General features: G+C 37.8%; 1 long non-coding RNA gene across 1 annotated transcript; it reads left to right on the top strand.

The window, feature by feature from the left end:
- Nucleotides 1-28,534: 28,534 nt before the first annotated feature.
- On the top strand, nt 28,535-102,058 carry LOC308187607. The gene is made up of 6 exons (XR_013944820.1): nt 28,535-28,609; nt 57,186-57,255; nt 73,886-73,960; nt 90,565-90,608; nt 100,830-100,913; nt 101,388-102,058. It is a non-coding gene; the product is annotated as an uncharacterized lncRNA (long non-coding RNA).
- The last annotated feature ends 42,121 nt before the right edge of the window (nt 102,059-144,179 follow it).

Below are 144,179 nucleotides of genomic sequence, written 5' to 3'. Positions count from 1 at the left end.
TAGAATTATGTCATCTTATGCAACAGTGTTCCAGGTTCACATACTTCAAATTAAATAATAATAATAATAATAATAATAATAAAGCAGGGAAAGACATCTATCTAGTGATCATTTTGAAGATTAACAAACATATGTGGGACTAAATATTAACTTTTCAACATACACAAATCAGGTCAACATTCAAAAGACAGTCAATAATGCTTAAATATTCACTAAATGACTGGCTTTCTCTAAAGGACTTAACAACCAGTAGCTCGTGGATCCAAACTCACTCTGTGTTCAGCACTAGGCTTCTTTGAAAATGTACTTAGTCAGCTGTGATTTGTGAGTGTGTTGGATTTGTTTTAATATTTATTTCCTGACATGTGGAAGTCATTTGTTCCAAGCCCCCAGCTCAAGCAGGACATCTCTAGCAGGTTGCCCAGGACCACATCCAGATGGCTTTTGAAGATCTCCAAGGACGGAGACTCCACCACCTCTCTGGGCAACCTGTGCCAGTGCACAGTCACCCACACACTAAGAAAATGTTTCCTGGTGTTTAGAGGAAAATTCCTGTGTTTAGAGGAAATTTCCTGTGTTCCATTGCCTGCTGGGCACCTCTGAAGCTAGTATGGCTTCATCCTCTTTGCACCCCATCTTCAGATATTTAAGGACATTAATAAGATCCCCCCAAGCTTTCTTTTCTCTGGGCTGAACATTCCCAACTCTTTCAGTCTCTCCTCATAGGAGAGGTGGTCCAGCTCCTTGATCACCTTTGTGGTCCTATATTGGGCTCTTTGCATTATGTCCATGTATCTGTTGTATTGGGGGAACCAGGACTGGACACAGCATTCAGGGTGTAGCGTCACTTCGTCTGAGAAGAGAAGGATCACTTCTCTGGACCTGCAGGTGATACTTTTCCAAATGCATCCAAGCCTATTGCTAGCCTTCGCAATGGCAAGTGCATGTTTCCTGCTCATGTTCATCATGCTCATGTTCATTCCTGCCTCATGTTCATGCCCGATGGAACTCCTAGGTACTTTTATGCAGAGCTTTCCAGATTAGTGGCCCCTCAGCAGCTACTAGTGATTGGAGTTCTTCCTCCTAGGTGCAGGACTCTGCAATTCTATGTATTGATCTTCATGAGATTTTTGTCAGCCCACCTCTCTAGCCTGTCAAGATCCCTCTGGATGGCCCCAGCCCTCTGATGAGTCATCCCGTTCCCCTAGTTTCATGCCGTCTGTGAATTTACTAATGGTTCACTCTACCCTGTCTTCCAGATCAGTAATGAATATGTTAAACAGGACTGGACCCAGTATTGATCCCTGGGGTACTCCACTCATTACTCGCCTTCAACTAAGACTTTGCACAACTGACCAATACACTCTTGGTCCTGCCCTTCAGCCAGTTTTCAATCTACCGTGCTGTCTGCCTGCTTCCCAAACCAACTTATGTTGGCTTCCCCCAAAAAGAAGTTCTTCAAGAACTGCTCCAATATGGATTCTTTCCACAGAGTGAAGTTTCTTCAGGAACAGAATGATTCAGCATGGGTTCCCCACGGGCAGCAGCTCCCCCCAGGCCCCCTGCTCCTGCGTGGGTTCTTTTCCACAGGCTGCAGCTCCGGCCCGGGGCCTGCTCCTGCAGGGGATCTCCATGGGCTGCAGCCTCCTGCAGGCCACATCCATCTGCTCCACCAGGGGCTCCTCCACGGGCTGCAGCGTGGAGATCTGCTCCGTGTGGGACCCATGGGCTGCAGGGGGACAGCCTGCTCCACAAGGGGCCTCTCCACAGGCTGCAGGGGAACTTCAGCTCTGGTACCTGGAGCCCCTCCTGCCCTCCTTCTGCACTGACTTTGGTGTCTGCAGGGCTGTTTCACATTTTCTCACTCCTCTCTCCCAGCTGATGTTGCACAGCAGTTTTTGTTGTTGGTGCTATTGTTTTTGTTGTTGTTCTGTTTTGTTTTGTTTTGTTTTTTTGTTTGTTTGTTTTTCCTTTCTTAGGTATGTTCTCAAAGATGCACAGCCAACATCACTCACTGGCTCAGCTCTGGCCAGCAACAGGTCCCTTTTGGAACCAGCTGGAGCTGGCTCTTATCTAATCTGGGACATCTTCTGGGCTCCTCTCATGGAGGCCACCCCTGCAGCACCCCTGCTACCAAAACCTTGCCACATAAGCTCATTGCAACCCACTAAGTACTTTTCCTTTTCTTCTTATAAAGATACAGAGCAATGAAACAAAAATCTGTTCATGCTATTTAGAGGCAAGGAACCAGATCAAATATAGTGATTTTTTAATTATCACTTTGTCTCAGTGAGAAATATGGATATAGAATCTTATGAAAGTTGTGCTGTTGCAGCAACCATTGTTCATTTCAAACAACTAATCAGAAAGACGATGGAGAACATAAAGAAAATGTGAATTAATTCTTTCTGATTTCAAAGTATCCTGAACTTCAGTCTCATGTTTTTCTATTTGTTCTCAGATGGATTGGAAGGAGAAGAAATGTGAGAGCAGTAGAGGAAAAAAATAATCCATGGAGAAAACCATAAAAGATAGAAAAGGCTAGGAATAAATGCACAATTAGACCAAATAAAGGAGTAGATAAGGAAGTAAAAAGCAATGTAATGAAAATATATACATATGTAAGATCACCACGTATCTCAACCTGGTTTTCTTTATTTCTTTTATCCAAGAACAACATATAGACTTCTCTTTCTGCTAGCTATCTGTAATGTTACCTTTAGATTTATTGATTTCCACAATGGGAAATTTAGTTGGGTGTGAAATTTACTCTTCCCGGAATAAATAAATAAATGTGTGCCTGAATTGTATTTAGGGCAAAAGATGGCTATGAACTCTTGTTTTGTAAAAGGGCCTGCTAAAGTAGCTATCCTGCAATCATTTATGCACACACTTGTGTCAGTGTTATTATTTGTGTACTAGTGTTATTTTCAATCTCCATCAATTCCTCACCATGTCTGTCTCGACCATATTTTTTTTTTTTTTACTAGGCCAACTAATAGTTTAGGGGGGGAATGAGAACATGGGGTATGGAGGCTTAAAGTCAAACTATGATGACAAGAAATGATTATGAAACTGTGACCCAATCAGCTAGCTTTGAAAATACAAACATTTTGCAAGCCTTGTTATATGTCAGCTTTTAACTGGTTGCTATTTATTACTAGACATGGAACTTATAGTTGGATCCAGATGCAATTTCACGTCAACTTGACTATATCAAAGATTAATCTAACCACAACGTATCCATACTTTTAGATATTATGGTTGGCATCAGGTAACTCATTGATTCAATGGAAATTTCCAGACTGTTAAAGTCAACACATTTGCAACACTTTTTCAGGCTGGAGAGAGATTTTTCATAGAAGCAGAAAATGTTGTACATATGATGTTCAAGAGCATGAGAATTCAGAGAGCAAATGTGAGCTAAGAAGTTTTATTGATTATAGAGTCTACGATATGTATTTGGCTTCCCAGGGGCATGATATGTAGAAAGAATCTTTTGTTACTAAGGCAGGATTTTTTCCAGCAAATCTAAGGTTTGCCCTTAAATGTCTTTTCACTAAACTAGGAATACTCTTGTGAAAATATACCTTTCAGGCAGAAAGAATCAGGAATTTTTTCTTCTGTATTACTAATGGTAAGAGGAGACTGTCCACAGCTTTGGGCAATCTCACTATGACTGGCACCTGAATGATCTATTCTTCTATCTTTGATTTCCTTTTAATTTGCACTCCACTCATTTTTTTTTTTCTATTTAACCTTCCTTAGAGATTTCTATTGTTAATCAGCTTGTAATCTGTATTATTATTATCAGTGCTTCACATTACAGAGGTATGACTCACACTCTTCACTGATTTTCAGTATCATAGTGATTTTATCCCAAGCTTCATGCTTTGTTTTCCTGAGTACTGCAAAAAGATAGCAAATTGTCCAAATCTCTGGGGACGAACTGCCTGTGCTGTTGCTTTGTAAAGAGTACCTCAAAATATCGAAACGGTTTTGAAATTCTAATGTTTGCTTTTATTAAAGCAAAAACTTGGAACAAGTAACTAACTCAAGAAGATTGAGGCCTTCCAGCTGATTAGGATAAAAGGGTTTGAAAATGAACTTTTTACCTTCCCAAAACCTCTTTGTTGTGCCAGTCCATCCCTAAGGTGTTGTTCTCTAGTCATCAGCTTTTGGTAGTAAATGGGTTACATCAAAGGCCACACAGACATTTCTGGGTCTCTAGAAAAAAAACTCTTTCCTTCCATCAAAACTTAGGCTGATCTGCCTGTTCTCTTCTCTATTGTGAGTCTTCCATTTTGTTCTCATTCCTTCCTGGCCATTACTGGAATTAAAGATACTTTTTCTAGTACAGAATAGTTTACTGTTCAGGACATTCCACCAGGAGAGGACGCCTCACTCCAGAGAATTTTTTCTAACCCTCAAGACAGCTATTTTCATAGGCCATTTCCTGTTTAGAAGACCTTAATATTTCCACATAGTAGAAACTGAACAAACAAATCAGGCAGATACGATGCATTAAGGGCATTGATTGAGACTGTCTTTCCCTTAACACATCTTTCAGCCTTTATGTTTCTGTCCCATGTAACAACATATTATACCTCCTTCACCTACAGCAATTCAGCTGTTTGTGTGTTTATGGACTGAATTAGTAAACAGTCTTTAGATGAATATGATCCTTTACACCAAGTCATTTTATAGTAATTGACCTCAAAGCACATCCTTATGACCTGCTGTATTTAAATACTTGAGGGGCAGTAGCCTTTTAAGCTGATTTTGCCTCTGAAAAAATGAAACATGCATTCACAGTCTTATAATGATTCCTTTGGGAAGGACTCTACATGAACCCTAGCCTTGGAAATTCAGACACAATGCAAGTCAACCATAGCATCTCTATGTTCAGTGTAATCCTTCTCCTCAGGATCAGCTTCATGTAACCAAGCTGTACAACACAGGAATTAACTGCTTCATTATCTGATAGCACGTTGCAGTCCTTCTGAGTTACTCATTGGGATTAAAGAATCATCACTGAACCTTTTATCACATCTTCCTTCCTTCATTCATTCTCAGGAAATTCCAGCTATGCCAAGAATAATTTCTTACCTGTTTCATGCGTAACTGTTGTTGTGTTATTTTAAATCTTTTTGAAGTAATCGAATTGCCTTACAATAGATCTGTCCATAAATTCAGGTGTTGTGCGTCAGGCACGCATCAGATACATGTAGGATTTGGGCACCTAAAGGTATTCTCTCAGCTTACCTGAATGTAAGGCCCAAACAAGGCTTCCTGTGAACAGAAATTCTTTTACTTCATTAGTATTTCAAACATTATTTCAGGAGTAAGTATTCCTGGCTGTTTGGTTAATTTACATGTGGTAGTTTTTCAAGAACAAATGAGGCACTTCATACATATTGGCAGAGATGTATTTCAGATCTATCAATTATGTCACAGAACGCCCAGAGCTCTTAATTTTCAATTTTCTTCCCTATGTTGCAAACAAACTACCTTATCCAGTGTTGAGTACAGATTAACTGATTTTATTCCCTTCCTTGGAAGATGAACAGAATGGATAGCTGGATTAAAGTCATGGTAAAAGTCTGGCTAAACAGAACATCTTACCTCAGGAAATTCTTCTAAGTCCTCTGATGAAAATGATTCAATGAACTGTTTATGCTTCTTCCTGCCTGCTACATGAAAAGCTGCAGCTTTCATTCAGACGTGTTTGGGATCAGATGAGGGTGGGAGTGTGGGAACTGGCATGAGAGAGCCTGCAGCCCTTCAGTGAAAACTGGGAGATGAGGACAGAATTGAGATGCATCACAAAGAAAAAATAAATTATCAGTGGGTTGGTGTAAGTTATCAGGTGACAGGATCAGTGATGTCCAGCTAAGCTGACATGTAATAAAATCACAGAATCACAGAATTATAGGGGTTGGAAGGTACCTCAAAAGATCATCGGGTCCAATCCCCCTGCCAAAATACCTAAATGAAGTTTAGATAGATTTTCCACATGATTGTTTTCTAGCTGGCTAGTCTATTACTTTACAATTTGTTGGTCTTCTGGTTAATAACATATTAAAGATAAACATTTAGTGTAGGTAGAGAGGTACCAGGAGGACTACAAAATATCTACCAGCACTATTTGAATCTAGAAAATTGCACCTTCCTTCTTTTGGGTCACGGTTTATGGCTCCTGGAATACTTTACAAGTTGAGGTTTGATACTTTCAGCTTTTACACAGATTCACCCTTTATCAGGGTTGGAAATTCTCTGGGATTCAGTAATGCTTACTGAATGCAAATAGATCGAATAGATTTACCCATCACAGAGTTAAGTAACCTGCTAGTAGACCTGCTGGACATGCATTAACAGTCTGTATGGGCTGAGTAAATATCAGAAAGAAAATAGAGAAAAGAAACACGGTGAAAGATCTAGAGGGGAAGGAATATGAGGAATGGCTGAAGTTACTTGGTGCATTTAGCTTAGAAAAGAGGAGACTGAAGGGAGGCCTTATGGCAGCCTGCAGCTCCCTCACTAGGGGAATGGAGGGGCAAGCACTGAGCTCTGCTCTTTGGGGACAGCGACAGGACCCAAGGGAATGGCATGGAGCTGAGACAGGGGAGAGTCAGGCTGAGTGTTCACAGCACAAGCCTGCTGGAGATCAACAAGTATTTGGACAACATTCTCAGACCCATGGTTTAATTTTTGGGTGGTCCTGTGTGGAGCCAGGAGCTGGATTCAATGATCCTTGTACATCCCTTGCAACTCCGGATATTCTTTGATTTTATGATTCTATGGTATCAGCGACAGGAAGGAAGCCAATGCTGAACCTGCATTTCTGTACAGTTTTAAGAAACACACTATTTAATTGTTTATCTGAGTTTTTGTTCTTATCTTTAGCACAAGAAATCTTTGTACTAAAACACAAATTACAACATGAAATTATATAACTATGAAAGATGTCCAGTGGCTTGAAATTTATTTTCCTAAGCTGGAAGTGAGTTACAGCTAGAAATAAGGATTTGAGATAGCACAGTTGCTTATTTTAAACAGAGCTACTAACAACAGTTTTGTCTGGCTGGTATTGCTATTACTGGCATTTGGAAGAAAGGTTGGATGACTCTTCTGAACTTGTTTCCAATGCCTAAATGGAAATCAGCAGGTGCATGCAGGTTTGGTGCATCATGCTTTACATTTCTGCTTGAACTGTTCATTCACTCTAAATAGGAAGTACAGATGAGGACTTCAGAGAGGACAGAGAGGTAACTGAAGGGCCTGTTGAAAGTGACAAAGCATTAATAATGTAGTAAAATTAGCTAGAGTCTAAATGGAGATGACAGGAAGTAACATAACAACATGTGAAATGGAGGTGGGAGAAGCCTGGAGAAGAGAAGGCTCCAGGGAGACCTTATAGAGGCTTTCCAATGCCTAATGGGGGCCTACAAGAAAGCTAGGGAGGGACTCTTTGGCAGGGTATACAGTGACAGGACAAGGAGTAATGGCTTTAAAGTAAAAGAGGGTAGGTTTAGACTAGATATAAGAAGGAAGTTATTTACTATGAGAGTGGTGAGCCACTGGAACAGGTTGCTGAGAGAAACTGGATGCCACCTCCCTGGAGGTGTTCAAGGCCAGGGTGGATGGGGCTTTGGACAACCGGATTTAGTCAGAGGTGTCCCTGCCCATGGCAAGGGGGCTGGAACCGGATGGTCTTTAAGGTCCCTTCCAACTCAAACTGTTCTATGAGTTTATGAAATATTGTGATTATTGGTTAGGTAATTAATCTTCCCATTCCGCCCCCACCCCAAAAAAAAAAAAAAAAAAAAAAAAACTCCTCACCGCCAGCAATCTATTCCTGAACCTCTCTGATTTCATCTTCATCTCACACAGACTAAATTATTCATGTCCAGTTTGCACTGTTGTGTGATATGACAGTTCACCAGCTTAAGTGCTGCTGGTCTTTTTTGCAGGGTCTGCTGTTTTTCTGACCCTGAATTCTAGAAGAACAAACTAGACTGGACAACAGAAATGTCACTGTTTTATTTTATTCTGGCAATGTGGCTAGAATGGTGAAGCAAAACATTAGCAAAATGCTGAACAAATGATTAAAAAGTCATATAACTGTTCGGCAAAAGAATATGACTAGCCAGCATTTCCCTTCTTTACAATATGCATTCCAATTCATTTTACATAATGTGATACCTGCGATTTTGGGGATTCAAACTTTATTCACATAACCAAGTAGGAACACAGATCAGGAGTTTTAATTTGGGCTTCTTGGCTGTATTTGGAACTACTCAATTTTGACATAGTTTTTTGAAGTAGATGTAAATGCATGGTTTTCTATGAGTCCAACTTGGGGCAGTTGAATTTCACGTTTGATTTTCATTAATCTGTCAGAGTACACATTGTCTAGCATTACTCAGCCCAGCATAAGATGCAATAGATAACAGTTCCTTGCTAGTCACTACATTTGTTTTTTATTATTATCAATGCTTAGACATAGAAATTTTTGTTTATTTATTTATTTATCTTCTTTGACAGTAACAGACAGTCATCAAGTCATTTCTTAGCTTTCCTTGGCTGAACTAAACAAGTCACATTCTTTAGTCTCCTGTCATGTAGTAGCTGCTTCATCCTCTGAATATCCTCCAAGGTTTTCCTATGCTTGTTCCATTCTGTGTTCATTTTCATTGACCATGAGTAACCACAGTCGTATGAGCATTCTGGAAAAGGCTAAACTGGCCTAAGCTGTACAGTGGGATCAGTTTCTTCCTGCTTTTGCTGAAAGTCTCTGTTCTGTTGTAGTTAGATTTCATTTCTTTCTCACAGCTATATTAAGCTTGCAGATAGAAATTACTCTGTGATCAACTACCAGATCAATTTTTTGCTTTCTGTTTTTCTACAGATAAGCTCCTAGACAGATGCCATTGAAGTTTATCTTATTTGATCTGAAGTATGTGAACCTGCATTTTTATCACTTGCATTACATCTTAAAAATCCTATCATCACAATAGTCAGCTCTTCTGTGTACATTAATTCTTTTCTTATGGGCAACACTTAGCAAGTCTGTGTCATCTTAGATTCTCTGAGCCAAATCCTATCATTTCTCTTTAGAAAAAAATGTTAAAAAACATCTGTCCTAAAAAAAATATTCTTATGAAACACCACTTTACTGATAGCCCATCTTTCAAAATCCTCTGTAATCTTCTCTTCAGGTTGTATAGTTCTTCCCTTGCTTTTTAATTCATCAGTAATCCCATCCTCACTGTTTTTGTTTGTTTGTTTGTTTGTTTTTCTCCATAAGGGATTGAAACAGATTCTTTAATTCAAATACTGTAATTATTGTAAATCACATCTATCTGAAAAAAAAAAAAAGTAAAAAGTATTTGCAGTTTAATTTGGAATATTTTATGATTGATAAAGCAATATACACCTTTAATTTCTGATTTATTATATCTTAACATAGTCTTAATACTTAGTTCTAAGGCACATTTTGAACTACAGAAGCCAGAGTGCTTGTGACCAAATCTATTCTAATTCTACTCCCATCTTTAGTAAATTTTCTTGTAAATGAAATACATTTTGCAGTATACAGTATAATCACATATGCCATTCTTGAAGTGTAGAGTACCAAAATATGAGATAATAATACACATAAGAAAAATGTTTTCTATTACTATATGATGTTGTGCATTTGTTCTTTAAAGCATGTCGAACTAAATTAAGCAATTCTGGTTTTGCTTCACCTGGTTTGTAATTTTTTCCATTCTATACTTCTGTTTTCATTAGTCAGCTTGCTTTTGGTCTTATATTCAATAAACATCCTGTTTTTGTAAGTCCTTTTGAAAATGTAGCTTGAGTTTACATCCTAAACTTGAAGAACCTTTCAGTTTTAATACTCAAGCTCCTACTTCCAATTCATTTCATTTGGTGATCCTACTATTAATAAAGGTCACATTTTAACAAAGAGAATTGAATTTGCCTTTTTTTTTTCTTTTTTTTTTTTTTTCTGCTTTTCTGGCTACATTCAGGTAACTCAGGAAACTTGCAATTATGCTGCTCATTTTTATAACGCAACCATGATGAATCCAAAACAACTGCGGAAGAATCTCTTAAAATAAAAATTCCTAAGTTTTAGGGCTCACCTGCAACATAAAATTTTCCTAATTGACACAGAAACCTGAAATATACTTAAGCCAGGATCTTTCAGTAAAACGTTAGGTTACATGTTATTGAGAACATATGGTATGGATTTTAGATTAACAAAAGAAAATACCTATGGATAAGATAAAGTTTGTCTCCAGGTACCTCAATTTCTACTTCAAGACAAGTGAAAGATTGTAAGTGGAGATTTAAGTCAAAGTTTAGGGCTGGCTGTAAAATATCCTTGTACAAATAAACCTGAGATCTCAGTTACCTCTACTACTCTAGCCTTGTTTTCAGGTGCAGAATTTATCAGGATATTCTCTAAATCATCAGCTGTGAAAATTACTTATTAAAATGTTCCTTTTAGAGCAAACGACTGCTGTGAAAAAAACTTCCTTATTGTAACCGATTTACTTCATTAAGACTCTTGAATCACAGTTATCCAGACTTACATGTATTCTGATATAACTGTACCACAGGCAGATTCAAGGATATGAAATTTGCTTCTAATTTAGAATAAGGTATTAGTTAGACAAGACAATACTTTTTAGATTTCCAGGAAAGAACTGTTCTAGTTCACACTATCTATAATAAAAGAAAACAAACTTGTTGTTTGACACATATTCAGCTTCTTCCTTAACATACTCATGTTACAATCTACTTTTCCTTTACTATGACACAGCAACAAACTGTAATTTGAGTAGATGTTAGGGATCAGAATACAAACACAGTATGTGTTGGTATAAATATTTTAGAATTGTTTTCACACATCAATCTGCCCTTGTAAATTTTCGTATTGTCAAGAACAAGTGTCTTCTGAAATGTTTTGTTTTACATACCCTTTTTCATTTAAATAAATTGGAAGAGAGGAAGGAAGGAGGAAAGAAAAAGAGAGAGTGAGGAGAGATCAACAACAACAAACTATTTTATGGGTAAATCAAAGTGGAGACAGATTTAAGCTCTCGCTCTGACTCAGTTATGTCTATGGCGTCAGCCTCTGCCTCCTCTCTTACACCTATTGCAAGTGAAGTAATTAACTTGGCCAGAGATTTACAGAGAGGGATCTAAGTGAAGACAGTCAGTTTCTAAGCCTAGGTACCTGTCTGAATACAGTTGGTGTCTTCTCTCTTCTGGGGCTCCAGTAGCCACTCCTAGGTTCAATGTTTAGAAAACCTCTGATGGCCATTGAAAATGACCCTAAGGCATCATAAGTGCAACTGGGCTATGGAATGGGGTATAGATAGAGTCCATACATGATTCTAATCATTTCTTTTGAGTACTTTGCTTTATCATGCCATGGCATGTTCATATTTACACAGGACTTGAGCTCACCAAATAAGGGAAGCAAGCATATGCTGGAAATACGATGTAGAACAGCTGTACAACATCAAAGAATGTGACAACTGATGCATGCTACATTAATCTTATGGGACTCTACTGCCTCCTGATTCAAGAAAGACCCTGACATTAGGGAGCCATGTGGAGGAAGATTATACAATGTCCCATTTGTGATATAAATATTCCCTTTTCTCCTTCACGTTGTTGTTGTTTAATTTGTTGTTTAATTACTTTTCTGGTTTCGTTGATGTTGTGCTTTTCTTTTTTTTTTTTTTTTTTTTTTTTGAATGGAAGAGTAGGCACAGACAGATAGGCAGTGTTTCTTTAACCATTTTTTTCAGCTTCAATAGACACAGCTTTAGCAATTCATGTCATTTTACCATATGTTGTGACCTATATCTAGGTCATATCTCTGGAGACCCCAGCTCTGAATGATTTTGTAAAGAAGTCTGATTCCAAATTTCAAACTTTGCTATGTTTTCTTATAAAATGAAACAAAACTGAAATTAATTGAGGACTGCAAGGGATAAAGACGTTAAGTTGAATAAGTCAAATAGGCAGGGATCCCAAGGCTTGCAACAGGGTGAATGCCTTTATTTGGACCTTTGGCAGAAGGTTATCTAGTAAAAATAAAAATTAAAAAATTAATTCACCTAAAGATAATGTCAAAGAATTTCAGAAAAGATTTCATGCGTCTGAATAATTTAAGATATTTAACTGGTGACTGAGAATTCTCTGCAATTTCTAGAAATCAGACCCCTAAATGCATCTTCAATGTATCCCATTAACACACTAGACTTTTAAGAAAAGTGGTGGTTCTCAAAGAAAAAGTAATTAGTGAGTATTTTCTTGGTGTTTTTATTATTATTATTATTTTCCAGGTAAATAAAATATTGTACAGTAGCACATCCCAACTATTTACTTTTCCCTTCAAAAAGAAACAATATCCTTTTTACCAATTTGAACAATTTTTCTGTCATACAAGTAAAAGTCTCAGGAAAAAGAAAAAAAAAAAGTTTTGTGAGAACCAGTAATTGAATACTGAGAAGAGACCTGTTAATGCTCACAGGCAATGCCATAAGACAGAAAAAAATATATGACTTGCAGAAATCAAAACCCCATTAGTTCCATTACTAATGGAAACAGTCCTTTTGCAAAACATCTATGTACATGTTGCAACAGGAGTTCAGAAGGCTGAAAGTATGGTTGTTCAGAATATAAACCACATTGCATCCTTCTCTATTTGTCTGTTTTCTTTTCTTTCTTTCTTTCTCTTTCTTTCTTTCTTTCTTTTTCTTTCTTTCTTTTTCTTTCTTTCTTTCTTTCTTTCTTTCTTTCTTTCTTTCTTTCTTTCTTTCTTTCTTTCTTTCTTTCTTTCTTTCTTTCTTTCCTTTTCTTTCTTTCTCTTTCTTTCTTTCTTTCTTTCCTTCCTTCCTTCCTTCCTTCCTTCCTTCCTTCCTTCCTTCCTTCCTTCCTTCTTTTTTTTTCTTTTTTCTTTTTTTTTTTTTTTTTTCCTGCTAGGTTGTTTTCTCACGTACTTAGACACTCCTATTTCATTTGAAAACAGATTTGAAAAACTTTTTTTTTTTTATGGCTGGAATTTTTAGAGCTAGAATGAAATATCAGCTCTACGGAGAGACTGACATAATAAGACAAGGATTGCAGGCTGAAGCAATATCTTTTCTTAAGTATATATTTTTCTATGTAAGTAACATAACTATAAAAAGGAAACATTCTGAATTCACTTTCTGCTTAAAAACATTTATTATCAAAAGGCCAATTGTAGGAAAGATCCTGCAGATAAAAACTTGACATTAATATTTCTTCATATTCAGCATGATAAAGTGCTTAAAATAAAGCTTTACCCTAATAAATAAATAAATAAATAGAATAGAATAGAATAGAATTTGAAGGCAATAATTTCCCTTTAAATCACTTTTCATAGTGATCACCACAGTGATTAGAAGAATGTCAGCTGTAGGTATGCTGCACTTTATGCTGTTTCTGGTCTTCTTGTGGATGTGAAAAGAACATATGTTTGTGTTGTATGCATATATACATTATCCTCTGTGTTGAAAACACAGGAACGATTAGATGTTAAATATACATATGTATGTATACACTGCTGCTTGGGAATAATATTCTCTGTAGAAAAATGCAAGCATATAATAGGTTTGGTTCATCATCAAAACAAATATTATTTTTTTTCTTTTTTTTTTTTTTCTGGAAGTAATGGAAAAAACAATACCTAGAAAGTGAGATTTCATTTCTGATCTGTTCAGAAAAGAATTGTCTGGACACTGGCGAGGTTCTCTGTACAATGTTCACTGTGAAAGCAGGCGTGAAATATTTAAGTAGTCACTGTGATACCATCACAAGGACACTTCAGCATGGTCTTCTTTTTCCCATTTTCTTTCCTGGTAAATATTTGAAGAAATTAACAAATTCAAATTGCTGAAGTGACAAGAACATACTGAAAGTTTCTGCATTTGTCATTAAGTGAAAGAAACACTTTTTATTATGTTCTAAGCAACATCTAATTTCTTTGAAAGACAAAATGACACATTGTATATACCTACTTCGATACAATTGATACAATCGAGTACAAAAAAATACAATCGAGAGATTGAAGCTGATGTGTAATGACTGAAGTGATCCACTATTGTGAATATGCACAGTCTATTCCATAGGAGGCTCAAGACAGAGAAAAGGTAAGAGCATATTCTGTATGGAGAAACTGTCCTGTCTATTGAAACAAGTTTTTATTTTCTATTATGCACAGTAGGATAAATGTTTCCTTATTTGCTACTCCTAACAGAAGAGGTGACCTCATTGAGATAGCATCGTTGTTTTTTAGATTCTCTGATGAATTTAAAATGATCTGACACTTTGCAAGTGTTAAAAACAATTTGTTTTACACCTGGCTTATAGAAACTTTTTTTCCTGTCTTCATCCATTCCATCAAAGGCAACAGAATATGAGTTCATTCTTAGTATACTTAAAGCAGAAATAACATTGGTTGGTTTTGTATTCAGAGTCATCTAATTTTATACTTCATTTTACTTTACACTGCAACAGGTTACATATGCTAGCCATAGCAATGATGTCTCTACTGAGAAATAACTTCTTTAACAGTCTCCCAATGGTCACCTACAATTACCCAACTGTCTCTCAATGTTCACTGATATGACGTTTTATAGATTTATTATTTTGTAATATAGCTTTCATTTGACCCTGAAGAAAATTTGATAATTTATTAGATGTTCTCATGTGTAATTTTTTTCACACTTCAAACAGATAAACCTTATTCAAAAGAGCATGACAGCATATTGTTAATTTGGTTTAAGCCTTTGAAACATTAACAAACTTGAAAATAAGTGCATGTGAATTTAAGTGTTTTATTTCACAAGAATATTTAATTTAAATGCTCAAAAGTCTGGGCAACTTTAAAGATATTCTGCAGCTGAGAAAGCACTCCATAATTCATTGTTTATTTGATTATTTGTCCTGTTTTTCTCAACATTTCTTGGTTTTGAACAGACTGGTATTTCTTAAATTTCTTTTCAAAGATTACCTTACAGAACTAATGACTTTTGATCATTATTTGACTTTCCATTCAAGCCAATACATGTGACGTTTCTAATCTATAATGAGATAAGCATTAGCTAGGAAAAGCAGATTGAAAATCTACTGCTTATTAGTCATAAAAGGTGAAGTTTTAAACTGTTCTGTCTGTGATGATTCAGAACATTAAAATTCAGTCACCTGAGTATTTGCATATGTCTTGGCTGGTGATAGGACAGACACATTAAAACTGCATGTACTTTTTAATCAGTTTCCATTGACTGGCAGGGCAGAGAATGCTAGGTACCATGAGCTACTTCCTCAGCAAGTGTCCTTGCCTCTCCTTTCAGTAGTCTCTCTTTATGACTGACCCTGTAGATGGAAAAGGGACGTTTTGTATAGGATTCATCTGACCCCAAATGTAGAACTTAACATTCAGGCTGCTGTGTCTAAACTAGCCATCTAGAATTCTTTTATAGTCAATGGGAACAGGAAGACACTTTAGGATGAAATTAATGTAATGTCATCTGGTTGTACTCATCTATCAGATGAGTCACACCTTAAAACAACCTGTTCTCCCATGTGAGCCCAAAGTGACTTTCTTCAATGTACCCATCTTTTAAATTTAGGTTCAAATCTGTGTTTGAAGATCAACAGCATGGTGAGGAAAACCAGATTATTTCTATACTTTTATAACACTGTAAAACCATAACGAATATAGCAGCAGAGACTATTTGACTGACTTGTTGGAAGGAAAACACAGAAATGAAATAGAAGAAAACAGCAATCAAACTTCATTTTTCTTGATTTTGACGACAAGGTACTTTCAAAATTATGCAGCAATTCAGGACTCTGATGTACAACACAAAGCTAAGAGTAAGCAAATAACCATTTTTATAACTTTCTCTGAAGAAGTTGTGATCAACAGCCTTTTTTACATTAAGAATTTAGAAATCATTTTATCCTATAGCTGAGACTAAAATTGCCTCCCTCAATCACTAAAAATAGTTTTGTTTTGTTTTGTTTTGTTTTGTTTTTAAACAAACATGCTTACTTATCTAAGAAAGGTACAACACACATAGTCTAAACTGCATTTCAACCTCCTCACCAGTGGCCTGATTCTAATATCATTTACATTAGTTTAAATAAGCTGAAGTCACTGGTGTTACACAGTGTGAATCTGAGGAGAAGCAATATGTATATAACTATATCAACTTACCTTATATGCTCTCCAGTATGCAATGAACACAGCATGCTATTGTTTGAAGAAATATTGTAGCTGTGAGCTTTGGACAATCTATAGACCAAATGAGTACTGTTACTGTGTACTTTACAATTAAATGTCACATTTGGACTTAGCTACAGCTGAAGTAATTTTGACTGTATTATCTAGCAACTATTTTACATTTTTGGTGGTGGTGGTGTTTTTTACTTTTTTAATTCATTATGGCTCAATTTTTATTTTTTGTTCCCCTCTTGGTGTATACATACACATATACTAAAAACAAGCAAACAAAAAAACACACTGGGATATTTATATATATACTGATATACAGATATGACCATATATCAGCATATATATATGAGCATACTATTGTTTTGTTTTCCTGAAGGGAAAAAAAATATCCATTATCAAGCCTAGTATATTTATATACTGATATACACACACATATATATGGGTGGAGAGGAGGGAGTATGTATATATATAATTTGCTTTTAGAACTTTCTCTTTGCTTTTTTTCTGATGCTCAGAAAATCAACATTACTTTGCCCTTTAAAGGCCTTGGAAGACTAATAATCTTAGGAAAAGTCATCTAATCTATTTCAGATTTTTTTTTAGGATTCGATGAATCACACTCTGGAGGTAACTCTCCTAAATACAAAGTGCTTGTAGGGTGACTTGTTAGCCTTGAACACCTACTCGTTAGGCTCCCATGTGAATGCAGATAAATACTTCCCAAAATAATGCAGACAGTACTTCATTATTTTAAGCAGATTAAGTTTCTATTAGAGAACAGAAAGAACAAAAATGATGCAAAAGAATTAAATCTTGTTAGAATTGCAATAGTGGAGCAAGGAGTCAGGAACAAAAATGAGTGGAATGGACAGACTTTGTGTTTGTTTTCTTCTTGTGTGTTCTCAGCAGATGAAGGTTAATGTGCATTTTATTGGGAAAACACTCCAAACCATCATCGGTTAATGAAATCACTACTTGTATATATCAGTATGTTAAAGAATCAGCATAATCACCAAATCATTGTAATCTGTTCTAGGAACAGAAACTAAAGGTGGCAAACTCTTTGTCTACTACTTTTGTCATATTCATTTATACATTTGCATTGCTGCCTAATTCTGGAGGCACCTAATACTGACAAAGATGCTAATTGGTATTTTAGGCTTTTCAGTCAGCCTGAAAGCTCAAAACTGGGAGGAGTGGCTGATACAACAGAGGGTTGTGCTCTCATTCAGGGGGACCTCAACAAGCTGGAAAAACGGTCTCACAGGAAGTTCATGAATTTCAGCAAGGAGAATTGCAAAGTCCTGCACCTGGGGATGAACAACACCAGGCTCCAGTACATGCTGGGGGCTTCCCAACTGGAAGGCAGTTTTGCAGAAAAAGACCTTTGGGTCCTAGTCCAAGTTTAACAAGAGCTAGTAATGCGCCTGTTGTGGTTTAACCCGGCCGGCAGCTAAACACCACACAGCCGTTCGCTCACCCTCCCCCCTCCCTCTCTGGGATGGGGGAGAGAAACGGGAAAGTGAAGCCTGTGAGTTGAGATAAAGACAGTTTATTAAGACAGGAAAATAATAATAACAATAATAATAATAATAGTGATAATGGTAATAGTATTAACAATAATAATGTGTAAGAAAACAAGTGATGCACAATGCAATTGCTCACCACCCGCTGACCGATGCCCAGCCTATTCCCGAGCAGCCGGCCCCCCCACCCCGGCCAGCCACCCCTATATATTGTTTAGCATGACGTCAGATGGTATGGAATACCCCTTTGGCCAGTTTGGGTCAGCTGTCCTGGGTCTGTCCCCTCCCAGCTCCTGCTGCACCCCCAGCCTGCTCGCTGGCAGGACAGAGCAAGAAGCCGAAAAGTCCTTGGCCTGGTGTAAACACTGCTCTGCAACAATTAAAACATCAGCATGTTATCAGCGCTCTTCTCATCCTAATCCAAAACATAGCACCCTACCAGCTACTATGAGCTACTTAACTCTGTCCTAACTGGAACCAGGACAGATATCCACCCCTTATTCCATTCCATTTATGTCATGCTCAGGTTACACTCTGTCCAATACATTCTAATTAATCACCATTTTCATCTATGATATATAGCAATCATGGTAGTGATGACATACATTATTATATAATAATTAACATACTACAATTCAACTCATGGGCTATTCTCACCCAGTATCAAATCCCCTTGAGGTACACACCGGACCTCCCCATTCTTTTGCATTACCCACCAAGTGCATCCAGGTCCCTGAGCAAAAGCAATTCCACGAATGGGTTTGCCTTTTCCTGAGGCAGGAGTAGCCCAGACTGTTTTACCCAGCATGTTTCTTACGTGCACTACAGGAACTTTATCCCCTTCTACAGTGCGTAACAGGTTTGATTGGGCAGGTCCAGCTCGGTTGGCAGATCCCCTGGTATTGACTAACCAGGTGGCCTTTGCCAAATGTGTATCCCAATTTTTGAATGTCCCAGCACCCATTGCTTTCAGTGTAGTCTTCAACAGTCCATTGTATCGTTCAACTTTTCCAGAGGCTGGTGCATGATAGGGGATGTGATACACCCACTCAATACCATGTTCTTTGGCCCAAGTGTCTATAAGGTTGTTTCGGAAATGAGTCCCGTTGTCTGACTCAATTCTCTCTGGGGTGCCATGTCGCCATAAGACTTGCTTTTCAAGGCCCAGGATAGTGTTCCGGGCAGTAGCATGGGGCACAGGATATGTTTCCAGCCATCCGGTGGTTGCTTCCACCATTGTAAGTACGTGGCGCTTGCCGTTGCGGGTTTGAGGGAGTGTGATGTAATCAATCTGCCAGGCCTCTCCATATTTATATTTCAGCCATCGTCCTCCATACCAAAGAGGTTTTGACCGTTTGGCTTGCTTGATTGCAGCACATGTTTCACAGTCATGAATAACCTGTGCTATAGTGTCCATGGTCAGGTCCACCCCTCGATCACGAGCCCATCTGTAGGTTGCATCTCTACCTTGATGGCCTGAGGTGTCATGGGCCCATCGGGCTATAAATAATTCACCTTTATGTTGCCAGTCCAGGTCCACCTGAGCCACTTCAATCTTAGCAGCCTGATCCACCTGCTGGTTGTTTTGGTGTTCTTCAGTAGCCCGATTCTTGGGCACATGAGCATCTACATGGCGTACCTTTACAACCAGGTTCTCTACCCGGGCAGCAATATCTTGCCACAATGCCGCAGCCCAGATGGGCTTGCCCCTGCGCTGCCAGTTGTTCTGCTTCCATTGCTGTAACCACCCCCACAGGGCATTTGCTACCATCCATGAATCAGTATAGAGATAGAGAACTGGCCACTTTTCTCGTTCAGCAATATCTAAAGCCAGCTGAATGGCTTTTACTTCTGCAAACTGACTCGATTCACCTTCTCCCTCAGCAGCTTCTGCAACTCGTCGTGTAGGACTCCATACAGCAGCTTTCCATCTCCGATGCTTTCCCACAATACGACAGGACCCGTCAGTGAACAAGGCATATTTCTTCTCATTTTCCGGTAGCTTGTTGTACAGGGGGGCTTCTTCAGCACGAACCACCTCCTCCTCTGGTGATATCCCAAAGTATTTGCCTTCTGGCCAGTCCATAATCACCTCCAAGATTCCTGGGCGACTGGGGTTTCCTATTCGAGCCCGCTGAGTAATCAGTGCAACCCACTTGCTCCATGTAGCATCAGTTGCATGATGCGTAGAGGGGACCCTTCCTTTGAACATCCAGCCTAGTACCGGCAGTCGGGGTGCCAGGAGGAGCTGCGCTTCAGTACCGACCACTTCCGAAGCAGATCGAACTCCTTCATATGCTGCCAATATCTCCTTTTCAGTTGGAGTATAGCGGGCTTCAGATCCTCTGTATCCCCGACTCCAAAACCCCAGGGGTCGACCTCGAGTTTCCCCAGGTTCTTTCTGCCAGAGGCTCCAGGTGGGACCATTCTCTCCGGCTGCGGTGTAGAGCACATTCTTTACATCTGGTCCTGTTCGGACTGGCCCGAGGGCTACTGCATGAACTATTTCCTGCTTAATTTGTTCAAAGGCTTGTCGTTGCTCAGGGCCCCATTCAAAAGCATTCTTCTTACGGGTTACTTGGTAGAGCGGGTTTACAATCAGACTGTAATTTGGAATATGCATTTTCCAAAACCCCACGACACCTAGGAAAGTTTGTGTTTCTTTTTTGCTAGTTGGTGGAGACATAGCTGTTATCTTGTTGATCACATCCATTGGGATTTGACGACGTCCATCTTGCCATTTAATTCCTAAAAACTGGATCTCTCGTGCAGGTCCTTTAACTTTATTCTGTTTTATGGCAAAACCGGCCTTCAGAAGGATTTGGACTATTTTCTTCCCTTTCTCGAAAACTTCTTCTGCAGTGTCACCCCACACAATGATGTCATCGATGTACTGCAGGTGTTCAGGAGCTTCCCCCTGCTCCAGCGCAGACTGGATCAGTCCATGGCAAATGGTAGGGCTGTGTTTCCACCCCTGGGGCAGCCGATTCCAAGTATATTGGACTCCCCTCCAAGTGAAAGCAAACTGTGGCCTGCACTGTGCTGCTAGAGGGATGGAGAAAAATGCATTAGCGATATCAATTGTGGCATACCACTTGGCTGCCTTTGATTCCAGTTCATACTGGAGTTCTAGCATGTCCGGCACTGCAGCACTCAGTGGTGGCGTGACTTCGTTCAGGCCACGATAGTCCACTGTTAGTCTCCACTCACCATTAGACTTTCGCACTGGCCATATGGGACTATTAAAAGGTGAATGAGTCTTGCTGATCACTCCTTGGCTCTCCAGTTGACGAATTAGCTTATGGATGGGACTCAGGGAGTCTCGGTTGGTGCAATATTGCCGCCGGTGCACAGTTGTGGTAGCGATCGGCACTTGCTGTTCTTCAACCCTCAGCAACCCCACAACAGAAGGGTCCTCTGAGAGACCAGGCAAGGTAGACAACTGTTTAATGTCCTCTGTCTCCAAAGCAGCTATGCCAAAAGCCCAGCGGAACCCTTTTGGGTCCTTGAAATATCCTCTTCTAAGATAGTCTATGCCAAGGATGCACGGAGCATCTGGGCCAGTCACAATATGGTGCTTTTGCCACTCATTACCGGTTAGACTTACTTCAGCCTCCAATACAGTTAACTGCTGGGATCCCCCCGTCACACCATAAATACAGATGGGCTCTGGCCCTTTATAGCTTGATGGCATTAGAGTACATTGTGCACCGGTGTCTACCAAAGCCTTATACTTCTGTGCGTCTGACGTGCCAGGCCATCGAATCCACACAGTCCAATAAACTCGATTGTCCCTTTCCTCCCCCTGGCTGGAGGCAGGGCCCCTCTAGTCCTGGTCAGAATCTTCATTTCTGTGTTTAAAGGACTGCCTGCTGGAAGTTGGAGCAGCAAACCTTTCAGAGAACTCCTTTTTCCCAATTGTTTTCCTTTGCAATTCACGTACCCGTGCCTCTAGGGTCGCAGTAGATTTTCCATCCCATTTTCTCATGTCCTCTCCATGGTCACGTAGGTAAAACCACAGGGTGGCGCGGTGTGTGTGCCCACCATATTGTCTTCCTTGCATAGATGAACGTTTACCCCTAATAGCTGAGACACTGGTTTGTACAGGTGGGGAGGAAAATAATCTCTCTTCAAGTTGGTGGATCTTTTCAGAAAGTTTCTCCAAGGTATTCTCTTTTAGCTGGTGGACACTGGTTCGTTCAGGTGAAGGGGAAGATAATCTTTCTTCAAGTTGGTGGATCTTTTCAGAAAGTTTCTCCAAAGCATTCTCTTTTAGCTGGTGGACACTGGTTCGTTCAGGTGAAGGGGAAGATAATCTTTCTTCAAGTTGGTGGATCTTTTCAGAAAGTTTCTCTAAAGCATTCTCTTTTAGCTGGTGGACACTGGTTCGTTCAGGTGGAGGGGAAGATAAATTCTCTTTAAGTTGGTGGACCTCTTCAGAGAGTTTCTCCACAGCTGAGACACAGGCCTTTAGGGAAGAGGAGAGATTTCCTTCGTACTGCCGGAGTATTTTAGTCACTTCATTCACTGTGGGATTCTCCTCCGTTTTCCAGGCTAGTATTGCCAATGAGTTGGCATATGATGATGGGGCACTCTGTACAAACTTCCGCCACATGGGTAGTGTACACCGGACTGCATCTGGATCTGCGGATGTTTGTGCATCGTCTAGGTCCTTATAAATTACTTCCCGTACGGCCAATTCCCTCAGGTACTGAATTCCCTTCTCCATGGTGGTACATTTGCTTGGTAAACATACAAGTTCTTCCTTGAAGGGATACCTTTCCTTCACAGCTGACAGGAGACGCCTCCAGAGGCTGCGAGATTGTGCTCCATCTCTAATTGCTTTGTCAATGCATGCGTCCCTAGCAAGGGATCCCAGCCGCCTGGCTTCCTTGCCCTCCAATTCCACATAATTGGCTCCCGTGTCCCAGCACCGGAGCAGCCAGGTGACAAGCTGCTCGCCTATACAGCGACCAAAATCTTTTCGCACATCTCGTAGCTCACGCTGGTATAGAGTCCGGGTAATTACTGTTGATTTTTCGACATCCTCATCCTCATCTTCAGTCTCCTGCACCTTTGATGGCCGGTGTAGAGTCCGGGTAGTTACTGTTGATTTTCCGACATCCTCATCCTCATCTTCAGTCTCCAGCACCTTTGATGGCTGGTATGGAGTCCGGGTAGTTACTGTTGATTTTTCGCCATCCTCATCCTCATCTTCAGTCTCCTGCACCTTTGATGGCCCAGCCTCGTCTTCACTACGCCCAGACTTAGCAGAAGACTGTCTGCGTTTTAAACGACCTGAGCCTCTATACCATTTTTTCACCTTGTCTACAGGGGCAACTTGCACTGCTACAGCTCGTTTCTCTGACCCAGACACAGGGTCTGCCACAGGGGTTGGAATACCCTCTGCGGGGTCAACTTGCACTGCTACAGCTCGTTTCTCTGACCCAGACACAGGGTCTGCCACAGGGGTTGGATTACCCTCTGCGGGGTCAACTTGCACTGCTACAGCTCGTTTCTCTGACCCAGCCACAGGAGTGGGAGCAGCTGCACGAGCTGGGGCAGCTGCACGAGCTGGGGCAGCTGCAGGAGCTGGAGCGGCTGCAGGGGCTGGAGCTGGAGCGGCTGCAGGAGCTGGAGCTGGAGTGGCTGCAGGGGCTGGAGCTGGAGTGGCTGCAGGGGCTGGAGCTGGAGCGGCTGCAGGAGCCGGAACGGCTGCAGGAGCTGGAGCGGCTGCAGGAGCTGGAGCCGGAACGGCTGCAGGAGCCGGAACGGCTGCAGGAGCTGGAGTAGCTGCAGGAGCTGGAACTGGAGCGGCTGCAGGAGCTGGAGCGGCTGCAGGAGCTGGAACTGGAACGGCTGCAGGAGCTGGAGCTGGAGCGGCTGCAGGAGCTGGAACTGGAACGGCTGCAGGAGCTGGAACTGGAGCGGCTGCAGGAGCTGGAGCGGCTGCAGGAGCTGGAACTGGAGCGGCTGCAGGAGCTGGAGCTGGAGCGGCTGCAGGAGCTGGAACTGGAGCGGCTGCAGGAGCTGGAGCTGGAGCGGCTGCAGGAGCTGGAGCTAGGTTGCTAGTAGCATCAATTGCAGCTCGATAGGCACAAGCCAGACCCCAGCATGCTACAGTGATTTGTGTCACTTTGGAACTGCCAGAGTCATGACACCTTTTTTTCAAGCATTCTGCCAGCTTTTTAGGATTTTGCAGTTGTTCAGGGGTGAATGTCCAAAACACTGGAGGTGACCACTGCTCTAGAAACCTGCCCATATCCTCCCACACTCCCTGCCACTCGCAACTATCCCGCCTCAAGACAGATCTCCGGATGAGATTCCTAAGTAGTTGTTTAACCCTCCACAAAATCTGAAGCGCATTCAGGAGACATAACAACAAGAGCAGGCTGGTCTGAGTATCCCAAGGATATTCAACATCTCGGAGAACCACCGTAACTAGCTCGGGGGATAAGAGGGTGGTGGTGAAGGAGAAAGGGAGAGTGAACAGGTAGGGAAACATGTCTTCCCCTGTCCCCTTCACAGATTGGCTCCCTAACGAAAACAGGCAATAGGTGTAATTGCTAATAGTTTCCGAGATATGGGTTCCAAAGTATAGAGTTGACGTCAGTGCTGAGTACAAATACCAGGTTAAAGTCGTGACCAGATATCTCATCATTTCATAAGCCATTGCTACACCGCACAGTACCATAACAATCTTAAACCAGGGCCCGGAAAGGATAAACAGTGCAACAGGGAGCACATACAGAAAGTAACGCACTATAAAACTCAATTTGGAATACAGGTACAGCAGACTGGAGATTAAGGCAATCAACATCGTGACTAGCAACTATTAAGCAGGTCCAATACTTATACCAATTTTAGTTTAACACACTCTGGTCAGATTTGTCGATATCTCAACCCTTCGGGCCTCACGTTGGGCGCCAAAAGGACTGTTGTGGTTTAACCCGGCCGGCAGCTAAACACCACACAGCCGTTCGCTCACCCTCCCCCCTCCCTCTCTGGGATGGGGGAGAGAAACAGGAAAGTGAAGCCTGTGAGTTGAGATAAAGACAGTTTATTAAGACAGGAAAATAATAATAACAATAATAATAATAATAGTGATAATGGTAATAGTATTAACAATAATAATGTGTAAGAAAACAAGTCATGCACAATGCAATTGCTCACCACCCGCTGACCGATGCCCAGCCTATCCCCGAGCAGCCGGCCCCCCACCCCGGCCAGCCACCCCTATATATTGTTTAGCATGACGTCAGATGGTATGGAATACCCCTTTGGCCAGTTTGGGTCAGCTGTCCTGGGTCTGTCCCCTCCCAGCTCCTGCTGCACCCCTAGCCTGCTCGCTGGCAGGACAGAGCGAGAAGCCGAAAAGTCCTTGGCCTGGTGTAAACACTGCTCTGCAACAATTAAAACATCAGCCTGTTATCAGCGCTCTTCTCATCCTAATCCAAAACATAGCACCCTACCAGCTACTATGAGCTACTTAACTCTGTCCTAACTGGAACCAGGACAGCGCCCCTGTGGCAAGAAAGGCAAATGCTATTCTGGGCTGCATTAGACAAGGTGTTACCAACTGGTCCAAGGAGTTGATTCTTCTTCTCAGCAATAGTGAGCACGCATATGTACTCACTAGTCCAGTTCTGTGTTCCTCAGTACAATAGAAACAATTCCAGTACAATCTTGGAAAGAGTCCAATGTAGGACTACCAAAATGATAAAGGGACTAAAACATCTCTCCTGTGAGGAGAGGCTGAGAAAGCTAGGACTGTTCAGCCAGGAGAAGGGAAAGCTCAGGGGGTATTTCATCAAAATATATAAATACCTGAAGGAAAGATGCAGAGAAGACAGAGATAGGTTCTTTTCAGTGGTGCCCAGTGCTGGGACAAGAAGCCATCAGCACAAACTAGAACACAAGAGGTTCCATGTGAATACCAGGAAACACTTCTTTATTGTTATGGTGACCAAGCTCTGGTTGTCCAGGGAGGTTGTGGATAATCTCTGTCCTTGGAGATCTTCAAAAGCTGTCTGGACATGGTTGAATCAGATGACCTACAGAGGTCCCTTCCAACCTCCACCATTCTGTAGTTCTGTGATTCAATGACACCCAGAATTTAATGGCCTGTGAATTCTTAAAATCCTTATTTAAACAGCAACATCTCTACCTATGCCAAAGCCCTGGCTAATCTAAACATACCATAATTCCTCTTAGTGGGGTATTAATTAGGCATGTTCTGTCCTTTCCTACCACAAAGGAACAGCCTTAAGCTCAGCCACAGGACATGTGGCTGTTTTCATTAAACTGGATGAAAGTTCTGGATGCATTGGACAACAGCCTGGGCATTAGTTCTCTCTTCTGAGAAGCAGATGATATGAAAATCTTAGGCACAGAAAGGATTCAAAACATTTCTTAAGAGAATGACTTTCTCCAGTAAATTAACTAAGGTAGGCTGATCCCTAAGTTACGAGGCTATAACTTTGTGATGAAAACATTCATCTGTGAGTCCTTTATTACATAAATACATTTATTTTTGTGTAATGTAAAGTACTGTGAGATTTGGGGATTGAAGCATAGCTGCCAGTTTCTACCTGAATATCTAGTTCTCAGAATCAAGGACTTGTTTCCTTGGTTTTCCTCTTGTAGTCCTTTTACATTGATACATTGTTATCTACAGGAGGAGTAAAGATAATATTTTCTTATTCTTTTATGTTTTATATCTGAGAGTCATATGCTCTAACTACTAGCTTAGAATGCAGCTCCTGGTGCATCTGAAGAACCCAAACATTCCATTTCTTGGATGACCATTATTTAAAAAGTAGGTATTATCATTATCATGTTCTCCTTAAAAACACATATGCTCTCCAAAGAGGATTCAGTGCTCTGCAGAGTGTGTGCACAGAAATAATTATTAATCTAAGTTCAAATGAAAGTAGAATTTGAAAAAAGTTGCTGTGCCTGGCATCCTCTATTAGTTACTGCTATAATGGCTTTGCATATTTCCTTGCAAACACTTTCTACTCCCCAACAGTTTTGACAGTATGAATAACACTTTGCATGCAAAATGCTTATTTTTCACCGATATCCAAGATAGTTCCAAAACAGGCATTTCCATAGTGTTTTGCTCTTTATAAGGAAATCTGCACAGGACAGTTATGAACCTTTGTACACACAAACAATATTGGACATACCAAATGAAAAATGATTGGAGAGATGCTGTCAATCTGTATAGGAAGGCATTATAAACAGTTAAGCCCCCCTTATATTTATGATGAACATGCCTATTACACAAAAATACAAATGTATGATAGACATGAAAGCACTATATTGAAATAGCAGAATTGTGAATGTGATTGCATGTTTTCAAATGTTGTGAAATGTCATACATATGGCAGTTCAAAACACCTTAATTCTTATGTGGTTACATTTTGATAGTACTTTTGTGTACTTTTTGTGTACTTAGGTACTTTTTGTGGCACTCATCACTTGCTAGTGTGCTAAAGTTTTGCAAAGATGTCAATACATCCATTTACATAACATTACTTTTCCATTATCTCCCCAGTAGGTAAACTGAGCAAAAAAAGATACTAGAATGAACACAGCAAGGCTCTGTCCTTATCTAAACAATTTAGGCATGGATTTTGCACCTATTTTTTTCTTAAATATAAATTCAAAACACAAGCCTGATTTATTTATGTGACACCATCTTTTTCCAAAACTGATGCCAAAAAATGTCTAGATTCTGTAAGGCAGACTTACAGAAAATAAGCAGTATATATACTTCAGGGACCCAGAAAAAATGAGTTAACTGTTTGTTTAGAAACACACAGAGTTTTGTGGCACAGTAAGTAAGAGAATTCAGTTTACCAGGTCATCTTTTAACTACCCCAACATATGAAATTGTTCTACTAATTTCTTCAATTTTTTTTTCCCTTATTTACTAGGAAAAAACTCTAGACATCCTTTATGGCAACCTTATTCTGACAGATTTTTTTGAGACCAAAGTTATTCAGAGAACCATGATTTCAGCAGACCTTCTAACAAAACAGTCTAGTTTTGAAGCTCACTTGCTTGTCTGTTTTTGGCTGGCTCCCTCATTCTCTTTGCTTTTTTGGCCACTTTTCCACGTGCTTTTCTTAGGGGAAAGTTCTCAAAATCTTCCACATTCCTGCTCCCAAAGATCCTTAATTTTCTTCTACCTGGTCTCAGACATACTGAGCCTTTCCCCTAGAGGGGGATCACTAAGTGAAGCTTTGTCACAGGTTTGATCATGCACAGATGAAGTCTGATCAATGTTGATATCAGACCAACAAATTAGTGCATTAGGAACTGGATTCAGTTAGTGGGGTCCTACTGCCCAGTCTGCTTTCCAAGTGCTGGTACCTCCTGTAGAGGCTATGTGGCAGACTCTGTCTTGCTCTGGGTCCCAGCAAGTCCCAGCTGCAGCTATTAGGCTCTTAGAACAGATACTTGGGGCACCTGAGAAGGGAATGATTCCCAGCTCAGTGGATCTCAGCTGGAATGTTTGTTCTGCCAGGGCAGACCCAGCTCACCACACAACCTGGTGTGCAGCATGCACGCTTTTCCTGGCCAGCAACCACAGGGACAGCCAAAAGGTCTGTGTAAGTAGGGGAAGGTGCAGACAGGAGCAATCAACTGTTGGTCTCACTACCAAGATCAACAGCAATGTGTACATAAACAGGCAGAAAGATAAGTGCTCTGCTACCTAAGACCTGATCATTCATTCACGCTTCCACACATGCAAGGAACTCCTTTTACAGTTCCATTAAAGGTAAGCGTCACTGTCAGGTGTTCCTTTAATACTAGCTCCTTTCCTCCTTACTGCAACAGAAAGGTAACTTGCTAGTATAAGAACTTAAACATCCTATTAGGTATAGAAGTAAAATATTACAGTATGTTATTTTAAGTTTTCCAAAGAATCTGTTTCCTGAGAGTTTTGTAGAAAAGTTATACCCAATGAAAAATTTTAATAACAAGTTTGTGAGAGATAGTTCCATATTTTCAGTTGGTATTATGAAAAGTTTTTGTTTATTATCCCCTAAATGTCCATATTATTGAAAGGTCTTACTCCAAAATCGCCTGTCTTATAAATATTGTGCTTTTGAATTGTTATTGATTAAAAAGTCACTTGTAACTGCAATAGGTAAGCATGAAATTAATCAGGTGTATGTATTTGCAGTATGAGAGTCCTCCTGTATATCAGTTTTATTTATTTATTTCCTCCTGTTTCTTTTTAAGGCTCTTGTGTTTTCTTACATTGTGTTGTGTTATGACTCAGTCTTCTTTAGTTTAGCTGACGTCTGAGTTACTTGGTGTCCCACACCAACTTAGGCTCAAAAAAAACTTTCAAAACTGGAAAAAAAAAAAAAAAAAAGACAATCAAAGATACTTTATAAATAGTTATTTAAAATGCTGGCAGGCTCTCAGGGAAAGGGAGAAAAGTCAATTTTACCTGAACACTACCACTTGAAGAACAGCCACAAAAGTGATTGATTGCTACACAAAATGCATGGCTGTACATTCCTTAGGTTGGTTTAATTTTATTGTGTTGTTTCCACAGTTCTTGAATTTGCCGTGTAAATACATTAATATGGTTATCAAATTCATTATGGATATCCATTCATAGATCTTGATATTAAGATACAAAGGACAGTTAGCAGCATTTTTGTTCATGTTTGGGACCAGATCCCATATAGTCTCAGGGGCCACATCACCACCCTCTAAATATTCTTCATGGTGTGACTGATTTCTGCTGACTGGCAGTTGGTATCTCTTTTAAAACTGTGATCTTGATATACAGCTTTCGCATGTAGCTGAAATCTACTAAGGCACCTGGAGAACTGCATTCAGCTCTGGGTTCCCAATATAAAAAGGACATGGAAGTATTCAAACGAGTCCAGAGGAGGGCCATGATGATGACCACAGGGCTACAGCACCTCTCCTGTGAAGACAGGCTGAGGGAGTTGGGGTTGTTCAGCCTGGCGAAGAGAAGGCTGTGGAGTTACATTACAGCGGCCTTCCAGTACCTAAAGGGGACCTACAGGAAAGCTGGGAAGGGACTCTGTCAGAAAGTGTAGTGATAGGACAGGGGGTAATGGCTTTAAACTAAAAGAAGGTAGATTTAGATTGGATATAAGGAAGAAATTCTTTACTCAGAGGGTGGTGAGGCACAGGAACAAGTTGCCCAGAGAAGTTGTGGATGCCCCATCCCTGGAAATGTTTAAGGCCAGGCTGGATGGGGCTTTAAGGAACATGGTCTGGTGGGAGGTGTCCATGCCGAAGGCAGGAGGGTTGGAATTAGATGATCTCTAAAGTTGCTTCCAACCTCAACCATTCTATGTTTCTATGATTAAATTTGTTCTTGCATTACGCTGTCCACTTTATTCATATACCTATGAATAAAAATATATTCAAATGTCTGTACAACCAAGAGTTTACATTGAATGAACCTGCCTGGTGGATGAGGGGAAGGCTGTTGACGTAGTCTACCTAGACTTCAGCAAGGCCTTTCACGTGGACTCCCATAGTGTTTTCCTGGAGAAGCTGGCAGCCCACGGCTTGGACAGGTACATGCTTTGCTGGATTAAAAACTGTCTGGATGGCCGGGCCCAGAGAGTAGTGGTGAATGGAGTAAAATACAGCTGGAGACCAGTCATGAGTGGTGTTCCCCAGGGGTTGGTGTTGGGGCCCATCCTCTTTAATATCTTTATGGATGATTTGGATGAGGGAATTGAGTGCACCCTCAGTAAGTTTGCTGATGACATCAAGTTGGGGGAAAGTGTTGATCTGCTGGAGGGTAGGAATGCCCTGCAGAGGGACCTGGACAGGTTGGATCAATGGGCAGAGGCCAATGGGATGAGGTTCAATATGGCTAAGTACTGGGTCCTGAACTTTTGTCACAACAATCCCATGCAGTGCTACAGGCTTGGGGCAGAGTGGCTGCAAAGCTGTTCAGAAGAAAAGGACCTGGGGATGTTTGTCAATGCTCACCTGAACATGAGCCAGCAGTGTGCCCAGGTGGCCAAGAAGGCCAACAGCATCCTGGCTTGTATCAGGAACAGTGTAGCCAGCAGGACCAGGGAGGTGATCATCACCCTGTACTCTGCTGTGGTGAGGTCACAATTCGAGTCCTGTGTTCAGCTTTGGGCCCCTCACTACAAGAAGGACACTGAGGCCCTGGAATGTGTCCAGAGAAGGGCAACGTAGCTGGTGAAGGGCCTGGAACACAAGTCCTGTGAGGAGCGGCTGAGGGAGCTGGGGTTGTTTACTCTGGAGAAGAGGACGCTCAGGGGAGACCTTATGGCTATCTACAACTACCTGAAAGGAAGATATTGGGAGATGGGGGTCGGCCTCTTCTTACAGATAAGTGGTGATAGGACAAGAGAGAATGACCTCAAGTTGCGCCAGGGAATGTTTAGGTTGGAAATTAGAAAATATCAGAAAGGGTAATCAGGCATTGGAAGGGGTTGCCTAGGGAGGTGGTGGAGTCACCATCTCTGGGGGTGTTTAAGGGAAGGTTGGACGTGGTGCTTAGGGACACGGTTTATTAGGTGACATTGGTAGTAGGGTGATGGTTGGACCAGATGATCTTGAAGGTCTTTTCCAACCCTAATGATTCTGTGATTTTATTCTGTAAGTAGATATTGATCTTGCCAGTATCATAACACCACACATTAGCTATCTAAAGTGGTACTGTTTTCTCCTGTTGTACTCAATTCTATGTAGTGGCATTCATGTGAGACACCTCTGCTTCTGCGTGATGCACTTTTTATTTTTTTGCTTGATCTGAATTGATGGATTTAGCTCATTGGGTCGGTGCTTTGAAACAAATTGTTATGAGTATGAACTGGCAGCACTACACAGAGATGAATGAATTACCATCAAGGACTCTGATCTCAAATCGCTCTAGAATGAATGGGAATTTATCATCTAAAACCAAGCAAATTCCTGACAGAACTAGGTCCTTATGGTCTCAGAACTCAGCCAAAATACTTCTAATCTCATGAAAAATTGGCAAAATTTCTCCCCAAACAGATGAAACTTGCAAAGTATGATTAACACTACCTGGACAGAGTTCTCATGAAACAGCTATTCCACATGGTGTTACAAGTATCAGTACAAAATCAGGCAAGATAATGTTTTCACTGTGTAGTTTGCACCAATGGGAAAGTAATAGTGAATAAAAGCAGTGTACTGATAGCGTTAATTAATGTGGGGTATGATGCTGATGAATGATGCAGAAAAAAAAATATTGAGGAAAAATAAATACAAAGCAAGAAAGATGGGACAGGAAAAGCACTGAGGAAATAGGCAGAACTGAAATGGAACAAATTATTTTTCAGGGACAAGAGTGCTTGACAAAATTGATCGTCTTGGAGGGAAAAATAAACCATTGATTCAAAAGTGAAAAAATGCAGTAGCAAAATTAGATTGAATATATGTATCCTTATAGAGATAAATGGAAGCAAGATAGAAAATGTGAGAAGAAAATTGTCATCTTTAAATTGCCATCCCCACAATGAGGTAGGAAAACACAGAAATGGAATATTAATAATCAATTTTTTTTCACATGTACTAAAATAGCCACAAATATGAACAGAATATGGCAGTGAAAGAGGAAAAAAATGGGAGTTGGTGTTGGCAGTTCATGCAGTTGTAGCTCGTTTTGTAAATATAAGTGGGAGTTCCTGTCAGGCATTGTTAATCCTTGTCTGTCTTTGGGTGTCTAAACCAAATGTTGGATTCTTGTCATAGTGGCACTGATCTCAGTTATGCTTCCAGAGCATCTTCTGCACCAGAAAGAAAGACAGAGGTGGGAGGTTTCAATGTGTGGCAACACAGAAATCCCATATGCATCAAAGAGTTCCTGAACAGTTTTAGCATCAATATTGTCCCAAACATATCGTATCGAACTGTCTATAAAATCTGAACCCCTACATGGCAAGTGTATGTTTACATTATCTTTTTGCTGTTCCCACACTGATGGTACAATATCACCAGTGTTATAACTTCAGATACATAACTGTAATGATGTAAATTATTATTTTATTATTTTTATGGATGAAGTGGTAGGCATCACAAAATGGATTCATCTGTTTCTTGGTTATTCTTGCATAATTTATTCTTATTTGGAAGAAATACGCAAAACATTCCCTTTTGACACACATACAGGAATTGTTAATTTAATATACTTGTGAACGCAAGATTGTAAAATCCACTTTTTTATGGTAATATCGTAAAAAATGCTCTATCATTATAATCTGCTTATAAAGAAACTTTATGTGTGTTATTTGTGATGGGCAAACTGTGAATCCAGGTGTAATGGGCTATAAACCAACTGGTAGCTTGTAGCCAGTTTAAAAAGATTATACTCTTATTAACAGATCTTTCCTCAAACAAGAAAACAAAACCTGATCTCAAACACTGATCCTGGCTCACTTAAATTGAATTTACATTATCAATTTTATTGTATTAATTCCTGACAAGCACTGGAATTAATAAGGGGCACTTGGTATGCCTCTAGCTTTCATAGTGCCTTTACAAACAGTATTAGGAAATTTTTGTTGAGGGTGTGAGAGAAGAGCAGGTGAGTATGACAACAGGAGGGGACAGAGGCATGGTAGAACTAGCTGCAGGTAACTGGAAGACCTGGAGTCCATTTTAGCTGCAATTCAGTAGCTTGACTCTGTGAGGATGGTGTAGCAAGGGAAAATGTGATGAATGTAGAGCACTGGTGCTACAGCCAACATCCACTGAATGTAGAGCACTGGTGCTACAGGCGACATCCACCTTCTTCAAGTCAGTGAAAATATGATTCCAAAAGTGCTGGAAGTGTCTGTTGTTAGAATGACTCTTCTTAGGCTTTCCCAAACCCAGGCTTCTTTCCCAAGGAAATTAACAGGCACCCAAACAATGGCATGACAGAAACAAGATTTTTTTTCTTTTCATGTTGTGAGCAGGAGAGAGGCCCAAATTAGTCTAGATTTGCACAAACAGAAGCTATTTTACATCTGGAGCTCTGCCTTCTGCTTTGCCACCTGGTCTTTGTCCAGGATGAATGGTGGATTCAAGCCAAGATGAGTGGGAGGATGGGCAGAAGGTCAGTGATGTCCCAATCATGTGATTTGGTTGCTAAAGTGAGACATGGTCCAGACAAGAAATACAGTTTGGATTGTAAATTTGACCTCAGTAGAAGTTGATCAGTCTTACCAATTCCAAGAGAAAAGTGAAAACAGATGTATAAGGTTTTTTTTACCCATCAATTTATTTTGAAAAACTATTTCGATCTAATTTTGCTGTAAGAAAGAAAGTTACAATCTCATAAGGCTAGCATGCATTTCTACAGTTCTCCAACTTCACAATTTGCTATATCCAAGAAGACTTGTGAAATTGTCCATTTTATTTTCAAGTGTACACTATTTTATTCAAATCACTTATCTGACAGGGCTCATTTTAAACTGTAAGTGGTCTTAAGCATTAGATAAGACATTAGTTCTTTCCTCTCTCCCATCCAAATAATGAAAGAGTTCTGCTGTTTATCTTAACTTCATTGTGCAATTGGCAGCAGCAGTTCTGGTTGTTCAGCCCAGAAATAGTTGTGTGTTTGTTTTTTTTTTTTTTTTTTTTTTTTTTGTAATATTCTTTCCAATTAGTACTTAAATTTTATTTTATATTATTGTGAGAGTTTAATGAAAGTTGCCTCCATATGATTTGTATTTCTCTGCTGCCATTATTATGACACTAAAGTCGAGTTAGTGAAGTTAAGACTGTGATATATAGGGAGGTTGCAGAGCTTTTCTTTCTGACAATGTAATCCAGTCACCAGAATAGACAGGCTCAAATAATACGATTTTTATGTTACAAAACAGTTCGTACTCTAAGGTTTTTATCAGTTCTGGTTTAGCTCTTGCTAAGGGTCAAAGTATGGAGTTTTTGTTTGTTTTTCTGAATAGAAAACAACTCAGGATCTTCAGACTGATACAGCATATTTTTCATAGATCATATTATAGGATCACATATACTGCTGTTGTTACCTAAACTCTGCCAAAGCCTTGGGTAAATCTGAACATATTAGTTTCTATGAATGCATTTGCAGAAATGAAAATACGCAAAGTTAAGAACATTTCAGTAGCTTTCACATAAGTATCTGTTTATATGAGCCCTCAAGAATTATTTTGATTCCAAAAAATGAAACATGGATTTTCAGATAGAAAATAGTTTTGTAAAACACAGCATCTCAAACAGGTATGTCCCTTTTTGAGTGCTTCATCCACTTCATACACGAATTACAAGTACAATAATAAAACCCAAATATAAATCACTTGAAAGCTGTGCTAGTGTAGCCACATGTATATGAGATAAGATGTATGGGAAATATTAAGTACAGGGCAAATCACACAGAAACTATAAAGCTCAGAGAGGTGATGGACACCTCTCTGTTAGAAGTGGTTGTGCGTTACAGTCCACAGTCCAGGCAGCATGAGGTTTGGGATGGAGACAGTGTATTTCTAATGTGTGACCTTCATTGGCTGATAAAATAACTTCCTACATAGGCTGGAGTTTTAAAGCTACTTTAGCAATCAAAGTAGCATTTGATATAGCATGTGTATTTTGATTATCAGGTTCTTCAGAAACACTGTTATCATCCAGGATGTGTTTTGCTGGGGTCCAAATACACTCAAATAATAAAATAGAGAAAAGGAGTTATCATCATCGGATTACTCATTTACTGAAGTATGTGTTCTAATCACTTCCCAGCCTAATCAGGATTGGTTCAAAGGTTGCTGACTTCGTTTGGATGTTTGTAGTCCAAAAAGTGCTGGCATGTTACTGATTTATCATACACAAGATTTCTTTCTTCCATCACTTGGGTATGAACAAATTAGTTTTGCTGCTGCTTCATAGCTGATGCCAAAGGAAGAAGTGTCTTGTTCTGGGATCAATGACTTTTCCATCCTACAGTGAAATTGTTCCTTCAGATAACTATAACTTTGTTAGTTGAAACAAGCATTTTACTACTTGTTTGCATTGCTGTTTTCTGCAATATATTCCAATACATTTCAATAACACTTTTTTTTAAAAAACTTATGTTTCATTCCCTTGCAAAAATTTATGCTCATTGCTTGTACAAAACTGCTTGTACTAGCATTTTCTGCATAATTGTTGGTATTCTGAGAAACACAGGACTGTAGGGAGAAAAAAAGGAGGTAAGGAACAAAAGTCTCTCATTACTTCTGAGCATTATCTTGCATATGTCCACTATTTTACATGTGCATATAAATACATATGCATGTTTATGCAGATTGTTTACAGTAGAATGTTTATTTATATTAGAAATGTTATGTCCTTATCAAAGAGTACCTATCTATCTTACTAACATAAGTATACCAGATTTATAAAAATACTGTCTTATGTTTTTCAGTGTGTTGGGGTTTAACCCTGGTAGGCAGCTCAGCAGCACACAGCTGTTCACTCCCTCTCCCCCAGTAAGATGGGGAAGATAAATGCAGTTTAATAGGTAAAGCAAAAGCCACACACACAAACAAAGCAAATCAAGGAATTCATTCTCTACTTCCCATCAGGACGCAGATATTCAGCCATTTATAGGAAAACAGGGCTCACCGTGTGCAACGGTTACTTGGGAAGACAAACACCATCACTCCAAACATCCCCCCTCTTCCTTCTTTCCACCCAGATTTTATTGCTGAGTATATGTCACATGGCATGGAACATCCCTTTGATCAGTTAGTTGTGCCCCCTCCCAGCTTGCGCACCTCCCAGCTCCATCACTAGCAGGGCAGTGTGAGACACAGAGAAGACCTTGGCTCTGTGCAAGCACTGCTCAGCAACAGCTAAATCACTGGTGTGTTATTAACACTGATTCCATCATAAATCCAAAGCATAGAACCACTTCAGCCACTGTGAAGAAAATTAACTTTATGCAAGCCAAAACCAGTACCCTGAGAAGGCAGATGAGGGATTCCAAATTTATCACTGAAAACACACATGACCCTACTTTACAGTAGCAAAGTCTTGCACAAGTATTTTATAAGCAGCAAGAGCCATATTTCACAAAGAATGAGTTCCATCAAGTTAGTCATTTCAGGTTTTATTATCATCTCTTATTGAAGTTTTTGGACCTGATAATGATATATATCAAATTAATACCCATACAGCAAGAGCAATTTCTTATTCTTAGGAACATATTAATCTTCAAAATTGTCTTTAGTAATGTGAATTTTCAATATGCTAGCAATTCGCATTTTCCAACAAGTTTTGTTAGTTCACAACCATAAAAGAAGATAGAAGATATGTACTGAGTTGTTTAATATTGAATAAACTGTATTAACAATACTTTCTATTGATATTTATTGATTATATTGATTATCTTTAAAGTACCTACTTTGCATTTTCTCCCCTTGTCTACAGCATTTGCCTCTGGACAAACTCAAGCAGAAAAAGGAGGCCTAGAGAGGATGGAAGCAAGGACAGGTAGCCTGGGATGAATACAGATAAATTGTCCAAGCAGCCAGAGATCAGGTTAGGAAAGTCAAAGCCCTATTAGAATAAAATTTGGCCAGAGACATCAAGGATAATAAGAAAGGCTTCTATAAGCACATCAATAAAGGAAGGTTAGGGAAATTGTGGGTCCTTTCTGGAAGGAAACAGGAGACCTGGTTACCCAGAATATGGAGAAGACTGAGGTACTCAATGACTTTTGGCCTCATTCTTTGCCAGAAAGTGCTCTAGCCACATAGCCCAACTCCCAGAAGGCAAAGGAAGAGACCAGGAGAATGATGAACTACTCAGTATAGGAGAAGATCAGGTTCAAGACCATCTAAGTGTGGTGGTTTTACCTTGCTAGGCATCTGACCTCCACCACAACCACTCTCTCACTCCCCCTCCTCAGAAAAGGAAAGAAAAGAAGAAGAAAAGGAAAACAAACAACTCACGGGTTGAGATAAGGATAATTTAATTAAAGGAAAATAATTATTAAGGTAAAATTATTATTAAGGGAAAATTAAATAATTTAGATAAAGGGAAAAGGGGGGTGGGGGTGGGGGGTGGGGAAGGGTACAAGACGGGGTGACAAGCAAAGGCCGTGTGGAAGCACAGAGAGAGAAGAAATAAATTACTCTACTTCCCATCCATGAATGATGCTTGACCACGTCCCTGAAGCAGGGCCTCAATACACAAAGCTGTTGTTTGGGAGGACAGACGTTTTCATAACAAGAGCCTGCCCCTCCCCACTCCTTCCCCTTTTCCACCTTTTATTGCTGAATGTGACATCGTATGGCATGGAATATCCCTTGGGCTGGTTTAGGTCAGCTGCCCTGGTGATGTCCCCTCCCCACCTCTTGCCCTCCCCCATCCTGCTGGCTCTGAGGGGTTTGGAGTGAGTCCTGATGCAGTGCCAGCACTGCTCAGCAATAGACAAAATTCTGGTGTGATACCAGTGCTGTTCTAGCTACAGGTGCAGAGCACAGCATGGTATTGGCTGCAGGGAAAGTTAACTCCATCCCAGCCAGACCCAGTACACTAAGGAACCTAAAGGTGCACAAGTCCATGGGACCCAATGTGATGCATCCGCAGGTTTTGAGGGAATTGGCGGATGTAGTTGCTAAGCCACTATCCAGAAATTACTTACTCAGACGGTGGTGAGGCACTGGCACAGGCTGCCCAGAGGAGTTGTGGATGCCCCATCCCTGGAAGTTCAAGGTTCAAGGCCAGGTTGGATGGGGCTTTGAGCAACCTCGTCTAGTGGAAGTTGTCCCTGCCCATGGCAGAGGGGTTGAAATAACGTGATCTTTAAGTTCCAACCCAAACCGTTCTATGATTCTCTGTTTCTATGATTTAAAAAATTCCTCTAGCTCTGTTAGATCAATGAAGATCTGTTATAGAGAAGTGAGCTTACATTCCAGTAAATAAATAAAATATATATGGGAATATCTATTTCTCTGTCTATCTAGCTACATGGCAGCATCCAAATTCATTCTGGCTCAGTGTTACAGCATCAATCACTTTGTCATGTGGGAAAACAGGAGCAGACAACACACATCTTTTCAAAACTTGTGTGCTTAACCAGTTATATTGTAAAAAATCAGACTACATATGACTGCTTTAGCAAAATACAGTGAACACAGCTGAAAAAGCAATTTTTTTTTATAACAAAGGAAGTTGAAGAATTGCTGCAGTTATGTAGTGGTATTGATTGTTCATAGCATCCTTAAACCAGAAATAATGTTAGAGAATTTCCTCTTTCTTTTTTTTTTCTTTTTTTTCTTTTTTTTTTTTTCATTCCTCCCTCTTCTTATAGGGATTGTGAGAGTCATTTTCTTTGTTATCACCTTTGTTTTGCAGCATATGTGGGATGATGTACGTATGTTGCATGCATGGTTTTTGCTCTCTTTGTTACACCATAAACCAGTTCTGTCAAGCTTTCAAGGTCACATTTCTTTGGTGACCAGTGATTTGTTGTTTCTGATTTGCAGTTATATCCCCAGGTTCCTGGTATCACCTGTGCCTTATTTTCAGAGCTTCTGTTATGACCTTATGTTTACACAGTTAGGGCCCCATGTTATAACCTCTATCTTGACAGAGAGGTTGTATTTTTGTTGTATTTTTGTATGTGTGTGAAAACTTAATTATGGTTTCTTTTAGTGTTAGTCTTGTATTCCCTACTGTGCTACCAATTTTATCACAAGTGGTTCTGGCCATAAAGCTGAAGTTTGAGTGAATGAATTCATGAAGAAGGAAAGGCTTCTGGCTTTTTGAATGTGTGGAAGAGTGGAGAAGGAGATAATCAGTACCATATGCTGAAAAGATGATAGAAATAAAAGACTGGATTGTTTGTGGTGGTTGTGTTCAGACCGTGGAGTAGGTATGTAGAGCAACATACCTTCTGGAATACTCTGAGGTCCCACCAGCCTCTTTCTGTTCATGATTTTCCCTTGCAGTAGAATTGGGTACTACCATGGAGTCAGAACATGGTTATGGTCCTGTTTTGGACTTGTGATCATAAGCTGGGAAATGCAGGCACATTTCACTGAGCAGAGAGCCTGTCCCAAATTCTGGACCACTTAGTACTTCATCAGTGAACTGCGATGATTTCATGGTAAATAAAACAGGAAATAAATTCAGGAGTTGAAAACGTTATTGAATTATACATGTTATACAGTTCAGAACAGTGCATTAACCACTACTGGGGACTGGTGTTGCATTAGTCTTCTCTCTTAATCTGAACCCATAAAATCACACATTTTTGTTGCAGGATGGAAATTGGGCTATTAGAAAAGTAAGAAGAACAAAATGGAACTTGAAACATGTTATTCATTTTCTGGATATGCTATATATCACCAGAAAATCTCACTGTGCCTCACTTTCTCATACTTTTGCAAATCATGTTACACAGCAAAATATCAAGACCAGAATGATACTGTCACTAAAATTCAATTCAATGTTGATATAGAGAAGTTCAAAAAATGCTACTATTCATGTGGAGATCCAAGAAGGACTTTGGCATTGGTATTCTGACCATTACAACATGTAATTTACTGTCAGGTGGTCCACAGGGCACGGTTCACAGCTCACAGATGTCCTCAGGAAGTGCTGACTGCATAAATACAGGAAAGGAAATAACTGTCTTGGTGGTGATTCTTCAGAAAAGAATTTAGGTCATGAGTCAACAGTATCATGCTGTTGAGAAATACGACAAGCATCTCACACACACACACATATATATATATAAGAATTCATCAATCCAGAAAGAAAGAAAGAAAGAAAGGAAGGAAGCAAGGAGAGAAGGAAAAAAAAAAAAGAGATAGGGAAAGGAAATAATTTTGCATTACACAAAAGAGAAGACTATCAATGTTGAAGGTGTTCAGTCTTCAAGAACATAAGATTTCCTTGCAAAGTTTTAAAGTCTCTGTCACTGTAACTCCTTTGGAACAAATGAGGTCAATATCTGAAAATAAATAAATACCAGAAAAATATATAAAATGAGACACAGAAAGCAGAGATGAGAAGGTTTCTAGCCAATATTCATTTGTGAAAGTGAAGACCTGAGTTTTGTCACAGTTTCAAAATATATGTACCTATATCCAGTGCCCATTTACTGATGGATATATCACCTAGAATGATCCTAGGACTAGACGAAAGGTTTCATAATTTCTAAAATAATGCCCTAAGCATGATTTTAGGAAATCATTCTTTGCTTATTTCTTCTCTGTGGTCATATGAATCTTTAAATATGTTTGCTCAAATAATGAGTAATCTGTATTCCCTTTCTTTATGCCCAAATCTGGTTGTTAGGGCATTGTCCATAAAGGAGAGGCCTCCTTTCTTCCTTCTTCTGGCAGTAGATATTGAATTTGGACTCTGCCTTCTGCTGTCTAAAATTTGGATGCATGCTCTAGATTATTTTGCGATACTGGATTATGTAAATTTCAATTCTGTTATCCTTACTCCCATTAATTTCTTCTGTATTCCTGATATTTTAAATTGATAACATTTTTAATACAAAAACATTTTTGACACTAAAACTTGTATTCAAAGAACTTTTTTTTTTTTAGTTACTTTTTCAGACTTTGCATTGGAATATCCTGGTTCACAATTTTTATTAACTAACTTAAATTATAGCTTTGTAATCCAATATGGTTTGACATCATTGCCAATATTTTTATATTCAAGGACCTTTTATATATTTATTTTTATATTTTTGTATTTCAAGCATCTTTTATTTACAGATGCTTGAAATGAAACGTTACTAACATTTACTAACATTTCAATACTAATTTTCATGAAATTTAGATGTTTCAAATAAAATGCCATTCCCAAGAATATCGCAGAGCTCAGCTCTGAAAATAGGAATTCTTGCCTATTTCTTGGGGTCAATGTGAAGAGTTAGAGCTTGGAAGGTGCTGAGAGTTACATGCTTCTTGCTGTCTCAGTTAACATCTTGAAGTGAACAGAGTATGAAACAGACAAAATATGTCTTCTTTTTTATATAATATAACAAGCTAGGGCATGTAGCCATTAAAATGAAAAAGGATTTTAAAAAAAAAAAAGGGAAAAAAAAAGAAAAAAAAAGGTAAAGGAAAAGGGAAGAGGAAAAAGGAAAAGGAAAAAAAGAAAAGAAACAGAAGACAAATTTCTAGCCTGTGATGATGATAACTCATTTGCAATCCCCTTTTCAAATTTTCACTGTTTTCTAGGGTGGAGTCCTCGACTGTATCAACTTGTGTGACATTTATAAACAAATATGTGGAACTCATTTGTGTAAAACACTTATCGTGTTTCATTTGTATTTTACATATATAAATATATCTATTTTGCATCTTTCAATAAGATTAAATAAACCACTTGCAGCTAAAATGAAGACTGCACAATGACAGTGAACCCCTGAATCACAGGGCAGACAGCCAGTACTATGTGCACCAGGCATCCCCAACAAGACTGACAGACTGATGCCAGTTGTGACTCCAGTGCGCTGAATCCTGTCGGTGCTGTTGGGATGTTTTACAAGAACTTTCTTAATGTGCATTTAAACTAACAGGTACAGTATATGCTAGAGTAAGGAGGGCAGATGATGGCCGGCTCCATGGTAGTCTAACAGCAGCTGGCATTGCAGAGGAATTTCAATTAGTCAGGTGACAATCAGCTGCAATCCCTGAGGAACTGGCTACTGCATCTTCTGCATAGCTCTCTTTCACTGCTCCAAAAAACTTAATTGTTGCACTGCTTACACTACTGGCTGTAAAAGTAGCTACATGGGACCCCCTCTTCCTGTCCCCGTGAATTAATTTAAGAAATGATATCTCCTATACCATGTTTCCACAGATACGAATCTGTGTTTGTTTAGTTTGTAAAGAAATGAAGAAGATGCATTTGCTATAGAGACAGCTGAGTCATTCCCATCCCTTGAATGTAAATGGCAGAGGTTTTCTTATTTTAGCTGCTATTTCAGCTTAATGAGCTCTGGAATTTTTTATAGTAAAGTTATTGTAACTTGTTAGTCCAGTCAGTGTCTCCACTTTAAACTTTTCTCTGAGATTTCATGCCTTATCCACTATGAAGAGAAACTTAGTATGTTGTCTCTGGGACCTTTCTTTTTTCTTTTTCTTTCTTTTCATTTTATGTATTTATTTAAATAAACAGTGTTTGAATTAATTTGAGTACGTATCTATCCAATGAAGATAATGTTTCGTTATTGTTCTATGCCTTGTTTAGTATTTTAAAAGGGGGCACATTCAAATTTTGACTTTAAATCTTTGGAGTTTTCATTCAGAATTAAAGGCTAAGACAGAAGACAATTGTTTTGAATTTGTATTAAAACAGCTAAAATTCATAGTAGAAAAAAAATAAATAAATAAAAAGGACTGGTTTCAGCTAATATATCCACTGTTCAGAACAGGAAAAAATTCACAAAGCATGACATAAAATTTCCAGCAACACTACAACTTTGGAAAGAAGCAATAAGAATAAAGTAATAATGTTCTACAGAAATTGATGTAATTTGTCTTCTTTCCAACATTCTACCTGTTTACTATATTGTACATATCCTTTGAAATTAAAGGAAATTTTTGTCTTCTTAGACTACCATACTTACATAGATTTGCTGCTTTAAAAGGGTAAAGAAAATTTAATGTCCTCTAATAAGTTCCAAAGGAACTCCTTGGAAAAGGAGTGGATGCTGTTTTGGCTGCACATTTCCACAAAAAAAGAGAGAGAAACCTATTGTAAATAAAATGGAAATTCAAGTCTGAACCACATTGCTTCTTGTAAACATTAATACTACTGATAGTAAACACATAAGACAGGGTACTTCAGAACAGCTAACTGTATTCAGGGAACAAGAGTCTCTAGGGTAACAAGTTACAGCATTAGTCAGCAAACACTATCCTTGGGTGAGTATTAAACAGTTTATGTTATTCTTTTACTGATAAATCCTTAGCATTTCCCATGTGGGGCAATGCAATTTAAAAGGAGTGATTCGACTGAAGAGAGTTCCAAGGAGAGCAAGAGGCTTTTCAGAGGTCCTGAAAAGGACAATGAAAGGTCCTAAAATATTTAAATATATTTAGACTGAGGAAAGGAAAAGACAATGGTGTTGTTCATATAGGTAAAACATTGCCTTTAAGGAGTTTATTCCGTTCTCAAAACTCATTGCAGTTCAGAAAAATGAGTTTAAATCAAGGAACGTAATGTTTGTGCTAGCCATCAGGAATGAGTGTATAATTCTGAGGACTGTAAAGTACTGCAGTGGCTGGTTGGAAAGCTGTGGCAACTCCCTCAGTTCCAGTTCCTAAGAGCAGGTTGCAAAGGGGTCACATGTTCAGATGTGACATAGACCCTACCTTTGCAAAAGGGGAAGGAGTAAAAAATCTCTTAAATTTCAGCCTCAATTTCTGTAATTTTATCATCCAGATGTATTTGAGCTTATTCTTACAGATAATAAATTCTGGAAGGAATTAATTTGGTGTGTTGAAGTAAAGCAAAATTTTTATTACTTATTTTTTCTTATTTTAAATATTACTTTATTACTTAAGTTATTACTTTATTTAATTTTAAATAAATAATATTTTTAAATTAATTCATTATTTAATTTATTATAAATTACTTTATTACTTATTTTTTTTATTTACTTAAACACAAAGCTATTCCATGAACAGTAGATGGATATTATTTGAAACTGATAGTGTTTCTTAAAAATTGAATTTTACTTTTTTTTTTTTTTTACACTGAACTAATACATTAACTTCAAATGTTCTAACTTTCCCATAATTACTATATTATTATTATAACTAATGATTAAGGCTACAGAAACTTTAACAAGATATTTTCATTACTTGCACACTAATTTATTTACACATCATATAATACCAGCATTAAGCATTAAAAACAAGGTTGATGAGTGCAATTTCATGGTGCCTGTGACAGTAAAGGGTTTCCAAATTTCATGCCAATCCAACTCAACAATATAAAATATAGCTCTGAGTTGTTAATTTCTCTTCTAATCTCCCTAAATATTTTATGCTGCTCAATGAGGATGAGACAAATTATGAGTTCATTATAAGGATTATAATGGAATACAGTTACATTTGTATTTCACGTTTTCATTATTCTAATTATACTGACAATAGGCTGATGTTGCTCTGCCTCATATTCTTATGTCAGTTTGCAAGAGAAGGTTTGTATCTGTCCTGGTTCCAGTTAGGACAGAGTTAAGTAGCTCATAGTAGCTGGTAGGGTGCTATGTTTTGGATTAGGATGAGAAGAGCGCTGATAACATGCTGATGTTTTAATTGTTGCAGAGCAGTGTTTACACCAGGCCAAGGACTTTTCGGCTTCTTGCTCTGTCCTGCCAGCGAGCAGGCTGGGGGTGCAGCAGGAGCTGGGAGGGGACAGACCCAGGACAGCTGACCCAAACTGGCCAAAGGGGTATTCCATACCATCTGACGTCATGCTAAACAATATATAGGGGTGGCTGGCCGGGGTGGGGGGGCCGGCTGCTCGGGAATAGGCTGGGCATCGGTCAGCGGGTGGTGAGCAATTGCATTGTGCATCACTTGTTTTCTTACACATTATTATTGTTAATACTATTACCATTATCACTATTATTATTATTATTGTTATTATTATTTTCCTGTCTTAATAAACTGTCTTTATCTCAACTCACAGGCTTCACTTTCCCGTTTCTCTCCCCCCATCCCAGAGAGGGAGGGGGGAGGGTGAGCGAACGGCTGTGTGGTGTTTAGCTGCCAGCCGGGTTAAACCACAACAGTATCAGAATGTAAATTTTTTTGCCACATCCATTTTTGGACAATAATTTTTCCACTATTCAACAGTTTTGTTCAGTGGGTCTGTCTTGCTTTATGAGGGGTGGTAACCCACACAGAAAAGCTGAGAAGGGACTAGATATAAAATTATGGAAAAGGTTGAACTCTGCATTTTAGAGTGTATTAAATATTAAGATTTTTTGAATGATGCTATAGGACATTACAATTTAGGTCTGTTTTTTAAAACTATTATAGTCAATAGAGACTACTCCATTTTTAAGTAAATCCTGTCCAGCTATAAACTAAGAGTTTGTCTGGGAAATGTATGTGTGATCGACGAGTTGTCATATATTTGATATATATATTTTTTTTTTCTTTTTCAATATTCAACCAGCCAAACAATGCATGATCATTTAATCAAAACTGATTCAACATCTGTCTTGCAGTTTATTTCCTCACTAATCAAACAGATTTTCTTTGGCAAAATCCTGTTTAGAAATATTGTATTTAGCAAAATATTGAATGTTAAGATACTCATCTACAGAATCAATATTAATTGCATAGCATTATAGGCTGATTATAGATAACAGTTTCAACATGAACATATCTGAACCTGGTGAATAATCAGCCCCCTCAGTAAAACATAAATATTCATTTGATTTAAGTTCACTGGCTTAGACATTCTAACCTGCTTAAATGTGAAAAGGTACTTAAGTGCTACACAGCGACCGTGTTTAGAGTTTTTAATGAAAGTCATTTACTCAATGTGAGAGTTAAAAATAAGAAGCTTGTTGCTAATCATCTAACATTAATTACTGTAAATCTCCAGACTCCTGAGATCATGAGGAACAAGCTTAACTTTGCATCCAGAATGAATTTACTAGTAGCTGATCAAAGGGAAGTCTCTCTTTGTGAGATAATAGATAAACTGATGTATAGAGGACCACTACAGCAAAGCAAACAAACAGAATTATCAAACATAAAAATAAGGTCAAACTCCTGTTGGATATAACAGAAATTGTTGAAAGTACAGAATTGTCATGAAGAAATAAAATTGTCCCTGGTACTTTATCATTATTATGCTTTAGGGAGAATTTCAGCATTTCTTACAGGTACACTAGGATTTTACCATAAAATAGAGGGATTGCATTAGCAAATTTGTGTTGAAGGATTGAATTTGAATCAGCTTCAAGACATTCATCCACTTAATTCAGCCTACAACTTTTTTGAAGGAGACGACTCATCTGCCTAAATGTTTGACACATACATTTCACTTTATTAATCTAGTATTATTTGAAGACAGGAAGGAATTTAGTGAGAAAGGGAAGATAATCAACCTGTTACAGGTCATAAAGCTATGCTTCTGTTTCTTGTTCTATCATAATTTATGCTGGAATACAAGTTGGTAGTACTAAACTCATCCCATTTTAATGTTTCTGCATGTTGAATCCTTGATACGAGAATTTCACAGGGGTACAATTAGTCATGTTTCTGCAGGCCTTGTTGTTATGGGCCTAGAGCTATTTGAAACACTATTGGTGAAATAATTAATTTTCTTGGTTCCTTTATCAGTTAATACAAATACTGACAGACAGACTGGATTTATAAGCTCCAATGATCTTCAATATACTGAGCTTCATGGCCCTAGAACAACCTGTTCTAACTGATGCTCCAAAAAAATCACAACATACAAAGTGGAATCAGGTGCACCCTCAGCAAGTTTGCAGATGACACCAAGCTGAGTGGTGCAGTTGATACAACAGAAGGAAGGGATGCCATCCAAAGGGACTTGAACAAGCTAGAAAAGTGGGCCCATGTGAACCTAATGAGGTTCAACAAGTCCAAGTGCTAGGTGCTGCACTTGGGTCGGGGCAATCCCAGCCAAGAGGACAGACGGGGAGAACTCATTGAGAGCAGCCCTGCAGAGAAGGACTTGGGGGTTCTGGTGGACAAAAAGCTTAACATGAGCTAGCAGTCTGCACTTGCTGCCCAGAAGACCAACTGCATCCTGGGCTGCATCAACCAAGGTAGGCGATTGTCCCCCTCTGATCTGCCCTTGTGAGGCCCCACTTGGAGTCCTGCATCCACATTTGGGCCCCCAGCACAAGAAGAATGTGGATCTGTTAGAGTGGGTATAGAGGAGAGCCACAAAGATGATCAGAGGGCTGGAACACTTCTGAAGAAAGGCTGAGAGAATGCGGGATGCTCAGCCTGGAGAAAATAAAGCCCTGTGGGGAGACCTCATTGCAGTCTTTCAATACTTAAAGGGGGCTTATAAAAAAAGATGAAGAGCAACTTATTTCTCTGTCTGACAATAATAGGACAAGGGGGACTGGTTTTAAACTGAAAGAGGGGAGATTTAGATTAGATGTTAGGAGGAAATTCTTCAGGGGGTGGTGAGGCACTGGAAAGGTTGCCCAAAAAAGCTGTGGATACCCCACCCCTGGAGGTGTTCAGGGTAAGGGATGAGTCCCTGTGCAACCTGATCTAGTGGGCAGCATCCCTGTCCTGGCAGAGATGTTAGAACTAGATGATCTTTAAGTTCTTTTCCAAACCAAGCCATTCTATGACTCTATGATTCTATGACTATATGAAAGTTACAGGCAGTTTTGGAATTTTTAATAAGAGAAACTGCCCAAGTATTGAAATCTTTTACAAAATAAAACTACCTGTCTGCCTAACTCAAGTGACTTTTTTATAGTCAGCAAATCAATCCATTTTCTTGAACAGACAGGTTAAATCGCCTGTCTTCACAAGTCTACGAAAAAAGCTTGCCTCTGTTACCTAGGTATTTTAAATGTATACATAAAAGACACTGGACCTCAGTGATTATCTTTCAGTTTGTTATAACTTTCACTCTTTTCTGTTTATTGCTATGCACTTAACTTTGGAGTAAAATACAGACCAATTAGAATGTTCACCATTTTCTACAATTTATTTCTGCTATATATCTGTCTCAATTCATAAACCCTCTTTATACATTCTGAAAATGTAGAAACACTGAGACTTTCACACAGCCTAGCACAGTATTACAGAATCACAGAACTGTAGGGGTCAGAAGGAACCTCAAGAGATCATTGGGTCCAACCCCCCTGCCAAAGCATGTTCCCTAGAGCAGGTTGCCCAGGTAGGCATCCAGATGGGCCTTGAATATCTTCAGAGAAGGAGACTCCACAAACTCCCTGGGCAGCCTGTTCCAGTGCTCCGTCACCCTCACCATGAAGAAGTTCTTTCGCATGTTGGTGCGGAACTTCCTGTGCTCCATTTTTTGACCATTGCCCCTTGTCTATCCGCACAAACCACTGCAAAGAGGTTGGCCATATCCCTCTGTCTCACACACTTAAGATATTTGTAAACACTGATAAGATCCCCTCTCAGTCTTTTTTTCTCAAGGCTGAACAGACTCAGGTCTCTCAGCCTTTCTTCATAGGGAAGATGTTCCAGGCCCCGTATCATCTTTGTGGCCCTACGCTGGACTCTTTCCAGGAGATCCCTGTCTTTTTTGTATGCGGGAGCCCAGAACTGGACACAGTACTCCAGGTGAGGCCTGATCAGGGAAGAGTAGAGGGGGAGGATCACCTCCCTTGACCTGCTGGCCACGCTCCTTTTAATGCATGCCAGGATCCCATTGGCCTTCTTGGCCACCAGGGCACACTGCTGGCTCATGGTCAATGTGTGTATGACCATGTATGTGTAATGAAACTTCAGGAAAGTTAAAAAGAAATAGTAAAACCCCAGAGTGAGGAAGCATTCATCATCTCTTGCTAAGATTTATGTTTGTAGACATTGTATTTGTTGTTGTTGTTGTTGTTTGTTTGTTTGTTTTTCCCCTGAGAGTCCTACTTCTAAAGTTCATCTAAGAACTTAGCCCGCACTCCTCTGGAGTTTGTAATTTTGCCTAAAGTTATCTCAGGCAGTCTTCAAAAATATTTTTCTCTGATCTTTCTCTATACCTGTATAGCTGTTGAGGGAAAAATGGCATGCAAATAGCATCAAGTCAGTAATAACTAATATCTAACTGTAGTCTAACTGAAATGTTACAGTTTTCTTCGGATGTTAGGAACAACTTAACTTTTACTGTAAGCAGCAGGAAAGACTGTAGATTAGAGATAGGTATAAAAATGCTTTAAATCTAAACTGTAAGATCTGGAAGTTCTTGTGAGCCTCAAATATTTTACTATATGTTGTCCTTTTAAATCATGTCCCAGGGCTTTCTGGTTCATGGTTTGACAAAACAATGTATACCAGATCACTCTGAAACATCCATTTGGAAGTCATTTGGTGTAAATTTTATAAGTACAGCTGGAACAGCATATGGTAATGGGTGCTGTTTTCAGGTGACAGTCAACTAATATCTTTGTTAAACAACATCATGTAGTGTTGCTAATAACATGATGCTTTCCTAATTAAGTATTCACTTTAGTAGGATCAGATTTGGAGTTAGAAAACTGATGAGTTATTGTTATGCATGAGAATAGCATTAGATGCAAAAGAAAATTCAAGCACTGGTTATTCATGACTTGATTCACTAAAACCTGAGATTAAACCAATTAAGCAATATTATCGGTTGAGGGTTGAGCTGCTGGAAAGCAGCTCTGCAGAGAAGGACCTGGGAGTCCTGGTGGACAAAAGTTAATCATGAGCCAGCAGTGTGCCCTTGTGGCCAAGAAGACTAATGGTATCCTGGCATTAGGACGAGCTTTGACAACAGGTCAAGAGAGGGGATCCTCCCACTCTATTCTGCCCTGGTGAGGTCACACCTGGAGTATTGTGTCGAGTTCAGGCTCCCCAGTACAAGAGAGACATAGACATAGTGGAGAGAGTCCAACAGAGGGCTTTGAAGATGCATAGGGGACTGGAGCATGTCTCTGATGAGGAAAGGCTGAGAGAGCTGGGCCCGTTTAGCCTGACAAAGAGAAGGCTGAGAGGAGATCTTATCAATGTATGTAAGTATCTTAAGGGAAGGTGTCAAGATGATGGGGCTCAACTCTTTTTGGTAGTGTCCATCAATAGGATGAAAAGCAACAGGCACAAACTGGTTTAGTGGAGGTCTTGTTAGTGTCAGGACAGAGGTTGGACTAGATGATCTTGGAGGTCTCTTCCAACCTAGACGATTCTGTGATTCTGTGAAACTGAAACACAGGAAGTTCCATTTGAATATGAGGAAAAACTTTTTTACTGTGAGGGTGACAGAGCACTGGAACAGGCTGCCCAGAGAGACTGTGGAGTCTCATTCTTTGGAGATATTCAAAATCCGCCTGGATCCTGTGCAACATGCTCTAGATGTCCCTGCTTGAGCAGGGGGGGTTGGACTAGATGATGTCCAGAGGTCTGTTCCAACCTATCCATTCTATGGTTCTCTAATATGGGACTGTTCAAAAAACAATATCTGAAAATTAGAGCACTAAATGCAGAAATCTGTGTCAAAACTATTAGAACAGTTTCAAAAATAAAATAATATTTTAATATTTCAATATTCCAGATTTAACTGCAGTACTGACTGCTATCATTTAGGCAACCTAGTATAAATATGATTTGGGGGGCAATTTCTAAAGCAAAGCAAACATGGATATATTATACAATTGTACTCTAATTATCATTTTTCATCATTTTATGATGTTACATTTCACATTATTATATGCCAAAGAAACAATGCATAGTCTGTTTTTAACAGTGATGCAATTTTCTGTGTTCTGTTAAAGACAAAGAAATCCAGATAGCCATATGCAGGTTTGAACAAACCTGTTATTGAACACTTGGTTAAACAAAAAATTGCTTTTATTTTACAATGACAGAAGTGTTGTATTCCCCACATGTCAAGTACTAAAGATATATTTCCAAAGGGAACCTCATCTAGAAAAAGTGACCCAACTGTTTCTGTTTTTATCATTATTTTTAAAAAAGATTTCAGAATCTTTTCAGAAAGATTTCAGAATAGAGTGGTCAGAGTGTTTTACAACCTTACTCCACTCTCCATTATATTTTATTTAATCCTGTAGATGCCTTAGACCAATTGTCTAAAAGGCATTGATAAAAATACTTCTGTTATGCAGTGAGAGATGTGTGGTATGGGGGCTTGTTCTCCTTCCCTTTCACAGTAAGGGAAAAATTAATTGCTGCATGCATATACCTCTGCTCCAGCTGAATTGTTCTTAAATAACTGATTCAGGTCAGGTATTAAATGTTCATCCTTCCAAATTGTGAATAACCATATGGTTGGTTATGCATCACAAAATGTTCCCTTTAAGGGCCTCTTTTATCAGGTAGTAACAAAAACACTTTCTTCTTCTGGAAAAAAAAAAAAAAAAAAGAAAACTAAATATTTTTTTCTTTCTCAGACCTCACTTTCATGTGGTTTTGTTTTTTTTTTTTTTTCCCCGTTAGAATATTAATTTAGAGAATTTTTCTGCAAAGCTGGCTGTGGCATGAAGATACTATATCTTGACTCTTCATTATACCAACTCCAGTTGTGAATTATTATCTTTACCAGTGCATGTGTTTTTCTTATAAAATTGTCCAGAAAACAGCTTACACAAGCTTATACTGGTAGTCACTGGTGACTGAAGTGTGACTAGGACTTCTGAATTTATGTGACATCTGATGCAAGTGCATTATTGCATTACTTTGCTTTTAATGATTAAGGTTGTACTTGGATTAGAATAACAATAAAATTGCAAAATTATTTTCACTTTCTGGAGGATGTAGCAGACTCCATCAAAAGGAAATGTCTAACTATCTGGTGCTTTGGAAGAAGAAACCAAAAAAGTCAGAAAATGTTGCAATGAAAAAATTTTCTTTAGTTAGTAACACAAACAACTCCCTTCACAGGGAGTAAAATACTTCATCTTTGTTTTCTTATGCATTACCAAAGAAAGAAAAAAATAAATTAACCATGTTCAAATCACTTCTTTGTCTCTTCTTTGTTGTCTGCTACACTATTATTTCTGATTTTATCTAGGAAGTTGCTTTCTGGCAGAGCCTAACATCTCAGTTACAGAGCATGACTCTTTGTTGATAGATGAGCATTGATAAATAGACCTTACCCATAAACAATAAAGCTGCTGAGCAACAAAGATGTTTACCTAATGATAAACAGAATTGAAACATTTTTGATGTTTTTAAAATCTTAATAATAAATTTCTAAAAGGTACAGTCAAATTTCTAACTGATGTCTTTTTATAAGCTATTCATGTTATGTAAATAATTTTTATTTTTCTTTATTTTTCTGGGAAAACAAAACCCCAAAACAAATAACAACAACAAAAAAACAACCAACACATAGAAATGAACGTGTAAGTGCTTTGTTTCGGATCAACTAAAGAACACAACTTTTCTAATTGAGAAAAAAAATGGTATGTTAAATTCTGTTTATCATTCTTCCATCCAACACAAGTATTCCACTTACACACTTAGAAAGAAAGTGAAGGAAGATTAAAACCAAAAGAAGATGCTTGCCATTTATTGAATAGCCCCAGCATCAGGATTTTGTGACTGTTCCAGCTGATCAATATTTTTGCCAGTTTGGAGTGAATTCGCAAATAATTGAAAAGAATGGAGCACACAGTTGCCATATTGACTGTATGCTGGAATAGGTAAAATTCAAAACTAAAGTTTCTGATATCAGAGGGATAACTCATTCCTTTATGGAATCCTTTTGTGATTGATCATGTGTACCTCTTTCGGCTTTTGAGAGTATTCTACTAGAAAAGAAAGGATCCCCAAGAAAAAATAATTTTGGACCTGTAATGAGATTCATCTCAATATTTTGTTTCTATTTTGTTTTGAGAAAATCCCTACTATCTCAAAACCTGGTTTCTTGATTGAAAATTAATCCCTAATTATAGGAATTTAGTCAGTTATGATTAATATGATCTAGTCAGTTTTGTGGCATTATTATTGCTATTATACTAAAGTATTTTCCAACTATCAAACAAACCTCACACAATTGTCAGGCACAGCATAGAAAGATGATAAAAAATCACAAGCAAAACTATTCACTGAGGACAACATTCTAACAGGTACACTACTTCTTATTTCTACTGTTCTTATGTCTGTCATTAATGGAGCAAAAAATTGCTTTCATTTTTAGTCTATTGTGCAAATAAGCTCTTACTTGCAAATTCTTTCATAACCTTGAGGCACTAAGACAAATATTCCATGCATTCTACACACACATATTCTGCTCCCAGCAGGTCTTATCCTCAATATTAGATAAAGGTGGTCAGTAAGAGAGCTGTAACTCCAGCCAATATAGGAGTGTTCACATACCTTACGACAAGCTTTTTCTTCAGAGTAGGAAGGCTTAAGTGTGTCTGATCAGGCACCCTGTTTCATTCCTTATTATGGCTTCAATTATTTTATCCTTCTTTGTACAGATCAACACAAATTTGATAACACTTGTATTAGTTCCATGTCTGGAGATTTTAAGCTATACATTAAGGAAACAAAATCTCACCTCAGATCATACTAGAAAGAAAAGAGAAAAGTCATTCTCTATGTTCAGTCATTAAGAAAAAAACTAATTATCAGACAAAAAATGCATTCTTTACTGAATTTGAAGTTAACACTTTGTAGGTAAGATCTAATGAGCAGGCAATTACTAATAGAATGATATAATTGCAAGTAATAAAAAACAGTACTGTTGATTCTGCTTTTGTGGGATCATTCCTCTTTTCCATTAAGAAAGGTGTACATTTACATGAATGAAGAATTCTGCCAATATCTACTAATGGCTTAATTAGGGACAGTGAGAGGATGTTATGAGCATTTATCTGTACACAGTAACTGCAAAAAAAAACTAGTTTTTATGCTGATTGCTCATCTACAAGCTAGTACCTTAGCTGAGAGCCAGTCCTTTGTTATATAGTGCACCACCACAATCACACTGGATAATGTCCATGTAACAAAAAGTCAATTTGCATCACAACTTCTTTTCATCTGGAAAATTTTACTCAGATAAGATACTTTAACAAGATTTTTAATTCTTCTAGAGGCAGAGTGCAACTTTGTTCTAATCCTTCTCTCAGATCTCCTTTGCAAACAGAAATAAGTTAGCTTATCGGTTTTTATATGGAGATTTTTCTTATCTTATCTCAGTACTTTTAAGTCACAATTAATCAGAATTTTTTTCAATCATTTGTATTGTCTCAGGGGATTTTTTCAAAATGTCACTTCTCTATTCTGGCCCTATAGCCCACTGCAACCTGCAGCGTTTAGACTAAAATTTTTAATTGATCAATAACATATATCCATTAGAATATCTCCCTGATTTAAAAAAATAATAATAATAATAATAGTTGTTCTAATCATCAACCCTAAATAGCCAGAGAAAATTAGGAAGCTGATTAAATTAAGCTAAATTAGAAAAATGTATATAAACTACTTGAATTGTTAGATATGAAGTCAAATTACTCCATGCTTATTATTTTTAGTGATATTTTTAAATAAAATCTGTAAGAAAAGCAAACATTTGTCTACATAATTGTTTCTGCAGCATTTGTACACTCACCATCTCTATAATATTACTATAAGTATAAACATTGCAAAAGTATAAATGGAATTTCAACTTTCATTTTAACAATTGCTTCAAAGACCAGTAATAAACTTTCCAGTCATGCAGTTGCTCTGTTGCACCCCTACCGCATGAGATGTGGGTGCCTCAACTCCTGGGGTGCTCTTATGGTAAGAAAAACCCTGGCAATGACGGGGACATTCCTAACAGTGGGCACGATGACCTTCTTATTTGTACCCTTTTACTCTAAAACAACTTTTTTTTGTCCATCTTAACTATCCGTATGGACAGGTGGATCATACTTGCAAGTCTTGTGTTGAGTCTTGTTACCTAAAGCCTTGTTCCATTTTCTAGAACATGTACTCATGTACTTATGAAGTACAAACCTATGCTCTTGTTGTATGGACAGTTCCTATAGTGGTATAAGGGACTGACCAAAAATCTTTTTCTTAAATTTACCCCTTAATTCTAGACATAGAGAAACAATAGATGAATAACAGAATATTCCTTTTTCAATAAATGTTTCATGCTGCTTCTTTCTTCTTGTCTTCATACCTAAGAATGCAGTAAAAAAGCAATCTACTTCGTTTCTTCAATGAAAGGTCTACAGTTGTCTCTCTCTCTCTCTCTCTTTTTTTTTTTTTAAGTGTAAAAGTTAATTCCTTCTTTTTTAGTTTATAGGGGAAAAAAAAAGTCCCAGTTTGGTCAAAATTGGATTTACATTTAAGGCTCAATTGGCTTTGTATCTTTCTAATGATTATAGCAGATATTAACTAAGGTCCTTCAATCTTCAGCCAAAAGTAGATAGGAATAATCACAACTGCCTAGAATAGGAATTAATTTTATTCCTTTTAGCCCATGATTCTTTCTGCTCTGCTCAAATAATAGATACATAGTTATTAATAATGGTTGTTCTGATATTATGAGACAGCTTACTTTTGCAAATCTGGACAATGTTCTCAAGAAAACAATTAGTTTGCCTTAATTACTTTTGTAGGTAATAGGAAATTTATCTAATTAGATGGTTCATATGTCTCGTGCCCTCTTGGAGAAAAATCCTATTAATTACAGGGCTATCACTGAATATAGTCAATGAAATACACAAAATGGTTACACATTGATTATATATGCATGAAAGCTCAAATAACCTGACATATCTATATTGTTACTGAATTTCCTTGATTTCCAGATAGAAAGTTCATCATTTAATTTAATTATTTATTTATTTATTTATGGAAGAGGTCTTGGAATGCCACCACTGGGTTATCTGGACACTATAGCAAATTGTTGATGCTATACTATAAGAAATCCTTTCATCCCCATTTGACCTGTTAAATGTTGTTTTGGATCATTCAGGATGTACAGTCAATTCAGACAATTATACTTAATTGGTAGACAGATGTGCAACAGTACAAAAATGATGCCTCGTTATTTGTTAGTGAAAACTTCGGTAAAAGCAGCAGAAACAGAATATCTAAGACTTCACTAACCTAGTGACATAATTTCCCCCTTTCCTATCATACTATTTTAGACACAGAATACTGTTTTAGAACCTGTATTCTGTTGGTGGCATTGCATACTTTAAAAGATTTGTTTCGGTTCCAATCACTTTAACTGCATCGTAGTTATTCCTATACATTTAAATTTATACTGTTTACAGGACAGGACATGTACTACTTTAAAATCACACACTCTATTCATTCACATAACATTCTATTGCTCAGTTTGAATATACAACCATAAACTGTGTCTTCAGTTTCCAATTTGAAGAGAGATGTTCTTACCAACATCTGAAGACATATAATACAATAATTACCATGCAAATTCTATTTTTGAACTCTGGTCAATAAATGTTTTTATTTTATCAAATTAAAACCCTGACTTAAAATAATTCCACCAAATAAGTGTAGCACAGCCCTTCTGCTACTTATGTAGTCATGAACCCTCATTTTCAGGAGGGAAAATTTAATTTATTTACCCGAGTCCAGTTTAATCTAATTTTTGGTAATCTTATTTATTTCTTCTGGAGATAAGTGAAATCATTGATCTCTATTTCCTAGAATACCCTCACACTACAGTAGGAAACTGCTCTGCTGGAACGAACTATGCCATGAACTCACTTTTCAAACTGTAAGTAACAAAGTACTAAACCAAAAAAGATGAAAAAAAGTCCATGAACACAGTTCACCTAAGAGCAAACATGACAAAATTGTTAGCAGGAAATAAAATGGCTGTGTGAGATTGCACAAATGAATCATCACCAAGAAAAAGAGTTTCTGTGCATGTCTGTTCATGATAAGTGATGGCTGAATTGATAGAGCTCATGTTGAATATAAGGCAATGACATATGGACCTATACACACAAAAATGAGCCTTGCAATCAAGGTCTGAAGCTCCCCTTGGTGCCATAAAAGAACTGTTATATAGCTTTCTTTTTTTATCCCCAAGTATTCTGGCACAAAATTATTTTTTTTGGAAGATCACCAGCATTTACAGATCTAGATTATGAAGGATAACATTTATGCAGCTTGACTGTTCTGATCCTCTAGTGTATTTTGTATATTTTAATTTTTTGAGACATGCAGGTTACTGAAGTGCATTTTCCTGTGTAGTTTTGCTTTTGTAGTGGCAGCTGAAAAATATAGAAATGTTTTATTACTTGCTCAGTGTATAATGCAGATACTATAATATCAGTAGCATTTTATACTCACTTGAGAGACCTGTGTGAAAGGAAGATGAAAGACACTTTGACTGAGAAGGAAATGTAATGTAATAGACCCAGCTCCAAGCAGAAAATATGGGCATTTGTCTTCAATGATTTATGCTTGGAAAAAGATGACAGATTTGAACTGTATGGGTTTATCTGAGTACAAACTATACCCAATATACGTGTATCACTGTTCTTACATCTGTAAGTAACTTGTTATAACTTGTTTGCTGCTTAATTAGAAATATGTGGGGTTAAAGAAGACATTCCATATTGTTGGTAATCTCCCTTAAAAATAAATTGTTTTGACAAAAACGTTAAAAAATGTTTGTTTTAAAATAGATAATTAAAAAGTCTCACTTTAAAAATGGCTAGATTAGAAACTAACACATTTGTGCTGTTTTCCTATCTTTTTTTAGCTAAACTTTATGACACTCAATGTAAGTACATAGACTATTTCAGAAAAAAAATAAATCTGATTTTTAAGTAGCAAAATTGGCAAATATGTTTGTTTTTTTTTCAGTAGATTATAATAATGATGTTTCTGTCTGCCTTGTGTTTAAAACACTTCTGTAGTCTAGTCTAATGAAGTACATTGGAAGACCTATACAACAAAAAGGACAATTTACAAAGAATTAATGAAAAAAAATACAATTTTTCAGCATACTAGAAGAAACGTACTAAAATAGTCAAATGGGGGGAGGGAACAAAATTAGTACATTAAAAATTCATTACATTTTATTGACTGTTATTAAAGGCATTCACTCTGATCTTATTGAATGTTTGAACGTATGGTGGTCGAAAAGAAATAAAGATCACGAGAACACTTTCAGCTTTATGTTATGGTGAAGAATTTCTGCTGCTTTGTTTATCCTCTTAAATGTATTGTTATTTTAAAATGTTCATTTATTCTCTAGGAAAGCAGAAACTATTACAAAGCCATTCACTAACACACAGTCAAGTTAAACAGTATGCAAACAGTTCACAGATAACTCAACCCTTGAAAACAGTTCGTCTGGATTATTAAGTCAATATGTGTGACTAATGAGTGTACTCACATGGAACATTATGAGATCACATATTTCTGAAAATATTCCACATTAATGGACTACTGAATTTACAGGTTCAAAGAAATCTATTTCACTGTTTTTACCTTAAAAAGCCATATATAGGCAACCCACCTATTACACAGTCAACATTAATCCAAATATGCTCCACTGATTTTAGCATCACATCTGAATGATCACAGTGCACAAAAGCTGATGAAAAACTCCTTGCTTTCAAGTAAAGCTTGAATCAAGCTTTATGGAAGAAATAATATATGCAGGCATGAAAGAAACTGAAGGTCTTGAAAATTTATACAATTAAAATCATAGAGTCATAGAATGGCTTGTTTCCAGTTCTCCTTTCTCATTTATCAAAGGGGGTACACTCTCCTTGTCCTTTCTTTTCTGGCCAATGTACCTACAGAATCCCTTGTTATTTTTTGCATCCCTTGCCAAGCTCAGTTCCATCTGTGCCTTGGATTTCCTGATCCCATCCCTGCACATTCAGACAGAGCATGTCTGTACTCTTCCCAGGCCAAATCCACTGTAGATCACTTACTCTAATAGGTAAATCTCGAAGTAAAAAGAAAAAAAAAGAAAAAAAAAAAGATTCAAACAACAAAAGTGAAACCTCATTTGGTATTATGTTTTGAAAATTCTCATATTTAGTATTATTTAATTGTGATTCTCCGCTTTCCTACTCAGAATGCTTGACTTCTTGTTTGTAAATCTGCAAACCACCATTTAGAAGATTGGCAAGGTGTGCTTCTATCCTTAAATCTGATCAAATGATTTTTCATATTTCTGAATGTTATACTTTTGTAATATTATACAATGTATAGCTATTACAAACATAACATTCTGATTTAAATCAAATTTCCTCTTTAATAAAAATACATTTCATAAATAAAAATCAGTAAATATGTCTCTGCATATATGTTTTCTGTACAAGCAGATGGATTTCTTTTTCTATCTAAGTTTTTAATTGGTCTCTGATATGCTATCTTCGGTTTAACAATTTTTTCCCTGTCTGTTTTCTAAAGGTGTTTTAAAACTTCTGTGTCAGGGATGTCAAACCTTTATCAGATGTGAGCACCACATATATCCTTTCATTTTGACATCTCTCATTAAAGGAGTTAAAAGAGCTTTTGCACAAGCAGCTCTGACTTTGGAAGCTGAAAATAGATTTCCATCATCTTGAAACATGAAAATCCGAAGGGTGCCCTTTGGACATCTCCTGAGAATAAGGAGTGATGCTAACAGCAAAGGCTACCAGTATATCACAATACAAATCAGTTTAAAGGAAGTAATAACTCTAATCAGACTGCTGTGCCATCTCTTTTAGAATGGTCTGATGTTATCTATAGAAAAAATGAAAAGTCCAGCTTTTCTTTCCTAATTATAATGTGAAAGGACAAATTCATTTTTTTTCTTCATGTTTATACATCATTAGCTAAATGGATCTAAGAAGGTAGCACTTCAAAATGGTCATTCCACTACTGGGAAAACATATGGAAATAGGAAACTGAAATGTGAAAAAGAAAGATGTTAAAAATGAATAAAATACAATGAGTAAAAAAGCTCAAAGCAAAAAGTTAGCTCCTTAGGCTTAATCTGAGACATTCATGACACAGCTGAGGTAAATGAAGAACAGTTATGAGCATCAGCAACCTTTGCAGCACAAAGGCTTTCTAGACAGTGATTCAGGAAGAGTGATATCATTGTAAACAACAAACCATTTGTGTAGGTAGCTACTGCTTAGATGGAGAGGAATTCGGGTCAATGATGAAGAAGTAGGTAATGCTGGAAATGGATAATGAAAGACATTTTAAGAGACATAGGTTTTCAGAGCACAGATTTCTGTCTCTAAGCTAGACTCAAAAATACACAAAATTATGCTTTGTCACAAGAACCTTTGCAGACTGCTGGAGCAGCTGCAAGTGGTGAAGAGGCACAGATGCCCTGATGATGCATTATATTATATGAGAACTGTAAAAAGAGACATAATTCTGAACTTATCAAAGCACTGGATGGTATTTGGTTTAAGGACGAACTTTAAGGTATTATTCTTATTAAATTGGTTTAACACATCTATTTACAAAGATAGAAAGGTAAGAATTATGACATATTATTCACTAGTATGTTTTGTCAATAAAAGAAAAATTACTCTAAAGGATGATAACAAAAAACAACTAGAAAGGAAGTTGGAAAGGGAGAGGAAGAACCTCAAAGAAGTTGTATCTTGCAAGTAATCAAAATATAGGAACAGTTCTGTGATGAAGCTAATTTTGACCCTAACAAGCACTGACGTGATCTCCATTTCCTTCCGCTGTAATAACGCAACTGACTTCATGTATTTCCAAATAACAGCTGAGTTCTTTAGATATCTCCCTACATTTAAATTCTTTCATTATAATACCTTATATTACTTTAGAAATAAAACAATGCAAACATACTGAAATGGGATACATGTTCATCAGGATTGCTTTCAAAAAGTTTTTTTTTTGTTGTTGTTTTTTTTGACATTGCAATTATTGCAAACATAATTGGACCTCTTGAGGATTAAGATATTCTTAAGGTATTTTGAACCATCTTTTCTTTAATAATAAGGATACGGAATGTTCCTTTGTGGTAATATTTGTATTACTCTACTTTAGAAATTCTTCTATATTCAAAAGCCTTTTGAGATTTAAGGCTGGATGTACTAAATGGCCTAGGCTTTAGAATAATAAGCACTGAATTAGGTGGCTAGGATCTCAGTATAATATATATGAAGAATTACATACATCCAGGAAGCAGTCACTGCCATAAACAAACTGTTTTTGTTGTTGTTGTTTGTTTGTTTACTGTACAATAAGAAATGTTGAAAAGATTAGTATGATTCAATTCTTATACTTTTAAGAAATGTGCCTGCTGTATCTCAGCCTTTAGGAATGTGCTCAAGTTCCATGCAGAGTTACATACTTTTGTCCATCCAGTGGCATGGACTTTGCACTGAGCTAAAATGTGCCTTTGCAAGGCAAAGTTTTCACCCTGCAGATGAAGCATCAGAGGTCTTGCACAAGATGTATACTCTAGCATTCAATTTACTCATCAGTCTGAAGAAGACTGTAGGTATTTTAGGGCTCTTTGATATTCTCTGTTCAGTTACAACCTTTTAGTAAAATATTTCCAAGATTTACTGAAGGGTAGATTGGATGCCCAGATTCTTACTTGTTCTCAATCAATTTATAATACACTATTCTGTACAAAGCAAACAAAAAAGGAAACAAAGAAATCAGTCCCTTAGCAGCCTATAACTTACATGTTAGGTAGGAGAAAGATTATGTAGATATAAGAAAAAATTGAACATCAATAGGAGAAAACTTAGACGGAAAAAAGTGCATTTTTTTTCATTGACTCATAGAATCGTTAGGGTTGGAAAAGACCTCCAAGATCATCTGGTCCAACCATCACCCTACTACCAATGTCACCCACATCCCTAAGCACCATGCCCAACCTTTCCTTAAACACCCCCAGGGACGGTGACTCCACCAGCTCCCTGGGCAACCCGTTCTAATGCCTGACTACTCTTTCTGAGAAGAAATGTCTCCTCATTTCCAACCTGAACCTCCCCTGGTACAACTCAAGGCCATTCGCTCTAGTCCTATCACTAGTTATCTGCGAGAAGAGGCTGACCCCCAGCTCCCAATATCTTCCTTTCAGGTAGTTGTAGATAGCCATAAGGTCTCCCCTGAGCCTCCTCTTCTCCAGAGTAAACAACCCCAGCTCCCTCAGCCGCTCCTCACAGGACTTGTGTTCCAGGCCCTTCACCAGCTACGTTGCCCTTCTCTGGACACATTCCAGGGCCTCAGTGTCCTTCTTGTAGTGAGGGGCCCAAAGCTGAACACAGGACTCGAATTGTGACCTCGCCACAGCAGAGTACAGGGTGATGATCACCTTCCTGGTCCTCCTGGCTACACTATTCCTGATACAAGCCAGGATGCCGTTAGCTTTCCTGACCACCTGGGCACACCTCCTGCCGGCTCACGTTCAGGTGAGCATCAATCAGACCTCCCAGATCTTTTTCCTCTTCACAGATTTCAAGCATCTCTGCCTCAAGCCTGTAGCATTGCATGGGGTTGTTGTTGTCTTTTAAAGTAAGTACAGCATACCAACCTTTCAAAACTAAATAAAGCTGTCTATGAAATCTTTCACCATGCCCATAAGCATAGATTTGTACCCTTAGGAATCTGTATAGAAAAAAACATATGACTATTGGGATTGCTCTCACCTAAATTCAACTGTCTAAAAATTAGTCATATAATCTAAATCGTCTATCCTGATCTTTCTACAAAAAAATGGAGTAAACAGACCCATACAGAATATGTTTCCTGGGTTTAGCAGCTGACAGAAGGTGCCTGCTTTTCTTCATTGTACAATCAACCTGGAAAAGTGTCTTATCTGAGATGCTAAATATTTAACTGCATTGAATCGTGTGAGATAATTCCTACAGACAGGGATTTACAGAACTTCCAGAGCAATGAGAAAACTCAGCAGAGGGCCAGGGCAGTCACAGTTTCCAACTACTCTTTCTATGGGGGTAAAATCCTCAACCTTGTCTTCAAATCAAAACACAAGACAAGAACATCAGAGAACAAAACATAAAACTTCATTATACCAGTACATAATTACAGTTTAAATATTGGGTCCAGTTCTGACTAATCTCTAACAGTTAAGAATATTATTAGAAAGGTATAACTGTAGAGGCCTTTAACTGGGAGTAGCTGAGGTGACTAGAGCTGTTGAGCAAATTCCACACAAATAGAAGTTACATGGACTCTTGATTCTTTGTCCTTGTTTTATCACAAAAGAGATATATCAAAGTCTGTGTTGCACAGAAAAGATATTAATTATTCCCTCCTTCTCAAAGAGAATGCAGGAATCAAATCATATTTTTCAGTGACAGGTTGAAAACAAAAGGTGCACATTCTTCAGTTCTGTAATTCATTATGTCATGATGGCTTGGACATGAAAACTTTACATGGGTTCAAAAACTGATTGGACAAATTCATGGAAAAGGTTCAGAGAAACCTTTGTCTCCACTATTTTCAGACACAAATTTTGTATGAAAGATGTACCAGAAGTGTCACACTCTGCTTGCCTGTGTAAAAGTATATAGAAGGAAAGCGTTTGCTCCTTTAAGGGTATTTGGTCTAAGATCTTTTCGAGTGCAAGAAAGGGAGGAAGCAATAGGAACCAAGTCTGTTCAGTCACACTACTTGATGAGGGCGTGTGAGAATGTGGGGAAGTTTATTCAAACTGGGTTATCTGATGGAGGACTGCTAAGTTGGGAGGCAATGAACAGAATGTCCTGGTCAGTTGTACTCATTTATAAGGAAAAATATGGAATGTGGGAATGTTAATTCAAGCAAGATTGTCTAAGTGAGGATCTCTGGTTCAAGATGATAGAAAGAAGGGAGAACAATAAGCAAAATCCTGAAACACAGGCCAGACAAAGCCAAAATGAAGAAAATAACAAGAAACAAATGTCCCAGTCACACTAATTGGTGGGCTAACAAGCTACAGGTGTCACTTCCAGGAAGGATAAACCAGCTGATTAAGCTGAAAAGATTGTGAACCAAGGAGCCCTGGACTGGCAGGGTGCAGAAACTGCACAGCTTTGTAAAGCCATGGAGGGTACAGGGGAAAGGGGGGGGCAGGAAGTATAAAGAGGTGAGGGATAGGTAGAAAAGGGTATAAAAGGGCCTGCTGTGTGTAAAATGGGACTAGCCAAGCCCTGTGCATGAATACTGCAGTCTGTCCAGTCCTTGTATGTTTTCTCATTCTGTATTTTCCTGACATTCTCTGTGTGTACTCATACTCGCTCTCCCATGTGCATGTGTGCTGCAATGGCTATGTGCCAGATACTGGGGGGACCTGTGTGTGTGAGTAAACATCAGTGCCAGCTAATGGAGTCAAGCCAGGGGAGCTCGCAGCCCAGGCCTGTGGTGACAGCTACTGGAGCAAATGGGGATCCCAGAGCTGGTAGTTGCAAGGGTCATAGCCATCTGGATCTGAAAGGGTCCTACAGACTTTGAACCTGTGGTGCCTGCTACTGGAGCACCTGGAGGGCTCTCAGTGTCAGCTAGTAGAGTGAGCGGAGTTCCCTACTACTAGCCACTGGGGCAGGAGCAGCGTGTGTTCTCAAAGCAAGGGGAACTGGTGGGGGTGGAACTGTTGTGACTGTGGGCTTGTATATATGTGTGTATGCTACACTAAAGGATTAAGTGCCAGCAAATGGGGGACCAGTGTCAGTGGAATTTAGTGCCAGCTACTGGAGTTAGGCCAGGGGTGTAGGAGTCCCACATACTGTGGTGCCAGCTACTAAAGTGAGTTGTGGGTGTGCACCTCAGTTACTGGTGAGACCTGTGTGTGTGAGTGAACTGGGTGCCAGTTGCTGGAATCAGACCAGAAGTATGGGCACCCCCAGTGGTGCCAGCTACCAGAGTGAGTGGGGTCTTCTACTCCGTACTGGTGACTGGAGCAGGGCTGTGGGTCTCAGCCCATGAGCTTGGTGCTGGCTGCTGGCGTTGGGCCAAGTGTGTGTGGTTTGCATGTCTTTTTGCTAGCAAAATTTAAGCTGAACCAGCCAGTGAGTAGTGGAGGCCTTGTGTCCTGGTACTGTGCTGGTATACCCAGGGAGCTTGTGAATGTGGTGTGCATGAGGGACGAGTGCGTGAGTACTTGTGTGTTTGCAGTGAACTTCAGCTTGGATTAGCCAGTGAGTAGGCTACCTGCACAGTGTGTACGAGGTCCAGGATCTGGACAGGGTTGCTGGACAGACATAAAGGCTGTGCTGGGTACACAAAGCATCCACGAATGTGTGGGTGGGTGTGAATCTGCAGAGTGCTGTGTATGGGCCTTTACTAGTGAATTTCTATCTTTACCAGCCGGAATGGAGGAAAGGGTCTTAGCTGACTTTGTATGTTTTAATATGAGTCTTGTGTGTGTAAGTGTTGTTGAAGGCAGCCCTTGTCAGGGCAGACTGTGATGGGTCATGTCCTGTCTTTGTGTGTATTCGTATGTCTCTGGGATATGTGCTCAGATTTACCAGTTGAACCTGCAAAGGGGAAAGCAGCAGCTGCACCCCCCAACTGGGTCCCCAGACACGGGGCTGAGGACAGGAGCAGTCCAGGGCTGGAGTGGCTGGAGGAGGTTACTATGCTTATCATGCTCTTCACTTCATTTAACAGCCTGGTACTACACTTTTTCTTAGATATCCAGTTCTGGCTAGTGCCAGGAATATCAGACTGGCTCTCCAATAAGAGAGAAAAAAAAAAAAAAAAAGAAGAAGAAGAAAACCTGTCACATCAGACGTGATAAATTTTTATTTATTTATCCCTGAATCAGCTGTACTGTGCTGACTATTAAAAACTGACCTCTTGGGATTTTTAGCCTCCTGCCAGGATGTAACCTTAAACGCTATTAATCATTTAGTTGTTGGGAAGTTGCAAGGGCCAGCAGCAACACAAGGAACAGGCAGCCCAGAGCCAAGCACAGGCCGTGCCCTCACCAAAGGGCACAGTCCCATGGGGTCTGGACATGATGGACAGAACTGGGTGTATCAACAGTCCCAGATACGGCAAGAGATGAGCCAGGTCCAGAGGCCATCCAGGAAACCAAATTGTGACAAAATTAGATGAGGCCAGGGATGGGGCTGGAGACTGGCACTCCTACAGCATCACTGTGGCAGGGACTGATGGCCCTGGCTGGGAAACACCCCAGGGTGGGTTGAGCAGGGACCGTCACAAACGGGCCCTCAGTCAGGGCCCTGATAATGATATTTGCTTGCATGACCATTACACTATTGGCACAAATGTGAGTTAATGTGACTCAATGAACTCCATAAAAGAACAAAAGGCTGCTTTTCAGTCATGCAATGTATGTATTTTAGGTATTTATGTTAATAACATAAGAGTATAGATAGGTATGAAATCAAAGTAGCATTTGGCATTGATACAGGTTTACTGAGGATTCAAAAATTAATCAAAAAACTTATTCTGCAAATATATGGAGGTATTAGTAAAACTGACACTTCAAAGATTACTGACAACATAAATTTAATTTAGTTTCTGCGGTGTCAAGAATGAGTCTCCTTACATCTAAATAGACCATAAGAAACCATTTTAAATTTGAAGGAAGTCATATATAATCTTTGTGAGAATAGGAAAATGAAAATCAAATTCTGGATTCTAGGTGAATTGAAACATTTCACACTAAGGTGACAGAATAGATAAAACATCTATATTAAAAAATGCTATGTTGCCTGGGGTTTATTGATAAATGCTATTTTATTAGGACCAGCTATTCCTGAAGATATATGCGTATGACTTCCATTGATTTCCTTCGGCTTATATTTTGATAATCATTCAGAGCACCAGTGCTTTCTGACATTTCATGCTATTGAGTCAAATCAGCCTTATTGAACAGCTGTAAAAAATGTAGAAACACTGAATCATTCACACCAGGATGGACCTCGGGAGGTTATCCAGTCCACCTTCCTGTCCAAAACAGAGTTCAAACACTGTAATCAGATAAGATATTTAGGTATTTTTTTCAGCAGAGATAAGAATTCAAACATCACATCTTCTCTGGGCAGCTTATTCAAATGCTTAATTGTTCTGATGGTGAGAATTTTTTTTCTTCCCCCCCACCAAATTGTATAGTTGGAAACTCTCCTGTTTCACTTTGTGTCTACTGACTTTCTTTCACTGGCTACCTCAGTAGAAAGCCTAGCTTTCTCTGCATCTCTAGCATCTCTTTAATTACCTATGTGTAGATAAAAGAACACTGTTATTTACTCTCCCCTTAAGCTTTTTGTTCTTCAGACAAAAAATCCAATTCTCAGTAAAGCAGGATAATCCATTCCTCTGCTGCACTCCTGCTAACGCTGGAGCTATTGGCCAGCTTGGCTGGCAAGGCAGCAGAGGCTCATGCTCATCTTACTGCCCACCAGCATACTGAGGTCCTTTTCAGCAAAGCTGATCCCACAGCCTCTGCCATTACTCCTGAAGGCAGTACCTATTAAAACTTGTTTATTTTGTTCTTGTGCTCATTTTGGCTGGGATACTGTTAATTTTCTTCACAGTAGCTTGTATGGTGCTATGTTTTGAATTTGCCTTGAAAATAGTGCTGATAACATACGATGTTTGAGTTCTTACTGACCAGTGCTTACACAGAGTCAGGGTCATTTCTTATGCTGCCCTGACAGTGAGGAGGCTGGGTATGCACAGGTTGCTGGGAGGCGACACAGCAAGGACAACTGACCCAAACTGAGCAAAGAGATATTCCATACCATATGACATCATGCTCAGCAATACAAGCTGGGAAAAAGAAGGGGAAACGTTCAGCATTCATAGAATTATGGAATATCCTGAGTTGGAAGGGACCCACAAGGGTCATCGTGTCCAACTCTTTTGTTTGTCTTCCTAAGTAACCATTATGCAACATGAAGCTCTGCTTTCCTGGAAGTGGCAAAACATCTGCCAGGGAGGGGAAGTGGTGAATGAACTGCTTATTTGCTTTGCTTGCACAGGCAGCTTTTGCTTTAACTGATAAATTGTCCTTATCACAATCCATGAGTTTTCTCTCTTTCAACTTTCACATTCTCCATCATCCCACTGGGGAAATGTAACCAAGCAGCTGTGTGGTACTGGAGCTGCTTACTGGGGTTAAACCACAACAGTTCTACTATGTCTAATAAAATGTGTAAGGTCTTCACACAGAAAGAAGTATAGAATCAAGTTATATTGTTGTTTAAAATAAAAAGACATCAGAAAAAAAAAATCCCTGATAATCTTTTGATGAAATCTTTTGTCTAGTCAGAAAAATGGCAAAACTCCTGCTGACTATGATGAGAGTCATGATTCCACTTCATCCCACCACATAAGCCCTGTGTCAAACCATTGGCATGGTAAAATATTATCCTGGGAAGTGGTTACCAGATAGTTGTATTCCACCTGTGGCTGGTAGGGAAGAAGTGGACAATCTAACCTAATCAATCACAGAATCACAGAATTGTAAGGGTTGGAAGGGACCTCAAGAGATCATCGGGTCCAACCTCCCTGCCAAAGCAGGTTCCCTAGAGCAATCAATGTCCTCACGTAATGAGGAGAGGCTGGACCTTGTGAAAAGGTGGATATACTTCATCCTTCCCTAGTGCAAGAGTTATGTCCCTGTACCTGTCTTGAATATGCCCTCTGACAACATTAGGAAGTAAAAGCTCAGGAGAAATGGCTGAAGCATTTTCATTTAAAAAAAAAAAAAAAAAAGAAACCAGACTGCCAGCAAATGACATTAGCTTAAGGTCAAAATTTACATATAAAATCCAGAGGTTTACTGTTGTTATTGCTGATACATTTTACAAACATACTTCATTATTACAGGCTTTGAACACATTCACATAACAGTTTGTATAGGTGATAACATCCACATCAATATTAGAAGAAAGAAGAAATGTCAGTCAACAGAAAACATTCAACCCCCCCCCCCCCCAAATCAGATAAGAACAAGTTATAAAACAAACATTTGACTGCGATGCTTTACTAGATAAGAGGCAGAAATTAAACTTTACTTTCAATTTGGTATCCAAATTTCCTGTTAAGCAGCTAGCCACTTTCCTATAACCTCAGAGGTTCATCATTCTTCATGCATCTCCTTTTCTCCTTGTCAGCATTTACCTATTGTTACTGCTACAATCTATATAAATGAAGAGACTCTGTGATGGCACAGCTGCTGCAGAGAAAAGTGGCTGCAGTGATTATGTTAATGGGATCGCTAATGTCTTGTATAAACATCACTTTAAGCTGTTGTGCTACTCCATGTGTCACTAGGTGGGTCAATGAAAGATCTTGGGCAAAGTATAAAAATGTTAATAACTCTGTTGGAATGTATTTGTATCTCAGTAGCACCTACAAGCCACAATAAGCTGAGACCCTGGTATTCGGGGCAAAATATACCCTACATCTTTGTAAAATTCTGCATAATCAGAGGAAGATGGTTAAGAGATCACAAGGAAATAGTGGGATAATGAAAGTATTTACATTAAAAAAGTAATATACCAATGAATGTATCGTCATTAAAATGTTGGAGACCTCTCTGTCCCTATATTTATCATACGTTAAGGAAAAATATATCTTCCAGCACTAAAAAAATAAAATATCTTTCAGTATGGTCAACTTTCCCAACTTTTCTAGCTGTATTCTTAGACCCTTAAGATATATACCACTTCCCCAAAAGTCAAGGATCAGGAACTATCAGTCTAGTTCATACGTGTCCCAACTGTGGGACTTGACAATATGTCTATGGAGATCTTTTTACATTTCTGCAGACAATGTCAGCCTCATCAGATTTTTGTGGCTAATTTTCTCCCACAGTGAGAGACTGGGGTTGCCCATCAATCCAGGGACCGCTGCAGATATACACCTGACCACATGATGTAGCTAGCTCCTGCCTCAAAGCCATTCTTGAATTGTCCACAGAGAGACATAGATTGCTCAGTTCCATGGTATATCTTTATTGACAAAAAGAATCTGTTAGGATTTTTGCCACTGAGCATAGATAAAAGCTCAACTTGGACAGCTAATGTCTCTAATGCTAGGTGATATGGTATACATAGCCATCTCTTAATAAGGGGGCTCTGTGCTTTCCTGTGGATCCAGTTGCCTGTTAGTATATGTCCTGTTGCTGTTATATTCACATTCAAAACACAAAACTCTTTGTCTAAGTCCCTTGGAAGATGGCAGCAGTTATAGCTACAGACCAGGGAATAATCAATCTTGTCTGTAGACAAGACCTCCAAATCTTTACGGCTTTCAAAGTCATATCCCTTCCAATTAAGCTTTTCACAAAAATAGGCAGTAAGCCAGGCCAGATCAGCCACAGTCTCCAGTTTTCTTTCAGGAAGAAATGTCACTGAGGCAGACAGCACTCATGTTTCTGTGCATTGTTTTTTGTTGCTGCTGTATGTTTGTTTTGTATGTGTATGTTTTATTTGTTTGTTTTGTGTAATTTACATGGTTTGAATATACATGGTGTGATGTGCTTGCACATTAGACAGCAAGTGCTATAAGCATGGATAACCTAAAGCAATGTCCATGTTCAAAGAGGAGTTCAATGTCCTTGCCAAATACAGATGGGAAGACTTATACTGGCAAATACTGATCAGTGGATCTCAACAGGCTTTAGGCTTATGGTATATAACATGGAAACACAAATCTGTGTATAGACTTGGTGCAGGGTGTACTCTGTAAGTACCACTGGCACAAGTCTCAGTTCTAATAATGACTCTGTACTACATTCTACCTGGATTTTGGCATTCAAAAGCTTTGGTTTGGCTACTGAAAGACAAGATACAGTATTTTCATTGTATAGCAGCCTGCCAAGAAATTTATGTAGCAGTTTGTAGTACCAGTTATGTGAGAAAGACACATGCTACCCAGCCCCAAAATAAATATGGAAAAATGCCAAGGAAAGTGACGGTGTAGTTTGGTCTCATGCACCTGGAGAATAAATGTTTCCATGACAGTGAATGAAAAAAAAAAAAAAAAAAAAAAAAAAAGAAGAGATTGCAAATGTCTGCACTTTGGTTTATTTTTGTTGCACTTTGGTTTATTTTTGTTGTTGTTTTGTTTGTTTGTTTTTAGATATACTCTAGGTGCCTCTGAATGAAGTAGCTTGAGCACTGAAGGTGGTTCACGGTGCTTTTCCAAAGTTAATATAACCCATTTCTTGTTTATCCTAATGGGAGGAGTGCCACAGAGTATCACACCACCATATTAGCCAACACACAAACCAAGTTCTTTAGCGTTAGGTCAAACTGCTCTTTTTAGCTCTGCCTTGGTCTGTGCTAACATACTTCCTTATGTATTTCGTTTGGCTCTTCAGCAACTATCAGTGAGTCCCCATAAAACTGTATGTTAATATCTCCAGATATGTTTCAAACATCTGTAAAAATCACCTTAAAATATGTTTCAAAGGCAACTTATGCTGAATTGTTTCAAGACCTTTCAGGCCTTGAGTGTGAAAGGGACTAAGATGTATTTGTGGAATACTGAGAAATCACCTTCAGTATTGAAAATTGTTTATGTGATTTTACCTGGCTGTGAGGTACATGCAAAATGCTTGAATATGTAATTCCATTTTAACTTGAGAATGAAAAAAAATATTTATTTTTAAAAAAATAGATGTCCTGTTAGAACTATGAGTGAAATGACACAATCACTTGTTAGAGTAACTCTACTATACTACAATATTTTACCAAATATTCGGTCTTAACAAGGTACTACAAGACACCTTTCACCCAATTGCTCAGTTTTAGGTTATTCCTCCCTAGTATAAATTTGTTTATGTAATTCCAAAATACTCCTATAATGGGAATTAAGAATGGAACAGTCTAGATACATACGTATGCCAATAAAATGACACCATTCAAGCCTCTGGAAGCATCTAATGCAGAAACATAAATTTAAAGAATTGATAGTGGCGTATTATTCACTGATTTCAGTAGGATCAATTATATTACTCAGAGGTGAGAAAAAAAGGCATGCAGGCTGAAAGCAGGTATGAAAGCAGTATGCTGCTCCTTACATAAATAATCCTGTTTCCTTGCAACTTACTGGAAGGCATATGCTCCATGGTTACTGATGTGGTGGATACAGACTTTGCAGTGGCAAGACAATGTGATTTATGCATTTGATGTTGTTGCAGTTGGCCAGTTCCATTTTTCCCCAAGCTGTCTTGATAAGTGTCATGGTTTAACCCAGCAGGCAGCTAGAGTACCACACAGCCATTTGCTCACTTCCGTGGTGCAGTGGGATGGGACAGAGAATCAAAAGAGTTATACATGTGAGAACGCATCAGGGGAAAGAAGGACAGTGTAATAAGAAAAAAAAAAAAAAAAAAAAAAAGCAGTGATGAACAACAAAATTGCTCACCACCAGCTTTATGGTTGAGCATGACACCATATGGTATGAAATATCCCTTTGGTCACTTCGGGTCAGCTGTCCTCACTGTGTCCCCTCCCATCCTCTTGTACACCCCAGCCTCCTCACTGACAGGACAGCATGAGAAGCTGAAAAGTCCTTGGCTTTGTGTAAGCACTGATCTGTAAAAATGGGTCACTAAAAGTCTGAAATTACGACAAAAAAAACTAGAGAAATTTCATCCCAATATAACTGTAAACTGGTGTTTTCAACAGGCTAAACATTAAATATTCAAATTATCCTTGAAAGAAAATAAAAGTTGGTGTTTTGGATTTATTCCTTGGAAAAATACACATTAAAGAAATAAATTTGGAATGTCATGTGATTTCTTAATTATATAACCCTTTTGTGCTCTTGACAATATGTCTTTTGCTTTTATTGGATAAACTCACAGCTGTTATTTTTAATTATAAGTTTTAATTTTTAGTTATTAGTTCCTAGTTTTAGTTTGGTTGGATCAGTTAGATCGTTATTTTTCCTCTGAATCAAGGGATGCTTAAAGGATGCTTAATTTAATTTCTGTGTGTGGCCGGAAACTGATACTTAAAAAGCCATTATGCACCAATTATTTGAAAATTTATTATTATCACTTTAGATAGATACCCATGTCTCTTTTTGTGTATTCTTCATTTTTCCTCTGATGTGTTACCCTGTTAAACTTTCAGACCAAAATGCTGTGCAGCAAAACATTCAGAGAGCCCACTGGGAATCTGGTCACGGCCTGTTGCTGAAATATGTGCCTGAAATAGCCAAAGGAGCTCTGAGGTAGTGTGAGGTGACCTAAGAAAACTGCTGGATCAGCATTCCTTGCTCACGACAGTTCAGCAGTTGAGCATCTGAACCTATGTTTCTGTGGTGTCTGTCTAATGATAATTCAGGGAATGCTATCTGCAGTTTGGCCACATACTTATGATTAAATATTTACTTTTTAAATTATTAATTGTAATTATTAATTAATTTTCAAACTTCCATTTGATTTTCAGAAATGCTGGAAGTGGCTGAAGTAAGTTCGTTTGTCCAATTCCCTCCGGAAAACCTGTCTGCTTCTTTCAGCTCAAGTAAGTGTCCTTTTCTGGCTGGTTTACATTATAACACCAGAAATAAAACTGTTTATTCTTCATGTACTATCACAGTAGAAATGTAATGTGGTTCATGTTGTCTCTCCCTCTGAGAAAAGCCAAGAAAGTCAATTTCTCACATGGGTTCTGACTTCCATAAACCCCAATTCAAACTGATAGCAAATTCCCTTTTATTTGGGCAATTGGTAGTCCTGGCATATTTCCGACCAGAGGCCAAGAAGTTAGGAACAGTCATCCAGAATGCTACAGCTATGATTTCTTTCTTTACCTGTAGACAAAATTTGACATTTTAGACAGTTGCCTGATAAACTTTTGTACTTTAGACAATTATGCATGATACATACAGCCATTAATGCTGCCAGCCCACTTAACCCTATTTGTAAAATCACATATCAGTCTCAAATACTTAACACTGTAGTCTTGAATACTTCCTTCTCTTTACTCAAGCTTGCTTCTGTTTTGATTTAATTCCATGTACAGAATGTATATGTTTCACTACAAAAATGTCTTTTTTTTTTTAATTCTCAAAAAGAATATCTAAAATATGTACCTAGTCAAGGTGCACATTCTTATCTATGATTAATAGACACAATCTTTGAAGGATGTGAGATTATTGAAGTATACTTTCAATTTATTTGTTTATTGGTGTTGCATATATATCTTGGTCTTAAAAAACAGTAATTTTTAATCAGTTACTGCCTCCATTTTCTTACTTCCTTCTCTATTGCTATAGTCTGCCTTATGGCCCCACTGAATTCCTATAGGAGTGTTACAGGTCTTTCACACCAGTTTGTTTCCTATTCCTCTAAGGCTCTTCAGGTTTCCTTCAATGGCCCTTCTTTACTTCTTATTCATATCTTAATTTGTCCAGCACAAAGTGTGTTTTTAGCCACAGAGTAACTCAACTTCAAGAGAAACAAATAAACAAACAAACAAAAAAAAAAAACACACACTGCAATGTCTAGATAAAGAACTTAATGACCTTTTGTCTACTTTTCAGTTGTCATGTCATGTTGTCATAAGCACTCAACTTTGTGACAGTAAAATCCCATACTGCAGACATAAACCTAAACAATCTTTACGTTGCCCAGCTACTTCTGAATCTTCCATTTTGCAAAACACGGCTTGTATTCTCAGAACAGGCATTATCATTTCATGCCAACTGGCTCAGTTGTATGTTATAATTGATACTTTATTTCTCTGGAAATTGTAATTTGGCCCAAATCATGGTATTTAGGACCATGAATTTCTTATTTTGTCTGATTTATAAAAACAACTGAATTTAAAGAGTTAAAAATCTCAAGTAGTATCTTTAAGTCTAGACTATTGGCTATTTTAGTATGAATAGTAATTGTTCCACCTGGGACTGTTTCCTCCTTATTAAATAATCAAACATTCAACAAGACAGAAGGACAAAACGAGAAACTGCAAACCTGATTGTACAGCCTGCTGTTTGGTGTTCTCTTCTGGGATATGGAAGAGTCAGGTTACAAATTCAGTTTATTTATTTATACAAAGAGAAATAATGTCAATTGCATTCTAAGAGGAGTTCAAACTAGAATGTCCAACGACTTGATGATTGGGCTCCTGTGGGAAAAGAATTCGCAGGGAGCTTTGCGCTGTTTCACGCATCCCTGAATTAGAGATAATGAGGAAATAAGCGGTAGAAACAAAAACTTAAGCAAGGTCGAGATAAAGTAAATTGGCTACAGTGTTAAAGATGAGCTTTGGGCAGTGGCCAATTGCTGGCTGGCTCAAGGCGCGTGTCTGAGGGTCTCTAATGAATTGTATGACAGATTCGGGCACGTGGACAGGGTGTGGGGCTACGGGGAAAGTATATGTAGTAGTGAAAAAGGGCAATAAATGTCTGCTATTCAAGAGCCATCAGGAGTCCGTGTCTTGCATCCCTTCAGGCTACTCCCCTGGGATGCTGTGGGGACACCTGTCTTTCAATTGACGTGCTAGTGGATATTTAATAATTTATATACAGTAAAAGTACTTCAAGACAAACTCATACCAGACTATCCAGCACCTCAATGGTTAGGACACTTATTTACAATTCCAACAAACCTGAACACTTTGATCCAATCAGAATCCTAAATCAGAAAACACAAAAGTTTGAAAACAGTTTCTTCTCTCCTGGAGAAGTGCTTTGAGCTCTGGACTGCTGAGTAAAAGAGGGCCAAACTCTTCATCTCCAAGTTTAGTGGAACAGTGGATTTGAGAGATTGCTGACCTGGAACTGGATGTTTAGTTGCTGAAGGGGATCTTTTTAATTGAGAATATATAATACTAGGTGCCTACTTTGAGGTATGAAATTCTCTACACTAAGAGATAATTTAGAACCCAAGACTATAGTAGACTGCACAGTGTCTAAAGACTATAAATGCCAAACATCAACATTAGACAACTTCATTTACAGGTACTGGAGAACAAATTACTCATTTATGTATAAATTGCTTGTATATATATATATCACAGAAGAAATAAGGCTACTACAAAATGATTAACAGTACAAATTAGTTCCAATTGGTCCAAAAATTAATATTTTATTTAAATCTCTTTTTTTGTGTGTGTGTGTAATCATATTAAAATGCTTAAAAATTAAAAGTGTTTCAAATAGAAATAAGTGATAGGAAAACTATACTTTTTTTTTTTTTTTTCTGGCATCTCATGGCTCATTATTTCTTTATGATTAGCCTTTATAAAGTAGATTCATTTACATAGTACATCTGATGTTTCTACAAGTATTCCTCAATGAATAAGGTAAATAAAAGCAACAGTACCCTAGTTAATCATTGGAAAACACAACCAAGCAAAGAAAGACAAAACCTTAGATAATCCACTTACCTTCTAAAAAGGCATTATTAACCAGAACTGGTTACTTTTCTGTAATAAAAAAGAATTCAGCCTAGTAGTATTCTTTTCTGTCCTTTTAGCACATTGTGGACTATTTATGATAAGTTATTTAATTACTATCTCCATAACCAGTCACTGAGGATAGTTGTTTGATGAATGGTTTTAATGTACATTCTAGAGGCACAGACTTGGTCACCCAGTTCATACAATCAAAGTCCAATAAAAAATACTTGCTTCCAATCTATGAGAGTAAGGTAAGGGAGCAGGTGTGGGATCATCCTGTAAGTATGGGCTGTGTCCTCCTTATAGCTGCTTGTGGCTGCACAGCCTCATACTTTAGAGCTAGAATTCACATTTCTAGAAGGGAATCAAAACTACATGGGAAATAGATCACTTTATCTTGACTATGGGGGAAATAATTACTTTCTTTAGAGAATATTAACTTTTCAAGTGTTAAATTAATACTATGCATAAGTCAGTAAGAGAGTCAGGTGAGAATCAGTTCTTGTGAGAACCCACCTGGAGTACTCCTTCCAGCTCTCGGGTCCTCAACGTGAGAAAGACATGAACCTGTTAAAGCAGGTCTGGAGGAGGGCCACAAAAAATGGTTAGGGCTGCAATACCTCTCCTGTGAAGAAAGGCTAAAAGAGTTGGGCTTGTTAAGCTTGGAAAAGAGAAGGCTCTGGGGAGAATTTATTGCAACCTTTCAATACGTATAGGGCCTTATAAGACAGACAGAACAAGAGACTTTTTATCAGAGTCTGCAGTGATAGGAGAAGGGGTAATGATTTTAAACATTTAGGTTCCACTTAAGGAAAAAAAAAAAATTGAGTGTTGTGAGACAATGGAACAGGTTCCCCAGAGAAGTTGTGGATGTCTGGAAGTGTCCTATAGTGAAAGATGTCCCTGCCCATGGCAGGGAGTAGACTAGATGATCTTTAAAGGTCCCTTCCAAACCAAACCATTCTATGATTCTTTCTTGGTACAAATATGCTTATTTCCCTTGGACACCTATAATGCCTGGATATGCATGAAGGGAAAAATACAAAGATGTCTAAATTTCTCTGTTTATCTAACTGAAATTATTCAACTAGAGCTCAGAGGAAAGTAAGGAAAGTGAACTTTAAGCCTGAACAGTTTGAAAAAAAAATAGACTAAAATTTCAGAGAAAACCATGGAATGTCATTCACATAATTGATACAGGGAAAAAAAAAGTAGGAAGAGTTGCACAGAAAACTAATATTGTAAACTATCTCTGTTCTTGTTATCATAAATAATAAAAATAGTTACAAAAAAAAGATCAAATTTACATTATTATCATATTAAATTCTAGTTATTACTACGTGTGTCAGAAACTCATAAGTGAAAGAATTAATGTTTAGAAGCAACTGCCAATTTTAATATCTCCCCAAGCAGTGAAATTATTCACTCAACAACAATAAAAATTGTAATTGATCACCATGAAAAAAAATGTATTATCTGCATTGTGCAGGGAAATAAGAGTAGTAGTAATAATAGTAATAGTAGTAATAGTAATAGTAACAGTAACAGTAACAGTAACAGTAACAGTAATAATATTACCACTTCACCCATAAAATGCATTTTTCCTTTACAACCACAAAAATGTCTCTATCTCATGGGACTTAGAATTTTGAGTTTTGTTTTTGTCTCATAGTCAACAATACGAAATTGTTAGTGAACAGACATAAATGTGAACACAGTGAGTGAGGATTTTTGAATTAAAAATATGAAAATGCTGTTAGCTTTGCTTATGCTGGAATATTCTGGGTAAAATGTTTTGGACTTGTACAGCTAGTTTCTATTTGAATTCCCTTTAGATTAAGTTCATCTTGGAGAAAGAGCTTCACATAGAAACAAAATCAACAGCTTTCATAGTTTCTGACTTGTTGTAGCAAGCACAAGAGAAAAACAGTCCTATACTTCTACAGTTTAAGAAAATATACAGATCTTTTTTTTATTTTTTTGTGAAATAATTGCCTAATGGTGTGGTTTGAGAGAAGCATGTTACAAATGCTTTTTAACAGCACCAATACTTAATTCTTTAAAATGTCTGATTAACAAGATTGTTGATGGCTTGGAGTAAAGGAGATACAAAACTATGACTCTAAGTGCATTTATTTTTAATAATCCTGTCTTACAAAACCCATATATATTCGGAGTGGTTTGAGCTTGGCTTGACTGCAAAGGCTTGTGGGTTGTTGTCATCTCAGAGAGGATGACAAGCTGTAACAGAAAAAAAAAAAAAGAAAAAAAAAAAAGGAAAATACCTTCAGGTTCTGTAACTCTTTGTAAAATTACTGTCCATTTTGGTAAAAATGTTGTATTGATCCTATATTTGCAGTCTCTTAACACTGAACCAGCTCTCAAATTTTTGCAGTTACATGCAGTAACTGCAGTTACATGTCTTCTTAATAAAATTGATAACAATCAATAAAAAATATATATATATACATATATCATTCCATGATATACACACAGGCTGAAAGTTGAAAAAAAAAAAAAAAAGCGATAAAGAACTAAAATAAATACTACAATACATAAAAGATTCTGAAGTTTTTAGGAGCTATTGTATTAGTGTAAAATTTTTTGGTGGTGGTGATGGTGGTTTTTTTTTTTTTTTTTATTCACTTTGATCATGTTGCATTATTTCTTAAAGAAGTAATTTCCAAGAGTAGGATAATCATGTAAGTGGGGATACCAAACCAAATAAACACTGGACATAGAAATGAGGGGCATTGAAAAGATACAGTGCCTAAAACATTTTGTACATTTTGTACAGTGCCTTAAACATTTTGCCTTAAACAGTTTGTAAAAGTGTTTTCCTAATTTTTCTTTATTTGTATTAAAAAAATATATACATATATAAGATTAGGAAACTGCACACATTAAACAATTAGGTTATTTCAGTAACATTATGTCTTGCGTTTAAGCATAATGGCAATGATTAATGTTTGTGTTATGTCAGCTGCCTACATTTAGGAAAAAAAATTAGGAATTAGGTTATTGAAATAAGGTTCTGAGAAAATAAGTGTCCCTTTACAGATTTTGATTACTGCCAATCTGCATTTATAAACTGAAGCTCTTAGTGCCGGTATTTTTCTACCAAATATCAAAGTAAGGCACTTGATTCCTAAGCAGATAATTAGTTGAAACGCAGTAGAAGAATACAAAATTGAGTTTCTTTTAACCTGAGTGAATTATACATTGTCTGTTGACATCAAAGTTAAGGACACAACTTAATTCCAGGAAAACCTGCATGAAGCTTTTCTGAATTATAATTTCAGTTGCAATTTCAGAACAATTCCTATCACCATATAAATGTTTGACTGTTTCAGTTGTGCAACCTTTGTAAATAGAGATCAGCATACAAAATATTCTTCCTTTTTGGAGACAGGTACAAGAGATGCAAATACTGCAGTCTTTTATACTTTCACTCCTCAGACTTCCTTCAATATGCATCAAAAGGCCATATATTGTAAAACATGTGAAAACACTGCAGATTGAGAAAGAGTGCCAAACAACCACAGCTGTGTAAGAGCTTAGCAATAATTCTTGTCACAAGAGCATTATGCACTCTAAAAATTATCAAATTATGCATTTTATTAGGTGTTTGTATGTGAGTTGTGGGAGTGAAGATAATAACTAGTGGTTAAGGCTAGCAGGATTCAGCTGTAAGATCTAGAACTCATTTTTCATATATATGAAACTTAGCAAGTGTTGTGTCATATTGTGTCCACCTTGCAGATAGGCACAGTCCTGAAAGCCTACATCAAAGAGCCATGTCAGGACTAGAGTATATATCACCAGCTTCTTCAATTGCTGTTTTAAAGTAGCTGTGTTATGAGACGCCAACCAAAGTCTCCCTTTAAAATCAGTGAAAACAAAGAGACTTAGGTCATTCCATCTACTTCAGATATGTGATTTAGGATATATATGCCCAAGCTCCAGTGTCTGCAGAGGGTGCCGACACAACTAGTTTAGACTGAATATCCAGCATTTAGGCAGATAATGTTTTAAATTAATCTTTAATATAGTCAAGATATAGTACTAGCTTAGCTGTTTGTATATTTATATTTACTGACTGGATATTTCATGGAAAATTATATAACATTTAGGACAAAATGAGTTTGAAACTGCATTTGTATTTTATTTTATAATTCATCTCATCCATCAGTAACACATTCTTCTGTTTTAACAAAATTACTTATCTCTGTACCAGGTAAATTTCTGTTAACTATTTTCTCATCCTGATCCACTATGAAGGACAGTAGGCTCTAAAAATAAATTTTTTTGTAGGTGTGCTTTCTGTGTTGAGTGAAGACTTTTGGCATATGTCTCATGAGTCCAGTAGAAGTGTTATCTGTTAATGTTTGAAGAATCAGAACCAGCAGGAAACAGACATCTTGCAGTAAGAATGACTGTCAAGAACAAAGCAAACCAATAACAATTGAACAGTAGTTAAAGAAAATGGATGGGAAAAAAAAAAAAGTTGACACAAGTATACTGCTCATAATAAAGATTATAAATGAAGTAATGTTATTTATCTTCATTTGGCAACCTATGTTAAAGTAAAGGATAAGCCTTGTGCATGTTGATACTCTAAAGAGAAAATAGGAATCCTGAAAGAATTTATTAAATGTTGTCTGCTGTTTTAGAATTTTCTACTACTATTTATCTTCCTCTTTTATTTTAAATAGTTATTTCTTCCATGCATATTAGAGAATAAAAGTTTTTTAAAAGACTTATGTGGGTTTAAGTTTTGTAGAGAAAGAGGCATTTAGCTAAAAAAAAAAAAAAAAAAAAGGAACTAATTTAGGTGCTCAAGAGTCATTTTGTAAATTCCCTTCTATCTATTCCAACATTTTTTGAATTTAAATTTCTCACTTCTCTTATCTTTCCAAACTTTGTTGTCAATGTAGTTACAGCGAATTATTTAAAAAACTACATCACTTAGAAGTAAGCTGTCATTACATACAGACAGTTTGCTGTAATTATTTTAAGGTAAAATTCCCAGCAGGGGTAGTCATTAAAGCTAAAATCCATTTGGTTCTAGTGCTTCATGTTTCATGCGATCTTATTGTTTCACCAAACTATAAAAGGAAAAACAGATTTTCTTTTTCTTCCCATAGTGCTATCTCATTTCTCAGGTGTTTAGTTACTTTGGTTGCCAAGATCTGAAGGAATATCTGTGATTTTGATTTTCCTTTGTCCATTACTTTATGGCTGCTAAAGATCAGTAGAAAAGGAAAACAATGAAATTACATAGTTTTATAATCTACCATGTACTATCGAATTACACACGGGTTTGCTTGTTTGTTGTTATTGCTGTGCTCCTGCTTACTGCTTTTGCTGCTTTTTAAATGGTAGTCTATGATCGCAGAAATTGAGACGTAAAACACATCAGAAACATGTCACCTATTCCTCACTCATATATAAGGAATAAAGGTAAATAGTGAATTTATATTCTTGGAGAAAGAAAACCTCTTCCTTTAATTACTCTTTAAAAGTTATTATTATTGCATTGACAGAAAAATGACTCTATTAAGTGTTTATGATCCAGATCTAAAGATCTGATGGATAGAGACAGTTCCCTTGATCACAATGATTTACATGAGACTAAATTCAAATTATGGATTATTCTCAACTCTTTATTTAAAAAAACCTTTAGGGTGTAGACCTTAAAGGACTATAAATTTAATCCTGTTGATGTCCTGATGTTCTGTTTTGTAAGAAGACCATAATAATCACTATAATACACTTTTGCTGAAATACAGAATACATCTCTACTATTATTGCTTTTTTATTATTATTATATCTATTAATTTGAAATACTAAGAATATATTATTATATGCTATCACATCTTTTTTTAAAGTCACTATTAAAAAAAATCGTGTTTTTTTAAAAAATGGCCACACAAGGCTTGCCTCATCTCACCTAATTTTGCTGTTAAAAAGTTAGTCTTTTTTAATGACTAATGGCATAATTTAAATAATTCTAAGGTCCCTCAGGAAGCTACCTCCAGAATATAATTCATCCTACCCAAGACACCTATTTTAGGACAGTATGAATCATCCTCTGGAGGTTTCCATGTTACTCAATCTGCTTTGGAAGGAGACTAGATTAGTAGGTGACGCAAAAATTCAATAGCTAAAGATATGTGAAATAAGTGCTGTTTCCAGTGACCCTCCTAAATTCCCATTAGAATCAGATTCTTAAATATCTGTAGTATTTTAGGACATGGACACATACATGGGTTAACCCTTGGCAAATTGAGCTGTCTTGATTTTAAATTCAGTCTGGATGAATAAGGAGTTAATTTTAATTTAATTTATCTTTAAAGGTTAATGCTTACAACTACTGACCTTTCAATATACAGACTATTTCTTTCTTGTACTCCAAAATGTATGTCCTGTTCATTCATGCAACTGTCATGGTGCAATTTTGTTCCAGGTTTATGCCTCAAGTTTTACTGTTTCATTCATTTGCTTGTAATTTGCATTACTCATGTTTGGTAATTGCTGCTGAAAGTGCTTGCTCTTAAAAATGGTAATAATTCAAATCATTCTAGCTGGTTTTATTTGCAGAAGATAATACTATCAATACAACAAGTGGTAGTCTGATAATACTAATTTAGTAAAAAGCGATGCCTGATATTGTTTCTAAAAGTTAACTACAGGTTTTTCTTGATAGCAATAAACCAAAATATATCAATAAATACAACAGAAAATTGTAAAGTAAAAAAAAAAAAAAAATCTTTTTCACAAAACAAAACAAAAAACAAAACAACAACAAAAAACAGCACAAATACTTTTTGGATTTCCCAAGTCATAAAGTAGTCTTGTAGATCTATATTTGACCCACTGGCTAAATAAAGGCAGTAAGTATAACCAAGATTCCTGCATTCAGATGCCATCTTCTGCTTAGTTTTAGGACGTAGCTTTATGACATCTAACCTCAATTTAATGACAACATAATATTGTCTTAAACAAACAAACGAGCAACAGCAACAACAAAAACTTATTTAACTTTAGACAGAACTTTAAGAATAAAGAGTGTTTAAGTACAGAGGAGGGCCACGAGGGTGATCAAAGGGCTAGAAGACTTCTCCTGTGAAGACAGGCAGAGGGAGTTGGGGTTGTTCAGCCTGGAGAAGAGAGGGCTCCAAGGAGACCTTATAGCGGCCTTCCAATACCTGAAGGAGGCCTACAGAAAAACTGAAGGAGGGACTCTTTATCAGGGAGTGTAGTGACAGGACAATGAGTAATGGCTTTAAACTAAAAGAGGGAAGGTTTAGTTTAGATATAAGGAAGAAATTCTTTACTCGGAGGATAGTGAGGCACAGGAACAGGTTGCCCAGAGAAGCTGTGGATGCCCTACCCCTGGAAGTGCTCAAGGCCAGGTTGGATGGGGCCTTAAGCAACCTGGTCTAGTGGGCGGTGTCCCTGCCCAAGACAAGGGTGTTGGAACTAGATGATCTTTAAGGTCCCTTCCAATCCAAACCACTCTATGATTCTATGATTCCGTGATTCTGTGAGTCTATGGTAAAATCTTGAAGTCAGTAGAATGAATTGGACTTTTGCCAATGATTCCCATCAGATTAGTATCTCTATAGAGAAACTTCCTATATAGATAAAGCCCTGTAAAACAATTGCTGTTTTCCTCCTTTTGTATCAGAAGATGGAAAGGAAGGGCCCCACAGAAATGCTTGTAGTCTTGACAGAGGCTGTGACCCATATCTAGGAATTAGACTACCAGATTTGTTCTGTGGAATGAAATTGTTTCAAAGAGATGCTTTCTTCTTCCTTCTCCTGATACACCAAAGACATGTACTGATTTTTTTTCTGATGCAGTATCCTGATAATCACTGCTAGTTTATTACTTCACAAAAATTGATTGTGGCTTTTAGAGCTCTGAAGAAAAACATTGTTTTCTAGTAATTTTCATATGACTTTTTTCTATTCTGTTTGACATATACAATAGGCCATGGTTTAAATTGCCAGTGACTCACTCATAGTTTTTTTAGCAAGAGGATCCAAGAGAGATTATTCCATTACATTTTCTGTCCTCCATTTAGCTAATATTGATTTTCTACCACAGAGTTTCTAATGAACTAGAAACCAACCTTTCTCCCTTTATTTACCTTTTTCCTCTATATAGTGCATTAGCATTATCAAAGTATATGTAAATGCGCGTAAGGCAGATTATTTTAATTGCATTCAGAAAAGATTAGAAAACATTTTTAGTGACTCAGAAAAATATCTATATATTCTTTTAAAATGTTATTTCTTAATACAAAATTATTCTACTTGTACATTAATTGTTAGAATTAGAATACTGTTGCTTTCCGCTCTATTGTCTTTACAATGGTTACTATCTGGAATTTAGTATATTTATTCTTGCACAGCCAGCAATGAGGATGTGTACTGCAGATATATGTAAGCTATAATTAGATTACTAACTCAGATACTACTAGCAAAACATCCTGAACAGTCTGGATGCCAGTGAAGCATGACCAGTCAGCCAAGCTACAAAGGAAATATTGAATCTTAAACTGTTACAAAATATAGACAGAGGTATCACAGCTAACTATTTGAGTTCTCACATGTGTATCTACTTCCAACTAGCCAGCTAGCAACACGGCAAGGACAAGAAGCTAGAAAAAGAGCAAGAAAGCAGTGCCACTTACTGATAGTTGCTGACTGAAGAATTGCTATGGTATTACAGAGCCATAACCAATATTTTCAGAAGAAAATGATGGCAAGGAAACTAAAACTCGTCTATTTAAAGTAAAAGAAACACTGAAATACTTAGAAAGATGTGAATTTTACAACAAATGAAGACTAAGCCTTAATGTGTTCAAAGGTCTTAGTATTCACTCACAGAGCTTAAAACTAGTCTGAGAGTATAGAAGCAATCACAAAATACATTATTGTAATGGTGAGACCAGAGTCTAATGAGTCTTACAGACAGCAAAGAAACTTCAAACAGTAATGCAAAGCTCCTGTATGTTCAGAACTATAATACAATTTAATTTCAGTAAACTTCAGAATTCTATTTATCCCTAAGTAACTCTGAAAAAGAGCCCTTGCTATTATTTGCAGATGCTGTTTTGTATTTAAGAAAAGTTAAAAGAATTAGTCATGAAAAGTAAATTAAATAGAATTTGTTCAGCTGTTTAATGCAAAAATGTAGTATAAATATAAGGTCTTACACAGTTTCCAATGTAATAGGCTCAGTATTAGTTGCTAATATTCCATTCTTTAAAAAATTAATCATTAACTTTTTAAAAGTTTTATTTTTTAAAAAAAAAAATGTAAATCATTGTTTTTTTAAAAAATAATCATTAACCAATCATTTTTAACAAAACCAGGCTTTGAGCAACCTGTTCTAGTGGTATGTGTCCCTGCCCAAGGCAAGGGGTTTGGAACTAGATGATCTTTAAGGTCCATTCCAACCCATACCATTCTATGATTCTGTGATTCTATGATTCTAATATTATGAAGAATAAATCATTCTGATGGCATTACCTTGCCTTTTAATCGCTCTCTAGTATGGGCAATTCCATGGTGATTCCCACAATAATTACGCTGCTGATGTCTTGAAAATGTTACAGGACACCAGAATGGTTATTGTTTGACAGGACATGTACAAGCACTTACAATAGATTTTAGTCAGAAGCAAAGTTTTGACAACCAAGAAAATCATCTTAAATTTCTAAAGCATGAAGTGTAATAAAAATCAAACAGATCATTGAATGTGCTAGATGGTTACATTTATCATGTTTATAGAGAATTCTGGATAGAATAATGGATATCTGATGAATATGAGAGTTCTTGGAGAACATGAAAATTCTAGGAGAATACTGGATATCAGATATGAATGGAATAAGTCACATGTAATGGTAATATAAAAGAAAAAAAAATAGTAAAATGTCTGCATTAGCAATAATACAAAACAACCAACCAACCAACCAAACAAACAAAACATAAGATCATAGAATCATCTAGGTTAGAAAAGACCTTCAAGATCATCAAGTCCAACCATCAACCTGATGTACTGAGTCTCATCACCAATGTCCCTTAATTCCATGTCCACCTTTCTCTTACATACCTCCAGTAATAAGGCTCCACCACTTCCCTGGGAAGCCTGTTCCAATGTTTGACAACCCTCTCCATGAGGAAATTCTTCCTAATACTCTGTCTAACCCTCCCCTGGTGCAACTTGTGGCTGTTTCCTCACATCCTATTGCCTGTCACCTAAGAAAAGAGACCAACATCCTGCTTGCTGCAACCTACTTTAGGGTAGTAGAGAGCAATGAAGTCTCCCCTCAGCCTCTTCTTCTCCAGACTAAACAATCCCAATCTCTCAGTCACTTCTCATATATTTTATTTTCTAGTACCTTCACTAGCTTTGCTGATCTTCTCTGTATACACTCAAGGAACTCAATATTCTTCTTGTAGTGAGAGGCCCAAAACTGAACACAGTATTCAAGGTACAGTTTCACTAGTGCCACATACAAGGGCACAGTCACTTCCCAAGTCCTGCTGGCCACACTGTTTCTGGTGCAGGTCAGGATGCTGTTGGCCTTCTTGATCACCTGGGCACACTGCTAGCTCATGCTCAGCCAGCTGTCAACCATCACCCTGACGCCCTTTTCTGCCAGGAAATTGTTGTACTTATGAGCGTACAAATGATGTGGTAGGTCACCTACAGTTTCCCATTGGATTATGGGAGCTTCATCTCACTCCCTCTCATGGTCTTCCAACTCAGGAGGCTGAGGGCTAAGTAACCTGCGAACAATTGGCCATACTAATAAAGACAAGAAAGCAAAAAAAAAAAATGCTTTAAGTACCTCAACCTTATCCTCATTTTTCATCATTACATTTCCCCTCACATCCATTCAAGCATGGAGATTCTCCTGAATCCTCCTTTTTCTGTTGATCTATTTATAAAAGCATTTTAATTGTCTTTTACTGCACTAGCCAAATTGGGTTTCAGTTGGGCTTTAGCCCTTCTAATTTTCTTCCTGGACTGCTTGACAATAGCTCTATAGCCCTCCTGAGTTACCTGCCCCTTCTTCTAGAGTTCATAAAATCTATTTTTCTTCCTTATTTCCAAAAGAAGCAATCTGTTCAGCCAGGCTAGTCTTCTAACCCTGGAGGTTCAACTTTTAGGCAACAGGACATCCTGCTCCTGCATCTTAGACATTTCATGCTTGAAGAAGGTACAGCCTATCTGGACTCCTTTACCTTCCAGAACTGCTTCCCAAAGGACTCTGTCCACCATGTCTCTATATAGCTTGAAGTCTGCCCACTGGAAATCCAGGTTCTGCTGACTGCCTTCCTTACTTCACCAAAAATCAAAGCTATCATTTAGTGATCACTGTACCCAAGACAGTCAACAGCCATCACATTACCTACAAGTACTTCCCTGTTTGCAAACAACAGGTCAACTGGGGCACCTTCCCTCGTTGGCTTTCTCACTACCTGTGTCAGTAAGTTAACCTCCACACACTCCAGGAGTTTCCTAGACAGTTTACTCTGTGCTATTCCAGCAGACATCTGGAAAACTGAAGTCACCCATGAGATCTAGGGCTATAAGACTTCTCCTAGTTGCTTATAGACTATTTCATCCACCTCTTCATCCTGATTGGGTGGTCTATTCCCACTCCCACCATAACATCTGCCTTATTGGCCTTTCCCCTGACTCTCACCCAGATACACTCAGCCCTTTCATCACCATCATCCAGCTCTAAGCAGTCCCTAACATGTGGCTTGCCAGGTTCTAAAATGTCATATTTAACTTCAGAATACTTTGATTTTCCTTTGTAAAACCTTAAGAGATACATCAAGGCTATCTTCATTCTCTCACACCCATTCTCTTTGGGAGTTTGTTTGTGTGTTTTCATTTAAAGCAGATACATGCAGTCAAACACACACATTGATTTTCCTCAGGGAACTTCTTTCACATCTGTGTATCACCACTGGAAAGCCTCATTTCCTTACTTTACATGCCCATTAAGGTTTCCTGTGATAATTTCTATTCTTCTGGCAAAATAATAGGCTGAACTCTTTTCCAAGGCCACCAACAAAGCTTTTTGATTAATGTATGCAAATCTCCCAGTTCCTGCTAATCAGACAACTAAAAGAGCATCAGATATAGGTCTTCCAAGTGGATTTTGCGAATGCCATATCTAAGCACATTCTGCAGCTTAGAAATGCAATTTCATAAGTGATTTCACTACTTTTCCAGCATATTTATTTTCTAATTAAGATATCCATCCTTAAATTCTAAAATGATTTTTTTTTTAATTACTCTTAAAAACTGACTTCTATCTTAGAAAGAAAATCTCTGTGAATTTTACAGGTGGAAAGATTTGTTGAAAGGAGAGATTCTTTCCTCTTAAAGAAGGAAAGCAAAATTACCAAAGCATTTAAAGCAGAAATTTTGTACCAACTGAATATAAGATGAAATATATCAACAAACAAAATCAAACCATGTACAGATGAAATATATATATATATATTTTTTTAATTAGAAGTGGCATTTATGTTGTACAAAAGAGAAGTAAAAAAGGAAGCTAAGCATACTGTGAGAGCTCTTTGTCTTTGACAAAATGAAGTGGTAAAAAGAAATGTCAATAGTTGGAAGCAGTTTGCTGTGGACAAATATATGTATTTCCACGTGTCTATATAAAATCCCCAAGGAAAGATAAAGTGCTGTAGAGAAATGCTGCTGTCTTTGTTTTGGATACAGTTCAGCACATTCACCCAAGATACCTGATGGTCATACAGTGGGTTAGCATGGAAGTTCTTCAAGAAACCAGTTCCAGATACATAAAATTTTCATTTGTTAAGACAAATAGCAGGTGGGGAACACTATTTTGTAAAGCCAAATATTTCAAGAGCATTTGAAACAAAGGGACTATTTTGTTTCATTTTGTTTTGTTTTGTCTCATTCTGCTTTAGACTAAAATAGAAACAATAGATTAATATTTGAAAGTATTGATCACCTTTGATGTCAAGTATCTACTCACTTTGACAAAACAGTTGAGCAGAGATGTTTACTTTATGTGGCTATCCTAAAAGTGTGTACGGGGCATTTTGGAAAATGCCTGCTTGGAGTTAAGTCCTAATGGGACAATTTTCTACACGTAAAATGGATTTTGTTTTGGGATAAACAGATGTTTCCTATTCTTGTCAACATGAAAGCAGTACTGTGCAGATGCAAAAGGAGAATCTTTTAGCACATGGGGGACTTAAAATATGACTGGTGTTGAGGAGTGTATAGAATTCCACAGTTAGCCATTAAATCAGCAGACATTTTCAATATTACAGGATTAGCCTTAGGTCCTTGAAGTCCCTCTAATTCTTTTGTCAGGCCTAGACCTTGAAGAATTAAATTTCTTAAGGAAGTAGATTAAGATTTTTAGCCTTTAATATGAATTTTATCTTATTCTACACGCATGTGATTTTACTACTAAACTGAAGTATCATCAGTACAATCAATTTCTTTATACTTTGCTTAGATGTACTAAACAAAGCTTCATCCACCATTATTAAAAAGTGGATAATAGAACAAAATTCCACCCTGCAATTCATTGTGCCAGAAATTAGAGGCATGTTATTTCCAGATCCAATGACACAAACTAATGGTGAGTCATTCAATTGTGTTATAAACTGTTGAATTACACCTATTTCAGGGATTTCGTGCCAATCAGACTTTGCAGATGGAATGTGAATTTTGGTAAGTATAACACTTTTAACAGTTACAACACTTATCACAAATGATGCTGACAAAAATTGAGTGAAATGAGCTTCATAGACATCATGAAAATGGTGAAAAAGGATGATTTGAGCAACAAATGCTTTAGTTAGAAAACGAACATATAATTAACAGTAGTCTTCATATCGGTAATCCTAACCTTAAGACAAGAAAATGCTTTTACCATGGGATGAATAACTGAGAAACTTAGGTAAGTAACTACTTGATATATTTTTCTATTAATATACTTTCCACTGCACTATTCAGAAAATAATAATAAAAATAATTGGGATTAAAATTAAACAAAAATATTAAAAAGAAATTTTTTATTCTTGTCAGTTTTCAAATGGACAAAATATGTATTCTTGGAAACTTTTTTTTTTAAAAAAATATTCTGAAATCTGTTTCCACAAAGATAATTTCCTATGATCTTAATGGTGGACAGAAAAATATAAGAATAAGCAGAAACAAATATATTTGGAAGTCTTACAATGATATTTCGTACTAATTTTTTCCTAAACTGAAGAAAGAAAAAAAATAGAGCCTCATGCTCTGTTTATACAAGCCTTGTAAGAAAAAATAGAGCCTCATGCTCTGTTTATACAAGCCTTGTAAGAAGAAAGTATAAATCTATTTATATTATCACAGAATCACAGAGTCATTTAGGTTGGAAGAGACCTCCAAGATCACCTAGTCCAAACTCTGACCTAACACTAAAATATATCACTACGCTCTACATCTAAACGTCTTTTAAAGACCTCCAGGGATGGTGACTCAACCACTTCCCTGGGCAGCCCATTCCAATGCCTAACAACCCTTTCAGTAAAGAAGTTCTTCCTAATATCCAACCTAAACCTTCCCTGGCACAACTTTAGCCCATTCCCTCTTGTCCTGTCACTGGGCACGTGGGAGAACAGACCAATCCCCACCTTGCTACAGCCTCCTTTATGGTACCTATAGAGAGCGATAAGGTCGCCCCTGAGCCTCCTCTTCTCCAGGCTAAACAACCCCAGCTCCCTCAGTCTCTCCTCGTAAGACTTGTTCTCCAGGTCCCTCAGCTTCGTTGCCCTTCTCTGGCCTCTCTCGAGCACCTCCATGTCCTTCTTGTAGCGAGGGGCCCAAAACTGAACACAGTACTCGAGGTGTGGCCTCACCAGAGCCGAGTACAGGGGGACAATCACTTCCCTAGTCCTGCTGGCCACACTGTTTCTGATACAAGCCAGGATGCTGTTGGCCTTCTTGGCCACCTGAGCACACTGCTGGCTCATATTCAGCCGACTATCAACCAATACTCCCAGGTCCTTCTCTGCCAGGCAGCTTTCCAGCCACTCATCTCCCAGCCTGTGGCGCTGCTTGGGGTTGTTGTAACCCAAGTGCAGGACCCGGCACTTGGCCTTGTTGAACTTCATACAGTTGGCCTCAGCGCATCGCTCCAGCCTATCCAGATCCTCCTGCGGAGCCTTCCTACCCTCGAGCAGACCAACACATGTACTTAACTTGGTGTCATCTGCAAACTTACTGAGGGTGCACTCGATCCCCTCATCCAGATCATCGATAAGGATATTAAAGAGAACTGGCCCTAGTACTGAGCCCTGGGGGACACCACTAGTGACCAGCCTCCAACTGGATTTAACTCCATTCACGATGACTCTCTGGGCCCGGCTACCCAGCCGGTTTCTAACCCAACGAAGCATATGCCAGTCCAAGCCATAAGCAGCCATTTTCTTCAGGAGAATGCTGTGGGAAAAGGTGTCAAAAGCCTTACTGAAGTCAAGGTAGACCACATCCACAGCCTTTCCCTCGTCCACTAAGCGTGTCACTTTGTCATAGAAGGAGATCAGCCTATTATATTCAGACAGACAGCAGGTGAGGTATAAAACAGATCATATGTTTTGTAGGACATGAGCAATTGACTTCTTAAAGAAAACTTAAATATAAGGAAAAAGGAATGAAAACTCAGAACCTTTTAAAAATATTCTTGTTCTCTAGGTCAATATAAGAAACCACTGATTGCCTTGCTATGAAGAGTTTTATTCTGTGCATTTGGGAGAATATTCTGAAATGAATAGCCATTAGACTAGACCATAAGTCGCTGTTTTATTTTTTTTCCCATTTTTATGAAATGCAAACATAAATTTTGTTGAATTATTCAAAAAATTATCAATATTATCTTCATCCGTGAATTATCTGTGAAATCAGGATAAATTATTTAACTCTGTTCTGTTCTTCCTTAATATTTTGTTTTGGGAAATAATAAACATCACCGTTATATAGCATTAATACAGTACATAACCATCATATCTTGTTCCTTTGACATGATTATTTAGTGTATAAATTACTGCACATACTTTCTACTTTGATATTCAAAAATCAATTTTCACAAATGATTGTAGTTTTTTTAAGTTGTGAATATTTTCCAGAAAATGAAATCTTTGGAAAATTTGTGAAAGGACACACAAAGCAGTTTTTCACATGATACAACAGTATTTGTTCAAAATGAAAATCAATATTTGAATTTCTGTAGATATGTATTTGTTTTACTCCATTTTGTGCACATTTTGAGAGTTGCACAGCAATTAGTCAACTTTAAAACCCTTTTTTTCTTTTTTAGTTTTCTTTGTAAATTACATTTTTTTCTTCCTGTGAGGCTAAATTATAGTTCTTTGGTTTTATGTTGATATATTTAGTTCTTTTGTTAATGCTCAGAAAAAAATAAGCACTAATAATTAATATAAAAAATTTATTATATTAAACAATGTTGAGAACACTTCATTGAAAATATTATCATCATTTTGATTTTTTTTTTCTGTGTCTTTATTGGGGAATAAATTTTACACTTGTTTTTAGTTTTCTTTTAAATATTTCATCAACTAAGAAGCAATGCAAAAAGTTTTCAAACACTGAGACATGGAATTACTTATATTTGACAATACTGAAACTGATGCCAGGTTTCAAAGACATAAAACTGTGTGGTGCAGTGAACATGCTGGGAGGGATGCTGGAGGGGATGTCATCCAGAGGGACCTGGACAGTCTTCAGAGGTGTGTCTGTGTGAACCTCATGAGGTTCAACAAGGCCAAGAGCAAGGTTCTATATGTGGGCTGGTGCCATCCCAATCACAAATACAGGCTGGGCTGAGAATCATAGAATCATTAAGGTTGGAAAAGCCCTCTGAGATCATCTTGTCCAACCATCCCCGTACCACCAATGTCACCCACTTAACCACGTCCCTAAGCACCATGTCCAACCTTTCCTTAAACACCCCCAGGGACGGTGACTCCACCACCTCCCTGGGCAACCCGTTCCAATGCCTGACTGCTCTTTCTGAGAAGAAATGTCTCCTAAGCACAGCTTTCCAACCACTCTGCCCCAAGCCTGCAGTGTTCCATGGGGTTGTTGTGACCAAAAGAGAAGGACGTGGGGGTATTAGTTGATGAGAAGCTCAATATGAGTCAGCAATGTGCACTTGCAGCCCAGAAAGCCTACCGTATCCTGGGCTGCATCAAAAGAAGTGTGGCCAACAGGGCAAGGGAGGTGATTCTCCCTCTCTACTCTACTCTTGTGAGACCCCACCCAGAGTACTGTGTTCAGCTCTGGGGCCCCCAACAAGAGAAGGACATGGACCTATTAAAGTATCTCGAGAGGAGGACCACAAGGATGATCAAAGGGCTGGAGCACCTATCCTATGAAGACAGGCTGAGGGAGGTGGGTTGTTCAGCCTGGAGAAGAGAAGGCTCCAGGGAGACCTCCAGGAAGTGGCCTTCCAATACATGAAGGGGGCCTACAGGAAAGCTGGAGAGAGACTCTTTACAGGGAGTGTATTGATAGGACAAGGGGTAATGGCTTTAAACTAAAAGAGGGAAGATTTAGATTAGATATAAGGAAAAAAATTCTTTACTATGAGGGTGTTGAGGCATTGGAACAGATGTCCCCTCCCTGGAAGTGTTCAAGGCCAGGTTAGATGGGGCTTTGAGCAACTTGATCTAGTGGTAGGTGTCCCTGCCCAAGGCAAGGGTGTTGGAACTAGTTGATCTTTAAGGTCCCTTCCAATACAAACCATTCTATGATTCTACGATGTGAGAAGAAATAAAAGGAAATAGGGCATACAGGCTGTTAAACCCTTTTGAATATAATATACATCATAAATCACCATTAAAACATTTTTTTTTTCTTTTGGATCCTAGTTGTTCTATGATTTAATTCCAATGAAATTTTGTTAGGTCAGACGCCTTCAGCAATTGTGATGACCTGTTTTAGTGTCAGCAAAGGCTGTGCAATTCCTGTAGCCATAGAGATTTTACAGTATTAGTTTTAACAGGAAAGGTTAACCACAAGGTTTTAACAAGTTTGTTATCTAACATTGTTTGCTATTATATACCATCAAATATTGAAGAGTTTTCTACCCAAGGCAACACTAACTGCTGACTTGGAATGGCACACAGGTGACTTAGTAAGAAAATAACATCGGTTAACATGAGTGACCTATACACTGGGAATTTAAAATTTGTGAGACAAATGTTTTTTGCTTCGGTAGGCATTTGGATTCACTGAAGGACACAATATAGAGGCTAACAAGCAATAGATATGCGTTGTAAATAGCCACACTGAATGCTAGCATATTTTATACTGTTAGCTAGAAAAATATGGAGTTGCCTATTCCCTTTATTGAACATATCTGTGATATTTAGTGTATATTCAGCATTACTTGGGTTATTACATGCTTATTTTAAGAATTACTGTACACTTGTATATTAAGCAATCCAGATTCTTGCTTAATCCCTATCTGTGTTTTAATGATTTTTTTTTACCTTAAGTGTAATCTTCTGATGTGAGTAAAAGTTTGCATGCTACTTACATAGTCATTTCATAGTATTATGATTTTCATCTTTAACAGCGATAAATGCTAGTAAAGAGAATTAATCATTACCAGCAGTTTAATAGGGTCAACTGAAACTATGAAACTGGGAGTACGAGTTTATACCTGAAGGATGTCACACAGCAATCAACAACTTATTAAATTTTCAGCATTACATATTCACTATATTGACTGAACAATAGAATTTTGTTGAAGTGCTCACATTTTCTTCTACACATAGGCTTCTTGGCAAAACATTATATATTATAGTTTTGAACTTCGATACATCTCATTTGAAATTGCAGTTTACAAGGAGAATACCACACGTTTTTATTATTGCTTTCCGTTTTTGTTTTCAGTTGAAGAAGTCCTTTAGTTTAGCCTTTGAGGCTCGATGTTATAGTGCCAGCTTTCATACACTTTTTAGTGTATGCTCAGAATAAGGAGCATTTTTCAAAGATTTTATGTATTTTGAGACTTTCCATTTTTTTTTGGAGCTAGAATTGTCTGTTCAAATAGATGAAAGTGGGAAGCCAACACAAGGAAGACTGAAAGAAGAGAAAACTGAAATGTTGAAAACTAAGCACAATTAATATTTTCACTTATTTTCCCTCTTTTCCCCTTCTTCTTAAGAGAAAGAATGCATAGCAAATGGCTCTCATGGTTTCCTAGTTGTGTGGCAAAGTTAATATAAACAGACGGTTTTTTATGTTTTGTTCCCAAAGTTGTGAGTTCATTGGTCTCACAGGAGAGCAATATGGCAGTGACTCTTAATGTCTGTAATGAAGAGTACAATGTCATTGAACTGCCTTGGGACATCCAAGGCTCAAAGGCTCAAATCTGCGAAATGGAATAAAGGCTCTATTTCTATTGTCTGAAGCACTCAGCACCTGCCAAAGAGTACTCAGCACCTTGCTGGATTATCCCTATGAAACAGAAGATTAAATAGGGTGAAAAAAGGCATTACTAATCCACAGCTCATCTAGCACATACACTGTCTGCAGCAGCAGGCACCAGCCAGCAGCTGTTAAATAGAGCATTGTTTCCTTTCTGGAAGAAGAAAATATAGATTATTTTTGATTCTGAGAAGTATCCACTGTGTTTCTTTGAAAGGGATTAGGACATTTTTAATGTAATTATTCTACCATTAGTAAACTTAGAACAAATGCAACAATATTACTTTTTCATTGCATATTTCTCAATGAGAAAAGAAGTGGGGTTTTGGTTTGGGTTGATTTGTGGGTTGTTTTTTTGTTTGTTTGTTTGTTTGTTTCATTATATAAACTGTCATTTGAAAGGTTTGGAGTAGAATAAGTCAGGTAACTACAGATTTCACTACCAGATGGAAAGAATCAGGTGGTTTCTTTTGGGGAATTCTGGATATCCAATAACACTTATTTTACTTAATAATCATTAAGTAAATTTATTTTACTTAATAACCATTAAGTAAAACAATGCAATATTCCACTCTGTCCGTGGGATGCTGCTCTGCAGTTCTGATTTAGATGGTAGCTAATGGATGTGTCTACTTCTAGTACCTTTGCAGTCCCATACATTTTACAAGGAATATTCAGGTGATTAAAATTATATGTGGTATTAAGTAATGTGTAGGATCTAAGTTTAATCTTTATTTGCACTACATGAGTGGCTGCTGAGAGAAAACTTTGTTTTTATGTTATTCAAATAAATGCAAATTTTTTCTAGTGGTGGTTTGGATTGAGAACAACCCTGAGGAGAAGGATGTGGGGCTATTGGTTGATGAGAAGCTCAACATGAGTCAGCAATGTGCACTTGCAGCCCAGAAAGCCAATCGTATCCTGGGCTGCATCAAAAGAAGCATGTGTGGGCAGGGCAAGGGAGGTGATTCTCCCTCTATTCTGCTCTTCTTTACTATGAGGGTGTTGAGGCATTGGAACAGGTAGCTCAGAGAAGTTGAGTATGTCCTCTCCCTGGAAATGTTCAATGCCAGGTTAGATGGGGCTTTGAGCAGCCTGGTCTAGTGGGAGGTGTCCCTGCCCAAGGCAAGGGTGTTGGAACTAGATGATCTTTAAGGTCCCTTCCAATACAAAACATTCTATGATTTTATGATTTTAACATACCGCTCAGCAAACCATTCATCTGTTTTAACATTTTGACTTTGTAGGTGATGTTGGGTATTCATGATAATTTCACCTTCTTACAGTATCTTTTGTATTTTCATTCTTAGCATAAGAAAGCACTAGCTGAAGTAGATTTACAGTGAGGTATACTTGGCCTCTAACAGGTGGAAGTTATTAAGCATAAACTATGTTTTTCTACTTTTGTGGCCCACTGATCAGAATAATTGAGCTTCATGAGCATAAGGTTTCTGTGTTCTTGTCTTCTAAATTCAGGACTGTTCCAACTAGTAGAACATTCTTCTAGTAGATTGTTTTGGATCTCAGTAGTTATCAAAGTCTGCTTGTTGATTTTCAAATTTACTACTGATAGAGTGTCTAACCTAAATAATTGACAGTATAATAAGTAAAGCCATACATAGTTGGAAGGAAAATGGAAGGAAGCATTGTTTTAAAACAGAAATGCAGTAGCCCCTTACAAAGCAAAGTTTTGCTAGGCAACATGTTGGCGATGTGTTCTGAATGAAAGATTTGTGAAAGGATGCAGCAATATCTTTTGGTTTCCTACCTACGGAAGGGTGCTTTTTTTTTTTTTTTTTTTTTCTGAAGAAGAACATGTTGGAGTATTAGAGTAATAAGAGAAGTGGAAATGCCTGGGATTAATGAAATTAATAAGAAGACAGTACAATGATTATTCTCGATATCTGGGGCAATTTGAAATGACCATTAAAATGCTTAGAATAACAGATGCTTAGACTTGAAAATGATCAATAACATGACTGTGAGACAGCTGGCTTCATTAATTGAAGAAATTAGCTAACTGGCTAGGAACTTTCATCTGGTTAGGTCAATTAAGAACAAATGGTTGAATAGAAGGGAAGTTGTGCTTCGTTGATTCAAATAAAAGACGTTTAGTAAAAGATTTAAGAAATCACAGATGGGTGTCTAATTAATAACAAAACGAACCAAACAAAAAAGTCTTGAGTAGTTAAATGGGAAAAAATGCCTGAGCAGGCGTAAGATATCAAGTGTATTGTGGACAGGTACCTGAGGACTTCAGTGAAAGGGTTTGGTTGATTGAAATCTATTGGAATAGACAGTAGCAGAAGTAAATGCCTATCTCACATACAGCCTTTGATGTAGTTAGTTCCTCTTCCACTCATTCAAGAAATAGGATTTGGTAACATGTCAAAGTGATCAGAGGCATGTTTAAAACCTCTGCTGTGATGAAAAAAAAAAAAAAAGTAGTGATAGATACCACCAGCTTCTAACTGGAAAAAGCATAGCACACAAAACTTCATATAATGAATTTCCACTTCCTTGGAACACCACAGCTAAATAACTGCTTTTACTGTAAATTGCAAAGTGTTTTAATCAGCTAAACACAGACTCCCATCTCTGCTCAGAAGTGTCTTAGTTCAAGTCTTTTTATACTTCAGTTCTAATAAAATTCAAAGATCATGACCTTTGAGTGACCAAAGTGAAAGGGTGCACTGGAAGAAAGATGAACACCCGTGACCTTGTCAAATGAAATGAGTTTCAGTGAAATCAAAAGCAGTGCAATCAACATTGAAGGTCTACTGAAATCAGCAGAAGAAGCTCTCTGAAGTCATTAGTCCTCTTCCTTGGCAGTAGAGGAGTCTAAGAAGATAAGAAAGGAAATGCCAAAAGGGACTGCTGCTGGCCAGAACCAAGCAATGAGTGATGCTGGATTTGCCTCTGGGACAGCAGATTTAAGAAAGGGGAAAAAAACTCCTGTGCAACATCAGCTGGAAGAGAGGAGTGAGAAAATGTGAGAAAAACAGCCTTGCAGACACCAAGGTCAATGCAGAAGGAGGGCAGGAGGTGCTCCAGGCGCCAGAGCAGAAGTTCCGCTGTGGCCTGTGGACGGGCCCCTGGTGGAGCAGGCTGTCCCCCTGCAGCCCATGGGTCCCACACGGAGCAGATCTCCACACTGCAGCCCATGGAGGAGCCCCCGGTGGAGCAGGTGGATGTGGCCTGGAGGAGGCTGCAGCCCATGGAGAGCCCCCGCAGGAGCAGGCCCTGGGCTGGAGCTGCATGCAGCCCATGGAGAGGAGCCCACGCAGGAGCAGGAGGTCTGGGGGGAGCTGCCACCTGTGGGGGACCCGTGCTGGAGCAGTTTGCTTCTGGGGGATGGACCCTGTGGTACGGACCCATGTGGGAGCAGTTCTTGAAGAGCTGCTGCCTGTGGGAAGCTCCCGCAGGCTCAGTTTGGGAAGGATGGCATCCCATGGGAGGGACCCCACGTAGAGCAGGGAAAGAGACTGATGATGAAAACAATGAAAGAGTGGAGGAGATGAAGTGTTAAGGACTAACCACAGCCACCAATTCCCATTCCCCTGCACTGCTCAGGGGGAGGATATAGAAAAGTGTGGACTGGGGGGGAAGTTGTTCTTAGTTTGATTTTAGTTTCTCACTGTTCTAGTCTGCTAGTGATAAGCAATAAATTATATTAATCTTCCTATGTTGAGTCTGTTTTGTTCGTGATTTAATTGATGAGTAATCTCCCTGTCCTTATTTCAACCCTTGAGCACTTTTCATCATATTTTCTTCCCTTTTCCTTTGAGGATGGGAGTGAGAAAGCAGTTGTGTTAGAGTTCAGCTGCCTAGCAGGGTAAAACTACCACAAGTGTCAGAGTACAAGATGTCAATATTAATGCCAGTTCAGCACAAGGCAGCGTGCTGAGCATTAAGGCTGTAAGCAAACAACTAGGCCTAGAGGTTATGCTAATTGAGCAGAATATGAGAAACTACTGTACAGAACCAAGGAACTTGCTGGGTATGACAAGTAACTGTGTGTGATCACATGTGCATTGCTACTGGGAAAATGTGCTCAGTCTTTCTTCTGTGATCTAGAGGACCAGGTGGGAGGAATCCCTTGAATGCTTCTGTCCATCAGATTGGTGCTATCCTGTCACCGGACTACACTGAAAAGAGCTTGACTCCACCTTCTTTCCAGCCTTCCTTCAGGCCTTTGTGTACATTGATAAGATCTCCCCAGAACTTTCTCTTCTCCAGGCTGAGCAGTCCCAGCTGTCTCAGCCTTTACTCATAGGACAGATACTCCTGTCATTTAATCTTGGTGACCCTTTGCTGGACTCTCTCCAGCAGCACTACATCTCATGTACTGGGGATGTACACCATTAATTACAGGCCTCCAACAAGATTTTGTGCCACTGATCACCACCTTCTAGTCCAGGCTGTTCAACTTGTTTTCAATTCATCTCACAGTCCACTCATCCAGTCTGTACATCACCAACTTCTCTGAGGATGTAACTGAAGACGGTGTCAAAAACCTCACTGAAGCCAACCAAGGTAAAAAATATTCATTGCTCTCCTTTCATTTACCTAGCCAGTAACAGCTAGCAGTAGTAATATTGAACAGCAGTAGGGTTTCTGCTCTTGTAATGGATTTACATGGCGAGGTTTTTGTTGCCAGGGAGTGGGGAGGTGGGTGTTGCAGTGTTGGCCCCTGTAAGAAGAAGCCAGGGGCTGCCTCCTTGTCAGAGGTAGCCATTTCCAGCTGGCTCCAAAACAGATGGCACCACAGGGCAAAGCTGAGCCCATCAGCAATGGTGGTGGCTCTTCTGTGATAACGTAATTAAGAAAGTGTAAAAAACACTACAGAGTAGCTGGGAAAGAGAGGAGTGAGAAAAAATGTGAGAGAAAACAATACTACAGATACCAAGGTCAGTGAAGAAGGAGGGGGAGGAGGTACTCAAGGTGTTGGAGCAGAGTTCCCTTACAACCTGTGGAGAGGCCCATGGTGAAACAGGTTTCCCCCTGCAGCCCCATGGAGGATCATGCTGAAGAAGATATCCACACTGCAGTCCATGAAGGACCCCATACAGCTGGATATGGCCTGAAGGAAGTTGCAGACTGTAGAGAGTCATTGCAGGAGCAGGCTGCTGGCCACAACTGCAGCTCATGGAGAAGAGCCCACACAGGAGCAGGTTTTCTGGCAGGAACTGCAACCTGTTGAGGACCTACACTGGAGCAGTCTGTTCCTGGTAGGACTGTAGCCCACGTAAAGGTCCCATGCAGTTCTTGAAGAACTGCACCCCATCAGAAGGACCCACGTTGGAACAGGTCATGAAGTACTGTATCCTGTGGGAGTGACACCAGAGTGGATCAGGGGAAGAGCGTGAGGAGGAAGGAGCAGAAGAGACAAAGCATTGTGGACTGAAGGCAGTCCCAGTCCTCATCTCCCCTGTGTTACTCAGGAGAGGAGGAAGTAGAAGTAAGGAGTGAAACCACCGCAGCTTCTCTGCCACCAGAGTATTTATTCATGGCATATAATATTTTACTTATTGTTAGTAATTGATCTGAAGTGTGATCAGATGAGGATTTGCCACTACACTTGAGAATCATAAATGAAGTGAAAAGAAAAAAAAATAAATTATTAAACAAACATTAGTTTATATTATTTAGTGATTCATGGGAGAATTTTGCTGCTTACACTTATGATTTAATAATGTTATTCCCGTTCTTTACCATTCTTTATTTTGTTGCAGTGAGACCAAGGATTCTGATCATAATTGCATTGTGCCAGACGTTATATGTAAATGTTGTATTTCTTGTATTCTTAGCTGCTGACAAGATCCAAATTCATTCTTAGGCAAGATAGCTGTAGAAATTATCCAAGTAGATTTGAATTTGAAGAGGAAGATAGCTAGGTTCTAGTTACAGTGCAAAGAAATACACGGAAAACAAGAATTGCGGGAGCTATGATTTTGAGCCTAATAACTAGAATAATATTCAGGTAAGAGAGACTAGAAGAGAGAAGATACTTGTGTGTAAGCGTAGAAAGCAGAAAAATGTTTTATGTTGTTGTGTACTCACTATCCCACAAAGAAAAGTTCAGAGCAGTACTAGTAAACATATTGTAACACAAAGACAATTAATATCCATTGGCTAAATCTACTGTGATGTACCTTTAAGGAAAAAGTGAGAGCTTGAATAATTCTCAGCAGATGCTAAATGAAGTCTGTCTATCAGAAATAGCAAAGATAGGGCAAATGCAAGACTGCAGTTATTCCTAATATGAATGGCTTGCACATTTACCACTCTAGTGCTTAATTCCCTACCACTCCACCTTTGATATCTTGGAAACTTTAGTAACATAACGATCACTTAGCAGTTAGGTAACATAAAGAAGATTAATTATTAACAATAAATTCCTGCAGTTGGCAAATGTTAAACATCGATAAAGAAAAGGGTTGGAAATATTTATGTAGCTCTCTATTGCCCTTGTGAGTAGATAGTGCCTGTGAGCTATGAAATTATTTTCCATACATTGATTAAATATGCATTCTATAACTCATAAAATGTAAAAAGTGCCAGAAATTAACTTACTGTATTTTCTGTAAACAAATGACTAAAAACCAGAAATGGTTTAGAATGGTAATGCGCATAATTCTCAGAATGTTTTTATCTTGTTATTTGAGACTGCATATGGAAAACAAAAGCAAATATTTAATACTTCTCCTACCTGAGAAATAATTATACTAATTAACTGCACAGTTATAATATGTTCTTCCGATGGCTGTATAACTAGCTTCCATTCATAATAATTCTCCATGTAATTATCCTTATTTTAACAATATTTAACACATATTTATAACACCATTCTAAACATTTATCTTTTAAGGCCACACCGGTGTAATGAAGGTGAAGTCCTTTTAGTTTTGCCACAATGCCAACACTTGACTTTAGACTTTACAAAAAGCCTTTGTATTTGATTAACACTAAAGAAGATATATGAAACCTGTAAAGTGCTGCTAGATATTATATTAGTTAACACAACTGACAAGTCCAAATGATAGCAAATGTGGGGTCTGATTCAGAATTTTTGTACTGTTCTGCAACTTAATTTTGATAATCATTTTTAGATGTAGTCCTGTTGTAGTATTCAGTTCAAATAGGTCTCCATGCGAGAATTGCATTTAGCAATTCCATTCGTAAAAAATCATGCAAATGACAGGGAATGCCAGAAACATTTTATAATTTTTTTAAGAGAAATTCTGCTTTTGTACCTCTCAAGCAAAACAGTAAGCCTTATGACTCACTGATAAAACTCTGTAGGTTTTACTGAGAATATTCAGTATTCTTCAGACATATCTCCTAGAAGAGGTTGGGTGGGAAATCATCTTGAGGAGCATAGGAATGAGTAGGTAACTCATCCCCACATATCTGCAAAGAAAGGACAATAAGAGTCTTTTCTACAAAGGAAACTTTTTCTTTTCTTTTTGAATGCAAATGGAACAAAGGAAGAACTTTACTGCAGCAGGATCGTTGTGACACCGTGCCTTTGGCAACTATTTCTAGAACAATATATTATTCACGCTTGCCCTTCCTTGTTCCTGTGATAAGTACAACATCATAGTGAAGCCTTTTCAAAATATTCTAACAGAAGGAGAAGGAATTAAATGGAAAGTCTACACTCAGAAAGAGGAAATCTGCATTTCTTAAACTAACCAGAAATTAGTTTTTCCATTCTCTTCAGAGGAGCTAGAATTTCACTGCACAGACTGTATAGTTATAGAGCCTAAAAGCACCACCTGTGTAACAGGGAGTTTCATCATACAGAGTGAATTCTACAGAAGTCAAAAGATCCTGCAAACAGGAAAAGAGAATTTATAAGTCTTGAACACCACACATATGTATATATATAAAGGTATTTTATAAACAAATATATATTATTGTCAAGGAGATTTATTTTTCATTTTCTACACATCTAGATATTTCTATTTTCTGTTTTTCATCTCTTCCATTTACCATCCAAAAATAATTTAGATTTTCCTACTGAATTTCCAGATTATTTTCCTGTTGTTTGAACCGGCACAGCCAAAATAATTTTGCTACTGAATTTAATTCATCACCATCTTCTTTAATGGATCCTCTATGCTGTTTCTGTTTCCATTTTTTAACCCAGGAGACTGGTTGAAAATGTGGAATAACTTTTTTTTTTTTTTTTCCCTAGCCATGCAACATTTTTTTTTTCATCACAGCCACAGCTAGGATCTGTTCTGGCTCTTCTAATTCTATTTCAGATGATTTTTTTATATTTAAATATTAAGAAAAGTATTACTTTCAATTTCATCTGTAGTACTATTAATATGTCAATGTTTTTATTTATCCTCAGACCACAGTTAATAACACAGTGAAAAGTAGTTCATTTTTTAATGTAGAGTATTAACTACAATCATTCTAAGTTTTGCATGTACAAGCCTAATTCTAAATTGTGATACATTGTAAAACTGTATATTGCTGTTGCTCATGCGAAGGATGAAGAACTTATAGTGGAAAGCATATAGTGATAGTCATGTTCCTATATGAGACTAAGCATCAAAAATTGGGATATTTATAAACCTGAATTAATTTTGAAAAGAAAAAAAAATATATATATATATAGCTAAATTATGCCATTTTGGTACACATAGTGGTCTACCAAATATAATGAACTTAGCAGAAGTCTTTTCTGTTTGTTTTTTTTCACGTTATGAATAAACATTGCACAATCCAGTTTCTAAATATTAGTGAAGATCTATTGATCCCACACCATAATGAGAAATAAAAATTCTCTTTTTGAGGCTCAGATATGTTGATGTAGCAGAAGATCTGGTGGAGGTTGCACAGGACTCACGCCAAAGATGTCTTTGGAATCAGATTGGGAACAATCTCACACAATGTGTCCTGCTTGCATTTTCTGACTTAAAGTCAGGAACTTGAAATTCTCACAGAAATCAAGAAGTATAAGATTGTTGCAAGATAAGTCTTCTCATCCTTGCTGTTATTTTTAGCTTGATTGCATCTGCAGTTTTCATGCCTCTTCATTCAAGGTTTGATGTCTGCTAGTGCATACTGACACCAAGCCGATCAAACTTTTCTTGATTAATACTGTATTTTTGAGTCAACAGACATTATGTGCAAATGCAAGTAATATTTGTCACTTAATTTTAATCCTGCACTTTCTTGTCAAAACAGAAAAGTTTCTGCGGCACTACATTCTTCTTGGACCTTCTGGACTATATAAATTATATGTCTTACCTGTTCGGAACGATGCTCATTGGTAATTCCATTTGTTATTTCAATAGGTGTAATCTTCAATAAAAATATGTTTTTCATATTTAAATAGAAATATTTTCCTCCTCTGAGGTTTTCTCTCCAGTTTTGAGGTAATAATAGCAGTGGGGATTCTAATTTTAATTTCAGCAATCATTTTGGAAAACTTACTGAGGTAGAAAATTTATACAAAAAATCTGACAAATCATAAAAATAATACATATCTACTTCCAGGTTTTCTGGAAGACACAGCAACAGAAACTATCCTTGATTTTACACCCCAAATTTTAAAGACCCCTGTTTCATCTCTCACTGTCAACACATTGTCCTAGTAAACAGCAAGTGAAGGCCTGCAGAAGCTCCCAAAGGCATGCCTACACTGACCAGTTTTGCAGTGTTACAATAAAAGAACCAACACAAAGCCTTCTGTCCTCTGCCTGTCTCATTGGTGATTTAGTCCTTAAACGTCAGAATTACTTAATTAATGTTCTCTAAGCAGGAAATTTTAAATATAATAATAGCATCAGATTCACTTAGGTTAACATTCTTGATTAAGCGAGGTACTGGGAAATACACCTTGAGGAGGTATCTTGGGATTGTTTTTTCAAAGGTGTCTCTATCTGCATGAAACTATTTGGCATGAATTTCAGTATTTGTGAAAGGATTAATAACATTATCTGAAAGGGCCAATAGGGAGGTGTTTTTAATTAACTCTGAAGCTATTAAAAATAATGTGTTTTTTTTTTTTTTAGTTGCTGTGTGTCTTTATAGGAATAATAATGGATATTTCAGTTGGGATTGGCATATGAATTGAAACAGGATCTAGGTGGGAACACAGAGAAGGAAAGATGCAGACCAAATGATTCTATTCATCACCGCCATGACAGAAAACACTGAGGGTTTGTGTAGGGGTTTTTCATTGCTCCTGACGTATATCTGGATATTAGTTGCTCTTGGTAGTGACTGAAACAACGCATGTATCGGCACTAATATATGTGACTACATAACACGTTGATGCATAGCCTGTTCCTGCATTCTTTCTTTCTGGAGTTGTCCCTTGAAAATCAGTGCATATTTTGTCCAAGTAAGTAAAGCAGAACTGATCTCTTAAATCCTGCAGTCAATTTTTGTTCTTCAGTCTTATGACATGAAAAAGACCTACTTTGAATGTCCACTGCTGTATTTAAAATAAAATCAAATAGGTTGTTTTTTTTTTTTTTTTTTTTTTGATAAAACAGCCAGCAGAATTGAAACTAACAGCTTCATAGAATAATATGAAGTTTCACATTTAAATGTGATTCAGGTAATAGAACGTTAACATATTCATTAACATTAAAAGAGCAACTTGCTAAAAAGATATTCAATAAAATATCTTCAGAAGTTATACACAGCTTCTTCAAGCTTTATATGCTCACAATTTTTTACATGTCCAAAGCTTTCAGGCTTTCCTCAAAGAAATAGCCACTGTTAAAGATCTTCTGGTGGGTTTTCTGTCTCTTTCAACTTTGTTCCTGGGATATATAAAAGACTTTACTCCACCAATAGATATTGGTATCCTATTGTTATATTTTCATATGCAGGAAGAAGCCAAAAACATGCAAACATGTCTAGAACTTACTGCACGCTGGACGCTACAGGCTACTTAGACCAGGATGTACTACTTAGCACAATGACCAGGATGACGATGGGATGAGAAATGTGATAGATTCAATCTTTCTGTTTTACCACCATAATATGCAGTAGGCAGCCTGGCTTTTCCTGTTTTCCAAATTGTTGAGTTGAAGGCAGTGATTTTTTTGCTTCTTAATTGTGGGTTATAGTGCCATGTGCCAAATAGAAGAGTTCAATTAAGAATAATGCATTCATTATCAACCTATATCTAATCAACATCATGTAGAATAACTGGAATAACTGCATGGTTATTTTGGGACTCTACCAATAAAGATTTAGAGAATGAAAATATAATTGATTGATATCCAGCATGGCTTCATGGAAAGTAAGTCTTATCAACTCAGACCATTGTGCTGTTTTGTTGTTTGTTTGTTTGTTTGTTTGTTGTTTTCATTGTGTTTTATTTTTTCTTGTGTTGTTGCTTGTTTTGTTTTTGTAGTTTTGTTGACAGAATTACATATTGATAAAAGTAATTCATTTGCTTTTCTCCATTTTCTCCAAGGCATTTTAATTCTACATAATATTTTGATTAATAAGATTGCATTAGGGAATTTATCAGTTACACATCACAGTTATTGAAAATGGTCTCATTGACATATCTCAAACTATAATTGTTACTGAGGAGGTGATAATGAATGGAGAAATTTCTGCTGAGGTTCCCTTAGGGAATGATTTTTGGTTCTTCACTTTTTAGTGTTTATTGATATGGTCTCAATAAATATAGAACATGTTTGTTGAAATAGTTTGAAGATCACATTCTAATAACAGGATAACAAATACTGAGAAGGACAAGTTGCTAATGCATTGGCATCACTGAGAGTTGTAGTGATAGCTGGAAAGTAGAAATGTAATAGTGGCATATTATAAGTCTTACCCACCTAAAATCATAACTCTGTTTTTGGTGTAGACTGGCATTGCGTCTCACTTAAGTGGGTGGAATGGCATTCTGCTATTTAAAACTATATTTATGCATTATTATTTTTTTTAATAAAGAGAGCACTAACTCTGAATTAAAATATTTTTCCAGTATGTGGGATTGGAATTGTTTTTTCTGTTCCTAGTAGTCTCGTCTATGATTTGTACCTGCAAATAGGTAAGTATCCTTTGTGGTTTTCTACATGGGACCCAGGGAGAATATAATCACCTGTGTTATCAGTGAACTTGTAACACTCACTGCTCTGTATCTGGAAAATGATTATAATAACATCTTATGTTTCATGGCTTCAGCTAGTTTCTTGCAAACTCAGGTTTTCCTTCATGTTTTGTTCTTTTGTTACTGTGGAATTGACTTGAAATAATCAGCTTTTCTTTACTTCTTTCCTTTCTTCTCTATTCAAAACATTAACAGATTTGAGACCAAATAGACTACCCTAAAGTTCTCAGAGATGCTAGATAACCTTGTCTCAAGCACTTTGTTCCCTTAGCTGATGCTGCATGTTAAGATCACATTGAGATTTCAATGTGGAATTGAAAACAATTTCTTCCTAAATTCAAATTGGCAGAGGAATCACCTTTTCACTGCCAAGGACTTGGATCATTTCCTTGGATTATTTGGCTGTATCTTATTCCAAATGGTGATTTCACGATCTCTGCTTTTCTCTGTCTGTGGTGCAATCTAAAACCTGAGTCTTGACATACTTTAATCGAGGTAAAATCTTCATCATTTAATATACAAGGAACTATGATTAAAATATCCAGGTGTCCTGCATTTTAAATCAGTGAAACAGTCAAATTTCTTTCAATTCTTAGAGCCTAGACCTTGTAAATCACGAGTCTAATGTTTAACAGAAGAAATTATATTGTTCCAAAGCATGACCTTTAAAATATGGAAGGACCATTAGGAAACAGTCCATCCTAAACCGATTTTAAATATATGACTAGAGATTCAGTTCTCTAGAGTATCTAAGTTCCCTATGCAATTATTGGAAAGGGAATTGCCATTTTTCCCTGGGATACCTAAACCAGAACCTCTGAATAGGTTATGAAATCTGATTTCTACTCCCACCCACGCAATGAGGTTGGCTTATTAGTAAATCATGAAACTACTGTGAACCTTACCTAAGTGATATTCAAGCAGGCAATGGTATTTATTATGATTAATAAAAGCTTTACAGATACAGAAGATACCATGTTGTCACCATCTACAGATCAGTAAGTAATCACAATAACAGAACTAAACAAGAAAATCCAAATTAAAGATTATTTGAAAATATATGGAAGTAGCTCTTCAAATGAATTCGGTATGCTGCATAAAAATGAATTTAAAATTAATGGCACACGTAGTAAAGAATCATAAACCTACAATAGAGAAAGTGAAGATGTAGCTCCCTGAGGGGGAGCTACAGGCCACAGACCATATCAGCTCCAGGGAACATGACAGTTACTCTAAGCAAGAATATCAGTCAATGTGCGTGTCTGAACAAGCCCTTTGGGTTAAAGGTGAAATCAAAGATTTCTGATTGTAAGGTTTCCTATATATTTGGTTTCTGTGTAAAAAGTGGAAACCCACTTATTACTTTTTTTTCTTTTCTTTTTTTTTTCTTTTTCTGAGCATGACCCTCATGAGTCACCTAGCTGCCAGTACTGCAAATCATTTATTGATTTGTTGTATCTAAATTTATTCTTTTCTTCTCTTTCACCTATACTAGAAAGATCCAAGACACATCAAGTATTATTTTGAAAAACACTGTGAAGGCACCTGAAAATATTATTGCACATCAAGTATGTTCATTACAGCATTAATAAATTAAGTGAAGGCAGCATTGAGAAGAAATTATATTTACCTGAAGAAAATAGGTCTCATAAACAGAAAAATCTCTCAATAAATACGATAAACAAAACTCTATATCCTATTCTGAATGTCTAGTTTCCCAGTGGAAATACTACTTCATGTTTCATTTTTTATTTTCTGAGGCACGATCATTGATGCAATGTATGTATGAGCAATATTAGATATTGCATCTTATCATAGGTGTCATTGCAATAAATCACATGTATCACATTATTTAGGTAATTTCCTATAAGTATACTCACCTCCAAAGAGTATTAAAACCATTTATGGTATTTCTTCTTTATATATCTGAGTTTTCATATATAATTGAATATGTAACAATTGTTACAAAGATGTGCCAGAAATTCCCCAAACCAATGCTTCTATATGACAAAAAAAAAAAAAAAAAAAAAAAAAAATTTGCAGAGAAGATCCACAGTGTAACGCTTTAATTCCAAGGCATAATGTTCCTTCCACTAGGCACAGTATTTTGCATTTGCATTACCTTTTCTAGAAAACAATAAAACAAAGTAGTTTATATAAATGTATTTTAAAAGTCTCTCTATCTGTCTTCCTATTCCACAAACAGAAGAAATCTATCATTACATTCCATTATGTAGTAACTGCAAGCTATTGTTAGCATTTTAATAAAGTTCACAATTGGGTATCATAATACAGAGCTATTCTTTTAATATCTCAAATGAAATCTTCATTCTTATTTCTGTGATAGACTGAGCCTCATATTGTATGGCTCAAGCAAAATAAATAAATAAATGAATCCTGCTCTAAGACTGTTTAAATGGCTTATTGGCATATCACTGCTTTTATTGATCTTGATACAGTAGACCAGACACCTATAAATTGACATTCTTCTTCTTTGGTTTATCAAAATTCCAATGCTATAATATTCAAGCAATCTAAAATAATGCATCAAATAGCCAAGTTTTTTGTTTTTCATAAAGCCAGATCTAGTTAAATGCTTTGTGTCCTGAGATTGAACATATCCATCACTACTGTCCATATATGTTTACTTTAAAAATGAAAGAATAAAATATTCAATGGTGTAAGTTATTTTTTCCATCCTCTTTTTTCGTCTGAATATGTACTCTTAAATACCACTTTCTGTATCTTGAACATAAATAACTCATTTGGTTGGCCTATATTTTCTGCCTTTAAAAAATTAAGTTAGTTGCAGGTGCCGATTGTCAACTTCATCAAATTTCTCATATGTATAATTATAAAGATATTTTGCTGAACATGTCACTTGTGCTGGTATCCTTAGTATTTTTTGTTTGTTTGTTTGTTTTGATATAGAAGCATAGAATATCCTTAGTTGGAAGGGACCCACAAGGACCATTGAGTACAACTCCTGGCTGCACACAGGACCACCCAAAAATCAGACCATGTGTCTGAGAGCATTGTCCAAACACTTCTTGAGTTCCAGCAAGCTCAGTGCTGTGACCACTGCCCTGGGGAGCCTGTTCCAGTGCCCGAACACCCTCTCGGTGAAGAACCTTTTCCTAACAACCGGCCTGAACCTCCCCTATTGCAGCTACTTGCCATTCCCTCAGGTCCTGTCACTGTCACTGGAGAGAAGACATCAGTGCCTGCCCCTGTGCTCCCCTCATGAGGAAGCTATAGGCTGCAATGGGCTGTAGGCTGCCTCCCCTCATCTACTCCTCATATGTCTTCCCATCTAGACCCTTTGTTGCCCTATAGTTACAGAGACTGTCCAGTGTAGCCAGGACTGTCAAATTTATGATCAGGGATTTATACTTAGATGTAATTTTGGAGTCAAAGAACTTTACATAACTATGTTTATGTAGATGACACAAACTAATCAGTATGTATCAATATTTCTCTTCTTTTATGTCAGTATTAAAGGTATTTCAAAGACATTTGTGTTTCTCTATGTATACCTTCCACCAGCATGTACTCCCTGAAAATCAATAAAGAATCCAAAAGCCAAAAGCTTGCTGCAAATTTCATGAAGGGATGCTTTAAACCACTGTCTTGTAATATCTCCATGTCTTTTTTATAGATTTAAAATTAATAGTCTCATGAATGCAAATCATGTCAAAAATGTAAGGACAGAAACAGAGAGGAGTTTGTCGAAGTACCCAGTACACACAACCTTATTAAAACTCAAAAAGAAATTATCATGCCATGTAAGAGGATGATCTGCTGCTTAAAGTGTGTCTGTGGAACTATGGCTTTGCAACACATTTTGGGTCTATTTCACTCCCCACTATTCTTAAAGAAAGACAATAGTTTGTCTTTTATTGAAGGTATATCTCTAGTTACAAAAGAACTGCAAGGACAGTATTTGGTTCAGTACAGATGAATAAACATCAGCAGCATAATATTTAAAAATATATATCAAGAAATAAAAAGGTTATTTCTTCTTAGAATTACTAGATTGAGCATTTTATTATTTACCATCTAAACTGTCATCCCTTTTTCTTTTCCATGAGTACTTAGGAGGTCTGTAATCACAGCATCATGGAAAGTGTTATTGCTGTGCTGTTTCAAAACTTGTGATTATCTTCTGGCAAAGATAGTGTTGTGTTTATCCATACTATATTTTGCTGGTTCATACATAAATAAAATAAAATAAAATAAAATAAAATAAAATAAAATAAAATAAAATAAATAAAATAAAATAAAATAAAATAAAATAAAATAAAATAAAATAAAATAAAATAAAATAAAATAAAATAAAATAAAATAAAATAAAATAAAATTCAAAGTGTTCAACAGAACATTTTCTTTTCAGTTTAAAATAAACACACTTTAGTCCTTCATTATACTATATGGAATACATTTGATTTCTGGCAGAGAAAATAACATGTTTCAGTAAATGTTTCAGGCAAGACCAATATGGAAATTGCACCGATTTAACATTTTAAAATTCAGTAGGAGCTGCAGACTTTCCATACTCAGGACTTCCTGTGATTAGAAATGGCTGAGGACACATGGATTGAATGCAGAGATTTAGGAACAGTCTTTTTGTTCTGTGTTTGTGAAACAGCACAGTGACTAGTATCACTGCTTGCTTATAGGTAACAAGTACATTTTAGTGGTGTTTCTTGAGATTTGTTTGTGTTGTAGAGGATAACAATACTGAGTATTTCTATGTATGCTACCTACCGCTAATTATTTAGCATACATATTACAACTTTATGATGGGATCACGCAAGCAATGGTGTGCTCACTTTTACAAGTTGTAAAGTGGGGAAACAATTTCTGAAACATCAAAAAACACTCATCATTTAAACTGGGATAAAAAGAAGCGCTGTGTTTGAAGTGATGAGAAATTTCCATGAAAATGAGATGTTAATGGATTTCATTAACAGTAATATATTAAACAAACAACAACAAGAGGCTTATCTGAAGCTGTGCAAGGAAGCTGGAGGAAAAGGAAGAAATCCTGTTTTATTTTTCCAGCTCTCTAGATATTTCAATCACCAGTTAGCAAACCACAATTTAAAATTAGAAAGAACTAGTATAGTTTTTTGATCAGTCTTAGCAATAAACATGTAATAGACTAGGGAAACTATCAGACTAGGGAAACATGCAAAATCACCATTGTATTTGTTTGTGCCTCATATACTGCAGAAGAAATTGTATTGATTCTCACTCTTCAAAAGTGTTCATGGCAGCTTTGTTCTTGTCATAGGTAACACACTACTGTGCAATTGATGATCAGGCTTTAGTAGTGTTTAGAAGTCCAACTCCCATATTTCCTGAAGAAACCCAAAATTTGTATTTAGAAAGGAAATGAGACAGGTAATACCAGAGAAAAATCCATAGCCTTCAGCTACATCCTTTATACAGTCTAGGGGAAGAATCAGCTACCTCAGAAAAGAATCAGCTACCTCACATCCAGCAAAGTCAGCACAGTGTGCAAGGACTGTTTTGAGTTAGGCAATGGAAAATACTGTGTGGGAATGTGTTTTACTAACGTGGTCCAGCTAAAGACCTTTTCCTCCCCATCTGCATTGCTAGGTGTTCAGAATTATACCACTTTCTGTTGAATCTATTTGGAAGGAGAAGCTGGGGTCCCACAAGAGTGATGCAAGCTTGCCTTCTTGGCTGATGAGACTGCATGAGTCCTGCCCTTCTCAAGGCATCTCTGGCTGTAAGGAGCTCTGTACTTCACTCAGCACTTCTCAGACCTCCTGTGAATGATGCAGCCTAAGTTCTTTCTGACAAAAGAGGAGGCCGTTTCCTTCAAATCGGGGTCAACTGATATTAGCCAAGAGTTCAGCAGTTATGAGGTTTAGAGTCAGTAGTATACCTGCATCCAAATCCATTCTGTTCCTGACAGGAATTAAACTCATATCTTCAACTCACTAAAGTCAGTCTGAGACCATTAATCTATATTATATTTTAAAAACAAACAAAAGAGTTGCTCATCTTTGCTTGGAATATTAGCTGATTACCTGAAAGCAGAGGCAGTGAAAACAAGCACAATGACAATTAATTCTCTGATCCAATGGTAAGAGCATTTACCCAGTGGTAAGTGGAAGATAAGCTAAGTTCTATTCCCCACTCCTAAGGACCACTTGTACTTTTTGTAACCCCTGCTTCCATTTTTATTTAATAAAAATACATTAACTTTTTATACAAACAATCATAATACATACACACTACTTAAATTTGTAATCCTCTTTGTTGCCTTACCAAGACTAAGGAGTGAGCTCAAGCTGACCCAAGGACATGAAAAAAAATGTAATTTTAACAAAGAAAGTGCTGGTTAATTTTTTGACTGTAGGTAAGCATGTAAAGATTTGAGTATCAATTAGAAACTACATTCAGTGGAAGAATTATATTTTAAATCACAAACCATTTATTGTCTCTTTTGCAGTATTTTTGTGCCACATATGCACATAGACTAAGCAGATGTAATGGGACTATTACATCTGTAACTGTTGAGTTAGTACAGTGAGGTATTTTTTGTTTGCTTATATGTGTTTTTTTTATTATTTTTATTTATTATTATTTTAAGTACCCATATCTGTTGTATGTAGTTCCCTCACCACTGTCAGAATGGCAAGAGGTGCAGTACTCCCAAAATGCAATTGAGCAGTCTCTCACTCTTATATCTACTGTTAGCTGGAAATCCAACAAAATAACTATTCCAAACCAAAGTTCTCCATGCTTTTATTGAAATAATCACAGAATCACAGAATCACAGGGGTTGGAAGGGACCTCGAAAGATCATCGGGTCCAACTCCCCTGCCAAAGCAGGTTCCCTAGAGCAGGTTGCCCAGGTAGGCGTCCAGACGTGCCTTGAATATCTCCAGAGAAGGAGACTCCACAACCTCCCTGGGCAGCCTGTTCCAGTGCTCCGTCACCCTCACCATGAAGAAGTTCTTTCGCATGTTGGTGCGGAACTTCCTGTGCTCCATTTTTTGACCATTGCCCCTTGTCTATCCGCACAAACCACTGCAAAGAGGTTGGCCATATCCCTCTGTCTCACACACTTAAGATATTTGTAAACACTGATAAGATCCCCTCTCAGTCTTTTTTTCTCAAGGCTGAACAGACTCAGGTCTCTTAGCCTTTCTTCATAGGGAAGATGTTCCAGGCCCCGTATCATCTTTGTGGCCCTCCGCTGGACTCTTTCCAGGAGATCCCTGTCTTTTTTGTACGCGGGAGCCCAGAACTGGACACAGTACTCCAGATGAGGCCTGACCAGGGCAGAATAGAGAGGGAGGATCACCTCCCTTGACCTGCTGGCTACACTCCTTTTAATGCACGCCAGGATCCCATTGGCCTTCTTGGCCACCAGGGCACACTGCTGGCTCATGGTCAACCTGTCGTCCACCAGGACCCCCAGGTCCTTCTCCTCAGAGCTCCTCTCCAGCAGGTCATCCCACAGCCTGTACCAATACATGCGGTTAATGACTCCGGAATTGCTATTTCCATACCTTGCCCGATGTAGAAATTCTGAGATTTCTATTAATTTTAATTTACTCTGAGATTTTTTCCACCTTATTATTTTTTCTTCTTTCTCCTAAACCTTTCTGTTTTCTGCAAATAATTTTCCAATAGAGGGCTTAATACAATTAACATAATAGAGGCCTACAGAAATCTGCAAACATACTCTAAATACAAATGATTTCAGGTTGTTTTGAGCTAGGGAGAAATACAGGAATGCAAAGAATTTAATTAACAAATCTTTTAATACTGCTAGCAGAATAGATTACCATTTATATGAATCCAAGATTGTTACTTTTTTCCAGTCTGAGTAAGAGCCTTGTATGTCAGACATGGTAAAATAAGCTTCTATTATAATTATATTGTAAGGTAAAGATGTTATTTTAGGTTATCAGACTGAACACTACTGCACAGCTCAAAAGACAGAATTAAGAAAAAAATAGAAAATATGTGGGTTTTCATATGGATGTAATTGCAGAGAAGAGTTGTCTTAGCTAACTAGTTATAAATTGAGAGAGAAAGAAAGAAAAGTAAAACAACAACAAAAGAAAATAGTGATTTTTGTTAGTTGATAACAACAGAACTTGCCCATATGAACAAAATTTTTCTCTTAAGTATTTTTCCTACACAATGTGTAAGTTGTGCATATGGTGCACAATAAGCAGAGGACCTCTAGGACTCATTACATCCCCTTGAGTCTCTTAGCCTGCAAAACAGACTAATTCACTGGTCCACCTTTTAAAAAAAGAAACATGCTTTTCCCTCTACTCTTAGAGGGAGTCACTAGCACTTTGGAGACTTGTAAGGTGATGGAAGCAGCAGAAGTAATTTGGAATAATTTTCCCAGTAGTTGGTTTCTCTATGCCTTTTTCTGAGCAAGTTACAGGAAACAATGAAGCACCCTCCTGAAGTCTGTTTTCTCAGTCTGATAGTTTCCCCAGTAACTACTGGACAAGAATTTAATGGTATACTAAATTCATCTGCTCTTTTGTGTTCTAGCAATTAAATAATATTCTGTTAATAACATAATTCTTGTTTTAGTAACTCTTACAGTATATATTCAATCAGTAATTCTTTTTTCTTATGTTTCTTATTTTGAATGAATTCTTAGGAAGAGATACATTTCACTACTTCTGAATCTTGCTTGTAAATTGGGCAGAAAAGTGTATTTATGTCTTTTTTATCTGCATCAACTATCCCTGTAAGTTCTTGTAGCTTATATAGTTAGTATAAGTTCCTCATCACTGCCCTGAGTTGCTGGACATTCTTCTGAGTTCAAGATACATATGCTTTTGATGCATTTCCAGTCTGTTCAGAAAGGAGTTTGAAGTTAGAGGTTAAATGGAAACAACATTCATATCCCACTCAATATAATATTCAAAGCATAGAGCTGTGATTTTTGGGGGGTCATTCATTAACAGTATAAACAGCAAGCCGTAAGTAGCAGCATAGACATCACTTCATTAAGTTTAATGAAAGTCAAACTATTGTTTATTAGTTTTAAAATATTTGAAATACCTTTAAACTCTGGTCCTTCACTTCTACCTCCTATCACTTCTACAGAGAAGCAATTTGTTTTAAATTGAACTTGGACAAAGTAAATCTAATACATCTGTTTTGAGCATTTTCTCGCTATTTGCAGCATCTGCTCTGTCTCTGCTAAGATTCTCCCTCTGACCTGCATGATTGCCTCTCTTCATTTCTGAGTGTCAACTAAACTCTGAAAGTCAGCCAGAGGATACCATGCTTAGGGAACTAGGCAAGTCAGTAGATTTCTGTTACAATTACCGTGCTTTAGTCATTATTAAAACACACTTTAATTTCTTCCATTTCTACTGACACACAACCAGAAGACGCATGTCCAAACAGAGCTTCCAGAAGTGGCTGTTCTTTTAGGAAAATAAATAAAATATGTTGGCTTGCCAGTAATGTCCTGGAGCATAGATGAGCAAAAATAAGTAGTTCTACAAGAAAACAAGAGTTGGTGTAACCTCAAATCCTTAGAGATAATAAAGGCTTAAATCTCCCCAGAAAGGTAAATGGCATTTGGGGGCATTATCCACAATAATTCATTTTCTCAGGCAGAAACTAAGTCTAGGCCTGCTCCACAGAAGAGGTGACAGATTCTCCTATGCAAAGCTAATTAAAAAAATGCTACATGGCTACGGCAATATGATTAGCAATGTCAGAAAAGAACTAGGGTGAGTGGGTGAAGTTCCTTAAATCTAAAATAAATAAATAAATATATAAATAAATCAGATTCTTTACAGAGACAGGAAAGACTCCTCTCCAGAAACAGTGCTGGGGTCTTTCCTGTTATTCCATAGTAAAATATAATTAGCTATGTTCTAAAAACAGCAGAACTGATAGATTTTGCTGTACAATTTTTATTTATTTATTTATTTTCCCTGACTAGTAGCTTATAATTGATCATGTTGCTCATGATTGCATCCCTGCATAACCAGAGTAATTCTCTGTGGAGTTCATTATGGTAGCAAATGCAAACAGGAATGTGAATGAAGGCTCGCAGCACATAATAGGGGGTAGCTGATCTGCTGATACAGATTTTCTCAGAAAATAAGAGCCAAACTGGGCTTCGTTCTAACGTAAAACAGTCAAAACATAAGCTCCAACTTTATATTATACTCTCACTGTGTATTGAAGATAGTTCTTTTGATCTATTTCTAAGTTAGCAGATATGTACACAGTTCTACTTCATTATCATGCTGAGGAGGAAATAACCCCCTTTGGCCCCTTTTGATGGTCTCTTTTTTTGTCTCTCTCTAATCCTACTGCTGAGAAATATAATGAAACACAACATGCTGCTGCAGCAATCACAGAAAACACATCTCTGAGCTTAAAAATAATCTTGGGAATCTTACATACCTTTGGAGTTCTCTGGTTAAATCTGTGGAAAACATCAATAGAGCAGTGTAGAAGAGAATCTTTGCAGATAGCTCTAAGGTGCACTTGCAGAGGTGTTCAGGTGCCTAAAGATGTACATGGATGATACATGGAGTTTCCCTGATTTTCACTGACTTGAAGAAGAAATCTCTTCCTAGTTTCCTTTGAAGATCATCCCCTTTGTATTTGACTCCATCTGAAGGTAAGCACTTTTGAAAATCCCATTAAATATCAGCCTGCCTCTCCAGGCAGGCACCTAAATAATTTCTAAAAACTTGTTCTACACCTCTAGCAAAATTTGAAAGAATGGAAGTGGAAAACAGAAACAGCAGGCAACAGAACCTCAAGACTGTTTCAAAAGGATACTTAACATTCATTTTATTCAGTGCTCGTGTTGGGTGTTGAAATGGGAGTAAGCATTGACACCATTCAGTTTTGGTCATTGAAATTATCCCATCGCCTAGGCAGTTTCTGTAGGCTCCCTTTATTGTCAGCAGATTAAGACAGACCCCTCCAGAGGATGTTTTCTGAACTAGTCTGTAATGGAGTTATTTTCTTCCAGTGGCTGTACAGGGAATCTGACTGGCTCCCTTACTTAGCTAAATCAGGTATCAAAAGATAGAAAAAGTCAAGACACCCTGTGATATTTATTTTTAACTATTATGTAGGAGTACAAGATTACCACTGTAACAATAGAAACCACTTGAGAATTCCCAATTGTAGGCAAAGCAAAGCCACATAGCATGATGATTTTTTTATATGATTTATTATGGAACACCAGCACATGAATATCACTGAAAGCATATTTTGATTTCTTCTAAAAGTGAGAAAGATTATTTTAATTACATCAGCACCCACTTTTCATTCTTTGTCCATGTTTCATTTTCTTGAGGCTTTATATAGATTCTTCTGTATGAAAATTCAGAGTTGAACATAGGAACACTGTGTTACATATGGAATAGACAGAATCCTGTGGGTTTTTTTGTTTGGTTGGTTGGTTTCAGTTTTAGTTTAGTTTTTCTTTTTTTTTTCATGAAAGTAACTTTATTTATTTTCAATGACCTAATTCTTCCATTACAAATGAATGGAAAATGTGGACAACAATCAGAAAGTAAAATGCAGAAAAAGAAATGAAAATCTAAGCCTGTTTCTACAGGTTCAGGCATGAACTCCTATACAACTCCAGAACCTCATTGCAGATGGGGATAAGAAATAGTCCGCAACTGATCCTGTATCTGCCATTACTCAATTCCAGTAAGGTTTTGTTTGTTTTTTTTGTTTTTAATCAACACCTTGAAAACATTACAGTTGCAATATAACTAGAGAACTGAGTAAAAATTTAAGGGAAATAAGTTAATAATTTACTGTAATGTGGTTAGGATTTTTTGTGTAGTGCTTATTTTTCCTCTGAATAAATAAAATATACTGTTGAGAGTTGGGAAATGAGAATTTCATTGAAATGCTAGTAATACATATAAGGGCCCAGCTTTCCACAGAGCTCAGAATGACTATTTAGGTATTTTTCCATAGACTAAAGAAACTCAAAGAGATAATTAAGGGTATTATATCCCACGATACCCTACTCAGTTGACTAAAATGTAAAGAATGTACAAGCAGATTGATTCTGCTATCTCACCTGAATTAGAGAAAGAACAGATGTGAAATTAAATCCCCTACCACAGATGAATGGCTTAACTGTACCTCCTTTTAAAATATTCAAATTAGATATCTGCAAGATATCTAGGATTAGGCTCTACTAGAGATTGGAACACAGAGTAGAAGATCTGAGTTCTGCTATTTACACATTCAAATTATTGGCATCTAACAGGAAGGCAATGTATATATAGATCCAACAGAGATGATAAGAACCATTTACCCAGTTCTTCCACTGAAAAAGAATAGCTAGGTACAGTGACATGCATCTGGGTGAGTGGGCAAGGTGGGTTCAAGTATTGGTTAAAAATTTGACCCTTATTTATTCTGAGTTGACTGAGTGCTCTGCATGTTAAATGGCTGGATGAAAAGCACAAAATACTGCTGCTTCAATCCAAATAATATTAGGACAACCAAAACTCTGTGTTTGGTGAAGGATATTTTTGTTTGGCAAAGTAACCAGGAAACAGAAAACATCCAACTCCACTGTGGCTCCCCAGTATCCCAGGAATATTGATCTGCAAATTTTTAGTAGCATCTGTGATTTGTCTTGGAATAACTTTCACTGAATATTACAACTGTGAATTATATAAACACAAATGCAGCAACAAAGCTCTCTTGCTAATGATGATTGTTCCTTTAGTAATTGTATGTATCATTCCTGTAATTACAATGTTATTTATTATGTTAATTTACTGCAATATTCCCATTAATTATTTCTAAATGTGATTGGACTACTTGCTATTTCTGATACTTGATGCAGTTAGGAATGGCGTGGCCAACATTTTAATTAATCTCTTAGTGTTCTTGTTTGGTATGTGCTGTACTGTCAGGGGACTGCTTATTATGTGAGGTTTTGGGGGATTTTGTTGTTGTTGTTTTAAAATTATTATTATTATTACTTTCCTGGTGAAGTAATTTGTTCTAAAGATGTAGCATAGAATGAAGGCATTTGCCAAGTTATAAGATACATATATATATATATTCCCCAACTCCGAACTCTAAATTTCTACTATTAAATGAAGCCTTAAAAGCATGTATATATATACACATATATATGTTGTTATGTGTGTGCTTCTCTCTCAGAAACTGAATATAGATTATTTAGTAGCACCAGCAAAAAATAATAATTAATAAAATAAAATGACATACCAGTTCTTAAGTGTAAGACCTTATTCTCAAGTTTGGAAAGGGTGAATTAACCTCCCAGGAAAGATGCTGGAGGCATTACTGAGTTTTGTATTGGCAGGGTGGAGAGGGTGTTCATATCTTGACTGATTGCCAGACAGCTGTGAAAAGAAGGAGAAAGGAGTTACTGCCTAAAGGCACTTTTCCATGCCTGATCCTGATCCTGGTCCTGTTTTTGTTTTTGTTTTCTTTTCCTGGAAGCTATCTGGGCAAGAAATGCACAACAATATTAAGAGAACAGCAGGGCTGGACAAGGAAAGATAAGTGGAAGAGGTCAATGATATCGTAAAGTAAGCAGAATGAGTACAAATGGAAGTTTTTACTTAAAGAGTCTTACAAAGTACAAAATATCTGTGGCCTCAAAAGCCCCAGAAAAGAGTCTCCATGGCAGGCCAACCTATTTAAGCACAAAGGTCAGACTGTCAAGGAAACTAAACTGCCTCACAGAGCTGTAGAGCAGATGATGAACTGGGAGGTAGTTTAATGAACTCCAGCAACCTTCCATCCTTCGACATTTCACACTCTCAGATATTTTGACTGCTTACCTAACAGTGCAACAGACATCAGATTACTGAGTTCCAGGCAAAAAAAATTATCCTGAAGAGAATTGAAGGGGGAAAGGCAAGCTTTAGCCCCTTTGTGCCATTAAGATGACTAGTTTCTTGAACAGTTGTCATCCATAATCTTTTCACCTTTTCAGAATTGTCAGTTTTTGTTGTTATTGGTGGTGGTGGTTTTTTTGTTGTTGTTGTTATTTGTTTGCTTGTTTTTTATTATTATTATTTTTCTTTAAAAACAATGACCTTTGATGCTGGAGTATGTCTTTGCTGCTAATTTATAGGGAAGAGGAGATACCCTGGGGGTGGAACCTGCATATTATTCTCCCCTCCCACTGTTTCCCTGGGCATAGGTTACATATGGTTGCCTGAGACAACAAATGTTGCTGCTGGCATTTCCAGATACAGCTCAAAGTCATTTCTAGATGGCTGGAATTTTTTGATTGAAAAATTGAGGTCGGTGACCAAAAACACAATTTTATTCTCTCCTGTTAATTCTGATACATCTCATTTCTAGGTAATAAAATGTCTCTTCATCAAAATTAAAAACAATTAAATGTTTTTATTAATTATTATTATTACTATTATTTAAGCTACTCTACTTTCTTACTCAATGGGTACAAATATACTTGAAAGAATGAAAAAAATATATACGATTACAAAAAAAATGGTTAATCAATTAACTATTGGGTGCAAACAGAGTGTAAAAAGCAAAAAGGACAGGGCCATGTTATTTTCAGTGGTGCTTAGTGCCAGGACAAGAAGCAATAGGTGCAGACTGGAATACAAGTGGATCCATCTCAACATCAGGAAACACTTCTGGGTGTGCAGGTGGCTGAGCACTGGCACAGGTTGCCCAGAGAAGTTGTGGGGTCTCCTCCTTGGAGATCTTCAAAAGCCGCCTGGACGTGGTGTGGGGCAACCTGCTCTGGGTGGCCCTGCTTGAGAAGGAGATTGGAGCAGGTGGCCTCCAGAGGTACCTTCCAGCCTCACTCATTCTGTGATCCTGTGAATTACTGCAATGGAATTAGCAGTGACACGCTGGAGGTATATTTATTTTTCTTATATGAACATGAACTGAGTATCTTCTAGAATGCAATAGTTAGCTACTATGTTGAAATAGAGCATACTCCAAATATTCTCAGCCATCTCAGACAATGTTACAACCTCAGTTCAGCACAAAATTTAAAACATTCAAAAGTTTTACTGAAATTAATGTAAAGCTTTCTATGAGTACTTTGAAATTTACTCTGCATGTCCTCTCCTATCTATTATTTATTTGTAGTTTCAGCAACAGCAACTTTTTTTTTTCTTTAAGAAGTATTCGTTTACAAGGTAAAAATAACATTATTCTTCAAAATATGAATGGGAAAAAAAAATCTGAAGAGTCACAGAATCTATTGTGCCCTGAAGCTTCTGACAAAAAAAAATCATTCATGCTACAAACACTTTTATGCATTATGAAATGGAGAAAAGCTAGTATTCAGAACAATAAGCAAGCATAAGTAGCTGAGGCTTTACAAATCCTTCTCCTAAAATACATGCAACTTACAAAACTAGTTTTTTTTTTAAAAAAAAGTGTTTTTTTATTATTATTATTATTATTATTATTCCATAAAATAGAGTTAGCCAAGATGTAATTAGAGGTGGGGAAAAATAATGAAGGGCTGTATTTTTATTATTTGATGTGTATTAATGTACGTTGGGACCCTGATCATAACTGTAATACAGCTCAGTGCAGTGTCCTGGTTCCAGTTAGGACAGAGTTAATTTTCCTCATAGTAGCTGGTAGGGTGCTATGTTTTGGATTAGGATGAGAAGAGCGCTGATAACATGCTGATGTTTTAACTGTTGCAGAGCAGTGTTTACACCAGGCCAAGGACTTTTCGGCTTCTCGCTCTGTCCTGCCAGCGAGCAGGGTGGGGGTGCAGCAGGAGCTGGGAGGGGACAGACCCAGGACAGCTGACCCAAACTGGCCAAAGGGGTATTCCACACCATCTGACGTCATGCTAAACAATATATAGGGGTGGCTGGCCGGGGTGGGGGGCCGGCTGCTCGGGGATAGGCTGGGCATCGGTCAGCGGGTGGTGAGCAATTGCATTGTGTATCACTTGTTTCGTACACATTATTATTATTAATACTATTATCATTATCACTATTATTATTATTGTTATTATTATATTCCTGTCTTAATAAACTGTCTTTATCTCAACTCACCGGCTTCACTTTCCCGTTTCTCTCCCCCATCCCAGAGAGGGAGGGGGGAGGGTGAGCGAACGGCTGTGTGGTGTTTAGCTGCCAACCGGGTTAAACCACAACATGCAGTCACTCTAATCAGAGTGATTTTCATCATATAAAAATAGACAAGGGTAGACTGAAAGAGAATCAACAATAATTAGAAATTGTACTATTCTCAAGGCCAGAGATACCAAGCAACTTAAAAACTTAAAAGTTATGTGCCTCAAAGACACACTGGCCATGAAGGACAACAGGATCTCCTGGCTTCCAGTAGTGCCCATGGGGGATGCTAGTGCTTCACCTCATGGGAATGAAAGTTTGAATTTTGAAGACTGACAAGACTGCAAACCGCCTCTCTATCCATTCTTCTGCTGCTGACAGAGATGCCCATGAAACAGGGCAAGACTTGCCAATATGTTCACAGACAAAAGTTTTAGAATCAACCAACATGCAAGATTCATGTGCTGCACCAATCTGGCCTTAGAAATGCCACTTTCCCTAATCCCTATACTGCTGAGCTAAATTCCAGTTTGCTGTAACTGTGGCAGCTCCAGAGCTACTTCACAAAGCAAACAAGTAACAACAACAGCTCTGTTATCCACCACAGGATAAACCATTCCCACTTACAGGAAAAAAAAATAATAAAAAAAATCTGTATTGTTATCTGTCTGCATTCTTCTTTTTATATGGTATCTCTGCTACTATAATCCTCTGCAGGTAAACAATATATTCAATCAGCAGATTCAATTTTCTCATTTGCAAGAAAGGGGGGCATGGGAATTAAGTTATGTTTGCCCAACAGAGTGCACTTACTATGAGCTCAAAAAGTGTTTATAGGACTCATTGACCATTCCTGCTGGATGTTTCATGCATGACAGTGCTTTTGTAACCATTATAGGTTCCCATACGCAAATTAACTTTTCAGTCCAACATCTTCCTGCTGGTTATCAGTTTTCCTGAGATTCTGCTTGTTAATTATATTCCCAAAGAGTCTTTGCAGCATGTTGCAAGTTGTTGTGTGTATTACATAATCAGTGGTAAATATTATTATTCAGACCATGTGGTAGGATCTGAAACAACTTGGCCACTGGGCAGTCAGACACAGAAGAGAGAAAAACTGACATTGTAGACTGTGTTACTTTCATTTAAGCAGAAGAGGTGCTTGTTCAGATCATACTCTCTGCTGGCTGTTTTCCTCTGACTGGGTCTAAGCAGCTGTCTGATCAGCATTTAAGAGCCATGAATCTCCATGTACAGACATCCAGCACCATCAGAGAAGAAGGGGCACCTCTTTTAGTCCTGTGACATTGTGCTGTGACAGCAAGCACCTGGAGCTGGCTGGCTCTGATCTGAATACAGGTGTAGTGCCTCATACACCACATTGATTCCTTGTTGGGATGGATGAAGTCATATTTTCTGCATTTTCTGCAAAGAAGTAATAGGGTAACAGGGAGCATTGGTCAGAGTTTGTATTTCTACATTACTGCATTATGAAATACTGTTTGACCTTCACTTATAGGTATCCTTCATCTAGGTGTGTATGTTACACGTGGATAAACATACACATAAAGAGTAAGCTTAAGCAAGGGAGTGAACTTTAAATAGCTGCAATGGACATAATGTATACAGTGCAAAAAAATAAATTAATTAATTTTAAAAAAAAAAGATATCTCTTTCCTAACATATGAGGATATGAGGATAGTGGCTATCTTTTGACTTATTTTCATCATAGTAGGAGAGTAGGCAGAAAATGCTCTGAAATATTAATACTTTCTATCCAAGTGTTCAAGCCAAGAAATGTTTATTAAAATATTGGAATAAAATACTAAATTTATATAAAATTACTAAAAATGGAGAATAGCATATAAGAAAGAGGAAAAGACTTCAAGACCTTTATTTTTCAAGCCTTGAGGCAAACTAAACTTTTAGATCATGGTAGATGCTTACTAGTAACTCCAAGAGAAGTCAACCTACTAAAGCAATCACATCAAAACTATTATATTTTTGCCTTTTCTAAACTTTGAGTACACAGTGATATGAAATAGATCCATGAATAATTTCCTTTCTCCAGTAGGTAAATTATTCTAATGCATCATTTTCTGAGAATGTAGCAGCAACAGAGTTTGACTGTTCATCTGTGGCAAGGCACAGACAGACCACAAAAGGAAAGAGGACTTGACTGTATAAGATAAAACATGCAAACAGGATGAAAAACAGAAACTTTGTCTGACTTGGTTTAATGGTAACCAAGTTAGGTTAACCAGTGAGGTAAGCAAGTTAATGTTTAACTTGGTTTAATTGAACTTGCCATGTATTACTGTTTGGGCCTGTGTTACCTTCAAATAACACAAATGACCTACAGAATAGCACTACAGGATACAAAACAAATCTGCTGATAATAAAGAAGTCATCAAAACTGACAGAGCACAGAAATTTAGGTGAACTAAATTCAAAAGCAGTTTTGAACAAGCTAATGAAACATATACCTAGCGTCACACAAACTGACGAAAAACACCACCTACGCTTCAATCTCCAAATGACTGAGGGAGCAATTAGAGTGTACCCAGCTCCACCTGGGGGAGGGAGAAGGACAAGTGGAGAGCTTGTGGGTGAGAATTAAGGGGTGGGCTGGTATGGGGGATGCTGTTGTGGGGGTGTACTACAGGTTACCAGATCAGGAGGAGGAGGTCAATGAGGCCTTCTACAAGCAGCTGGTAGTAGCCTCAAGATCACGGGCGCTGGTTCTCATGGGGGACTTCAATTATCCAGACATCTGTTGGGTAAGCGACTTGGCCAGCAACACGAAGTGCAAACGGTTCCTACAATGCGTTGAAGATAATTTTCTGATGCAGGCGGTGGAAGAGCCAACGAGGCGGGAGGTGCATCTGGACCTTGTTCTTACCAACAGGGATGGGCTTGTTAGGGATGTGAAGGTTGGGAACAGCTTGGGATGCAGCGACCATGAGATGGTGGAGTTCAAGATGGAACTTGGTGGAAGAAGTAAGGCTAAAAGCAGGATTGCTACCCTGGACTTTTGGAGAGCCAACTTTGACCTCTTCTGGGACCTGCTTGGGGGTATCTCATGGGCTACATTACTAGAAGGCAAGGGTGCTTGTGGGAGCTGGGCAACATTTAAACAGCACTTCTTCCAAGCTCAGGATCGGTGCATCCCTAAGAGTAGGAAATCGGGGAAGGGGGGCAGGAAACCTGCATGGATGAGCAAGGAACTCATCGACAAGATCAAAAGGAAGAGGAAGGTCTATGAAATGTGGAAAAAGGGCCTGTCCTCTTGGGAGGAGTATAGAAGTGTTGTCAGGACCTGCAGGGATGTGATGAGGAAGGCTAAAGCCCACCTAGAGATGAGGCTTGAAAAAGAGATAAAGGATAAGAAGAAGGGTTTTTTTAAGTATGTAAACAGTAAAAGGAAGACTAGGGATAATGTGGGTCCCTTGCTGAACAAGGGGGGTGTCCTGGTAACGGGAGACACCGAGAAGGTAGAGATACCGAATGCTTTCTCTGCTTCAGTCTTTGCTTCAAGGACTCCCCCCCAGAACTCCTCAACCCTGGAGGGAGAAAAAAGGGTCTGGAAAATGGAGGGCTCCCCCCTGGTTGATGAGAAAGTGGTTCGGGAGTGTCTGAATGGGATCAATGCACAGAAGTCCATGGGCCCCGACGAGATGCATCCACGTGTGCTAAGGGAGTTGGCAGAGGTGATTGCCGAACCGCTATCATCTTTTAAAGGTCCTGGAGAACACGAGAGGTGCCTGAAGACTAGAGGATAGCCAATGTCACTCCGGTCGTCAAGAAGGGCAAAGAGGAGGATCTGGGAAACTACAGGCCAGTCAGTCTTACCTCTGTCCCTGGAAAGATTTTGGAACAGCTTGTTCTGGATGCCATCTCCAAGCAATTGGAAGAGAAGAAGGTTATGAGGAGTAGTCAGCGTGGATTCACCAAGGGGAAGTTGTGCTTGACCAACCTAGCTGCCTTCTATGATGGCATCACCAGCTGGGTAGATAGGGGGAGAGCAGTGGATGTCATCTACCTTGACTTGAGCAAGGCTTTTGATACTGTCTCCCACAACATCCTGCTAACGAAGCTGATAAAGTGTGGGATAGAGGAGTGGACAGTTTGGTGGGTTGAGGACTGGCTGACTGGCCGAGTTCAGAGGGTGGTGATCAGCGGGGCAGAGTCTAGCTGGAGACCTGTGACTAGCAGTGTTCCCTGGGGGTCGGTGCTGGGTCCAGTCTTGTTCAACACCTTCATCGATGACCTTGATGAGGGAATAGTGTCTGCCCTATGCAAGTATGCCGATGACACAAAGCTGGGAGGAGTGGCTGACACACCAGAAGTCTGTGCTGCTATTCAGTGAGACCTGGACAGGCTGGAGAGATAGACAGGAAGAAACCAAATGAGGTTTAATAAGAGCAAGTGTAGAGTCCTGCTGCTGGGAAGTAACAACCGCACATATCAGTACAGGCTGGGGGGTGACCTGCTGGAGAGGAGCTCTGAGGAGAAGGACCTGGGGGTCCTGGTGGACGACAGGTTGACCATGAGCCAGCAGTGTGCCCTGGTGGCCAAGAAGGCCAATGGGATCCTGGCGTGCATTAAAAGGAGTGTAGCCAGCAGGTCAAGGGAGGTGATCCTCCCCCTCTATTCTGCCCTGGTCAGGCCTCATCTGGAGTACTGTGTCCAGTTCTGGGCTCCCACATACAAAAAAGACAGGGATCTCCTGGAAAGAGTCCAGCGTAGGGCCACAAAGATGATACGGGGCCTGGAACATCTTCCCTATGAAGAAAGGCTAAAAGACCTGAGTCTGTTCAGCCTTGAGAAAAAAAGACTGAGAGGGGATCTTAATGTTTACAAATATCTTAAGTGTGTGAGACAGAGGGATATGGCCAACCTCTTTGCAGTGGTTTGTGGGGACAGGACAAGGGGCAATGGCCACAAAATGAATCCCAGGAAGTTCCGCACCAACATGTGAAAGAACTTCTTCATGGTGAGGGTGACGGAGCACTGGAACAGGCTGCCCAGGGAGGTTGTGGAGTCTCCTTCTCTGGAGATATTCAAGGCACGTCTGGATGCCTACCTGGGCAACCTGCTCTAGGGAACCTGCTTTGGCAGGGGAGTTGGACCCGATGATCTCTCGAGGTCCCTTCCAACTCCTGCAATTCTGAGACTGGAGTATTTTCCTGCTATAAAGCTAGGAAACAGCTACCTAAGTTTCTGCATTGTGTTTCTTTATTTATGTCTGTATTGAGACAGGTAACAGGATAAGAGGACATGTTGTAATTTTTCATTCCTGTTTCAAAGAGCATATTCTTTGACTAAAGTACAGCATTTCTTGCTGCTTTATATCTTCTGAGCAATATGTTGACCTGTGTAGCATCACATCAGAGTTTGTTAGTCACATCACCGTGTTTATGGCTGAAATTAATAGAATTGAACTGAAGCAGGAAGTCTGGAAGTGTTTTAAAAGCAGCCTTGAGATAACAATAATCTTGCTCTTTATAAATGCCTATGGAGAACCAACATAGAGGCCAATGTTCTTGCTAACAAGATACACCTGTGCCCCCTTACCCAACACAGTTCTGACAGCAGTCATTGTTACAAACATGACTCTCCAACCCCTTGGCTGAGGCCCCTCTAGGAAATGCCCAGAAATCTGCAAAGCATATCACCTCTGAGTCATTTTGTACGGCCATCTATCAAGAACCTGAATATGATGATGTGCATGTACATAAAAGTTAAAAGCATTAAAGTATTTTGCATACCATTTTTCTCACCTTAAAAAATCAAAGAGTTACTGGTGTAACGAATTTTGAAGTTTTATGTGATATAGTGGCTTGTCAAACACTGTGGAAATATCTGTTAAATCGTTCCCTGTTCTTCATTTTACTTCCTTACTGTGAGCACACCCTCAGAGTACATTCAAAAGGCCACCTTTTCAACATATCATAAGAGCATAGAAAGATTCTTGTGGATCAAGATAGGAGAGAAACGTAGTTCATCTTCATTACACTGAAACAAAATCATGATCCCTTCTCCCTTCTTTAAATTAATTAATCCTACCCTTTGTTAATTTGTTAATTATTATTAATTGTTAATCCTACCCTCAGAGTGGGATTTACATGACTTAGTGTGAGCATGTACACTGAAGCTAGTTACATAGATTCTTTCATAGTCAAAGTATAGAAATAAGTGTAGGACACCTGACACATTTGAAATTTCTTCAAGAGGAAGTAGTTCAGGTCAAAAGTCCATTTATTAATCAATGGAGAGAAAGAGGAACACAGTATGAATAGCTCAGAGACATATCTGATAGACATATCTGATATCTGCGTTCAGGTGAGACTGTTTCATCTTTAATTCTTGAGGAGAAGGGTCTAGTCTGGTCCAGGGGACCAGATCGGGGTCTGAGAACCACCCACTAGAACTTGGAGCAGCAAGTTCCTCATAGAACCCCTTTTTCCCCTGATTGTTTTTCCTTGCTACTCACATACCTGTGCCTCTGGTGTCAAGGTTGATTTTCCGTCCTATTTTTTTTAAGTCCTCTCCCTGGTCACTCACATAGGTAAAATCACGGGGTGGCACAGGTCGTGTACCCAGTCCATCATCTTCCTTGTACAGATGGGTTCTTATCCCCGATTACTGAGACACTGCTTTGTGCAGGTGGGGAGGAAGATAAGTTCTCTTGATATAGGTGGACATCTTCAGAATGTTTCTCCACAGCCAAGACACAGGCCTGTAGGGAAGAGGAGAGACTTTCTTCGTACTGCCAGACTTGTTTAGCCAATTCATCCACTGTGGGTTCCCCATAGTCTTTCCAGTGGAGGTGCCCCCTGCTCTAGATGCCAGCCCATATCCTCCCACTCTCCCTGCCACGCATAACTATCCTGCCTCAGCACAGATCTCTGGATGACACTCTTAAGTATTTGTTTAACCTTAGACAAAACCTGAAGTGCATTCACGAGACATACCAATAAGAACATGCTGATCTGAACATCCCAAGGATAGTTCAAGTTTTGGAAAGCTACCATCACTCACCTGGAGGAGAAGAACAGGAGAGTGAACACATGGGAAAGCGCATCTTCCCCGACCCTACCTCAGCAACTATTAACAATTACACCTTTCACGCTTTTACTTCAGGGAGCCAGTCTACACAGGGGTCAGGGGGAGATGGCCAACAGTAATTTCTGTCTTTAAAGTTATCTCCTCAGAACTATAACTTATAGTAGTTTAAAGGCTTTTGACTTGCATATTGTGAAAAAAACATTTCTTTTACAAACAGTACCTTCTCAGAATTGCCACTTAGCAAAAGTAATGATAATGCCACCAGTATCTACCCAAATCTGTTTCTGCTTACCACAAGGCAAAATTTGAATTCACAGTAAGGCACCTTTTTCACACAGCCTGTTGTTCACAATCTTCACAAATACTTAAGAACTTCCTTCAAAGTCAGGCTTACCTGTATGCACTTAAGCTTCTAAGGACTTTTTTTTTTTAGGGCTGGGAAGGAAGCTTAGAATCCATGTAAGTAATTTCACTGAAAACAGACAAAGTGAAGGAAGTACTCAAACACCTCAACATTAAACAGCTGTAGAACCCAGGAACACTTACCTGCCAGCTTCTGAACTTGAGTCACTTCCAAACTACTTCACAGTGAAGTAGTACCACCAGGGTTTTACTGTACTGAGAAGGCACTACCACAGTAACTGCTTCATAGAGTCTCTAAAACTATTTCATAGAGATGGTAGAAAACATGAAAAAAAAAAAAAGGCAGCCTACTGGGGAACACTGAGTCCATTCTGCCATGGTAGAAAAACACTCCCAATAAACCAAGCCTCAAATTCCTCTGGGGAGGCTATTCCTCAAAAATCCTTATGCTTCCTATATAGCAAAGGTCAAATGATCCACACCTGGCAGATTTCACTTAACAAGGGTGGAGCCAAGAGACCTTGTGGAATAGGCTTATCTACCTGGCTTCAATGGTTTAAGGTCAATAGCTCCTTATCACTAATAGAAATAACCTGACAAGGGGCTTAGTGGTTAGAGTTGACCTAATGAATTAACCACAGAAGGTGCATAAGGGTCATATTTCTGTTAGTCATTCTGTGAGGAAAATTAGTTCAGTCTGTTAAAAAAATAACAAATATAAATAAATAAAAGAAATAAATAAAAGAAAAAAAGAAAATGACCTTAAAGGCAAAATTGCTATCATAGATTTTCATCTGTCTAGTCACGACAGATAAAGAATATAGCAATCAGAATTACTTTTCTTGACATTAATGTTTTTTAAATTTGCTTTTCTGAGATCTCTTCTTTACACAGGACTTTTCAAAATCTAGCCCCATGACCTCTGACTATAGTATTTACTTTGGCTGCATATAACCTATCACGTATAAATGCCAGGATCCGGATCCTCACTGACTATTCAGGTCGAAGACCGGGCTGGAAGTTTTGGCTTTAATTTGGTTACATGACTACATTGCTTTTGTTGTGGTTTAACCCAGCCGGCAGCTAAGCACCACGCAGCCGTTTGCTCACCCTCCCCCCTCCCTCTCTGGGATGAGGGAGAGAAATAGGAAAACGAAGCTGGTGGGTTGAGGCAGAGACAGTTTATTAAGACAGGAAAAATAATAATGATAATGATAATAGTACGGCTACTACTAATGTGTACAAAACAAGTGATGCACAATGCAATTGCTCACCACCCGCTGACCGATGCCCAGCCTATCCCCGAGCAGATGGCCCCCCCATCTCGGCTAGCCACCCCTATCTACTGTTTAGCATGACGTCAGATCATATGGAATACCCCTTCGGCCAGTTTGGGTCAGCTGTCTTGGGTCTGTACCCTCCCAGCTCCTGCGGCACCCCTAGCCTGCCCGCTGGCAGGACAGAGCGAGAAGCTGAAAAGTCCTTGGCCTGGTGTAAGCACTGCTCTGCAACAATTAAAACATCAGCATGTTATCAGCGCTCTTCTCATCCTAATCCAAAACATAGCACCCTACCAGCTACAAGGAGGAAAATTGACTCTACCCTAGCTGAAACCAGGACAGCTGTTTTCTGGCAGGTCATGGGAAGATGATTGGCTGGCTTGGGGGAGCTTACGTACACATGGCTTTTAGGCTGCAGCCAAAGTGTTCCTCTAGATCTGGAAGTCTGAAGATGGTTGCAGTCTCCAAGCTCAGAGCCAACCACATATTAGTCTGGCGCAACTGATTTTTGTGTTCCTTGCACTAGCTGTTCCTTCACCTCCTCTTCAGATACAAGGACACGCGTCTCTTTGATGATCCTTCATTAGTAAACAAGCCAGGATAGATTAAAGCCTCTTTCTTCAAGTCAGTAAGATACCTGCCTTTGGTTTCAGTGAGAATTCAGGCCCTAACAACTGAAGTTTCTTCTGGATGGTGTTTCTTCTCTATAGGATAATTTCATTTCCCTTTTGAAGACTTACAAGGATGTAGTAACAAAAGCAAAGGCATAAAACAGTACCAGGCACAGTAAAACAGGCACAGGCTACTTTTCAGCCTGCAGCAGACTATGGGTATGATATTATCATTTCAGATAAATATGATCTGCGTAATGTGAAGTGTTCTGGCATGCTTACAATCTGCCAAGGGCCAGAAAAAGGGACCTCCATTTTAAGACTGTATGGAAAAGGAAACAAAAACAACAACAACAGAGAAGGAACTTTTCCTTCACCTAAATTTTATTATTAATTTGCAACTCCTTCAGGTGTCCACAAGGAATTTTGCCCCCTCCGCCTCCCCCCCAAAAAAATAAAATAAAAAACAAAAAGACATTGTAGCATAGAGGTGTAATTTCAGTTCACACCAGAAGACATTCTTCTCACTGAAGTACAGTTAAGCCCCACAAAGTGCCAAAAAGCAATGTATTTCCAAGTTAGTTTTACATGTTGGCATTATTTACTTGTCTGATTTTGCATTCAGGGCTTGATCTATCTGGAGGGGAACATGTAATGTTGTGCAAGGTTGTTTGGTTGCATGACTGACAACATGACTTTAAAATTTTGAACTGTTTGTATAGAAGCAACATACGGAAGAGTACACTATCCCCAAGGGAAACGTAGAAAACTACCTGTTGCTTTTCAGGTTTAAAGTTTTCCCTTCAAAGGTGTAAGAAAAGGTGAAATCAGCTGTTTGAGTACAATTCTTACGTATACATGAACATTTTCCTCTCCAATTTCCAACTTGGAGTGCAACATTTTTCATCATACTCTTAGATCAGGACTCTGATTCTAACAATGGTTCCTAGTGCAAATTTTCAGAGAAGAGAGAAGCAAACCAGTCCTGACTGCTTTGAATGAAATGGAGCTAGCAAACAAATGTAAATGAAGAAAATAAACCTGTAGGAATGTTTTCAAATAATTGTCATTGTCCAAAAGCTTTAAATTGGTTGAATCCTTGAAAGTTAATTAATGTAAACTCAGGTTGTATCACTGAATTTGAAGTAGTAAGATAGACTTGCACCATTGCAGAGCCTCAGTCACGGTTTTAATTGTCACTGCCTCTAACTTCACAAGAATGAAAGGTAGAAAGATGTGCTTTTCTCTTGTCAGCTACGGGCAAACCTAGAGGGGAAAAAAAAAAAAAAAAAAAAAAAAGCAGTTGTTAAAATTAAAAAGTAATGTTTTTTTTAGGACATTTCACCAACTATGTAATATTTAGTAGTAACCAGACAACAAATGAAAGGGAAGATGAAACAGTAGAAGGTACTTGCAAGGCCTTAACTTACATGGCAATAGACAAAAACCACAATCTGCAATGATTTATAAGTGCCATACACCATTCACCCTTGAGACAGAAAAAGGGGATTCCCATACTATGTAAGGGGAGTGCAATCCCTCTCAAAATATGAGAGTCTGGGCTACGCGACTGAGTACTGAAAATCTTAAGACAAAGCAGCACCAAACTCAACTGAGAAGGGAGGATGAGTCTCTCTGGATGTTCACGTAACAGAAAGGAAACTCAGATTTTAGCCCTAGAGCAACTATTTTTCGAGACAGGCTGGGAACTGGTTCTTTTTAAGCCAGGGACCATTTCAGCATCTTCAAAGCCAAAGAAATGGTTGACTGCTCTGTTGACTTGTGTTCCTGGTGGAAAAATCCTTGGGACCAGATCTGGGGACCAGATCTGGGGACCAGATCTGGGGACCATCTCAGCTGTTAAGCCTCAGCTTAACACCGTTCCCACGAGTCCTATCACTGGTGTTTATGGAGAATAAGTCCCTTGCCTCTCCACTCCCCCTCGGGAGGAAGTTGTAGACTTAGTTCTGCTACTCCTATTGATAACCCATATTTAATCTGTACAGATCATAAGATCTGTGATATCTGTACAAAATGTGTTTTAAAACTTTTCTGTTCTGCTTTACTGTTATTTTTATTTCTATCATCTTTACAGATCAGCTTCAGCATACTTCTGTGTTTCCATTCAGGTGTTTGGCCCCTGGTTGAATCCCTATTATACCAGTTATATTTTCCATTCAATAGATATCTTTCATTGACTTCTGTGTGGATTTAATCCATTAAACCTTGAATTCACAGTTTTCTTTTCCCTTCAAATCTTCATTCCAATTTCAAATTATCAGACCTTTCCTTCAGGGTTCAGAATCATCCTTTCATGCAGAAACAGAAGAACTGATATCAACATCAGACTGCTTCTTAATCTGGCACATAAAATCAATGCTTAGCTTGCATGTATATTTGTCTTATAGAATCATAGAATCCTTAAGTTTGGAAAAGACCTCCAAGATCATCTGGTTCAACCATCATCTGGTCCCCTACCACCAATATTACCCACTAAACCATGTCCTTAAATACCACAGCCAACCTTTCCTTAAACACCCCCAGGGATGGTGACTCCACCACCTCCCAGGGCAATCCATTCTAATACCTAACCACTCTTTCTGAGAAGAAATTTCTCCTATTTTCCAACATGAAAGTCTTGCCCATAACTTCTATCAATTTCTTTCAGGGGGCAGAGTTAAGGAAGGAATATGCCTGAGTTTGCAGAAGGAAAAAATAAATACATGAAAAGTTTAGATTATTTGACCTAGAAATGAATATACTGAACTGATACTGAGACATTATCTTCCAACTTTCTTTCATATTCTAACATGCCATGACTCTAAAAATTTTGTGTTTCAGAAATCTCTTTCTACAATTATTTTTCCCCTCTTCAATGTCTTATAATACTCTGTATATGAACTACCATTCCACACGTGGATTTTTAATTTTCTAAACAAAATTTGCCATTTACAGGTACCAGGCGAAAATGGAAAGAATGTTTGTCTGACTTTTGGATTATTTGAAAGTCTCCTTCAGTTTCTTTTATAAATTTAGTAAACAAAGTTGACTTTTCAGTCACCAGGATAGAATCACTGGAAATTACGGATTTTGATATTTGCTTCTGTTACTTCATGCTGTTCTACTCTGATAACCATAGTAAGGGGGATCTAAATTTTTGAAGGAATACTACATTCCTTTGATGGAGATTTGGTCTATATACATTCCTTGAGTTTCTGATTGTTTTTCAGTGACTGTGTTTTTGCCAATAATTTTGTTATGGAAAAGAAATATCGTCTTAAATTATTTTGGTTTTATGATAGACCTTTTTTTTTTTTTTTCTGTGTATGTGCATAATATGTACTATTACCATTCCACTTTCAGAGTTTTCAGTTATCAGTCTGACATGTTGAGATGCAAATTATCTAAGCAGCTGATTAAAAATATATCTTTTTTTCTTTAATACATCTTTCTCTATAAGCCTAAGTACAATCTACAGGATATAGATATTGCATATTTCATAGACCAACTACCCTTTCCACACTAGAGTAACCTTTTTTTTTTTCTTTTTTTTTTTTTCTTTTTTTTATTCTTTTTTTTTCCCACAGGTACACATCTTGAATATATTTCCCTTGTGAGATTGATGTTCAGATGGTTTGTAATGAATTTCACTGAAGAATGGTGCTATCCATATTAAAGACTACATTGTTTCTTTCCCTTGATATGTACTTGTAGATAGATGTATTTTCGGTCAGTAGTACATCTTAATCTGCTTCCTGGATTCATATTGAATTGTCAATTCAAATGACTGTGTCTTGGCCTTCATCTTTGTGCCAATACTAGCTCTGCACGAAGGAGACAAAGATACTGTGTTTTATGAATTAATAATAATATCTGATATTGGTATGGAAACAGTGCTGAAGAACTGAACTTGTGAAGATGTTCAATAGAGTGGGTATAGTGCATGTGTGGAACAAAGATTCTGTTATCACAAACACTGAATAAGCCAAATCTAAAAGAGAAGATAATATGGGATATGATATACTGAGAGAAGATTCTTTGAGGAGACAACATTTTACACCTTCAAACTTCTACTACGTGAAATCACTGGTCTTCATGGTCCGGTATTCTGTCTCTTAACTGTAATGGATATTCTAAAAGTGCTAGAACAGAGCATACCTCTCCAAGAAGAATCCTGGCACAGTTTTGGCACCACAACCTTTTGGTTAAGAAGTGGTGTCTTTGTAGATAACATCCCTTCATGGTTATTTCTTTCATTATATTGTCCAGCTGCTTTTCAAATCTACATATAATTTTGAGTAAAGAATTTCACATTTATGTGATGTGTTCACAAACATCTCCTACCTGTGAAGCAGAGTTGTAAAATTATTGAATTAGACTTTAAAATTATTTCCAACAATATTTTAAGTTCATTGTGATTAATTAATTTATTTATTTTTCCATAAAATTAAATTATCACATATAACATACAAGTTCACAGTCAGGAAGGGACCCAGAACTGAGCTCTTCCAAGCAAGACAGGATTCTTAATTCTCTGGTAAGTGTGTGTTCCTCAGTATTGTCCTTTTCCTCTTCATCTTCCAAAAAGTTTAACTATACCTAGATTTCCATACCTTAGACTCCTAAGTGCATTTGTCTCTGAAGAGGAAGGCGAATCCCTAGCAGGTGAAAGGTGAAAGGTTGCTTTGATAGGAATTTTGGGAATGCTTCTGTCCTCTGCATTTCCTACTAAACAATTTATTCATTTCCTGCCCCCTCCCCCCCGGATCCTGGCTCTTGCACCCATTTGGAGGCCATCTCTCAGTTCCATCCTTGAGGAATCTGTGCAGCTGATTTAAGTCTGCAGGGCTGAAAGCATAGAGTTTATGTACTACCACATGAAATCACCTTCTGAATTTCAACCTTATCCTAAGAATAGCTGTTGGTTTCTTCTTGAGTACAGAGATCCTAGTTATACACCATTTTACAGTATGGCTGGTGAATGCAGTTGCATGAATAGAGTCTGTTGCAAATTATAATGTGATTTTGTTTTGTTTTGCTGAGTTTTGTTTTTCCCTTTGTTTCCTAGCTTTGATCACTGTCAAGATTATGTAATGTCTTATCCATGAAGTAAGATTCTACATCTATTTTTTTGTTGATGGTTGCTTTGGATAAAATCCCTCCTGTAACCTTTCAGTATCAGTATGCTGTCACAGACAGCTTTTTAAGTCGTCTACTACTACTACTACTACTACTACTACTACTACTACTAATAATAATAATAACAACAATAATCTCTTGTATTCCCAGATGTTCAACTCATCTGCCAGAATGAGAACTGAATTAGGAACTGAATAATTAGAAAGTGACATATTAAAAAACATATAGCAAGCTAGAGTTATACCAACTCAATAGCCTTGAATTCTAGGGAAACAGCCAGTTCATTAGTATTTTTGTTATACAAGATTTTAACCTAGATACTTTAAAGGATGGCACATTTATTATGATTTCTCATGTAAATTTCTGCTATATGTATATGCTATATATGCAAAGTCTTTGAGATATTAAAATGTTCAGATTTAACTGTGTTGCATGTCAGCTAGGCAGACAATTATTTTTATTATTTTTATTGAACATATCAATTTTGTTAATTTCAAAACCCCAGATACATACTAGACTACCCCTTCATAACAGTTCAAGCACTATACTTTAAAAATCTTATAAATAAAGCAAGCCCATTTTCCACCAAGCAGAAATCATGATTACATGAACACAGAGGATTGCTGCATCAGAAAAGAGATAAAATTAATATTGTTAATAGCCATAATAAAAAATCTAAAAGAAAAATATTAATTTCAGTCAAGTTCAGGCTTTCACACATAGTTGGAACACTCAAGCACGTCTTTAACAGTCTTGGAAAACATAATGTAATTTCTTATGTTTTGGGCAAGCTTATGACTTTTCTGTTATTGTACTCAAAAGAAAAATAATTGTTTTGTCTCTTTTAGGTCAGTTTTCTCAATCAGCTACTTGTTACAGTATTAGAATGTCTTACAGCTTTTATATTCTTACCTTGGTTACATCCATGTAGAATAGAAAAATATGATCATCTTCATTTTATGGTCACATATTCTAGCAGATAGTTCCACAAGGATTTCTAGGCCTTAAAATTGAAGGTATGTTCAATAAAGCAAAGAAGTTAGTATGTCTTTAAAGACCCATGCCAACATTCTAAACTCCATAATACCCATGCGAACCAGTTACACTGTGATTTGCTTCCCTTTGGCATTATGAATATCTCAAATGTATAAGCATGTTCTTGTTAAAGCATTCCCTTGTGTGATCCAGTAAAATGTGCAAGCATACAGTTAAATGTGCAACTCCTCCTAAAGATCTGAACAATCAGTGGAAAAATCTGCCTGTTTGGAGTTAAACTGATCATCACTTTGGGGGATTAAAATTGTTATTTCAATGATTTAACTAGTTGACACTGCTCTTTTTCCTTTATTATTTATTATTTATTATTCTTTATTATATATTCTTTATTATTTATTTAAAGTGCTTATCCCTTTATATAGTCAACCCCTTATTCACCATCAGTCAATTAACTGATCTGTTTCTTAACAGCTTTTCTTCTATATTTAAAATATATTTTGATGGTGATCCTTGAGGATTTCTGCATATTTTCTAGTTAATAAATAAATAAGTTAAATTTAACAGACATGTGAAGAAGAATCAAAGGAATTTGCATTGAGTGGTCTGCTTTTTTTGTGTGTGTGTAATCCCAAAGGGATATCACGATCTGAGCTTTTGAGCTGAACCACTTAAGGTTTGTTGGTTACTAATATTTGGTCTATCTAATCTTGTTCTTCTATGATTAATCACAGCATGAAATATTGGTGACAGATTTTTTTTTTCTTTTGGGGGGGGTGATTTTGGCTTTTACAGAATAGAAATTAGAAAGGTCATTGTTGATCAGGAAATCCTGTAGACTATATCAAGAAATAATTTATATTCATCTTTCATATCTCTCTTTTTTTTTGTTTAACCACCAGGTAGCTAAAAAAACATATAGACATTCGTTCAGTCTCCATAATTTTTGGTGTGATGTGGGAAAAAAAAATGAAAAGTGTGAGAACTCATGGGTTGAGATAAGGACAGTTTAATAAGAAAGAAAAAAAATGAGACAAAAATAATAACAACAACAAAAAATACCCACACACAACAAAAGCAATAAACAAAGCAAGTGATGCACAATGCAATTTCTTACCACTAGCCATCCAATGCCCAGACAGTCCCCGAGAAACAGCAGCCCCCTTGCCCGTTAGTGTAAGCACTGCTCACAACTAAAACATCATCATGCTATCAACATTATTCTCATCCTAAATCAAAAACATGGCACCATACCAGCTACTAGAAAGAAAACTCTATTCAAACCAAAACCAGAACAATCTTCTAAGTAAAATTAACTTCCATTCCACAATTTAGGAGTTCATGGCAGTACTCTCTAGTAAACTCTTGAAGTAAAACTTAACTGTTGTGAATTCCAGAGACCTTAAACATATTTAAGCTGCCAGATGTCTGTATTTCTGCTTATAATTATACTAGTCAGGACAAAAATGAGGCTTTAATTGAAAACTTGTCAAGATTTCAAAACATTTTCCAAGTTTTAAAGATATTTTCATGATCCTCTTCCCAAAAATAAAAACTTTGAATTTGCACATGCAAAGGTATATATATTTATTTATTTATTTATTTATTTTTCAAATGGATGTATATGCATTCGTTTGACCTTCAAATGGTTGTTTTGGCACGTAAACAGGTTTGTACAAATTTTAACTGGATGTTTGAGAGGTTACTCATATAATTTGCTTACATGATGTTCAAAAACAAATAGGGTATTCCATTTCACTATCCATTCAAAATAACTAAAGAGAAATATATGTTAAAACTAGGTTTCCTTGAAATATTTCACAAATATTTCTAAGTAAAGCTTGATTCTAATAAGTTAGTGGTTCTATGGTTATAATTATCATTGCTGTATGTAAGGTTTTGCCCTCTTAATTGTTAAAGAAATATTTAGACATAATTTTTTTGGCGGAGCACTGGAACAGGCTGCCCAGGGAGGTTGTGGAGTCTCCTCTGGAGATACTCAAGGCCCGTCTGGACGCCTACCTGGGCAGCCTGCTCTAAGGAACCTACTTTGGCAGGGGAGTTGGACCCGATGATCTTTCGAGGTCCCTTCCAACCCCTTCAGTTCTGTGATTTTATGATTCTGTGATTTTTAATTGACATTTCAAACAATATTATATCAACCTAAACACATTGCTTTGTGGGAAGGTGGATAATCTCCTGTGTCATGGCTGAGAGATTTCAGATCTAGTTGCAGACAGTTTCCTTAATGATGAAAATCTCTGCACACAGTGGGTTCTAAGAGTTTAATTCTTTAATTTATTATACATTTTTCATTAATGCATTTTGCATAATTTTTATATCTAATGGCATCTTAATTACTGATTCTAAACACGATTGTTATAGTTTAACATAAATTGTTGGACTGCTAATTAAATCAGTCTTTGAGCTTTGCTCTGTAATGATCAAAACCTTTCTCATGCTTAAGTCTTTCTCATCCATATTTTTCAAGCTATATATTCTTAACCATCATTTTATCATGGAACTTAATTCTAATATCACTTCCTTAATCTACCACATTACTGAAAGAATATTTTATTCAGTTCCAAAGAGAATTTTTTTCTGGTAGACAAGTTATATATGGATTTATAGATTAAACAACTGTTCATAGTGGAAATATCTATCTTCTTCAAAATATTTGCTCTCTGGATGCATCATAGTCTAAAAGGTCTACAAGTATCTCTACTTTTACTGAACAAAGGCTTTTTTTTTTTTTTAGTGTAACTTTAAAATGCAGCTATTGGAGAGTTAACTGAAATATCTTATTTTATCCAGGTATGATTCTCACTGTAGAACAAGTTCTTATGTAACACTAAAACCTCAGAGTTAATAAAGGAATCTCCATACAAATCTTTGGTTGGCAGAAGATTTTTCTTAGGGAATACATCAACATCTTTGGAGGTGTATGTTTCCATACTTTTTCTGTACTTTCTGGTCCTAAATGACAAAATTTTACTACACAGCTGCAGGTACTTCACAGAAAAACATGTCTAACTAAAACATCTTTAGGCATTTTTCCACAAAAGAACTTAACTTCGTCCAAACATGGATGCTCAAATATGGATGTTCCACTTAACTAATCCTGGAATCATACTCTTCAGACAACTACATTCTCAGTATTTAAAACCACCTAAATAAGTTTTTTGTTTTTTTGTTCGTTTGTTTTCTGGGTGTGGTGAGGGGTGACATTTCTTTCATACAAAGGTGGTTATGAGTCACAGACCTTGAAACAGATAAACAATATACATGAACTTCAGTCATTACATCAATAGTGTCACCTTTATTGCTCAATTTATATATTGTTTCTTCTCCACTTTCCCATTCCACTCACTGTTATTTCTTTACACCCAATCAATCTCCTGCTGTGTTGTGCTGAATCTGGTTATTACTTGATTCAGCCACCTCTGTTTAAAAATAAAGAAACGTTTGCTAACCATTAGTTTGAAAAGCATTCAAAACTGTTGAAAATTGCTGTCTTGATGACATCTCAGTGATAATCTTCCAAGGAGTGTCAAACACTTTCTGTGGACAAGACTCACATGTTCAGAATACTGCTCAGAAGCCTGCTCTCCTCCAGAGCCAGAGAGTTGTTCATTATGTACCACAAATTAGTACTTATAACAAAAAATAGGCTTCACAGTTTAGTATAAACTTATCTGTTCATGGGTCATTTATTGCAAAACATCCCCCAGAGTCCCCTTTTAATAGCTATAGAATTCAACTGCCTCTACATGAGCTTATTTAAGCTTTCAAAGCACAAAACAAAATGGAAACACTAGTTATTTTCTGAAACTATCACTGGTGTCTTATTCCAGGATTTCTTTCTTTTTTTAAAATTATTATTATTTTTTCACAGTTTCCTGCAGGAAGTTTTTCTACATTATGTAAAAGGTAAAGTGTACAAAGCCAAGAGTATTCATGTGAAGGAAAATGTAAACACTTCTACTCTAAATCAGGAAAAAGAGCAGATGTTACAGCATTGGATTTCCAAATCCCAGATTATGTTGAACAGACTCATGTTGAGCAGGTAGGATATCATACTTTTTTTTGTGTGTGTGTGTTGTTGTTTTGGTTGCTTTTTGTTTGTTTGTTTG

Source organism: Anser brachyrhynchus (genome assembly GCF_964034855.1).
Source record: "Anser brachyrhynchus genome assembly, chromosome: 1".
Taxonomy (NCBI): Eukaryota; Metazoa; Chordata; class Aves; order Anseriformes; family Anatidae; genus Anser; species Anser brachyrhynchus.
This window is presented reverse-complemented; position numbering and strand designations above follow the sequence as displayed.